Genomic DNA, 144179 nt, shown 5'->3' with positions numbered 1-144179 from the left:
ACCATGAGCTCAGTTCAGATCTGACATAAGTAGGTGTGACTTAGCAGAAATAATCAAGGATGCACCCCCTTAGACCATATGTAAATTTAAACCAATAGTTGAATTCTCTTAGTAAGGACAGTGCAACTTCACTGAAGTCAGTGGGCTTTCACACCCCAATAGTAACTCAAATATTGTTGCTTAAACTCTTAGGTATGAAGGTACAATTATCCTAGTGTCCTAATTCACTTAGCAGTTAACTCACCTTGTTCATGAGTTGTGTTTGCCTTCAGTCATTAATATAAGCAGGCTAAAATGGGCAACACCTGGAAATTTTCCAACCCTCTGTCTGTTGTGTTGGGTTTGCGAAATAAATCTGAGTTCACAAATTTTTGCAAAATATAGTTCACAGCATTGTTCCTCCCTCCCCTTCCCCTACCACAATTCACATTTTATAGATTAATGAGTTTTTCTAGCTAAACAAAAGCTTGAGCTAAGGATTCTCAGTAAAAGACCTCATCAGCCACATGATCTTTGGGAAGTTCATGGAACTATTTCCTCAAGACTATCCTGAGAACGTAAAAGGAAAACCCACATAGCTATATTGCTGACTATTAACTATAAAGGGCACAAACAGCAACAGCATCAGGCTTCTTCCCATTTGGCCAGTCAGTTCTCAATGCCATGGGTGGTGCATACCATCTTGCCTGCTTTGTTACTATTGGACAGAAATTGCAATTTGTCATTCCCCTCCACTGTCTTCCATGGGAGTCAATCTGGCCCAGAGCCTGTCAGTTACTCACTGTCCCTCACAGTGGGCAAGCCCTTGTCATAATTAAAATCCTGGCAAATTACAGTAGGAGAGAAGAAATCCTGAAATAAAAGATAGGCAAAATATTCACTTGCCTTGACAGCCCTGCTAAGTGGGCTCTCAACCTCTCTTTCACAGTATAGTTTAGATACCTGAGCAATCACACGTGGCAAGATCCAACCTGGCTCTAAACCTAAAAGCTTGTTATCTCTGTGTCAAGTTGTAGAATGTCTCCCTCACCTGAATGGGTTTTGTATTTCCAGGAAGGAAGAGAAAAAGAGTGAGTGTGAGTGACCAGAGCTCCTTTTACATTTTTCAGAAGCTGAAGCAATGTGTTCCCTATAAAGTCCTTGTATACTCATTATTGAGGCAGTAGGATACATGAAAGAGACTGGCAAGAAAAGTTTGAATCCAATTCAGATGACTTTCTATGTTTTACTGTCTCAGTTCACCTCCCAAAATTAGATATGGATATTAGGTAATATCCTCTTCCACTAACCCAAAAATAGCCTCAGCATTTCCAAATAATACTTTGATGGACCTTTTGTTAGCAGCTACACACTGATCTCTCCAGCACAATGGTAACTGTGGTGTTTGAAACTTAGGACAAGAAAAGCCACAGCAGAAGCCAAAAGGAAAACATGCCACAGAGGAGATTTAAAGGAGAAACCTATTTTATCAACAAAAGGTCATATCCTGGGGCTGGATATAGACTGGGGCTAGCTGCAGACACATGACAATCAGTGTGATCCCTCTCATCCATTCCCAGGCTTTCCTTTCGCCTAGAAAGTCTCTCCCATTCACTGGGATTTCAACTGTGTGAATTTATCTCAGGAAAAACAGCATGTACATTGGTCTTCAGATTTTCCCAGCTGTTGAAGGAAACTTGGCCAGTGATTCCATCTACAGTGGAGATAAACTCAAGCTACAGACTATTCTTCTTCCTCTCAGGGAAGTCCTATTGCTTTTTCACACTTTTCCAGCCCTACTGTAGTTCTCAGGGCTCTAGGATCCAGTCCTTCCTAGGACTACAAGAGACCTCCTTCTACCAGGGCAAATAGACTCCCTTCTTCCACCTCTGCTTATTTCATCCCTTCAGACCTGACACTTATGACAGATGTCGCACAGCAGCACCAACTGCAGCATCACGTTGCAGAGAAGACTATTAACACTTTCCTACCCTGGCCCAATGTGTGATTTGAATATCCCATCACACACAATCATCCTCATGAGCAAGTGTAATGACCTGTGCTCACAGCAAGTGCACCCATTTGTCTCACACTGCAAAATTACAGAAGTTTTCATCTCCGGTGCACCCTGCAAGCTGGTTGTCTTTGCATGCCGCTCAGCCCTCTGGCTGAGAAGTGGGTAGTTTAACCCCTTTCAGGGGTAACCAAATGTCTAGGTGTAGTCCTAAAGAATCAATTTAATCTTCTAGGCTATCTGTTCAACCCTTTCCTGGGGTTTCACTGCATTTCCCCAGCTCTAGATCTGAGCACTGTTCTGCCCAGTGTAAGTCCTGCTGAGGCCTCTACACTTCAACAATCTCTAGCACTTCAGCCCTTTACTGGAGCCAACCTTCCTATCTGCTTCCAGGTGAAGTGAATGTGACTAACTGGGCCTTTTTAACCTTTTCTTGATCATTACTGAAGTGGGAGGAGATTTCACCCCATTGCAGCAAGCCATGGGCCCATCTGGTAAATGCTATATTGCTTCCTTCCTAGAAGAGAAATTCCACATTGTGGTGAGCCACTTTATGTTGAGCTTCACTTGGAAAGCATAGTGTATGATTACGTGCCATGACATTATTTGGGAGCTAAGGGAAAGAAGCTAGTAGATGGCTGAGAAACATTCTGAATATCAAAAAAGAGGGCTGAACAAGCTGGTTCCACTGCTGGAGCAATGATACTCAACAGTCAGAACATATTTTCCAGGGTCTTACTGAACCATAGAATCATAGAAGACTAGGGTTGGAAGAGACCTCAGCAGGTCATCTAGTCCAGCCCCCTGCTCAGAGCAGGACTAACCCCAACTAAATCATCCCAGCCAAGGCTTTGTCAAGCTAGCCATTAAAAACCTCTAAGGATGGAGATTCCACCATCTCCAGTGCTTCACCACCCTCATAGTAAAATTGTTTTTCCTAATCTCCAACCTAGACCTCTCCCACTGCAACTTGAGAGCATCGCTTCTTGTTCTGTCACTGCCACCACTGAGAACAGCTGAACTCCACTCTCTTTGGAACCTTCAGGTAGTTGAAGGCTGTTATCAAATCCCCCTTCACTCTTCTTTTCTGCAGACTAAATAAGCCCAGTTTCCACAGCCTCTTCTCATATGTCATGTGCCCCAGACCCCTAATTACTTTTGTTGCCCTCCTATGGACTCTCTCTAATTTGTCCACATCCTTTCTGTAGTGGGGGGCTGCAAAACTGGACTCAGTACTTCAACTGTGGCCTCACCAGTACCAAATAGAGGGGAATAATCACTTCTCTCAATCTGCTGGCAATGCTCCTACTAATGCAGAACTGGCACTTAGCCAGTCAGTCCCCAGTCTGTAGTAGTGCATGGGATTCTTCCATCCTAAGTGCAGGACTCTGCACGTGTCCTTGTTGAACCTCATCAGATTTCTTTTGGCCCAATCCTCCAATTTGTCTAGGTCCCTCTGGAACCTATCCCTACCCTCCAACATATCTACCTCTCCCCCCAGCTTAATATCATCCGTGATCTTGCTGAGAGTGCAATCCATCCCATCTTGCAGATCATTAATGAAGATGTTGAACAAAACTGGCCCCAGGACAACCCTGGGACACTCCGCTTGGTACTGGCTGCCAACTAAACATTGAGCCATTGATCACTACTTGCTGAGGCTGATGGTCTAGCCAGCTTTCTATCTACCTGATAGTCCATTCATCCAATTCATACTTTTTTTTAACTTGCTGGCAACTATACTGTGGGAGATCAAAAGCTTTGCTAAAGTCAAGGTATATCATGTCCACCACTTTCTCCATATCCGCAGAGCCAGTTATCTCATCATAGAAGGCAATCAGGTTGGTCAGGTATGACTTGCCCTTGGTGAATCCATGGTGATTGTTCCTGATCACCTTTCTGTCCTCCAAGTCCTTCAAAATGGATTCCTTGAAGACTTGCTCCATGATTTTTCTGGAGACTGATGTGAGGCTGACCAGTCTCTAGTTCCCTGGAATCTCCTTCTTCCCTTTTTTAAAGATGGGCACTATATTTGCCTTTTTTCCAATTGTCCTGGACCTCCCTGATCACCATACGTTTTCAAAGATAATGGCCAATGGCTCTGCAATCACATCACCAACTCCCTCAGCACCCTTAAATGCGTTGCATCTGGTCCCATGGACTTGTGCATGTCAAGCTTGTCTATAACCTATTCTTTCGCCACTGAGGGCTGCTCACCTCTTCCCCATACTGTGCTGCCCAGTGCAGCAGTCTGGGAGCTGACCTTGTCTGTGAAGGTGGAGGCAACAAAAGCATTGGGTACTTCAGCTTTTTCTACATCATCTGTCACTAGGTTGCCTCTCCCATTCAGTAAGGGTCCCACACTTTCCCTGACCTTCTTGTTGCTAGCATATCTGTAGAAACCCTTCTAGTTATCCTTCACATACCTTGCTAGCTGCAACTCCAGTTGTGCTTTGGCCTTCCTGATTAGACCCTGGCATGCTCATGCAATATTTTTATACTCCTCCCTAGTCATCTGTCCAAGTTTCCACTTCTTGTAAGCTTCCCTTTTGTGTTTAAGCTCACCAAAGATTTCTCTGTTAAGCCAAGCTGGTCGCCTGCCATATTTGCTATTCTTTCTGCACATGAAGATGGTTTGTTCCTGTGCCCTCAATAAGTCTTCTTTAAAATACAGCCAGATGTCCTGGATTCCTTTCCCCCTCATATTAGCCTCCCAGGAGATCCTGCCTGTCAGTTCCCTGAAGGAGTCAAAGTCTGCTTTTCTGAAGTCCAGGGTCTGTATTCTGCTACTCTTTCTTACTTTTGTCAGGATCCTAAACTCAACCATCTCATGATCACTGCTGCCCAGGTTGCCACCCACTACTTCCCCTACCAATTCTTCTCTGTTTGTGAGCAGCAGGTCAAGAGGAACTCAGCCCCTACCATTATGTTAAACCATTTTGTCTGAGGAATGTGTATTAAGATTTTTTCAGTATTTATCTTGGGGAGCTCAGACTTCCTTCATAAATCTGGACACAAAATTATTTACGTGTTCTATCAAGATATCATGTGACTTCCATACCTGGAGAAACACTTTTAATAGGCCAATGATCTGGAGAGAGCTCTCTCTTTAACCAATTTGTCAAAAGATGGACTAGAATGGGACAATCAAAGGAATTCAAGGCTGTATGGAGGAATTAAGAGGAAACTTGGTGTCTCACTCTATTGTCTGCTCTTCTGGGAAGCTGTAGTTCTCAGGCCTCTGGGACCCAGCTCCTTTCAGACCTACAAGAGAACTACTCCTTCTTCTAAAGCAGCCAGCCCCAGTATCCTTCTTCCTCCCTTTTATTTCTTGTACCTCTCCTTATTTCCTCCTTCCAGTCTTGACACTTGGGGCAGGGGTTGTTGGGTATGTGGGATTAAGAACTATACCCTTAAGAGTTTTAGCTTTTAGCTTCCCAGACAGGAAGTGTGGGGAAGAGATGCTGTAAAAGCAGTTAGAACTGTTACTGAATAAAAAGGATCTCTTGTAATACCAAAGTGATTCCTGAACGCTGTGTATTACCAGGAATAAATAGAAATTAAAGAAAATAACCTGAGTGGAAGAATAGCACAGCTATAAGCTATACCACAGCTGAAACTCTCTGGAGACGGGGAAGACAACTGTGTCTGCAAGCAATGGGTGCCAGTGACAAGGAAGATAATCTAAAGGCAGACTTATCTCTGACAATAACTGTGTGATGAGGTGTTGAAATGTATTAAAGTGGCCAGGCAGGCCAGTTAGTTCCACCTGGAGGAGGAGTCAGGGAGCATGCTACTAATTAGAAGTAGTCTCAGCTGGGCAGAACCAGGCAGGGCCTATATAAAGCTCAGGAGCTCAGCGTTTGAGATTAGCAAACCCAGAGAGGGGAGAAGCTAGACAAGTAGGAGGAAGCCTAGGGAAACAGCAGCAAGGGATAGGACCATGCAGAGACCTTTTGTTGGCTTGTTATAGGGTCCTTGGGCTGAAACCTTGGGGAAGTGGCAACGGCGTTGGAAATGCTGGCCAGACAGTGGGTCTGGAAGGACTTTGAATTCTTTGGAAGGGGATGACCTTAGTGATCTGGCTGGAGAGCCAAGCCATGAAGAGGAGACTGCAGATCTGAGAGTGAATGGAGCTGCAGAGCAAGACTGGAGGGGGAAGACACCAGTGGAGGGAGACAGCAAGCCTGGGGGAGCTAATTCTCAGGATGGCCAGCAGGAGACTCTGTTAGTGGTGAGTGAACCCTGTGACAAGCCGATTGACACACCTGACATATTTCAGAGCTTTTTTTAGTTAACTCAGGCAGAGGATGTTAACTAAGAAACTGCATTGAAATTTGAGTTTAGGCTTGTAACCGCTAGTCCACATTATTCCCAGTCAAATGAGTTGGTGGAAAATGATAAAGCATCAACTGAAAAAGATTGCAGAGTCAGCCTCTGATCCATATTTAACACTATATGGTACCATTCTGTCACTTATAAAACATGGTTTATCCCCTGCAGAAGTCTTATTTAAACTGAAAACTAGAATCCCTGTAATGGTAGATGCTGCTGTCAGAGGAAATGGGGATTTGCAGAAGTGTAAAGAAACAGATACAGCTAAACAAAAGTAGTAATGTGATTTGGTATCCTAGAAGCTGCCCCCATTTCATGAACACGATGCAGTGCACATCTGGGGCGGAAATCAGTGGTTGCAAAAAGCAGTGGTGTCACATGGGGGTGCGCCACAATTTCATGAAGCTGTCACCCCAATAGATATATACTGAGGAGGAATATGCAGCACCTTCTTGAGTGTCAGGAAGGATGGGAGATATGGAGCACTGTGTTTGCCGTTTTGCCTGAGGAGGGCTCGGGGAACAACCACAGCAGGTCAAGACAACCAAGCCCCAGGCCATAACACTGCCAGAGCAAATGGACTCACTGCCCCCTGACAGTAGTACTGATGTTTCAAAGGAGACCTACAAGTTCAAGCAACAATGCAAGACTCCTCAGAGATTAAACAAACGTTAGTAAGTTTAGTTAACAGGCTGGTTATAAGTATTTAGAATTGTGTGTTATATAAATGATGTTTAAGTGTTATTCTGAAGTTTTGACTGGGAAAGAAAGATGTGGTATTGGGAACTGAATCTTTACAGGGTATAGCTTCCCAGAAAGGAAGTGTTGGGGAGGGGCACTGCAGAAGCTCATGTTTTGTTATATGGGACAGTTGGCAGTTAATAAAGAGGATCTCTTGGACCCAGGTGACTTCTGAATGCCAGAGGGAAGTGCTGAGGGCAGCTCCTGTCCGCAAACCACACCCCTAATGCCTTCCTTCTTTGGTTGAGTGTAAGATTTGTACATGTGGATTTTGATCACCCTCAAAAATACAGCAGTTCTTTTGGATAGAAATCAAAGAGATCACACATTTAAGATGACATGCATCTGACAAAGTGGGTATTCACCCACGAAAGCTCATGCTCCAATACGTTTGTTAGTCTATAAGGTGCCACAGGACTCTTTGCTGCTTTTACAGATCCAGACTAACACAGCTACCCCTCTAATACTAAGATGATATTGGCTCATACCAGCATCACTTCTGTATCCAGATGCAAGTATTTGTCTCCTAGTCACTAATCTGAAATTTGCTCTTAATGCTGCAATAGTAAAGGTCAATTTAGAGCCCTACTTCACATCACAAGCCTCAGGATCTAATCTTTTAAATAGTGAACACAACATTTTGTAATGTTCCCTCTCATGGTATATAGATTTTTAATGCCACGCCTTTCTACTCTAGTCAGGCTAAGAGATTTAAGAAATGTCTGAGTGTTGCACTAAAGTAACAGCTGCAGGCTAAGCATCAAAGCTTCAAGTTGTTTTCATATATAAAGCAGTTCAAAAGCTCAGACCTGCCAGGAGAAGAGATGTCAAACTAACACTTGACTTTTGGGATCAGTTGAGTCCAGAGGCATTATGTTGTGGTCTGGGTTTGTTGTTTTGTGTTTGTTTTGTTTTTGTTTTTTGGTTCTTTGTTTGTCTGACTTAGGTGGTGCACAAATAATTAGATCACTATATGTGCCTACAGAGGTATAACAAGAAACTTAAACCTTGTCTTGTCTACTAGCATTGATCAAGAAATGCCCACGAGAAATCTAAGATACTGAGTGAATGATAAAGTTGATGGAAAACCTGAGCCTAGTATTTCAGATTACTGGGCACACTTATTTCTAAGGTTATCGGTTCTTTTAGAAAGCTTGTTCTCAGTAGGCAAAATTAATCTCATATAATGCCTTTGCAGTGAGTGGCAATACAGCAGGGATTAATTTGGACCAACGTGTGTTTAAACCAATATAGAAGAATTAGTAGTATTTATGGCAAGAACCCATCGCAAATCCATTAAAAGCTAATTATGAAAATAGTTTATAGATTCATAGATTCTAGGGTCAGAAGAGACCAATGTGATCATCTAGTCCAACCTCCTGCACAAAGCAGGCCACAGAACCCTACCCATCCACTTCTATAACAAACCCCTAACCTATGCCTGAGTTATTGAAGTCTTCAAATTGTGGTCTGAAGACCTCAAGCTGCAGAGAATCCACCAGCAAGTGACCCATGCCCCATGCTGCAGGGGAAGGCGAAAAACCTCCAGGGCCTCTGCCAATCTGCCCTGGAGGAAAATTCCCTCCCGACCCCAAATATGGCGATCAGCTAAACCCTGAGCATGTGGGCAAGACTCACCAGCCAGCACTCAGGAAAGAATTCTCTGCAGTAACTCAGATCCCATCCCATCACCAACCACTGGGCATACTTGTCTGGCAATAATCAAAGTTCAATTGCCAAAATTAGGCTCTCTTGTCATACCATCCTTTCCATATACTTATCAAGCTTAATCTTAAAGCCAGATATGTCTTTTGCCTCCACTACTCCCCTTGGAAGGCTGTTCCAGAACTTCATTCCTCCAATGGTTAGAAACCTTCGTCTAATTTCAAGTCTAAACTTCCTAGTGTCCAGTTTATACCCATTCGTTCTTGTGTCTACATTGGTACTAAGCTTAAATAATTCCTCTCCCTCCCTAATATTAATCCCTCTGATACATTTATAAAGAGCAAGCATATACCCCCTCAGCCTTCTTTTCGCTAGACTAAACAAGCCAAGCTCTTTGAGTCTCCTTTCATATGACAAGTTTTCCATTCCTCGGATCATTCTAGTAGCCCGTCTCTGAACCTGTTCCAGTTTGAATTCATCCTTCTTAAACATGGGAGACCAGAACTGCACACAGTATTCCAGGTGGGGTCTCACCAGCGCCTTATATAACGGTACTAACACCTCCTTATCTTTGCTGGAAATACCTCTCCTGATGCATCCTAAAACCGCATTAGCTTTTTTAACGGCCATATCACATTGGCGGCTCATAGTCATCCTGTGATCTACCGATACCCCAAGGTCCTTCTCCTTCTCTGTTGCTTCCAACTGATGCGTCCCCAATCTATATCTAAAGTTCTTATTATTAATCCCTAAGTGCATGACCTTGCACTTTTCACTATTAAATTTCATCCTATTACTATTACTCCAGTTTACAAGGTCGTCCAGATCTTCCTGTATGATATCCCGGTCCTTCTCAGTGTTAGCAATACCCCCCAGCTTCGTGTCAGCCGCGAACTTTATTAGCACATTCCCGCTTTTTGTGCCAAGGTCAGTAATAAAAAGGTTAAATAAGATTGGTCCCAGAACCGATCCTTGAGGAACTCCACTAGTAACCTCCTTCCAGCCACAGTTCACCCTTCAGTATGACCTGTTGTAGTCTCCCCTTTTACCAGTTCCTTATCCACCTTTCAATTGTCATATTGATCCCCATCTTTTCCAATTTGACTAATAATTCCGCATGTGGAACCATGTCAAATGCCTTACTGAAATAGAGGTAAATTAGGTCTACCGCATTTCCTTTGTCTAAATAGTCAGTCATCTTCTCAAAGAAGGAGATCAGGTTGGTTTGGCACAATCTACCTTTAGTAAAACCATGTTGTACTTTGTCCCAATTACCATTGACCTCAATGTCCTTAACTACTTTCTCCTTCAAAATTTTTTCCAAGACTTTACATACTACAGATGTCAAACTAACAGGCCTATAGTTACTCAGATCACTCTTTCTCCCTTTCTTAAAGATAGGAACTACGTTAGCAATTCTCCAGTCATACGGTACAACCCCTGAGTTTACCGATTCATTAAAAATTCTAGCTAACGGGCTTGCAATTTCATGCGCCAGTTCCTTTAATATTCTTGGATGAAGATTGTCCGGGCCCTCCGATTTTGTCCCATTAAGCTGTTCAAGTATGGCTTCTACCTCAGATGTGGTAATATCCGCCTCCATATCCTCATTCCCGTTTGTCATCCTTCAATTACCCCTAAGCTCCCCATTAGCCTTATTAAAGACTGAGGCAAAGTACTTATTTAGATATTGGGCCATGCCTAGGTTATCCTTAACCTCCTTTCCATCCTCAGCGTGTAGCGGTCCCACTTCTTCTTTCTTTGTTTTCTTCTTATTTAGATGGCTATAGAACCTTTTACTATTGGTTTTAATTCCCTTTGCAAGGTTCAACTCTACTTGGCTTTTAGCCTTTCCACTTTATCCTTACATGTTCTGACCTCACTAAGATAGCTTTCCTTGCTAATCCCACCCTTCTTCCTACTCCTTGTAGGGTTTCTGCTTTTTCTTAATCACCTCTCTGAGATGCTTGCTCATCCAGCTTGGTCTACAACTCCTGCCTATGTTTTTTTTCCCCTTTCTTGGGATGCAGGCTTCTGATAGTTTCTGCAGCTGCAACTTAAAGTAATTCCAGGCCTCTTCCGCATTTAGATCCACAAGTTCTTCAGTCCAATCCATTTTCCTAACTAATTTCCTTAATTCTTTAAAGTTAGCCCTTTTGAAATAAAAAACCCTAGTCCCAGATCTATTTTTGTTTATCCTTCCATCTAGTTTGAACTGAATTAGCTCATGATCACTCGAACCAAGGTTGTCCCCTACAACCATTTCTTCTATGAGGTCCTCACTGCTCACCAAAATCTAAAATGGCATCCCCTCTTGTCGGTTCTTCAACTACTTGGTGAAGGAATCCATCAGCTATCACATCCAGAAAAATCTGATCCCTACTATTCTTGCTAGCACTTGTACTCCAGTCTATATCAGGGAAGTTAAAGTCTCCCATGATCACACATTTCCCATTAGTGTTTACTTCCTTAAAAACATTAAAGAGGTCTCTATCCATATCTAGATCAGATCCCGGCGGTCTGTAGCACACCCAAGCACTATCTCAGGGGAAGATCTAGTAGCTTTCTTTCCCAGTGTGATTTTTGCCCAGACAGACTGTCTTGTCCATTCCATCACTTCTTATTTCTTTACAGTTAACCTCCCCATTGATGTACAGTGCTACTCCACCACCACTGCCTTTATTTCTATCAATCCTAAACAGCACATAGCCTTCAATACCCATACTCCAGTCATGACTACTATTCCATCACTTTTTTCTGTTATCCCTATAATATCTGGTTTCACTTCCTGCACCAGTAGCTCTAGTTCCTCCATTTTGTTCCCTAGGCTCCTCGCATTAGTGTACAGACATCTTAATTTTTGCCGTTTGGCTTCACTCACATTCTGTCCCTTGTTAGGCACGGACATTCTTCCACCAACATCACCTGTTAGTCTGTTATTTACACTACCCTTCCTCCTATCTACACTTACCCTTCCTCCTTGTGCCAATTCTTCTGTCCATGGCTGTATCCCCTCTTACTTTGTTTACTTCACTCTCAAGGTTAAATTCCGGCGTGGAGATCTCCTGAACATCTCCCAACCATCTCCCCCAAATTTCTAGTTCAAAACCTCTCAATCAGGTCGGCGAGCCTCCATCCTAGAAGTCTATTTCCCTCCTTGCTCAGGTGAAGTCCATCCTGAAAGAACAGTCTTCTGTCAGTAAATGCTTCCCAATGGCCGTACATCCCAAAGCCCTCCTTATAGCACCACTGCCTGAGCCATCTGTTGATCGCCATAATCTTGTCACACCTTTGTCACCCTTCTCTAGGAACCAGCAGAATCCCACTGAAGATCACCTGAGCCTCGATTTCCTTAAGCGTCTTCCCCAGTCTGGCATAGTCTTCCTTGATACATTCCAGAGAGTATCTAGCCGTATCATTCGTTCCCACATGAAGGACAATCAATGGATTCTTCCCCGCTCCCGCTAGGATCCTTTTCAGCCTCAGGTCCACATCCTGTACCTTAGCACCCGGCATACAGCACACCCTTCTGTTCTCCCGATCAGCTCTAGTCACAGGCCTGCCTATTCTTCTCAGTAAGGAGTCTCCAATCACATAGACCTGCCTTTTCCTGGTGACAGTGCGGTTCTCCGGTCTATCTCCCGCACCCACTGGCTGCAAGTTCTCTCGATTCCTATTCCCCCTTGCAATCCTCCTAGGGCTCATATTTGGTGTTGCCTCCATTGACTCCTCCCCTCCTCTTGCAGGACTATCAGGCCATCCGCATTACCATGTTGGGTTCCAGACCTGTGTCGGACTGTGAAGTGGAAGGGTTGAAGTGATAGAAACCATCTTGTTACCCTCGCATTTTTGTCCTTGTTTTGGTGCATCCACTGCAAAGAGGCATGGTCTGTGACCAGAGTAAACCCAGTAGATAGTAGCGGAGGCTTTCTATGGCCCATTTTACTGCCAGGCATTCCTTCTCCACTATGGCGTACTTCCGTTCCCTAGGTAGGAGCTTCCTACTGAGGAAGAGGACGGGGTGTTCGTCATCTCCAACCATTTGTGAAAGCACACCCCCAGCCCTACTTCCGAGGCGTCTGTTTGTAGGATAAACTCCTCCCCCAAGTCTGGGGCTACTAGTACGGGGTCTATACAGAGGGCTGTCCGCAGATCTGCAAAAGCGGCTTCAGCTGCAGCAGACCATTTTACTATGTCTGGGCCCAGAGCTCTGGTCAGGTCCATTAACGGGCATGCCCTGGTGGCGAAGTGGGGAATGAACTGTCTATAATACCCCACTAGCCCCAGGAATGCTCTGACCTGTTTTTTCCGGAGTGGTCGGGGCCACTTCTGTATAGCTTCTAATTTGTTGAGTTGGGGCTTCACCACGCCCCTCCCCACTATACACCCAAGGTTCTTGGCCTCAGCTAACCCGATCGAACATTTGGAGGGATTTGCAGTCAGTCCTGCCTTTTGCAGGGTGTCTAGGACTGCGTCTCCCAGTCGTGGCTATATACGATAACGTCATCAAGATAGGCAGTCGCGTTTTCCCGATGAGATCGTAACAGTTTGTCCATTAGCCGTTGGAAGGTATCAGTGGCCCCATGCAACCCAAAGGGGAGAACAATGTACTGATATAGTCCTTCTGGGGTTGCAAAGGCCGTCTTCTCCTTGTTGACCTTAGCCAGGGGGATCTGCCAATAGCCCTTGGTAAGATCAAGGGTAGACATAAATCACGCCTTTCCCAGTCTGTCAATCAGCTCATCTATCCTGGGTATAGGGTATGCGTCAAATCGGGACACCTCGTTCAGCTTGCGGAAGTTGTTGCAGAACCTCATACTGCCGTCTGGCTTGGGCACTAAAACCACGGGACTGGACCATTGACTAGGAGATTCTTTGACTCCTAAGGCCAGCATCTTCCAGACCTCTTTCCTAATCTCCTCTCTCTTGGTCTCTGGGATCTGGTATGGCTTGACGTTCACCTTCACTCTGGGCTCTGTGAAGATGTGATGGTGAACCTCAGTAGTCCTGCCTGGCTTTTCCGAGAACACATCTTGGTTGCGCTTAATCAGGCCGATCACTTCTGATCGTTGTTCCGGAGTCAGCTCCGGAGATATTCCCACCAGGTTGGGCTGATTGCCTTTAGGGGATGGTGCCCCCAGCGCAACTACCGGGGCTTCTCTATCCTGCCAAGGTTTCAGCAGATTTATATGGTAGATCTGCTCCAGCTTCCAGCGACCCAGCTGCCAGACCTTATAGTCGACTTCTCCTACAGCTTCTATTATCTTGTATGGCCCCTGCCATCTGGCCAGGAGCTTGCTCTCCGCTGTGGGTATGAGCACCATCACCCAGTCCCCCACCTGGAACTTCCGAGACCTTGCTTGACGATTATAGTATATCCATTGGGCCCCTTGGGCCTTCTCCATGTGTTCGCACACAAGGGGGGTGACTCGGGCTATTCGGTCTTTCATCTGCAGCACATGTTCCACAATGTTTCTCCCCGGGTTTGGCTATTCTTCCCAGTCTTCTTTAGCCAGGTCCAGTATGCCCCTGGGGTGTCGACCATATAACAGCTCGAAGGGGGAGAATCCAGTGGAAGCCTGAGGAACTTCCCGTATGGCAAACAGTACATAAGGCAGCAGGGCCTTCCAGTCTTTTCCGTCACAGCTAATCACCTTCTGTAACATGTTTTTCAATGTCCTATTAAAACATTCAACGAGGCCATCGGTCTGCGGATGGTAGATCGATGTTCTAAGGGTCCGTATATGGAGCATGGTACACAAATCTTTCATCAGTTTAGAAACAAAGGGGGTCCCTTGGTCCGTCAGGATCTCCTTAGGTATCCCTACTCTGGAAAAGATCTGGACTAATTCTTTGGCTATAGTCTTGGACATGGTATTCTGTAGGGGAATGGCCTCAGGATATCGGGTGGCATAATCTAATACTACTAGGATGTACTGATGACCCCGGGCTGACTTCTCCAATGGCCTTACTATGTCCATAGCTATTCGCTCAAATGGAACCTCAATAATTGGCAGAAGTACCAGGGGGGCCCTTAAGTATGGCTGGGGCCCATGTATTTGGCATTCCGGGCAGGAGGAACAATATTGCTGGACGGCTGCATAAATACCAGGCCAAAAAAACCTCTGTAGAATCCAATCAAGGGTCGATCTATCCCTAGATGGGCCCCAAACAGATGACTATGGGCCAGATCCATTACCACTCTCTGATGTTTCCAGGGGACCAAGAGTTGTTCTATGACTTGCTCTTGGACACAGACTACTCTATATAGCAGATCTCTTTTAATCATGTAATAGGGCCCTGGGCCCTTGGCTCTCCCTTCCACTGGGACCCCATTTACCTCGACTACTTCCTTAAAAATGTTGTGGTATATGGGATCATTGGCCTGATCCTGACCAAAATTCCCACGTGCAGTCCCTATGTGCCCCAATTTGGGGGGGGTCCACCTCTGTCTCCCCCTCGGGGACAGCCCCCGGGGAACCAGGTCCAACAATTGGGTTGTAGTTGGCCAACCCAGTCCCACTGTCAGCTGAGTCCCTTCTTTCCCCTGCCAGTGTAGACTTCAGGTACTGAGTCAGGATCCTCGTTCCCCTCCTTTTATCTGCCCTCCGTTCCCTCCGAGTCTTCCAGGACTTCTCTGGTGGGAAGAACACATCCTGGCTAAACTCATGGAAGGCGGGGGGAGGGTCCCATCTGGGCCACCCCTTGGGCCCCAGGGTCCTCCTTTTCTTCTCCCTCATCCCTGGGGAGTAGGCCATCAAACCCTGGGAAGTGTCATCCAATAAGGACAGGGTAAGGGAGTTTCGCAACGACTCCCACCGTTAACTTAGTGGGGTTTCCGAGAACTTCTATGCGTACTGGGATGGTCGGGTAATAGCTGACATCCCCATGCACACAGGATATTCCCGAGCGTTTGGCCTGGGATAGTTGGCCCGGCCTGACCAGCTTCCCTGAGACCAGTGTGACTGCGCTTCCTGAGTCTATTAAGGCTGTGGTCTCTATGCCGTTCATCTTAATGGGCCGAGTGTATCTATGACGGACCATCGCAACCCCGACTAGACTTATTAGCTCGCATGGTCCCCCTATATCTCCCAGTTCACACTGCATAGGCTCTTCTAGATTAGGGCATTGGGCAGCAATATGTCCTAGTTCACCACAGGCATAACATCGGTACCCCACCCGGGGCAGCCTCCTATTTTTCGGGCTGCTGGGATTTATCCCCCGAGTCTTCCTTCCCCAGCCCCCCAGTCTTTCCGGGATGGCCGGCTGCTCTTCCGCCTCCTGCCTCCCCTCCATTTTCTGGCCTGGAGCTAGGGCAAACCGGGGCCTCAGCGCAGAGGCTGGTCTCCGATTCTGGCGCCTTCCTTCCCCAGTGGTTCAAGAAAGTTCCTGGGCTGCTAAGTGTCTCTCTACGAGAGCAACTAGTTCGTCATAAGAGGAGGGATCATTTTGGCGGACCCACCCCATATGTCCAGCGGCAACCCCCTCATGTACCTGTCCAATACCAGGATTTCCACCACCTTCTCTGGCCCATGGGTCTCGGGGCGAAGCCACTTCCGAGCAAGGTGTATCAAGTCAAATAGCTGAGACCTCGGTGCTCTGTCATTCCGGTACTTCCGCTCGTGGAAGCGCTGGGCCCTTATGGCTGGTGTCACGCCTGCCCTCGCCAGGATTTCTGCCTTCAGCTGAGGGTAATCCATAGCTGCATCTGTGGTCATGTCAAAGTAGGCTTTCTGGGCCTCCCCACACAGGAATGGAGCCAGGAGACCTGCCCACTGGTCTTGGGGCCAGGCCTCCCGCAGTGCCATCCTCTCAAATGCAAGGAGATATGCCTCTATGTCGTCGTCTGTTGTCATCTTCTGTAAATAGTTGCTCGCCCATAGCAGCCGGGTCCTCTGGGCCCCGTGCGTCATCGTGGTCAGGGCTTTCAACTGGTTCACTACTTCATTCAGAGTGGCTCGATCTTGGGCCGTCTGGCTCATCAGCAGCTGGTTTGTCTCCTGTTGGACCCATACTGACTCTCGCTGGGCTGCCACCTGTACTCTGGTAAACTCTTGTTGAGCTGCGGTGGCCTGCATCAATGCCTTCACTACGTCCTCCATTTTTTGTTTTGATTTTTTTTTTTGGGGGGGGGTTACCTTGCCCTGTGATGGCTTGCCACAAAGCCTCCCTCACTAATGCATCCCACCCCTGACACCATGTGTGGCGAAGTACCTGCTTCTCCTCTGCTGGCTCAGCCCCTTGCCGCCTTCGAGCCCCAGGCTTGGGCAAAGCAAAAGCCCTTCCCGGTCGCACAGGGTCTGGCTGATCCCTTCTCAGCCAGTCCCTTGCTCAGTCTTTCTCTCCTTCTGGGGAGAGTGCAATCTGCCTTGCAGGAAGAGTTTCAGAGTCCTGCTGCACCTACTTGCTGGCAGCTACTCTACTTCTTTCCTCCCCCCTGCTTCCCTGCCAGGGAGGGTTTAAAAAGGTCCCCAGCAATTGGGGCCAGCTGAAGCTAATTAGTTCCCTGGTAACTCCTGTTCCAACTGAGCCTTGTTTCTCCGTGCCTATCTCCCCTCAATGGATAGGGAGAGGCCTTTTAACCCCTCTGGGACTAATTACTACCCTTCTCCTGGTAGCTAATTGTCCTGAGTTTGCCACAGTACACATGAGTCACATCCACCTATGTCACCTCAAATTCCATGGTAAGGAAAGATTACACTGCTCCTCCAGTTAGTGCATTCTCCCCAGTAGTTATGAGGGAGGATACAAAAAGTGCTCCATCCTCTGATCTTAGAAGCCCAAACATGGAAGGCAGAGAAGAGACTTACCTTGTTTCATGGCTGTCTCAAAAGAACCTTTTACTTCAAGTCTGCAGCTTCATGATGTGGAGTGAAGGAATCTAGATACTGAATTTTGTAGTCAACATTAGTACACAAATCCAAACTACTCAGGCTCACCCATTCCTAGTTGCAAGTTCATAGCCAATAACTTGTCCACTTTCACTCTTTAAAATGGGATGTCTCTTCTGCTTTCCACATATCTCCCAATTATATGCTAGATAGAGTAGTGGAAGTGCATAGTGTGTCACAATTTGCAGACAAGACTGAATTATTGTCCACTTTAAACTAACTGGACTCAGTATAAATGAAATAACATTATAAAATGTATGAGGTGGATAAATAGCAATTGTGTTGAATATCTGGTCACCATTAGCCTTTTTAGTGAAAACTGAAGCAAAATAGGCATTAAACACCTCAGCCTTCTTGATGTCATCTGTTATTTCCCTCCTTTTCCTCTGTGTAGAGGATCTACACTTTCCTTTGTGTTTCTCTTGCTCCTAATGTATTTAAAGAACCTCTTTTTATTGCCTCTTGCTAGGTGGGATATTTTGTACCTTAGCCTTTCTGATTTTTGTCCCTGCATTCTTGTGCTATTCTCTTGGTACTCATCCATAGCTTTGTTTCCACTTTTTTGTCAGATTCATTTTTGATTTTCATGTCTTTTTAAAGAGTTCCTGAGGGAGTCATATTGACCTCTTACTATTCTTCCTATTGCTCCTGTCCGAATTTATAGGGACAGTCCTGATTTTTGGGTCTTTTTCTCCTGTTACCCCCACTCCCCACCTCCCTGTCCCAATTTTTCACACTTACTGTCTGGTCACCCTAGTTCCTTCACATCATGATAGTTTGCAGTTACACCTTTAATATTGTTTCTTTGAGAAATTGTCAGAAAATGCTGAGAGAAATTCCACTGCACTTTCTCCATGGACAGATGCACTCTACAAAACTACATTACTGTGGATGAACAATGAAACAACACACATGGTACATCAAGCTCACAATAACAAACTATATCTGTGGAGGCACTTAAATAACTAGAGATAATGTAATTTGTTTTTTTTCTCTTCAGCCCACAGTTCACTGCCTCTGTGCACCCTTCCTAAGAAAGGTGGCAAACAACTATCTCAGCAGCTGCCAGTTAGCAGGGATATGATTTGCTTATCTACCTGTAGGGGTGTGTGTGTGTGTGTGTGTGTGTGTGTGTGTGTGTGTGTGTGTGTGGTGTGTGTGTGTGTGTGAGAAACTACTTTTCTTGCTTGTGTAACCCTTCTGGCAGTAAGAGCTGGCAACAAGGGCCAGGTTCAATATCTATGGGTTCCTTTTCAATGAGCTCGAGCCCCCAGCTCGTGCCCCCACCCAGTGACCTGGGACAACTACACACCACTCCCTGGATGCCTCTGGGAGGCAATACTTCCCCTCTCATAAGCACTGTGTCTGAGTATAGCAAAAACTTTTAACTCAGCATTAATTTGGTAAAACATAGTAACTGAGGTTCATAAACATAAACCCTGAGCAAAAGACCCACCCCTATCAAGTTAGGCAGTGTCCTTTTCCCCTCACGTTCTTAAGTCAGCAATAAAAAAGTCCCTTTAATGTGCCCGTCCCTTCTCTGCACCCCACTCCAGTTGCTGTCCTTGGTCAATGCAACCTCAAAGTTCAGAGAGTCATCTGCAGAGTTCACCTCTTTCCACCCAGAGTCAGGGGGAAATGGGGAGATAAGGAGGCACCTTACATGCTCTGCTGCTCAGACACTCGCCCACTGCCACACCAGCCAGTTGCTGCTTCTCTCTGTGGGACCCTGCTGGCCACTCACCAAGATGTCTGCAGCATCCATCATTTAACACGGCTCTCAGTGATTTCAGCTGTTAGTGGGGGAGCCTCATTGCTACTGCACACTGGGCAGTCTCTTACACCAGAGACACTCTTAAAAGTATGAGTGATTTCAGCTCTTCAGTGTGTAACAAGAGTTTCAATTGAGTCTAAATTATCACTTTCATTATACTGGAGGCAAGAGAGAGTGACATAGTGTCTAGAACCCTTAAACAAATCCTACACCACCAGGTATCCATACCAACCCTCTCTGCACTTGTTGGGCTTTTGAACCCATATACCCTGCCTAGTGCATGCCATTTAGTTGAGGGTGAGTCCCTCCTCCAGGGTATGCCAGGTACAGTTCTGCTGCCCTTGATTCACACAGCAAGGAAAACAACCCCTTATTACTCCTGGCCCAATAACAAGGAGACTGGGGATCCAACACAAGCCACAAGTGATCATTTGGGCAAGCAATCCCATCATGCTGAGCACCTAGGCAGGGTGGGTGTGTCCTTTTCCACAGCTCACCTCTAGATGTCAGGGGAGAGCTCATTCAGACTCTGCTTACACTTTGATACTTTCATTGTGCCATGAACTGAAAAGTAACTGCATCACTGAGCCAAATGGATTCTTCTCTGTTTATTTTCCCCAGTTTAATATCACTTTGTGAGATGCTCCCAAGCATGCAGATACATGTGAATGTTTCTTAGCAGCTGTTTGTAAGTCCCCTACACTCAGATGTATGTCTAAAGAAGAATTTGTCCTGAAACAGAATTTTCTATCAAATAAGAAACTAAATAAATTTGAAGAAAAAAAATACAACAGTCATCAACATTATGCTGAGGAAATGGTATCCCTACAGGTGGGAATTAAAATTAGTTATCCCAGAATCCTGTCCAGACTGGACAGTGACATAGTGAAATCATGCTTTGTGAACATTGTTTTCACTAGCATTTAAACTGCTTTCAGTTTTGAATCAGAGAGAACCAGTACTGAACATGGATTTCAGCAAGTCAATTTCTTAGTGTGGAGCAGACTCTTGAATACATTGCTATAAAGGATAGCACAATTCATAGGCATATGTAAGGATAGTCACTGTGTTTTATTTTAAAAGAAAGATTAGTGGTAATTAAAGATTACAATCCTAAATACACCTGTCAAACAAAATAAACCTGGTTAAGTTGGTTGTACCTGTCATAGACATAAAATGGACATAAAAACATACAGCAGCCCTGAAGCATCTCCCCTGACAGAGATTAGTAGAATAGGTCCCTTTGGAGAATGCCAAGCAGGCAAAGAAACTTAGAGGTAAAATCCTGGCCCCACTGGCAAAACTCTTACTGATGTCAGTTGGATCAGGATTTCACTTTACAAGTCTTCAGTAAATCTTCAGCCTTCCCTTTAGGGTACATTGAGATGCTTGAACTGCTACAATGATGGCTGCCATAGTAGGAGAAAGGTGAGAATAAGAAATCAAACTAAAGAATACTTCAGTTGTTAGAAAGTTATATGTTTATAAAATTGTAAACCTATTAGTATAGGCTCTATCAATTCTACAAGTAGCTGTACTCCTAAAAAGCAAATAAATATACAGTAACTTTGTAATGGTCATTTTGTACTGACATTAGTATATGTAATTAGAAATGACAATGAATACGAGCTCTAGTCATTCAGAACAGGCATAATTAGACTTGTTCAAGAATTTATAATGTCTAAAGGCCCTTCAGCTGGGAAGAGATCAGGATTATGGGACTTTCCTGAGCAATTTCCATTTACAGAAGTACTTGAATTTTAGCAGTACTTCACTCTGAGAGTGTTTGTAACTCTGGGCATGCCCAGTGGAATGCAAATCAATTCAAAATGACTGGAGTGTGTTAATTTTGTGGAAGTTTTAGAAGTGACACTCAGGACATGATCTAATTTAAAAATTAACATTAAAGAGTAGCACTTCAACCCTAAAACAGGCCTAAAGAGTAAAATTCACTGTCATGAAATTATGCCCTCTAAAAGGGGAAATTGCAAACTACAGTGATCAATCAACCTGGGTGAACAAGATGAGGGCATTATCCACTTGACGTTCTGCGACGTTTGCTACAATTGGTGTGTGCCACTGGAATCTATTTGGAAGCAATAGAGAGGGTGGCTGGCTCCACCTACCTAGTATGTTGCCATCTGAATTTGCTACTGTACCCTGTCCACAGTGAAAACACAACACTCTTACCTCTTCATGTCCCTTTTTGTTTGCCACCAAACTACAGCAGTAAACTGACAATCCTGGTGATTTTCTTGCTTTCAAGAATATGGTGTTTTAATTTTTTTAACAGCTACCATTACATTTGTTTAACATACCATTTCTGAGAACATAATCAGTGATATCTGAAAATGGGGAAGAATGGGCTCTCAACAGAGGACTAGGAGACAGGACTTCCTGAGCTCTAAACCTTGCTGTGACATTGACTCCTCCTGTGGCCTTTGGCAAGTCACTTAACCTTTTGGCCTGTTTTCCCCATTTATAAAATGGGGATAATATATACTTGCCTACCTTCCTCACAGGATGATGTAAGGGATAACTAGTTAATATTTGTAACATATTACAATTATTATTACTATGAAAATACTATTGTACAACCCTATTTACATGAAGTTTTGGAGGACATCCAAAACTTTCAGAGGGGTGAGCAGATGTGTGTGGTGAGAGAGATTTTCAGTTATGGGGTCTTTAGACTAATATGGTTTCACTATCTAGTAGTACATTATTAAGAATAACATTTAAAATGAAAATAAACCCTTTCAGTTCCCTCAAAAGTAACTATTGCAAGAAAGAAAATAAAAACACTGAACAAGCAACACAACCTCTACACTAGTCCATTTACAATAATCATGGAATAATGTTTCATTACATGCGAGTTCTGCTGCCATTGAGGCCAATAGGTGTTTTTCTATGGACCTCAATGGGTGCATAACTGGGTCCCCAATGGCTCACTGAAGGCTTTGCAGTTCATGCTACTATGCTTCAGGCATAGGGTTGGCAGGTGTCTGGTTTTTGACCAAAATGCCTGGCTGAAAAGGGACCCTGGTGACTCCGATCAGCACCACTGACTGGGCCAGCAAAAGTCCAGTCAGTGGCACTGCGAGGCTAAGGCAAGCTTTCTGCCTACTATGCTTCCACGCAGCTCCCGGAAGAAGCAGCATGTCCCCCCTCCAGCTCCTAGGCTTAGGGGCAGCCAGTCAGGACCGGCTCTAGGCACCAGCAAACCAAGCATGTGCTTGGGGTGGCACAATTCCAGAGGTGGCATTCCGGGAGGTGTCTTTTTGTTTTTTTTTTTTTGCTTCGGCAGTTGTGCTCTAGGAGGTTTTTTTTGTTTTGTTTTGCTTCAGTTGGCAAAAACCCTAGAGCCAGCCCTGCACCAGCGGCCTGTCCTCAGTGCCAGCTTCAGAGCTTCCATTGGCCGGGAATCACAGCCAGTGGTAGCTGCAGGAGTGGTGCCTGAGGAACCAGATGGGGGACATGCCACTGCTTCCGGGAGCTGCCTGAGCTAAACACCGCGGGGAGCCTGCACCCTGAGCCCCTCTTGTGCCCAAACACCCTGCCCCAGCCCTGATCGCCCTCCCACCTTGTGAACCCCTCGATTCCATCCTGGAGTACCCTCCTACAGCCCAAATCCTCAGCCCCACCCCAGAGTCTGCATCCCCAGCTGGAACCCTCACACCTCCTTTCACCCTAACCCCCTGATCCAGCCTAGAGTCCCCTCCTTCACCCCAAATCCCTCATTCCCAGCCCCGGCCCAAGCCCTGATCCCCCTCCCACCCTCCAAATCCCTCAGTCCCAGTCCGGAGCACTTTCCTACACCTCAAACCACTCAGCCCCAGACCCACCCCACAGTCTGCACCCCTAGCCTGGAGCCCCCTCCTGCACCCTGAACTCCTCATTTCTGGCCCCACCCCAGAGCTGAACCCCCAGACAGAGCCCTCATCCCCTCCCACACCCCAACCCCCTGAACTAGCCCAGTAAAAATAAGCGAGTGAGTGAGGATGGGGAGAGTGAGAGACTAGGGATGGGGGATGGAGTGAGTGGAGGCAGGGCCTTGGAGAAGGGGCAGGGCCTCGGAGAAGGGGTGAGGCACAATGTTTGGTTCTGTGTGAGTAGAAAGTTGGCAACCCTATTCAGGCACCATCTGCTATCCAGCTGAACTGAGAATTAATTTACAGTGCAGTATTTGAATGTGCTTTAATTAAACAAGATGTACTGTATAGAAATACAAAAAAGCTATAATGAGGGGGTTATAAAGGGCTGTTCAAGGCCCTCTATATTCCTTAAGGCCTTCAGTGGAGCCTAAGTGTTTATGAGGCTGTTGTCTGAGCCCTGAGCATTTGGGTAAGTACCTCTGTCTGATTTAGCAACAGTGTAAAAACTAATGTGAGTTCAGTTAAATACTCCCCTGAAGTTCAAAGGGAATAGAAAGCTATGCAGACTTGCAGGGCTCTGATTGGAACAGTGAGAACAAGGCCTTGTTTTCACCCATTTACTGTGTCTTACACTACAACTGTTGCAAATAATGGTCCAGTCTTGCAAGTTCCTTACTCTTGCAAGTTCTCTCAGTGAAGTCATTCTGTCATTGCACAGGATGTTTCGTCACCTACTTTGGTGGAGGAAAACAGCTCTTAGTTTTTGCTCCGTAGGGCCTAGTGCAGTCCTTACAGATGTGAATGAGCCTCTCATACAAGCAGACTCCTGCTAAAGTCAGTGGAAATACTTGCATGAGCAAGGTTGGCTGGATCAGCCCAAGGTCCTGTACTCATCTTGATTAGGAATTAACATGACTGTAAATGGTAAGAGAGGGAAGGGAGGAATTGGCTGCTTCAATTTAAAATTCACATTAGCATTAAGAGTGACAGAGAAAGAATCAGAAAAACACAGTGAGGCAAATTCTTCCATGGGACATTTCCATCTACTTCTTTCAATTTGGCTGCCTCCTTTATGCCAGAGTAGAGACAACAAAATATTGTTATATCAAAGTAAGTTGCATTAGTTCTTGTAGTCACATTCCTAATTAACACTGTTAGGAGTGAAAGCAGCATCCATGGAAATCCTCTGCTCTATCATTTATCTAAAATGTGTTATTTTTCCAGTTCAGCTAGATCAGAATGGGTCAGATTGTCCCTCTACTTCCAAGAACAGAGAGCACCTACATCTAGAGAATAGGGGGAGTGCAAGCTGTGTTGTATTGTCCTACCCTTCTCCAAGCACCACTCTGCAGGCATCTGGCTCTGTAATTAGAAATGGATTGGTTAGGGGCAGGAGGAAATGGCTCCAACAGCAATGCCTACTGTTCGTGACATCCTTTGAGGAATACCCCCTGTAAGAGAAAGCTAACCCAGCCACCGCTGCCCTACAAAGTCTGGGCCACTGCACATGAATCCCACATCAATCATCCATGAATACAATCAGACTCTTTATGTGAGTAAATTGAGAGGCATTTGGCCTACTGACTTCAGTGAGAGATGTGTGACAGTCACAACCTCAAAGAGGAGGATCAGCTGAAATTACAATTGACCAAAATTTCATGAGAGGGAGATTGACCCAGAGCTATATACAGCTGTAATTTTAAATGTGCTCAATATGTAACATGTAATAAGAATCTGAAACACCTACACTTGTGCCTATATATTTACAGAATATTAAACAAGATTCATGTACACACAAGCAGAGCATACAATAACTATTAAAAGCTATCATGGTACTTATTGTGTACAGATGTGTGGAAGAAGGGAAAGAATTGACAAGGATTTGTAGGGGATCTTAATGCATGTCAGTCTGTTAGCAAGAGTTAGGCCAGCTGTAACCCTGATGACGTGAGATTTGTAGAAGCGAGGATAGTGTGAGGCGAGTAGGAAAGAACTGTGTGAGAAGTTATCACGACCTTGCACTGATAATTAAATACATAGACTTGCACTGAGAAGTGAGGAAAATAAGATAGCAGGATAGCCTATGTATAAACAAAATGCAGCTGTTGCTCATTATTGTCTGTATTATTGCTTGTTGTTGTCTGTAACAAAGGCATAAATGCTTGCTGTAATTGTTTACCTGTTGAGAGACCTGTCCGGGATTGGGGAGACCCAGTGTCCTAAGGCACTCCCTCCCTCTATTGCAATTGCTGGAGAAATAATGAAGTATTTGATTTGCTGCACCCAAACAAAAAGTGAGAACTGAGTTTTTCTCCGACAGATGCTTCTCTTAAATGTTAATTATGGATCTAAATAGAAAGAACAATTGGTAAAGGCATAAGTAAGTTATTGCTACTAGAATTCATGAATAAAGTCATAAGGGACAATAACCAAGACAAAACAATCTCTATCATTTTTTGGTTTCATTTCTCAGACAGAAGCTGGAGTTAAAATGACTGTAAAGAATTCCAGTTTTTGTCTGTAGAAAGATCCCTCTTTTTTTTTTTTTCATGCTGACTGTGGCTCAATGCTGCCAAGTCTGAGTTGAAAACCCATCTCTGTTTATTGCCTTCAGTCTTAGTATGACTAGTGGGGCCATAATCAGCAATCTGTATCTTAGATGTCTGTATACTAATGCGACAAGTATGGGGAATAAGCATGAAGAACTTGAAATGCTAGTAAATAAACACAACTATGACATAGTTGGCATCACAGAGACCTGGTAGGATAATACACATGACTGGAATATTGGTATAGAAGGGTACACTTGCTCAGGAAGGATAGGCAGGGAAAAAAAGGAGCAGGTGTTGCTTTGTATATTAAAGTATATACTTGGACTGAGATTGAGATGGAAATAGGAAACAGACTTGTTGAAAGTCTCTGGGTAAGGATGAAAGGGATAAAAAAAAAAGGGTAATGTCATGATGGGGTCTACTACAGACCAACTAACCAGGAAGAAGAGGTGGATGAGGCTTTTTTTAAACAGCTAAAAAAATCACCCAAAGCACAGGACTTGGTGGTGATGGGGGACTTCAACTACTCTGACATCTGTTGGGAAAATAACACAGCAGGGCACAGATTATCCAATAAATTCTTGGAATGTATTGGAGACAATTTTTTATTTCAGAAGGTGGAGAAAGCTACTAGGGGAGAGGCTGTTCTAGATTTGATTTTGACAAATAGGGAGGAACTGGTTGAGAATTTGGAAGTGGAAGGCAGCTTGGGTGAAAGTGATCATGAAATGATAAGAGTTCATTAATCTAAGGAATGATAGGCAGGAGAATGGCAAAATAAAGACAGTGGATTTCAAGAAGGCAGACTTTAGCAAACTCAGGGAGTTGGAAGGTAAGGTCCCATGGGAAGCAAGTCTAAGGGGAAAAACAATTGACAGTAGCAGTCAGGTGTTGCAAGCTTCCACAGGGCTATCGCCACTTGCTTCTCAACTGTCAGGGCAGCTCTCACCTTCGTATTCCCGAGCTTCAAGGTGGGGGAAAGCAACTCACAGAGTTCCATGAAAGTGGCCTTACGCATGCGAAAGTTTCACAGCCACTGGGAATCATCTCATACCCGCAACACTATGCAGTCCCACCAGTCTGTGCTTATTTTCCGGGCCCAGAATTGGCTTTCTACTGTATCAACCAGCCCCACTGCCGCCATGATGTCCCAATTGTCACATCCCGTGCTTTCAGGAACATCTATGTCCATGTCTTCCTCACAATCGTCCTCGTGCTGATGTCTCTTAGCCAGGTTCTGCACATACTGCAGTATAATGCATGAGGTGTTTACAATGCTCGCAACAGCAGTGGTGAGCTGAGCAGGCTCCGCGCTTGCCGTGCTATGGCAGAAAAAAAGGCGTGAAATGATTGTCTGCAGTTGCTTTCACAGAGAGAGGGAGGGAGAGGAGACTGACGACACGTACCCAGAACCACCTGCAACAATGTTTTTTCCCCATCAGGCATTGGCAGCTTAATTCCAATGGGCAGCGGAGACTGCAGGAACTGTGGGATAGCTTCCCACAGTGCATCGCTCTGTGAGTTGACGCTAGTCACGGTGAGGATGCACTCTGGTGAATTAATGCGCTTAATGAGAACATACACAATCGACTGAATAAAATTAATTTCTAAAAATAGACTTTTATAAAATTGACCTAATTTCATAGTGTAGACATACCCTAAGAGACTGACCTCGGTTTTCAGCAAGGACCTTGTGGTGCTTTTGCCTTCTGTAGCAGAGGTTCTGGTTTGCTTGCTGGAATCATCTGGCCATATCTCACCTAATCACTTCCCTGCCACTGCAGGGGCCTCAGGAATTGGTGGCCCCTGGCTTTCTCCTGTTCTCTGCATGGGGCACATCGTTTAGTTTCCTAAGGGCTGGAATGTTTTGGTCTAACTAGTCTTTAGGCTTAATATAGGGGCAGCTGGGTGAAGCTAAATGGTCTGTGATATTCAGGAGGTCATACTAGAGGATCTGAGGGTCCCTTCTGGCCTTAAACTCTATGAATTATAATGACGGTTTATAGGGTTGAAAGCCTCAAGAACTAACCAGTGATGTAAAATTGTATAAATGTTTCAGGATATGAGCACCTTATATTTATCCTTTATTAGTCCTTCAGTTTGCTCATCCACAGGGGAATAATTATAAACCAGAAAAGTCTCAGATCAGAGAGCGTGAAAGGGTGCATCCAGAGAGATTAGAGAGGAGTCAAAGGTGCTTCTAGCCCCATAACTATTGACAGACCTACTTTGTTGATGCTAGATAGAGGCTGGAAACAAAAAAAAATGTTCTTTTCTTCATGTTCTATCACACCTAGGACCTGGCCTGCTGATAATTTTCTGAAAATCCTTTCAGACGCCGCTAATGAAGTCTATCCCTTTGTGACTTCACTGCACAGGCTTCATGCCTAGTTTAACATGCCGAGGGATTGCTTCTTAGCAGGATGTTGCTAGGACAATTTATATGAGGTTGATTGTAACTGTCTCATAGGGATACACACAGCAAAATCCTAAAAGAAAACAAAAAACCAAAAACTACCACTACACACAACAGGAAGCAACCCTACGTAAACTAACCCCCAAACCTGCCTTTGCTATCAGGTACTAACAAAAAAATACTGGGCACAAGAAAAAAATGGATCCCAAGACTTCAGCGTCCCTTCGCAATTTTTGTTGCGTTCTGCAAAATTCCACAGATAGATGCTCAGTGTTCTTTTTGTTACCTATGTTGCTATCCTTTTTTCTTGTACCTGGCACAATTAGGCATTCAGCCATTCAAAGCAGAGCAGGTTGGATATTTTTGGACAGAACTCTGTTCTGTTGGAGAATGCCTATTCACCAACGTTGAAACGTTCTGCGGGAACATGTCAATGCTGAATGCAGCAGCAAAGGTAGGAACTCCCTCCTCCCCTATTCCATTCACCTCACTTGTGTCTGAGCTTTGAAGCCTGTTTGTGGCCATGATTAAGACCAGCTAAGTTATTTTTGTACAGACATATTAATGCAAAGGTAACAACATCTGTATTGGCTATGTAAATAAATACAGGATTATTCCTCACCTGTGTGCATGCAGTATGTGTTTAACTTACAAAAGGTAAGACAATGAGAATGCTAGACAAACAGTAATGGAAACTGAATCCTCTGTTCACAGAACAGAAACAGTGTGAGTAGCAGCAGTGAAAATTTCCCCACACTTTTTCCCTTCTGTGCTTCAATCCTTACCTGGAAGAACGAACAACTTTTGTTTTGTTTGACCTCCATGTTTACCAAATTGCTTTATTTTTCTGTGTGGGATATCTAAAAAGAGGCTAGATTCTGGATCAGTGTATTCAATGAGTTTTGCCAGTGACTTTGATGGGAACTGAGTTAGACCCAAAGATTACTGTAGGATATGAGGACATCTGTCTACTAGCAACTAGTCTGAAATCAACAGCTCATTTACTCTTTCACTTAAACTTATGTCAGATGACAACAACTTTTAGTCACTACCAACTTAAATTTAATTTTAACCTGTCACTTAGAAGCGAAAGTCTCTGTATTTTAGTACCAATAATCCCCAGAGCTGTCGAGTTCCCTTATAATACCCATCTTAGTTAAGGTTTAATTGAAGCCTGAGTGTGTATCCAATAGTCAGACTGAAAGCTCATGTACATATCTGAGATTAGAAAGGAGAGCTCAGAGGATTTATTACTAGCCTTTTTTCATCTTGAACTTTGATGTTGATTTGAGCTTTCCTCCAAGCAGATTTGATCAGGCATCAGGAAAAAAAAATACAGTAGAGTGTGAAATGAATTTTATGCTCCACATCATGAAAACACATTACATTCAACTCAGCTTTGTGTTGGAAAAAATAGATAAAGATCTAGGAAGGCATTTAGCTTGGCAATAGCTATTCTATTTAAAATCTATTATATACATCTGTGCCCACATCTATGGGAACAAACAAATAAAATTAGCAGGAACAACAGCCATCAAAAAGAGAGAACATAATAAAGGCAAAGTTTTGTTTTCCAGGACTATTCTGCTCCAGTGCAGTGCAAGAGAGAATTATTAGCAGTGCCAGCCAGATCCTTAATGATAAGGTTGTAAAATGTCAGAACACTTTTCAAATAACCTGGAAGAAAAGCAATGTAATGTTCATCAATCCTGACAAATTATTATAATCCATGAGTAAAGAAGTAGTAGTGATAGAGCTGTCTTCTGCTGCTGGAAGCCATCAGTTGAAATCTTAAAATCAAGAGGAGCAAGATACAGGGGACAAAGCACAAACCCAACTGAATGATACAAATATCAATAATACTCAACTGAAGGCCTAATAATTAAAAGGGAGGAAGTAGTACACTGTAAATATAAAGAAATATATATGAAGATAGATGCAGAGGTTTGTGCGTTTGCACATTATGGACTGGCTTCTGTGCTTAGCTGTACAAATCTGAATTTGTAATCAGGATAGTTGTAATGTAAATGCACTAGGCTGTAAGGCACTTTCTCAGATAATATATTGGTGACTTTGAGCTCTGTTCAGGGTGAGGAGGGAAGTGTACACAGGTTTAGATATTTGTATTTCTTTTCCTCATTGCCTTTCTTAGTGAAAATAATAAAATTAAAATTACTTAATCTATTAAGAAGGAGGGAAAGTGCCCCACAGTCTTTCTTCAAAAGATAAATGCAGTGAGGAAAAGGAGTAGGTGTACTCAACCCAGTGTAATGCTCAAGAGGGTTAGCTTTTATGTTCTGTTTAAAAAAGAGAAAGAAGTGGGTTTAGGCTTATTAATGATTAGTGGAACAAAGTTCACAGCCTTTGCCCTTATATGCATAGTGGCAGTGAACAAACCCAACAGGGAGATGTAAGTATCTATTAGATATGGCTTTCAATAATGAAAACTCTAACAGGCCTTCCTCAAGTGCTGGTAGTCAGACTGCTCAGATATGACAAAAAGATATCAAGTTTAAAAGCAGAATTTATTTGGGTCTTCTTTACTGCGCAAGCTTGCTCTGTTTAGTGAGGGATGAAAATGATTTGTTCCAGAAAACTGAACTAGCTTTGTTTGTTTATGTTTCAGCTGCTGCAGATGACAAGAATGTCACTGAGTGACCAATCAGATGTAGGTGAGTGAGGTGTTTTGGCTATGACTAGGCAATATTATACAAGAGTGTCACAGGCTATGTCTACACTAGCGATTGGACACAGGTCCCTTCACTTGGTTGTGCCAGATTCCCCCCTATTGTTCACTTCTAAAACCCAGAAACACAGGTTTCAAAGTGTATATGGGTCAAAAATGCTTGCATGCCTGAGAGGTGTGGGGATGAAAATGCCTTGGGCTGTGGCACGGCCTTGTACCTATGCTAGTTTGTAGTGTGGACAGGGGTAAGAGACTTGTACAATGTCACAAGTTCAATAGTCCACCAGCCCTGTTCCCACAATGCTCTGAGCCCTTTCCTGCCAAACCCTTACCCAAATCTATAAAGGGGGTTGGGAACACCACATGGCTGTGTGCAGCAGCTCGCTATAGAAGCTCTCCACTTTGTTTTATTAAAGTTTCATTCCTTTCTCATTCACTGGTTTGTTATTTAATGAATCCCAAGATCGTTACAAGAACTATAATAGTTCAGCGTATACTAATTAACTTGTTAAATTTCCAAATTAACAATAAATGTATGAGACTTAATAGTCACATAGGTAATCACACTGAGACTATAGCCCATTCATGTTTTTTAACTATTGTGATATTTAGCAAGTGAAAACTAACTTAGCAAGGAGCCAATTGTTTTGTCATTTATACCATTGCAAGTCCACTAACTCCAGAGTAACTAAGAAAAGAATTAGGGTCAAAAGTTTTTTGTGTGATGTTCATAGCGTAATAAAGCCAAACTCATGAGCCACTAGATTTTAGGATAGTCTCTGAATTCCTTGGGCCACATCCTGAGCTGGTACAAATCAAGGTTGCTCCAGTGAAGTCATTCCTTAGTGGAGAGACCCTAGTTTACACCAGCTCAGGATTTGGCCAATTTTTCTCTTTTAATACTGTTAAGTCAGGAACCCTTTTAGTGTCTTGAACTCCTGAATCCAGGGTGTTCACCACATCTGACTGGATTTTAGGAGCTGTCATACTGTACATGAGTTATGAAAATAGAAAAACTTTCTAATCTTTGTATTTTTATTTAAATTAAAAACGTCTAAAACAGAGACAGTATGCAATGAAAACTGATCCTCCACTCTGTTATACCAGCTTTATGCCAGTGTAGATTCATTAATTTCAATGGAATTTCACCAGTAACAGAGGTAATAGAGCAGAGAATCAGGTCTGTGGTACTGCAACCAATATGTATTTTTTAAAATTTCTTAAGGAGCTGATGCTGATCTAACTAAAGGTCTTTGTGCTAACAGTATTGGAAAAAAACCCTGTGTTTTTGTTTTTCCTTCTGTCTGGCTACATTGAATATAGTCTGTAGGGTATTAGTACTTGGAATGGGATGCACATTTCTTTTCCTTGGTATATTCAAGTTCTCAAGTATGCGTTTTGTCAACAATTAGGTTGTTTGTATGTTTTCCCCCTGAACTGACTTGTAAACTTTTATGGTATACATCTGTATATATTCAGTAGCCATTTATGCACTGAATTTTATGTAGGCTTATTAATGTCTATATAAATGTTATGTTAGCATATATTGTAAAAGAAAACTTACTTTAAATCATTTAATCCTGTGTTTTGCTTTCTTTCTTTTTGTTCAATTCTTTTTCTTTTCTTTTTTTCTGTGGCATTTTTTCTCACTTGGAAAAGGTCATAACATTTCAGGGTGTTCACTTTCTTTAGTACTGTTATGAAGCCTGAATCCTTGAGGTAATAAGATGCAGCTGATCTGTCAGTGACAATATGCAATGAGTGGAAAAGAAATACAGCAAAAGCAAAGCAAAAAAGCATCTACCCTCAGTAGCTTATGACAGTATAATAGCTATTCACTTTCTGAACATTATTGGAAAATCGCCCAAGGGGACAAAAAAACATGACTATGTGTCACCTAGTGTTATTCTTTTAACCTCTATAGTATTTTCAACCTTCGTGTTAATGTTACATGGTGATTCAAACTTAAGGAAACTTTCCTTTTTAATAGCCCTAGAAAGAGTGCTGTTATTTTTCAGCTCTTTAGTGATTCTAAATAGATTCTTGTTGTATGTATTAGTTGGAACTTTTCCTGACTGTAATTTTCAGATCATTCTTTTGGATGTATATGGCTCAGAAAAATAACAGTGACTTTCACTCTAGAGGTGGCTAGATTTCACTGGTGGTATCTGTAGAAAGGGGGTGTATGGGAGAGATAGTACCTTTGGGTGATTTGAACTGCCACACTCCTTGAGTGGTTCTCTTTCTCTCTGGTCCTCACTGTACACTCATCTGTCACCTGTGGCTCCATGTAGCTGTAAGTATGTGACAGTAGCCACATCCCGGTAAACCGCCTCGGCAGGTGGGCTAAACCAGGGGACGGTAACGGGAAGTGACAGTGATTTAGAGATTGCCTTCCCAAGCATACAAGGACTGTTCTGGTGGTCAGGGCAGAAGAGACCATATAAAAGTCCAGTGGCTTGAAAAGTAGTGCAGCAATATATTGTAGAAGGCGAAAGGCATGATGGGGCGATAGAGAAGTCATGGCTATCCACTACAGCTAAAGAAATCTCCAGTTGTAACAGTCTTTGTGCCACTGGGCCAAGTTTCAGCAACTGAGAGAATGGGATTGTCCCAGTGCAACGAGTCCCCCATTTTAATCAACTTCACTCACGTGTCATTCATTCACATCATCTGTAGAAAGAAAAATGTGTGGCATGATGATTTAAAGTACATGGGTCTGATTCAAGTTGCCCTGCATTTTGTATGGGCATTCTCCTCAGTAAAAAGAAGGTATAAAATGCTTCCATTCTGAGTGTGTAGTATCTTACAGCACTATGCAAATTACTGCATGAGATGCAGACAGAGGTGAAGACTATAACATGCTACTCTGTAAATATGTTGAAAAAGTCCAATATTAAGCCCAGGTCTATTTTGCAATTCTAAAAGTAAGCCTGGTCTTGGTAGCAGTGTGTGGGGCAGGCCAGATGGCCTTTCTCATGGGAAGGCAAAATCTGACCTCCTCTTATAGTATGCTGCTGGAGTACCCCCTGCCAGAGAATCTTTGTGGACAATTTCATGGGAAAATACCCTCCTGCGGATTTTCAAGCATAAGAGAAACAATTTGACCCCATAATATATTCTATCCCTTATGTAATACATCCAATAATTCTATTTGCTTTTTAATTGCTGCTATGCTTTGTGCAGACATTATCATTATTGTATGATAAACAATGCCATCTAGTTCTTTTATTTGGGAGATCAGTTCTGACCCCATTTAAAAAGTAATTTAACCTGTATTTCATCTATTCTACTGCCTAATATGAATGTCATTCATTCAGCCTTTCTTTTTTTGCAGTCCTCCTTAGTTGTTGTTAGTCACTAAAAAACAAACTCTAGCAACTTTAATATTAACTGACATTATAAGTAAATCTGTTTTCTTAAACAGATTATTTAACTTTCTGTATGGTCATCTTGTGTGAGACGAAAACAATGTTAATCAAAAAGACATTGCAAATGGAAAATAACTTAGGCAGGATATTTATACTGGTGAAGGTCAGAGTGATTTTTTCCCCATAAGATGTGATATTATTATGCTGTACCTGACAGAAAAAATGAAATTTTGTTGACATATCTTAAATTTTTAATTGCATTTTGAGAAACAGAGAAAAGAATCTGTCATGATTTCCATGGCTGTCCTGTTCTTGAATCTTTTATCCACATACAAAATATTTCTCTTCCTCTTTACTGGTTATTTATTTCTCAGTTTTATCTGACTGCAGCAACTCAGCGATGTCACCTTTACTGTTCTTCAGCAAGAAAATGGCTGCTCATTGGGTTTACAGCAAATAATCAGTTGGTAACCTCTCACTCTAGTGAAAGAGACAAGATTTATAAAAGTCCAATTATACCACCACTGGTTTTTAGCCACTGATATATGGTTCATAGTACCATTTGGGAGTGCTACTCTCAGTTTCTCCCTAACCTTGAACTTGATATCTTTACTCAAGCATGGCTTCCATGGAAAGTCCAATGGTAGCTACCTGAGTAAAGCCTGCAGCTTTGTGCTCCTAATTCTGAGTCTCTGAATACTGCTTCTTCCCACCTAGTATTCACTTTTCCATATTCTAACCAGCAGTGCAGCTTAAGCCACTCCAAACTTGTCTGTTATGATACCAATGATCTATTGTGATTAGGAGCACAGTAAAACCCTGATCTTTCTCCCATTGACGTTTAAGAAAAACACCTGTTGACTTAAATGGTGCAGGATCTGGTCTAATTGAATGGGAGGTGGCAACCACTAACTAGAATAGTAGAGGTAGTAGGGCTTGATCCTATATGGGTGTTGGGGACTCTGAATGGCAATCAGCATTTTGGAAAATTAGGCCCATAGCCTGGCAAACTGGTACAGCTGACTGAAAAGGTTGGGAGCCATGACACTACAATACTGTGGACTGACTGAGAGTGTGCATTCTAATGTAAATTCTTTTGCTGCAGCTCATGCGTGTAGCAAATTTAAGGTAAAAAATTAAACCTCTGAATGATGCATTATTAAGATTGTTTCTCTTTTATAATGTAGCTCCTGTGCAGTATCTGATGTGTAGACAGTTCTCAGTTTCTGTAAGATATTTATGCACTACTGTCATTAACTATGCTTGCTTTCATGAAAAGAAAGTGAAAACATTTGCACTTATTTAGAAAATACATTAAAACTACCTAGGTAATATCAACATTTATGCTATTTACTGGATAGAAAAGAATATAGCACTAAGACATTGAAAAGTACTATTTCTGCCCTGGAGTTTTTTCTTTATTTAAAAAATAAGCTGTTAAGTAAGTATTTTATATTTTTCATTTCTCCCCTACTCTCAGTTGTTTTTTGTAAAACTTCCCTAGAATTCTGAAAATAAAATTTTCTTTCCCACTGATTTTGTCTTTTTCCATTTGGCAACTATTGATTTTTGCTTCACGGAGTTTTAGCAGGCGTTGACATTAACAATAGCAGCTTTCCTTTAACAACACTAAAATAATCAATTGCATCACACCTCTAGGAATAGTGGCAAACACAGTTTTAACAAATACTGCAATCCCAGCCAAGTGTGTATAACATATTGTTTCTTGTGTTCCACAAAAGCATTGGTCATTTAGACACATGAAGAAGATTGGGAACACTTATTATTTATGTGCAATAATGTCATAGTTTCCTGATTAAATATTATTTATTTATTTGTATTGTGGTAGTGCCTTTGTAACCCACACACCTCCTGGGTGTGATGTTCTGTCCCACCTAATGGCACCATGTCATAAACAGATAGTTAAGGGTTAATAGAATAGGAGTACTTCATGTCTCTTTTGCCTGTAAAGGGTTAACAAGTTCAGTGAGCCTGGCTGTTACCTGACCAGAGGACCAATCAGGGGACAGGATACTTTCAAATCTTGAGGGAGGGAAGTTTTTGTGTGTGCTGTTAGTTTTTGGTTGTTGTTCTCTCTGGGTTCTGAGAGTGACCAGATGTGCAACCAGGTTTCTCTCCAATCTCTCTGATACAGGCTCTTATGTACTCAGAATAGTAAGTACTAGGTAGATAAGGCAAGTTAGGCTTATGTCTGTTTTCTTTATTTGGGAGGAGTTCAAATGTGTATTTGGCTGGAAGGAGTTCAAATTTGTATTTTGCTGAAAGGATTTTAATTTGTACTTGTATACTTAGGCTGGGAGGGTATTCCCAGTGTCTATAGCTGAAAGACCCTGTAACATATTCCATCTTAAATTTACAAAGATAATTTTTACTGTTTTCTCTTTCTTTTATTAAAAGCTTTTTCTTGTTTAAGAACCTGATTGTTTTTTTATTCTGGTGAGACTCCAGGGGACTGGGTCTGGATCCACCAGGGAATTGGTGGGGAGAAAGGAGGGATTACTTTCTCTCTCAGGGAGAGTCTGGGAGGGGGAGAGAGAAGGAGGGAGGAAGGTGAATTTTCCTCTCTGTTTTAAGATTCAAGGAGTTTGAATCACAGTGATCTTCCAGGGTAACCCAGGGAGGGGAAGCCTGGGAGAGGCAATGGTGAGGGAAAGGGTTTACTTTCCTTGTGTTAAGATCTAGAGGGACTGGGTCTTGGGGATCCCCGGGCAAGGTTTTGGGGGGACCAGAGTGTACCAGGCACTGGAATTCCTGGTTGGTGGCAGTGCTACAAGTACTAAACTGGTAATTGAGCTTAGAGGAATTCATACTGATACCCCATCTTTTGGACGCTAAGGTTCAGAGTGGGGATTATACCATGACACACCAAGACCACTTAGAGAGAGTTAAATAAGGCTGCTCTACAGCTTTAGCTGACAGCCAGTTGACTTTTAGCTCACACGGTAGAGGCTCACGCACTAAGCTCCAGAGGCCCCAGGTTCAATCCTGCCTGCTGACATCCGGAGTCTGTCGGTGTTATACATTGAATCCAACAAGGATCAAGATTCCATTGTGCTAGACACTCTAATGAAAGATGGTCCATACCCCCAAAAACTTACACTCTAAGCAAGATAATAATATATTGTAATGAACCAACATCTGTTGGTGAAAGAGACAAGTTTTCAAGCTTTCACAGCACTCTTCTTCAAGTCTGGGAAAGATACACAGTGGGTACATCTACACTACAGCAAAAGTCCTACGGCATGGTGATGGCTGGCCCACGTCAGCTGACTTGGGCTCATGGGGTTCAGGCTTCGGGGCTAAAAATTGTAGTATAGACATTTGGGCTTGGGCTGGAGCCCAGTGTCTGAAACATCATGAGGGGGCTAGATGTCAAAGTCCAGACTCCAGCCCAAGCCCCACGAGCCTAAATCAATTGACCTGGGCTCTGAGACATGGGGCTGCAGGTTCTTTTATCACAGTAGATATAACCTGCATGTTACAGCTAAATACAAGGTGGGACAGATCAGTGGCTTTCAACCTTTCCAGACAACTGTACCCATTCAGAAGTCTGATTTGTCTTGCGTATCCCCAAGTTTCACCTCACTTACAATCTACTTGCTTACAAAATCAGACATAAAAATACAAAAGTGTCTCAGCACACTATTACTGAAACATTGCTTACTTTCTCATTTTTACCATATAATTATGAAATGAATCAATTGGAATATAAATATTGTACTTACATTTAAGTGTGCAGTGTATTGAGCAGTATAAACAAGTCATTGTCTGTATGAAATTTTAGTTTGTATTGACTTTGTTAGTGCTTTTTATGTAGCCTGTTGTACAGCTTGACAAATATCTAGGTGAGTTGATGTACCCCATGGAAGATCTCTATTGAAAACTACTTGAACAGATTGATTAGCATAAGTAGTCAACACATATCATAAGACACCTTTCAAGGTGAAGTGGCAGATTAACACCTCTGCAGTCGTAGGACAAAAAAGATGGCATAGTAGGTTACAGATTGTTGTAATAAACTGTAGATCCAGTGTCTTTATTAAGTCCATGAGTTTTAGTGTCTAGCAAAGTTATAAATCTCCCGCGCTAGTCTTTTGAAGGCATTGTACAGGTTCCCTAAGAGGATGAAGAGGTCAGATATGGAGTGACCGTTTTGAGAAAAGTGTTCACCCAGGGGTGATGTGATGCGTTTTCCTTTTATCATTTTTCTGGATGAGTTCATTCAGGAGTGTAGTGATTTGTCTTGTTTAACCCCCATAGTTGTTACTGGATGTGTTAACTACCTATGCTAAACAATCTGTTCCACCTTGTATTCAGCTGTGATACTCTCAGGATACGTCTACACTATGGGATTATTCCGATTTTACATAAACTGGTTTTATAAAACAGATTGTATAAAGTCGAGTGCACGTGGCCACACTAAGCACATTAATTCAACGGTGTGCGTCCATGGTCCGAGGCTAGCGTCGATTTCTGGAGCGTTGCACTGTGGGTAGCTATGCCGTAGCTATCCCATAGTTCCCGCAGTCTCCCTCACCCCTTGGAATTCTGGGTTGAGAGCCCAGTGCCTGATGGGGCAAAAATCATTGTCGCGGGTGGTTCTGGGTACAGCCTTCGTGAAAGCAGCAGACAACCATTTCGCGCCTTTTTTCCTGGGTGAACTGTGCAAACGCCATAGCACAGCAAGCATGAACCCTGCTCAGATCAATACCGCTATAGTGGATGTTGTAAACATCTCGTGCAGTCTATGCTGAACCGGGACCTGCAAAGCCAGGTGAGGAGGAGGCGGCGGCTATGGCAGCGCGGCGACGAGAGTGATGAGGACATGGAAACTGAATTATCTCAAACCGCGGGCCCCTGCACTTTGGAGATCCTGCTAGTAATGGGGCAGGTTCTAGCCATTGAACGCTGATTTTGGGCCTGGGAAACAAGCATAGACTGGTGGGACTGCATAGTTTTGCAGGTGGTGGGATGATTCCCAGTGGCTGCGAAACTTTCGCATGCGTAAGGGCACTTTCATGGAACTTTGTGACTTGCTTTCCCCTACCCTGAAACGCCATAATACCAAGATGAGAGCAGCCCTCACAGTGGAGAAGTGAGTGGCAATAGCCCTGTGGAAGCTTGCAACGCCAGACAGCTACCGGTCAGTCGGGAATCAATTTGGAATGGGAAAATCTACTGTGGGGGCTGCTGTGATGCAAGTAGCCAAAGCAATCATTAAGCTGCTGATACGAAAGGTTGTGACTCTGGGAAATGTGCAGGTCATAGTGGATGGCTTTGTTGCAATGGGATTCCCTAACTGTGGGGGGGGGGTGATAGATGAAACCCATATCCCCATCTTGGCACCGGAACACCAGGGCACCCAGTACATAAACCGCAAGGGGTACTCTTCAATGGTGCTGCAAGCACTGGTGGATCACAAGCGACGTTTCACCAACATCCAAGTGGGATGGCCAGGAAGGGTTCATGATGCTCGCGTCTTCAGAAGCACTGCTCTATTTAAACTGCTGCAGCAAGGGAATTACTTCCCAGACCAGAAAATAACAGTTGGGGATGTTGAAATGCCTGTAGTTATCCTGGGGGACCCAGCCTACCCCTTGATGCCATGGATCATGAAGCCATACACAGGCAGCCTGGACAGTGGTCAGGAGCTGTTCAACTACAGGCTGAGCAAGTGCAGGATGGTGGAAGAATGTGCATTTGGCCGTTTAAAGGCGCGCTGGTGCACATTACTGACTCGCTCAGACCTCAGTCAAACCAGTGTCCCCTTTGTTATTGCTGCTTGCTGTGTGTTCCACAATCTCTGTGAGAGTAAGGGGGAGACCTTTATGGCGGGGTGGGAGGCTGAGGCAAATCACCTGGTTGCTGATTACGCGCAGCCAGACACCAGGGCGATTAGAAGAGCACACCAGGAAGCGGTGCGTATCAGAGAAACTTTAAAAACGAGTTTCATCATGGGCCAGGGTACGGTGTGACTGCTGTGTGTGTTTCCCCTTCATGAACGCCCCCCCTTTATTGACTTCTTCCGTGTAAGCAACTCCCCCTCCCCCTTCGATTACAGCTTGCTTAAGGAAATAAAGTCACTATCGTTTTAAAAATCATGTATTCTTTATTAAAAGTCATTCCCTTTAAGCAACCCACCCTCCCCCTTCAATTACAGCTTGCTTAAGGAAATAAAGTCACTATCGTTTAAAAATCATGTATTCATTATTAAAAGTAATTATAAAAAGAGGCAGAAAACTGACGAGGTATCCCGGGTGTGGTTTGGGAGGAGCATAGGAGGGAAGGAAAAGACCATTAAATACATTTCAATGTAATGACAGCCTTTTGGTTGGACTGTCCACTGGGGTGGAGTGGGCGAGTGCACGAAGCCTTCCCCCACACGTTCTTACACGTCTGGGTGAGGAAGATATGGAACATGGTGAGTAGTGAGGGTGGTTACACAGGGGCTGCAGCGGCACTCTGTGACCCTGCTGCTCTTCCTGAAGATCCGCCAGACATCAGAGGATATCAGTTTGATCATGCAGCAGCTCCAGCGTTGCATCCCGCCACCGCTGATCTTCCTGCCTACACCTCTGATCTTCCTGCTGCCACCTCTCATCTCGAGCGTCTCTCCTATCCTCACGTTGGTCCCTCCTGTCCTCACGTTCACTGGCATCTTTCCTGTACTTTGCTACCATGTCCTTCCAGTCATTCAGATGAGCTCTTTCATTGCAGGTTACTTCCATGATTTCTGAGAACATTTCGTCTCGCGTCTTCTTTTTCCTCCGCCTTATCTGAGAGAGCCTTCGGGATAGAGTAGAGAGGCTTGAAAAATGTGCAGCTGCATGAGGGAGGGAATAAAGGGAGAGAAGTATTTTAAAAGATACATTTTTCAGAACAATGGTTAAACTCTTTCACAGTGAACAACACTATTCACCTTATGTAGCACATGTGATTTCACTACAAGGTCGCATTTTGCATCTTAATATTGAGTGCCTGTGGCTCTGGTGTCACAGATCTCACAGACGCAGGTCCGGGCATCAGAATTCAGCTTGCATGCGGCCATGGTAAGCCATTGTCTTTCGGATTCTCCAGCCTTCATATACACAGTGCCCTCTGATGCTTCTTTCCTGTTAACATGCAGCAGCAGAAGCCAACCCCCCCATCCAATTCTCTAGGATGATTGCTTTACCCCTCCCCCCACCGCATGGCTGGTATCATGGAAGATCACTGCTAATCACCCCCCTTTCCACTCCCCACCACGTGACTGGTAGCTGGGATGATTCCTGCTAGCCAAACGCAAGAAAGCTTAGCGCTATCCTTCCTCCCCTCCCTCCGCTTGGCTACGTGCAAGGAAGGATTTCTTTTAAGCAACAGCCCAGTAGGAAAATGGCCATCTCTGTCCCCTTTATTAAATTCCTGAATTTCAACCAGGTTACCATGAAAGATATCACTCTGCTGAGGATAACAGAGCGAGATAAAGAACAGATGTTTCTTGAATGCCAGCAATCACCAGGACCATACGCAGCTATGCTTTGTCATGCAATGATACCCCATTACTTCCTACATGCATGGTGTGGTAAAGTGTCCTACCATGGTGGACAGAACAAGGCTGCCTTGCCCAGAAACCTTCTGCAAAGGCTTTTGGAGTACCTCCAGGAGCGCTTCATGGAGATGTCCCTGGAGGATTTCTGCTCCATCCCCAGACATGTTAACAAACTTTTCCAGTAACTTTACTGGCTGCGAATGCATCCCAAGCCCTCATGGCAAATCAATCATTAAAAAACGCTTGCTTTTAAGCCATGTTTTATATTTACAAAGATACACTCACCAGAGGTCGCTTCCATAGCTTCACTGTCTGGGCTAGTGGCTTGGGAGGGCTGGGAGGGTAATTCTGTCTGAGTCACAAAAAGCTCCTGGCTGTTAGGGCTAATGGAGTGCTGTGTGCTCGCTGCAAGGTCGTCCTTCTCTTCCTCTTTCTCCTCCTCATCTTCCCCCTCCGCAGAATCCTCAGCCATGATTGAGATTACAACCCCCACCTCGGAATCCACGGACAGGGGCGGGGTAGTGGTGGCGCAGCCCCCTAAAATTGCATGCAGCTCAGTGTAGAAGCGGCATGTTTTCAGCCCTGACTCGGACCTTCCGTTTGCTTCTTTGGTTTTCTGGTAGGCTTGTCTGAGCTCCTTAACTTTCACTCTGCACTGCACTGAGTCCCTGGTGTGGCCTTTGGGCATCATAGCCTTGGAAATTTTTTCAAATATTTTTTCATTTTGTCTTTTGGAACGGAGTTCTGTTAGCACTGAATCCTCTCCCCATATAGCAATCAGATCCAGTACCTCCCGTGCGGTCCATGCTGGAGCTCTTTTTCGATTCTCAGGAGACTGCATTGCTACTTGTGCTGATGAGCTCTGTGTGGTCACCTGTGCTGATCAGAGCTCCACGCTGGCCAAACAGGAAATGAAATTCAAAAGTTCGCGGGGCTTTTCCTGTATACCTGGCCAGTGCATCCGAGTTCAGACTGCTGTCCAGAGTGGTTACAGTGGTGCGCTGTGGGATACCCCCGCAGAGGCCAATACCGTCGATTTGTGGCCACACTAACTCTAATCCGATATGGTAATATCGATTTTAGTGCTACTCCTCTCATTGGGGAGGAGTACAGAAACCGATGTGAAGAGCCCTTTATATCGATATAAAGGGCCTCGTATTGTGGACGGGAGCGGCGTTAAATCGGTTTAACACTGCTAAAATCAGTTTAAACGCGTAGTGTAGACTAGGCCTCAGTACCTTTCCCAGATAGAAGAGCTCTGAGTCTTTCACCAACAGAAGTTAGTCCAATAAAATATATTACCTGACTCACTTTGTCTCTCTAATATCCTGGGACCAACATGGCTACAACACTGCAAACTACAATCTAAGCAATAAGAGCTTGTCTACATTTAAAGTGCTGCAGCAGTGCAACTGCATCACTGTAGCACTTCAGTGAAGACACTACTTATGCCAATGGAAGGAGTTCTTTCATCAACGTAGATAATCCACTTCCCTGAGAGGTGGTAGCTACGTTAACAGAATTTTCCCATCGATCTAGCACTGTCTACTTAATCCTCCCATTGACCTAACGTGGGGTTTGGTTGGTTTAACTGTGTCACTTTGGGTGTAGATTTTTCACACCCCTGAGCGACATAGTTATACCAACCTAATTTCGTAGTGTAGATCTGGCCTAATTCAAATACTTTTGCACACAAGTGGTAATTAAGAAGCAAATCCAGCGCAGCCTATGTTTATTTACAAATCTGCAGTAGCAATTTTGTAACACCAACTGTTAGCTCATTCAAAACTCACAGACTCCAAAAATCAGTTGTCTTCAACTCCAGTGACATCTTAATTGTTTCTGTCCAAATACTCCTTGTTTGTCCTATCCTCGTCATGTGCTCCAGTTGTAGTTTTGGGAACTGCAGGTGAGTCATTCCCCCTGCTGGGTGTGGAGCCTCTCTATGGATTCAATCCTGCAAGGTTCTGAGTTCTATAAAAAACATTTAAACCTGCGAGTAGTTCCACTGAAGTTAGTAGGAATACTCATGTTTAAAGTTAAGCATGTGTTTAAGTGCTTTGCTGGATGGAGGCCAGAGTGCTCAGCATCTTTCAGGATTGAACAGTATCTGAATAGAGGTTAAAAACCAAGGGACAGGATTGCATTTTACCTTACTACCTTCCAATTTCAGTAAGATCTCTGCTTTTAGACAGTGCACCAAATTCAGCTACAGTTGTAGCTTTCAATGAAGCCAATGGGAGTGGCAGACTTTTGCCTTTTGCCAAAAATGTTCTAGAGTTCTGAAAATAGAATTTCTTGTGTGCCAGGTTTGTTCCTGGTGAAAAAGATTTGTGCATGTATTGTGATTAAAATAGACAAGAATTCTCAGTATCATTTATTTCTTTTCCAAAGCAGCAAAGAATTCTGTGGCACCTTATAGACTAACAAACGTATTGGAGCATGAGCTTTCGTGGGTGGATACCCACTTCGCTGAATGAATGTAGTTCTAAAGTTCTCTTTAGTTCCAGCTCTGAAGTTCCAAACTCATGATCATCGGAAGACAGGACAGTTCTTTATAGACTGAATGGTCACACTTCTGAATTTCATTTCTTTTCCTGCTTAACATCTTCTTAGTTATAAAGTCTGAAAACTACAGATCAATGTGAGATTGTTATTATTTTATGAATTATGCATTAGTCACTGACAGAGTGCTTAACCACTTGTTTCTCCAGGGTAAAGCTAGTCACTAATCTTTTTAAAGGCTTACTGCTGCTAATGTGCCTTGGGTTGTGTTAGACCACAGTGTGTTTCTTTCCTCTTCAGGCTGTGTCTGTGAGAGATTTCAGTATTTTGAAAATGCTAGCCATTTTTCATACATCTCATCAGACCACACCTGATTCATAAATGACAATGACTGTAGATGTTCATTATCTTTCTCTGGCTGAATATATTTACAACTTTTTGTTTTTATCATCAGAACTTAATAAAACAAATAAATCATTCTGTTCCATGTCCTGTTTGGTATGTGGAATTAATGAGGAATGTTGGGGGGAAATTGAAGCATTGCATGGTATAAATGGGGTGAGAAAATTTTATGGTCCATGACCAATTCTACTTTTAAACTGAATGCCAGGCTATGAAAATTATATATTTTTATTGAGTATATTTCTCATGAAGTCTGCCTGCTCTAAAGATGGTGATTGCTTTTGATGGCGGGATGGTTCAAGAGATTATTAATGGGATGCAAAGCTTTTAACTTATAACTGATTGATTTTAAATCCATCCGAGGAAATAAGTGACTGAAACTGCTTAGTGGCTTCTATAAGGTCATTTTAGTGGTTTTCAGTTTAGTCCTATTGCACAGGTATCTTCTTCATAAAATCTGCCACTAGGAAATGGCACTCTTTTTGTAGTCTCAGCAAAGAGGTCAGTGAGTAATTTCCTAAGGCTCAAAATGAGATCAAACTAGCTAGAGACATAAAGGTTAACAAGAAAACATTCTACAAATACATTGGAAGCAAGAGGAAGACCAAAGACCAGGTGGGCCCATTACTCAATGGCTGGGGGGCGGGGGAGGAATAATAACAGAAAATGTGGAAATGGCAGAGGGTGCTTAATGACTTCTTTGTTTTGGTTTTCACCAAGAAGGCTGGTGGTGATTGAACATCTAACATAGTGAATGCCAGTGAAAATGAGGTAGGATCAGAAGAGGGTAAAATAGGGAAAGAACAAGGTAAAAATTACTTAGACAAATTAGATGTCTTCAAGTCACCAGGACCTGATGAAATGTATCCTGGAATACTCAAGGAGCTGACTGAGGAGATATCTGAGCCATTAGCAATTATCTTTCAAAAATCATAGGAGATGGAGATTCAAGGAGCTTCATCAATGATTTAGATACTGGCATAGAGAGTACACTTATAAAGGTTGCAGATGATACCAAGATGGGAGGATTAGATTAAAATTCAAAATTATCTGGACAAACTGGAGAAATGGTCTGAAGTAAATAGGATGAAATTCAGTAAGGACAAATGCGAAGTACTCCATTTAGGAAGGAACAATCAGTTGCACACATACAAGATAGGAAATGACTGCCAAGGAAGAAGCACTGTGGAAAGGGATCTGGGGGTCATAGTGGACCACAAGCTAAATATGAGTCAACAGTGTAATGCTGTTGCAAAAAAAGCAAGCATCATTCTGGGATGTAGTAGCAGGAGTGTTGTAAGCAAGACATGAGAAGTAATTCTTCTGCTCTACTCCATACTGATTAGGACTCAACTGCAGTATTGTGTCCAGTTCTGGGCACCACATTTCAGGAAGGGTGTGGACAAATTGGAGAGAGTCCAGAGAAGAGCGACAAAAATGATTAAAGACCTAGAAAACATAATCTATGAGGGAAGATAGAAAAAACTGGGTTTGTTTAGTCTGGAAAAGAGATGGGACATGATAATTTTTCAAGTACATAAAAGGTTATTACAAAGAAGAGGGAGAAAAATTGTTTTTCTTAACCTCTGAGGATAGTACAAGAAGCAATGGGCTTAAATTGCAGTAAGGGCGTTTAGGTTGGACATTAGGAAAAACTTCCTAACTGTCAAGGTGGTTAAGCAGTGGAATAAATTGCCGAGGGAGGTTCTGGAATCGCCATCATTGGAGATTTTTAATAACAGATTAGACAAACACCTGTCAAGGATGGTCTGGGTAATATTTAGTCCTGCCATGAGTGCAGGGGACTGGACTAGATGACTTCTCAAGGTCCCTTCCAGTTCTATGATTCTATGACCTCCTTCAATCTAAAGGGTCCCCTCAAGACTGGATTGAGGGATACAGATGGACAGATTAGAGAAATATGCACTGCCAGTGCCCATGCTGTACATGTTCTGTGTATAGAGGATTTCAGACTCAGATGTGCACAATGGGTCAAATACAGCTTTTTAGTGTTTATAAATCCACTGACTATAGAAGAGTTGTACCCATTTATAAACTGGCTGAATTTGGCCCATCACATATATTGTTACACAGCTTTCTTTCACCTACCTGTGGGTTTAACCATATCTTTCTTATGGAAGTACTTGGAAACATCCCTGAATGTCTGGTGCACCCCATGCCAGTGTTCCCAGAAATAGACCTCATTGGGTCAGACAATAACTGTCAGAAGGTTAATTTCCAGCCAGGATTCCAAGTCATCTCAGGGAGGCACTCCTAGTTAGGAGCTAATTAGAAGCTGCAGGGTCTTTCCAAGCTCCACACATTTAAGGATACTACTCTCAGAAGGGAGAGTTGAGGAGTTCTGTTGATCAGATCAAGGGTAGGATGTTTTAGGACAGGTGTTCTCAAACTAGGGGTCAGAACCTCTCAGGGAGTCACAAGGTTATTACATTGGGGGTTGCGAGCTGTCAGCCTCCATCCCAAACCTCGCTTTGCCTCCAGCCTTTATAATGGTGTTAAATATGTAAAAAAGTGGTTTCAATTTATAAGAGGTGGGGGGTCAAACTCAGAGGCTTGCAATGTGAAAGGGGTCACCAGTACAAAAGTATGAGAACCACTGTTTTAGGAAACTTAGGAAGTATTGCACCCTGCATTGTCTGTACTTTGTTTTTGAATGTATTGCTTGTAAGGAGATGTAACTAAAGGCTTTTGTCAAACTGGTGTCAGTTTGGGTTGCAACGAAAGGTCAATCAGAGATGCTGATTGTTCACATCCAACCCTCTGGTGAACTTCATGGTTCTGCCTCTGGCCCCTTCATACTCATACTATGAGTATGCTGTCAGTAAGATATTAAGAAAGTACAACAGACCCAAGTGATTCTGAGTAGGGATTGACTGACCATCATGGCCTTGCCTACTCTAAACTTATTTCCCAAAAATTGTATAGGAATTCTAGTGTAAACAGGATGTCAGTGTTTTAAGCATCATGGAGTGTAGACCTGCTCTTGGAAGGATTAGGCATGGAGCTAATGTAACTGGAGGCTGGTCTCCACCATTGCCCCCTGCTATTGTTACTATTGCTGTAGCTGGACTGGTGGTAGCAATGATGGGAATTTTGGGGTAAAGTAAACCCAAGTGTAGATACCACTTTTTTGTGTTTATGTTCCAATATGGGCATAATAATTCCCTACTATATGAGTACAAATGAAGTGACAGAACCACTAGCATGGACTGAATTCTTACAGGCTCCCTATATGTACACTAAAGCTGGACAGATTCAGAGATGGAGCTCTTGACTTTGACTCTTCTGGTGACAGAAACAATGGTGCCTTTACATCCTCAACTGTTTGATTTCCTCTCCATTAGCCATAATTAGTGTTTACTCAATCAACAGTAGGAAGAATGCAAACATTCCAGTGAAACTAATTTCAGTCATCAGAGGACAGAAAGAAATGAACTCCAAAACATCCTAAACTGGAAATATCCTTTTAATAAGGATATGCCTTATTCCTGCAAGCTGGGTAACATTAATTATATCAAGCAATTAACCCAAAAAGAACAGATACAGCATGCCATATTTTCTCCTCCTCCTATTAAGGATGTTGTACTACTTGCAATTATGCAAATTACTGTTACAGTTTTTCAGGACAAAGTTAATCATTATCAGCTATGAAAGCTTTATGAAAACAAAGGGTGAATTTCTAAATACTTGGGGCTTTTTATATGGCAAGTTACTGCTTTTCAAGTCAACATGTGAATTTACAGCACACAAACTTGATATGCAGTAATATCCCTTGTGAACTCTGCTACAGCACACTGAAAAACTCAGAGTGGAGCGTGGCTTACTATACTTATTCTGTAAGACTCCCATTGACTTCTGTAGAAATTTCGTCTCAGTGCAAACTTCAGATATGGCCTAATGGTAACATGCCTTTTCATTATTAATTGTATTTGCTTTCTGGTGACATGATCAGAATGATTATCCTTTCCCCCAAAACCTGTTCACATTACACCTCTACCTCGATATAACGCTGTCCCCGGGAGCCAAAAAATCTTACCGTGTTATAGGTGAAACCGCATTATATCGAACTTGCTTTGATCCACCGGAGTGCACAGCCTCCAGCCCCCCCGCCGAGCACTGCTTTACCGCATTATATCTGAATTTGTGTTATATCGGCTCGCGTTATATCGGGATAGAGGTGTACTTTGCCATCAGGAAAGAACAATAATGCATTGATGCTTTTTACATTTAGTAAGAATATATAGGCTAAAATTTGTCGATGGAGCTTCTTCTGAGTAATCTACTTTTGACATTTTCTGTCTCCAGAAATACTGGAAGAATTCAGCTCATTCAGAAAATGGGGAGGAGGGGAGAGGACCATTGTTTGGACAGCAGCATTACTTCAGGGTACAAACCAGATTTCATGTTTAATTATTATTGATCTTTCTCATGCATAGAATTCAACTGTTAACCAAACTTGGGTCTGGGATTGAAGATTTGGGAGGCAACACACATAATCAAGTGTTAGGCATAGGAAGATTCATAAAGGTTTTATTGCAGATCCATAGGAAATGGAGAGATGAGTGGGTGGATCATCAAACTGCAGAATTTTATGTCCTCATTGTACAAATCTAATTTAATATGCTCTTTAACTTTTAGATTATAATGTTAAAATAGATATCAGATGAAACTCAGTTACCAAATAATATCTTTTTTGAAACAAAAGATTGAGTTTAATTCAAGCTTTAGGTCAAGAAAAAGGGTTCTTAAAACATTTTGTAGCATTGTTTAATATGTCTGCAAGGGTCATAGCTATGTCAACATCAGATTTGTTTATATTTTAATATATTGCTGTATGGTGCAATCAATATTATTTAACATGTGTATTAATTAACAACATACATAGTAAATTAAATCCTTCCTTTGACCAAACCACAGGACACTGATTCATTACTTTGGACAAAAACTAAAGGACATATTTTGCAGAGATGATGCCTACTAATTTGGGCTAATCTCTTTGAAATGGCATGTCTGACTTCTTAACAGAAACCAGGACAGAAACACAGTCATGATCTATATTGATTTAAAACAAACACTTATTATTAAGCAGAGATAAACACAGTAATATGATATTTAAAATACAGATTCACTTAATTTAATGCTCTGATGACTGGTATTCTATTGATACTGGGCCCAATTCTGTTTCCAATGAAGTGAGCAAGAGCTTTGTCATTGGCTCCAGTGGGAACAGGAAAATGACTGCTAGGATAGAGAATTTTGTATTGTTTTAGTACAATGGTTGGTAGACTGATCAAAGAATACAGGTTTTATGGCTTGTGAGGCTGTTCCAGGTGGTAGAGTACAATTAGTGACATACCTGATCTGCCACAAGTAGAGCAGAGTGACTGGTAGTAAGGGTGAAGATTGGACACTGGATGTAATTGTTGTTGCAGATATAATCAGCTCTTTGTTTCACAGTATAACCAGCTCTTCTTAACAAGCAGCCTTACTCCATCATCTACTGTTCCTCATCTGTCAAATAATCAGCAATTAGAATTTCTCAATAAAACATAACAGTATGATCTATTTGAGGGTACCTGGATCATGTATATTATCCATAATTCTGTCATTGCTTAAGCATTATGCAATGTTACAATAGAAACAAACAAGATTTCACAAATAAAGTATTGAGGACTGATTTAAAATTCCAGAAATTTAGGGCAAGATTGTGGATTTGAAGACACTGCCCTGAGTAGGGAACAGTGTGAAGCTGTGCCATCCCAGGAGGTGCGACTCACTGGAACACAATAATTCCACAGCTGCTCTTTTCATGCAGGTGGTGAGGTGAGTAATTTGTTTCATCCTTTAGATAGTGGCCCCAGATGCATCAGCCTTGCTGTGTGCTGTAGTCTTGCCATCTCTTCTCCCCTTCCCAGCATCATGTTCCCTTAAAGCAGTGTTTCCCAAACTTGGGATGCCGCTTGTTTAGGGAAAGCCCCTGGTGGGTTGGGCCAGTTTGTTTACCCACTGTGGCCGCAGCTTTGGCCGACTGCAGCTCCCACTGGCCACGGTTCTCTGCTCCAGGCCAATGGGGACTGTGGGAAGCAGCGTGGGCTGAGGCCAATGGGGGCTGTGGGAAGTGGCATGGGCTGAGGGACATACTGGCCGCTTCCTGCAGCTCTGGCCTGCCAGGGGCTTTCCCTACACAAGTGGCATCCCAAGTTTGGGAGACATTGCCTTAGGTTAAAACTCCCATTTACTTTGATGGGAACAGAGTTAGGCTAACAGTGAGTGCTTTTGAAACTCTCACCCTGAAGTTCTATTGGAAGTCTGTAGCATGGATGAGCATCACAGATAATAAATAAGTATATACAGATAAGAGATGAAGTTTCAGGGAAAACTTTGCAGACCAGAATCAATGTGATTTTAATCCACAAACACTGCAATTTGCATATGTTATATTTAATAATATATCATTTTAATTGTATTTATTTTTCTAGCAACACTAGAAGTGATTGCTTTCATTTAAGTTGTTAAAATGGTTTCCATTTTGAAAATCTATTTTTAGTTGCTTAAAACTAGAGTTGGTCAGAGAAACTGTGACAGAACCATATTCCACTGAAGTCAAAATGCTTCACAAAATCAGTCTGATTTCACTGAAATTTTTATTTGTAAGGAAAAAATGTTGTATGAAAACATATAAAGTATATTTTTAAAAAGTCAACATTTAAATGAAACATTCTAATCAATTTGAAATATTTTGTATCCTGGACTTTTTCTTCACAGAGAATTTCAAAATTGTGTTTTCCCTCCAGTTTGGAATGAAGCCACACTTTAAAATCTTGAACTTTTTCATGGAACAGAACTTCCGTCCTCCTAATTGCTCTAATTAATACGTTTCTGCACCATAAACTTTAGAGATGAAATTGACCACGGGACTGCTCTGGTCTCAAAGATGCTTCTTGAGATAAACCCCTTTAGTCGTTTTAGAAGAACACAAGTGTGAAAAAAAACATGTTTGAGCAGGTGCCTTTCCCACAAATTTTGGAAGGTCACAAGACAATACTTAAAGTTAGGCACATGCTTAAGTAGCTTCCTGAACTGGGGGGCTAAAGATCGTAACTCCGCCGTGCTGCTTTCCCCTTAGATGTAGGGGAGAATGGCAGGCAAGTGTCAGCGTAGATACTGCAGGGGTCAGTGCTTTAGAAATAACATAAATGGATGCCTCTGACACAGAATTTCGCCTTATTTTCCATACTTCTCCCGCACTTGTTTTACGGCTTGGTTGCCCAAAAACCGGAATCCGCATAACTACCTTGATTTTCATTCACACCGTTAGTTACTTGGGTGCAAGTAACTCTTATTTTGGGTTAACAGGGGCCTATTTCTTAAAAAATTGTCATTTGAACCAAAATATTCCAACTGTAACACCCTCCAATGCAAAATACAATATTTTAACCAAATACAAACAACTCTGGACGACACAGGCAGAGCTCGCACAGCGGAGCACGCGAAGGGCGTTGTGTGCCACTCTGCACAAACACATCTTGGGGTTGTTTTTCATGGAAAAATTCCGTTAAAGAGAGGGTCCAAATGTGAGTGTGTGTGTTGGGGGGGTATGCCTTGATCCCGCTATGCCTGTGGCCCCTCAGGCGGCTTTGGCTTTTCTTCTCCACTTCCCAGCCACTCAGCCGCGGGCCGAGCTACGAGGGGCCCCGCGATCCGACCCTGCGGTGGGTGGGGAGGGGCCCTTCGCCCGGGCTGAGTCACGAGCTGCCCGGCCAAGCTGTGGGACTCCGCGGGCCTGGGACCCGCGCGGATGCGGGGGAGCGAGGATGACGCGCTCGCCATGAGTCAGGAGGACGCAGTCCACGTGTCCGGGAGATTTAAAAGTTTGGGAAGGGACCGCGGGCTCTGCAGCGTGGCGACTCCGGAGCGGGAGGGAAGCGAGAGGCGCAGCGCGGGAGGGAAGAGCTCCGCGGCGTAGACTCGGGGCCAGCCGGGCCCCCCTTCGGCAGACACCATGCTCAGGAGAGGCTCTTGCCAGCAGCAGCCCCTGGTTCAGCACCACGCTGCCTCCTCCCGCGGCAGCCAGCCCAGCCTCGGGAACCAGCGGGGGCGCCACAGCAACGTGCCCCAAGCGTCCCTGTTATTGCTCTTCCTGCTCCTCGCCTCCTGGACGTGCGCCTGCCAAGGTGAGACGCAGCCCCGTCCCCAGACCCAGTCCCTGCTCCTCTGGGGGTGCCTCTAGCTGCTGCTGGGTCCTGCCGCTTCCTAGCCCCATCCCCGCCCCGCTCTGCTGCCCCTGGCGGGGTGCTGGTTTACAGGGTGTTCCCACGAGTCCCTCTCTTTCTCGGGGTGCTTAGGCTGAGCGAGAACAGGTGGGTGAGGTAATATCTTTTATTGCATCAACTTTTGTTGGTGAGAGACACAAGCTTTCCAGTCCCCCAGGGCTACAACTGCCCTGCAAACAAGGCTTGGGCTAGTGTAAGCGCTCGGGGAGATGACTCTCCAACCCTTCGCCCCTCGTACCTGGGACAGTTTTTTCAGGGAATGCGGCTACCTGAAAAGGTTCCCGGTGTCCAGGAGAAAAACTTCAGGAATGGGAGTCTCCTAATCTGGTGTCGCCACCAAACCTGTGTGCTTCATCTGTGTTTGTAGCTCACAGGAGAGGTGCTGGGACGGAAGGGGGACTTGGGACAGAACCTTGCACTGAACCTCGGAGAGGAACAAGACGTTTGAACTAATCATCCCATTCTGAATATGCGGATGGAGAGTGCAGTGGTACTGCCCTGCAGTAATACTGACTGCAGAAAACCTTCTCTTGAATTTAAGAGCAACGAAATTGGGAGTCCAGGCAGCTACATTAAGCACTTACTGGAGCACATACAGAAGTACCTCCAGAAATGTACACACTTATGGGGATGTCCCTGGGAAATATTTTGGTAGGGATAAAGGCAATAGGATCCTATAAAATTCTAAACCCTGATAGAAGTTAGTAGATAATGATGTCCTTTCTGTGGATTAATTGAATCATGCCTCAAAATTTTATATACTTCCATTTTAAATTGTATAGGATGGTTTAAAACAACTCTAGACATGAGAACAGATTGTTAGATTCTATGGGACATTACAGACATTTCATTTGCCTTTGAAAATAATGTGGAAATCACAGAGAAGAGCTCTGTAGTGGCACAAAGTCCTGTAAGTATTGCTAGCCACTGTTTTGTTTGAGTCTCTATCATTACTTTCAGAATGGTACTTCAAACCATCTTGCATACCAAGATACATCCTGCAGTACCTCAGCACATCAGGGCTGGTTATAGACACCACTGTTGCAATCTTAAGTGAATTTATTATTCATATTACTGCTTATATAGTTTTTATTCATGTTACACAAGAAAAGTGCAATAAACCTGATTATATCATATTGAAAAGTTACAAAAACAAGTACTGCACATGATGATTATTAATTAATTGTCACACACATAAGTCTGCAATTTTATATATTTTGATTGCAAAGGCATGAAGTTCAAATTTAGAAAGAACTATGGAAAAGTTAATTTATGAAAGCTAATATTATTTTAAACCAAAAACTTGGCATAAAACTTGGCATAAAAGAAAATGACAAGACATGAAATATGTATTTCTTTATTGCTACTCCGAGTCAAAAAGGGCTCAGTGTTCTCAAACAATTTATTTTACAGGGAAAAAAATCAACTATTTTGCAGCCTGATTTCATGTCATAAGACATTAAACCTGAAAATTAAGCATTTATAAAGGTGTTGTAATATAATATAACGTAATTTGTATTTTTATAGTATTGTTCTATTCTGCATATTTTCAGATACTTTACAAAGTAGTTAGTTTTGTGTTCATCAAGGAGGAATGTCACACAATAAGTCATCACACAATGAGTATTTTTGTTTTGTTTGTGTTGCTTTTCATTTGTGAGTCTATGATATTTAAAAGCACCAGGAAGGAGGGAGGTTTAAATATTGCATCATACTAAGTACTTTGGTGTGGCCATTTTTTAAAAAAAGTTGCCTCTTTGAAATTGCCCAGCTACACAGATATTGAGTACAACTGTGAATTTCTTGAGTGCCCAAACTCTTTCTGCAGTTTTTGATGCTACTGTTTCCTTTCAAAGGATCCACTTGAAATAAAGTGATATTTACTTCCCCTCTAAAGGATTATGGGCCCATCTTGGTGTGTGCCCACTGATTTCAGCTCAACAGGGAGTTGCATGCATTCAAAACCTCACAGGATCAGGCCCATGTTGTTTACAGAGAGAGGTAAAGTGTTACCAATAACCTTTGCTTAAAGAAGACTGTGTGGGAGATTTAAAACTATAGTACCTACTTCGTATACTTTTAATTTAAGAGAACATACTTGTTAAAATAAATATATTCATACTGATTACTACACATCATCAGATACCTGTATTGGAATATTGAATAAAGATCACACTTGGCTCCTATTAAAATCAGTGGAAACGGCGTTAATGGGAGTTGGTTCATGTTCTAAATCTAAAAAAGATACAGTCTTGCGTTCTTTGTGTAGCCAAAATTCCCCTTGACCTTAAATGAATATAAATCATATTACCAAAGTATAAAATGTAGTGGCCATTAGACATTGATTAGGCATAAACTTGTTAAAGTTGTGTAGAGAGATGTTTAAATTTATGTGACTCGTGTGTGTGAAGTAAAATGAAATTCGACAATAATCTTAAATAGTCATGTAGAGAATGTGGAGTCATTTTAAATATACCAATATGAAAATAAGCAAGGCTTTAAGTACCGTTCCTTGTCAATATTGTTAGTGTTTCATCTTTTTTGTCTCCATATTACTCTGTTATAAATGATACTTCTAACATGTGACCTATGTTATAATAGTATCTATGTGATACTTACACAAAGACATTCTCAAAAACCTCATCAGCCAAATTGTAGAATACCACTGATATCTTTTGTGCACCCTAAATCTACGTACTAAGTTTTCTAATTCCTTTAATTATTCAATACAATATAAAATTGTGTTGTATTTTGTCATGGATTAAGAACTGGTTAAAAGACAGGGAAAAAGGATAGGAATAAATGGTAAATTTTCAGAATAGAGAGGGGTAACTAGTGGTGTGCCCCAAGGGTCTGTCTTAGGACCAATCCTATTCAACTTATTCATAAATGATCTGGAGAAAGGGGTAAACAGTGAGGTGGCAAAGTCTGCAGATGATACTAAACTACTCATGATAGTTAAGACCAAAGCAGACTGTGAAGAACTTCAAAAAGATCTCACAAAATTAAGTGATTGGGCAACAAAATGGCAAATGAAATTTAATGTGGATAAATGTAAAGTAATGCACACTGGAAAAAATAACCCCAGCTATACATGCAATATGATGGGGGCTAATTTAGCTACAACTAATCCGAAAAGAGATCTTAGAGAGTTCTCTGAAGACATCCACGCAGTGTGCAGCGGCAGTCAAAAAAGCAAACAGGATGTTAGGAATCATTTAAAAAGGGATAGAGAATAACACGGAGAATATCTTATTGCCCTTATATAAATCCATGGTATGCCCGCATCTTGAATACTGCATACAGATGTGGTCTCCTCATCTCAAAAAAGGTATACTGGCATTAGAAAAGGTTCAGAGAAGGGCAACTAAAATGATTATGGGTTTGGAACAGGTCCCATATGAGGAGAGATTAAAGAGGCTAGGATTTTCAGCTTGGAAAAGAGGAGCCTAAGGGCTTGTCTACATCACAAAGTTGCAGCGCTGGTGAGGGGGTTACAGCGCTGCAACTTAGGAGGTGTACACATCTGCAGGGCATCACCAGCGCTGCAACTCCCTGTTTGCAGCGCTGGCCGTACTCCCGTTTTGTCTCGGGTGTAGAGGATCCAGCGCTGGTAATCAAGTGTAGACACTTACCAGCGCTTTTCTTGACCTCCGTGGAATAAGCAGGTATCCCAGCATACCTGAGGAAGCGTCTGGTAATCAAGCAGGTCTCCTTCCCCGGTTTGCAGGGGGGTTCGGGGAACGCGAGAGCAAACCGCGGCGAAGCTGGTCTCCTTCCCCGGTTTGCTCTCGCCTTCCCCGAACCCCCCTTGAAGCCGCCCAACAGCGCTGCAGTGTGGCCACATCTAACACCACTTGCAGCGCTGGTTGCTGTAAGTGTGGCCACTCTGCAGCGCTGGCCCTATACAGCTGTACTAATACAGCTGTAACAACCAGCGCTGCAAAATTGTAGATGTAGACATACTCTAAGGGAGGTTATGATAGAGGTATATAAAATTGTGAATGGTGTGGAGAAAGTAAATAAGGAAAAGTTATTTACTTGTTCCCATAATATAAGAACTAGGGGCCACCAAATATAAGAACTAGGGGCCACCAAATGAAATTAATTAGCAGCAGGTTTAAAACAAATAACTGTGTTCTTCTTCACACAGTGCACAGTCAAGCTGTGGAACTCCTTGCCTGAGGAGGTTGTGAAGGCTAGGACTATAACAGGGTTTAAAAGAGAACTAGATAAATTCATTGAGGTTAAGTCCATTAATGGCATTAAAGTCTATTAATTAGCCAGGATGGGTAAGGAATGGTGTCCCTAGCCTGTTTGTCAGAGGGTGGAGATGGATGGCAGGAGAAAGATCACTTGATCATTACCTGTTAGGTTCACTCTCTGGGGCACCTGGCATTGGCCACTGTCGGCAGACAAGATATTGGGCTGGATGGACTTTTGATCTGACCCAGTATGGCCGTTCTTATGTTTGTATCTACAGTAGTTATATTCACTAGACACTCAAGAAGGCAACATTTCATTTTCTCTTAAGGAAAGATTCTACACCATTTTAATTCTGGAGTTTTAGTAACTTTAAATCATAAAGTTAATCTTGATAGACTTGATCTGATATTACTAAGCTAGTGAAATAGTAGAAAGAGCTAATCCTTTTTACACTGTATAAAGTTTATTTATGTTAACTTGGAGTATTTAACACACTGAAATGTGAATCCTTTTAGTTAATAAACTGAGTTGATTTTGAATAACATATATTAAATATATTTATTATTATTTTGGAAACTACAGGCCCACCCTGTACAGTGCCGAGTAGCCTAAAAACCCACTGATTTTAGATTGGAGTGGAATAGAGTTAGGTTTTTTGAGCGTTTCTGTACTCCTCAATTGAGAGGCTTAGAACTTTGTATGTTTTGGACTTTATACTAGTAAGCCACAAATTATTTACTTAAAAAACAAACAACCAACCCACAAACTTAATTCCTGAATCCAGGATTGGTAATTGTAGAGGCCAATGTTGTAATCCTATCAGTGTTGTTCATGTGAACAGTCCCAGGATATGTCTACATTGCAGCTAACCTAGGCTCATGAGGGGCTGTTTATCTGCAGTGTTCAGGTTTGGGCTACCCAGAATTACGAGATCCAGGGTTAGGATAATTGTAGACAAGTATCAAATAAAAGTCTCAAGAGACTGGTAAATACACTATATACAGAGCAGAGGAAAATTATTTAGAGCTGGCCGTTTTTAACTACTTGTTTTACATTTATGGATGTAAAATCTGACTTTATGCAGGTATCAGTGATGCCTCCTATTGCTAAGGCTGTGTTGTATTTTCAGTTAAAGCAAGATTTAAATCCTTAGGTGTTATTTTTTTTCTGTGAAAATTAATCACCTCCAGGCTTACAGTATCTGCTCAGCAGATCCTAATTACATTTACTATACAATTATTATGTTAAATTAGTTATTCTGAACCTTTACAAATCTCTCCTTTTTAAAATTTAGCATAGTTCTAATCTTTATAATCTGAAGATGCTTACAACACTCAGATTTCAAACTTCATAGTCATCACTCATCATTAGATCTCCCAAATAAACTTATTTTAAAAATCAGTCATCTGAAAACCAAAAGTGTTAGCTATATTGTTTGACATTACTCTGTAAAGAGCTGTAGCTAATGGAGAAAGCATTCCTTACAGGATAAGGGTTTTCCCACAGTTCAGCCAGTTAAATAATTCACTGTTTCACTGGCTAAGCTAGTCTTCTCGATTTCCTGTACTTTGGGCAGTCTGCAGGATGATGTTGCCCTTCTGCCAACTTCCTAATGGCTGCAGAAGATATTTCCCTGTCCCGCTGTCTGTGCACCACCAGGTTCTCTCCTGGACTTTCTGCACACTTTGGGAAACCCTCTTGCCAGCTGCTCCTTCTTCCAGTGCCCTCTAATCCCAAGCGCTCCCACCGCTTCAGTATCCTCCACTTGATCTACATATTTATGGTTGTAAACTAAGGCCCCAGTTCAGGAAAGCATTTAAGCATGTGCTTAACTCAGTATTTCAAATCCCAAGCTTTTAAAAATTGTGCATCAGGACTCCCAGAATCAGTAGATTAGTTTAAAAATAATGTGATTTTTAAAACAACAACAACATAGAATTGGGGTTTTCTGGTTTTTAAGTCTTTAGTGTGCATGTGGGTCATTTTTTTTCAAGCTTTTCTCAGCAAGTATGAGGGCTAGAAATTTAATTTTAGCTTTCATTTAACAAAAAAATGAAAGTTCCAACTAATCACATGCTTCCAGAAACTGAACCTTTATGAAAAACTCCAAATATCAGGAGACCCACAATAAAATCATGAGAGCTGGCAATGCTGTTAATTTTAACTATGAGTTTAAAGTACGTTATTATTATTTATTTGTTTGTATTACCACAGTGCCCAGGAGCCCAGTCATGGACCAGGAGCCCAGTTCTAGGCACTATACAAACAGAGAACAAAAAGGGCTTACAGTCTAAGTATAGAATAAGAGACAACAGATGGATGCAGACCAGCAGGGGAATACAAGGAAACAATGAGACCATATTGTTCAGCATGACAGGCAGTTGTCTCAGCGTATCAGTGGCCTGTTCTCAAGTTTTCATAGGCATCATGACAAAGGAGAGTTTTAAAAAGGATTATAAAGGAGAATAATGTTTGTTGTGTAGATGTTTATGTGGAGCACCTTCCAAGCATGAGGGGCAGCATCAGAGAAAGTTCAAAGCTACATGTTTGAAAATGTAACAAGTGGTTGATGGAGGCTGGTATCATGGGCCAATTTCAGTTTAGGAATCAATATCTCAGTAATGAATGAGATATGATGGGTAGAGTGGGGATAGGCCATGAAGGGCCTTTAAAGTGAAGATGAGTAGCTTATGTTTGTGATAATGAAGGGGGAGCTAGTGGAGGAATGCAAAGAAAGGGGTGAGATGGTCAAAGTGACACAGGCTAGGAAAATGATCTTTGCAGCAGCTTTCTCAACAGATATGAGTAGCACAAGACTGACAAGGCCAGACAGAAGTAATTGAAACTAGAGACTGAGAACCTGGATGAGAGTTTTAGCTACGTGGATGGTTAGGAAAGAGATGTTATGCAGAAAGTTTTGTAAACTTTCTGCATGTTCTCTTGTTACGCCTTTAATCACTCCTTCAGCATGTCCTACAGAGGATCCTCCTCATCTTCCCTCAAACTTTCTGTGGGAGTTCCACAGGGCTCAGTTCTTGCCCCCTTTTGCAAGAATGGTTTCAGGGTCTAGGATGGAATTGGAGGAGAGGAACTCGAGAGCAGTTGTATACAATTCCGTCAATGAGCTTAGATATGAATGGATGATGGAGTGGTAGTTGAAATGGGGTCAAAGGTGAGGTTTTTTTTAGGATGGGGGACATTAAAGCATGTATATATTTTTGTGGGGAGCAAGCCAGAGGAGAGAGATAAGTTAAGCAGAAGAGTGAGGGAGAATATGAGAGAAGGCACAAGGAAGATCAGGAGATGGGGTAGGATGGAAGCACTGGGACAAACAGATGGGTTACTGGAAGAGAGCAGATGAGAAACTTCTACACTTGTGACATGGGGGAAGAAGACGAGCTGTAGGAGTGGAAGGGGAAATCAGGTGTTATTTTGTCAAATTACTCTTGAGAGAAATCAGTGAGATCTTATGCAGAGAGAAAAGTGGAGTCAGGAAGAGGAGAGGGTTTGAGGAGTGAGTCAAAGATGGCAAAAAGGTAGGTGAGATTGTGGGTGTGAGATTGAATTAAACTGGAGAAGTAAAGTTTAGCAAAGAAAATGGCAGAACTGAAAGATGAGAGAATGAATTTGTAGTGGATGAAGTTAGCCTAGTCATTGTTTTTCCTCATAAGTGGCCTTCCTGAATAGGGATGCCTTCCTGAATCAGGATTTAAGTGCTTAATTTTTCTACATGTAATTTCTATACATGGATATTTCATCCATATATGACAACATTTTATACAATTTATATCAATGAAGTCCATCTAGGTTACAAGATGAACATTGGATGAGGCAGTGTAGGGGGCAGTGATGGTGGCTGTAGGACAGACAGTGCCTGTCTAGGGCTTAAAGCATGGGATAGAGACTGAGGAAGGCATGGTCTACACCTGAAAATTTAGGTCGGCTTAGCTATGTCATTCAGGGGAGTGAAAAAATGCACACTCTGAGAGATCTAATTAAGTCAACCTAAGCCCTTGTTGTAGAAACTGCTAGGTTAATGGAAGGATACTTCTGTTGACATAGCTACTGCCTCTCGAGGAGATGGATTTACTACAGCAATTGGGAAAAATCTTTCTGTCGCCATAGTAAGTATCTATGCTACAGTGGAGTAACTGCAGCTGAGTCACTGTAGCACAGCAGTTCTCAAACTTTTGTACTGGTGACCCCTTTCACATAGCAAGCCTCTGAGTGTGACCCCCCTCTTATCAATTAAAAACATGTTTTTATATATTTAACATCGTTATAAATGCTGGAGGCAAAGCAGGGTTTGAATGGAGGCTGATGGCTCGTGACCCCACATGTAATAACCTTGCAACCCTCTTAGGGTTTCCGACCCCCAGTTTGAGAACCCTTGCTGTAGCGCTTATAGTGTAGATATATCCTAAAGTCTTGGGAATAGAGCTGGCCAGGGGAAGGAGGAAGGAAACTGCAGAGCTGGTGAAGCAACTGTATTTGCTCTGTTCAAAAGTTTATACTGCTGGCAGAGAACATTCTAACCAATACTCAAACTTTCCTGCCTGGTGCTCAAAGCTTTTCATTCTATCAGAGAATGAAAAGCTTTGAGAGCTAGATAGAAGCAGCTGGAGCATCAATGAAAGTTTTCTCTTCCCGATTGGAAAAGATTTAAATGGAGAAGATAAGATTATTATCTGCTCCCCAGCTTTACTTTCCAAATAGGTCCTTTCTCCAGCCCAGTTTGAATACATTAATTAAAAACATAAAAGAAAACCAGGGAATTTTAACACAAAAAAATTCATTAATTTGTAGCTAAGGTTGCTACAGTGTATTTCCTGCCACTAACATAAACACTGAGAGGCAAGGAAGGTGTAAATAGGGCTGGCGGGACATGGCTTCCTATCCCGCCAAAATGTTTGAGATTTCAAAAATTTTCCTGTTCCATATTGGGATGAAACTGAGACCTTCTGAAATTTTTATGAGAAGTGCGTGTGTGAGAGAAGAATAACCAATAGCCGAATGATTAGAACACTCACCTGGGATGTGGGGTACGCACATTAAGATCTCTGCTCTGCTTAATTTGGAGGGAGTCAGTCATGCTGAATTAATATTTAACTAGTTGTACAAAATGGAACAGCTTCAACAGGAGAGACAAAAAGACCCACCCCAGACTAGCCAGGTAGTGGAGGCACTTGCCTGGGAAGTCAAGGTTCAATTAAGTTCTGTCCGATTTGGTGCAGGGAGTTGAACTTACGCGTCTCATGTCCCAGGTCAGTGCCACAGCCGCTAGGCTGTTGTTCATTCACCCCTCCTCTTCCAGTTAAGATCCGAAATTCCATCCTGGACCTGAGACACTTTCCCAACAAAAGTTTCAGCTGAACTGACCCTTTCCCGTGAGATGTTTTTCTTTTGACACATTTCCTTTTTCCAATGAAAAACCATTTTGACAGAAATTTCCAACTAGCTCTAGTCATAAATTAAGGCAACATTCACATCCAACTCAGCACTAAATTCCAGGCATTTGTCCATTACCATCACAATACTTCTTCATCCCAACACACGAATATGCTCCCTGAGAAACTCATTTTCAATTCAACAATATTATTACCCTCAATGCACATAGCAACAAACTGTAAATCGTAAGGCAAAATACAAACTTGGCTCCAGCTTTCCAGTGTCACATAAATTAATAATTAACAGACATTTATTGTCTTACAACAATCTTAGCGTTTCCACATGGCATATACCCAAAAGAGAAAGAATGCAAAGCTGATACGAACATTTTTTTATCTTGTCAAAAATGCCACCTTCAAAAAGTCAAAAAATCAAATGCTATCCATGCCACTAAACAAAATACACTTTAAAATGTTTCATGTGTGAACCTATACAATATTACATATGTTTAGTGCAATATACAATCAATTAACAAGTCAGAGCTATAGTTGCTATTTTCAGTTCTTTGAATGCACTGAGAGTGAGATGAGCTCTTGGAGAGTTGTGGGACTTGAGAGATTTGGAGGAGTTGGAATGGTTTTTTAGACTGGGATTTTAGTTGTCTGGGACTGCTAGACAATGTTTCCAGCCGGCTACTTACAGCTTACCACAGCAGGAATGTTGATGGAAATAGAATGACTTGCACAACTTTTACATACAGAGGGTCAAAATCTGCTATCAGTTACATCAGCAGTGTAAATTACATGAAATCTGAGCTAAAATAGCTAAAATGTATTGGGCCACCTTCCACCTTTGTGTAACTCCATTTTCTTCAAGGAAACCATTCTGCAACTGTATTGTAAATGGCAAAAGGAACTCTTTGCTCCAATGAAGAAAATAACTTCATCAGACAGAAACAATTGGAGCAAATATAATAATGTTTGAGGCCACAGGCTCCTGTATACTATAACTTCCTGTATACTATAACTCCCTGTATCTTTCACTTTTGTACATTCTAACAGTGTATTCTGGGCATCAAATCCTTAGCAATATAAACTATGTGACATACTATATGAGACTATGCATATGAGTTACTATATATATGAGAAAAATCATTATAAATAGATTAATTATAGCCTTTGTTCTATGGTATCGCTCTCTGTGTTTTCAGGTGTACCAGTGCCATCTCAAGAACTACAGGCAGAACAGGATTTGCAGCTGTGGAATGAAGTAAGCAGCAATATCTTCCAGTGTTGGATCAACCATATGTTTTAATAATATTCTGCTACAGTTTGACAGTTGTGAATGATTTTTGCTTATTTATTGTATAAAGGGCAGGTGTAAAAGATCAGAACACCACTGATGCACTATCATAGAGCCCCTCCTCACGCAGGGCCATGTACTCCATGATGATCCCTGATACATGACTGGAGTTTGACAGCTGCCATAGTTTCCTGACATCCTCAATCAGAGACTTATTTTTTTGGCATTCCACATCCTTTGCACAGGTTTTCCCCCAGAGAAGGAAACACTGAACTACACGAACTAATCAAGTCATCTCTGATCATAAGCAGAGTAGATTCAGATTGGAGTGCACTGAAAAGTGTTCTTCCTACTGCTCACACATGTACCCATCTTGCACTGTAAATATTTCTAACATACTGGTGGAGCTCTTCCTCTGTCCCTTTCTACCTCTCCTACATAGACTGTACCCTTCTATATTGATTTTGGGGATGGGATGCAACCACCTTTTTCAGATTGCTGAACACTAAATATTTTGTCTTAACCCAAATATGAAAATGATCATTAGGCTGGGAGTTGGGAGATCATTAGAGTAAGGCAGAAATTGTGTTGGCTCATGCAGAGCTAGACTTGGTAGTGGGAGGCAAGCTTTCATATAACTGGCAATGACTAGGCATATTTATGGGCCACAGAGAAAATATGTATAATCATAATGTAGAATAAATACAATGTAGTGATTGTTACGGCAAAAGATATTACTCCAAAGATACTGTATGTGGTACTAAAACACTTACTGAATCACATTCTATCATTTTGATTCACTTGATATTGGATTATGTACTGCTTCAATTATATATTTTAACATTGTGGGTGCTGACTGATGTTATAGCATGTTGTATTCTCAGTTCTGGGTTTTTGATTTATGTACAAGTATTTTGATTTATGTACAAGTATGTTATATGTGTGTTAGGTGGCCAGAGCACATTGTTCTGTGCCTTGTGATATAGACAAAGCATTGACATATAACATTTAGAAGGGCTTTACCTCAGGATATGCATACACTCACATCTGCCATATCCTTGGGGTGCTATATGCTATTAGAAAACAGGAGACTGATCATAGGAAGAGGATGCATTTTATATATATATCCATATCTATCTATCTATCTATCTATATATATATATGTATGAAGTAAACTTACTATTAAAAGTTCAAGATGTTTCTTCTAAAAGGATGTGCATATAGTACTAATAAAACAGCAGCCTTATACTTTCTTGTAAGCTTAAACCTAAAGATTAATGCAAGATTTTTCTTAGAAAGTTAACAAATCTGGTCTCTGGTGGACCAAGGGGTTGGGGACGGAGGAAGTTCCAGAGTCAAAGACCCCTCCCAGGGAATGCCTTGCTGCCAGCCTCTGCTCCCTTTTTTAAACTCAGGAATATTAATGCAAAAACCATTTGTGCTATTGATCCTATGACTTGATGGACTATCTCTCAGGAAAATGAGTCCCAACCCACTTAGGGATTTAGATGAAAAATCAGAAACGTAGAAGATATTTGTTTTATACATCCCTTGAATTAGACATGTAACAAGGCTTGCTTCTGCTCTCACTGAAGACAAAGGCAAAATTACCATTGATCTCAATGGATGCAGGATCAATCCATAATGTGATGAATTCTGTATAGAATGATATAACAAAATCAAACAGTTACAAAGTGTGTGTTTTACAACAAAATTAATGTGAGATTGGATTATATATGGCAAGACTGCAAACTAATAAAAGAGATACAGCCATCTCCAGGTAGTAGGATCCTCCAAATCACAGTAGTTTTTTAGGTTATGAGAATGAGCAGTCCCATTTGGTTCCTTTTGATTCTTACTAGCAGATCACTCAAGAGACAGCATCCTAGAATAACCGAATACTTGTCAGGTCTTACTCTTAGACTATGTCTTAACTGCAATAATGGGGTGTGAGTGCAGCTCGTAGAGACGTATCCCAAATAAGCCTTACTCTAGCTAGCTTTAGTACCCAAGCAGTGAAGCTGGGGCAGCACATACTTCAGCATGGTCTATATACACCCACCCTGGACCCTAAGTAATTACTTGCATGGTTAGCCTATGATGAAGCATGTGCTGCTGCAGCTTTGCTCCTCTGGGACCCAAGCTAGCTAGATTAAAGCTAGCTCAGTATGTCTACATGAGCCAGAATCTCACATCCCTAGTTGCTGAGGAATTTAATGCACTTGTACGCTGTCCTTACATTACTATAGTATCTAAGCACTTCACAATTTTTAATCATCATAACACCCCTGTGATGTAGAAAAGAGAAGGCAGGTATTGAGGAGATACATCTGTAAAGACAAAAATTATGGGGTTTTTTTAATGCGAGTGCTTGATTTTTAGCATTCTCTGAGTCTAGATATTGTAGATTCTTCTCAACTCAACCATTTAAAAGTAGATTTTGGCTGATAGATTCTCAGTCTTGCTCTCCATTGAGACCAAGATGGCCTACAGCTTATCTTACTTAGTGTTCATGAATTACAGTAACCCTCTAACAGAGACCTCCAGCAGCAGGAAGGGATTGTCCTGGGTGGGAATCAGGCTTAAAACCTGGGATCCCAAAATATGATTTTTGAATTGGTCAATTTAATCACTTTTGCTTTACACCTATACATTTTCAACACTAAACCCACAATAGCAAAGTTTAATAATCTGGTATTCCCAGAGACACAGAGATTCAGCAAAAAGGGGAGGGGGAGGAGACATTTTAACATAAAAGGCTATTTGGAGAGGGAGCCTGGTAAGCTACTCGCCTCCTCTCAATGTCTCCTAATGTGTTTTTCATATGATTAATTTCTGAGCAGAAAAGCTTCTCCTAAAGCACCTGAACCAACATTATTTGTATCTTCTTTTGTAATTTGTGCTTGCCAAGGTGTAGCGTTTGGAGTTCTTTATCTCTGATATTTATTATAGAACTTATTATATTGTCCAGTCTTTTTTGAAAACCACTTCCCTGGAACATAATGCATGATTGAGAGTGTGATTGCAAAAAGGTATGTGTCATCTGGACTAAAATTATAGGATATTTTATGGAAAATGTGTCACATGCAATGTACAGTAGCATATGACACAAATTTTAAACTGTTATGAAAAGTTAAACCTCTTTTTTTTTTAAATTTCCCTATAGTATTATATCCTAGTCCTGCATTCTGGGCTTTGGTAACTCTTCCTTTTTCATTATAAAATATGGTATAATTATAGTTATCTGAATTCCTTTTATCTGAAAATCCTACTTATCTGAAGCCACATTGTGTCCCCCCATGTAGCCCTATATTCAATCACTCGCTAATAAGGTCTCACTTAGTGCTAATCAACAGCTTTATATTTGTATAGTGGCTCTGAACAGTTACCTGCAGTTACTGAGATGTAATTCTATTTCACCAGCAACAGCACATTGGCAGGATCATGTCAAAAAGAAAAAGGTCTGTGCTGGATCTAAAGCAAAAATATTAAGCAAACAGCAGCATTACTCCCTTCATTCCCTGCATGTCTATATCAGCAAAACTGCAGCTTAAAATAGTACTTCCATAATTTATCCAAGCACCTGGTTATCTGAAGGTTTTGGATGTGCCCAAGGCCATTTGAATAAATGAGAGTATACTGTACTCTTGAACTTTCTTCACTGAAAATATTAATTACTTGAATTCACATGCCTTTATGAATCCCCTATTTCCCTTTCCTCCCTCTCTCCTGGAGTACTTGAGAACTGATCAATAAGTGTCTATTCCTGTCACTAGTGTTGTATGTTATGTAGTGGTCCACAGTCAATCAGTCACACCTCCAGCAGTGCCCGTTTGTCTGAGTTTAACGTCCCTGGAATATCTCTCTCATTGGCACTGTGAGTTTTATATATAGCATCCCCTTTAAACCAATCATATGAGGTGTTGAGTCTCTTCAGTGACAACTGAGATCAGTGGAGTCATTGAGAGTTGAGGGTGTTTAGGGTACGTCCAGACTACCCGCTACGCGGTAGCGATTGATCTATCAGGGATCGATGTATATACAAACCACCTATTTTGATAATCCTGTCATACCTTTTGCTACCCTGAACACTATTTGAAAATGTATACATTTTGTCTGTTCACTGTTCAGTCAACTCCAAAACGCTCCAAAACGTCTGTTAGTCAATAAGGTGCCACAGGATTCTTTGCTGCTTTTACAGATCCAGACTAACACGGCTACCCCTCTGATACTGTTCAGTCTGGCTTTCTAAGATGTAACATCTCAATTTTTACAGATAGATGATGCATGTTCTGCTTACCTTTCCATCATAGAGCCTCACCCTGAGGTGAGTCTAGTTAGAGCAATATTATTTTAATTATTTATAATTGTTTTTCAAGTGCCATTAAATAAGTAATCCGGTGTCTGAGTTCACATTTCCTTTTCAACAGACATCCAGTGCACTGGAAGAACTTTGCTTTATGGTCATGGGATTTCCACAGAAACCTCAGGTAGTACAAATTCAAAATTATTTTACATTTTTGAAGATGATTTTCAGTATACTAACTGCCTGAAAAATTAGAATAAATTGAGGATCCAGGCAAATAGTAATTATCCCCAGCTTTCTGAGCTAGGCCGTCCTTGGATAACCACGGATACTAGCTTGCAACAGCGTCCAGCTCCATGTTGTGTAGTTATGGTGCTGCTCAGGTCCTGGAGGAATAGTATAAATCCATATCTCCCTCCCTCTGCAGTGCCTTATGGACCTCATCCAAAGCCCACTGAACTCATCTGAAAGACTGACTCTGATTAGCTTTAGACCAAGCCCTATATTTGGGAAATGGGAAACAATCTCTCTCCCCCTCTGGAATATACAGTCTATGGCGCTTTTGTAGCTGATGGGTTAGAGTAACCACACAGCCTCCAGGGTAGGAATGAACTAGTTTCCTTCAGTTACCTGGGAGGGGAGTCTCCTGTCTCCCTGTATTGGTAGTTTACTTTTACTGGAGAATGGGGCCTCACACTTTGCTGAATCATTAAAACAGGAACTCCTTTAAGTCTATTAGTGTCAAAGCAATAAAGTTCTCCTATTCTGAATATTGGAAAGAAGAAAGTGGCCCAGTAGTAGCATGTTAATGATTGTAAAGAAATGTATTTAATGACTGAAGGTCAAGTTTTCTGAGGGAAAGCAATCAGTACACAATACAGTTTTTGAAAGCAGCAGTTAATTTGATAACCCAAGAAATATAATGTGGTTATCAAAAGAGTAAAATGTTCCAAGAAAGTACCAAGATGTTTATAATGTTACTAAAACTGACCTTGGCTTGTTTTAGAAATTAAAGCATCTATACCAATTATTGTTCCCACAGACTTTAGAGGAAAAAGACAACACCAAAAGGGTAAGGTTGTCATACGTATTTTTGGTCACACTTATATTGTCAAGAAAACCATAACCCATTAACATGTCTTGTAGTAAAATCCCACTTTTAATTTTTTCTGAACAGTTCTTATTTCATTATTCTAAGACTCATGACTCAGACAATTCAGACATCATGGTAAGTTTCAGCACCCCTCTTTGTGAATAAATGTGTGCTTGTACTTAAAAACAAGACAGTATTCTTCTTAGAAGTAGTCTTGATGGTCTCTCCAGCTGGAGATCAAGTTAGTAATTTGTGGAGTTTGACACAGTATCCTTAATACTGTACATTTAAACAAAATAATGGAATGTCCAAGGAATGGTGCCTGTGTCTGAACATTGTAACTTCACAATCTAGGAAGGGTGCCACAAGACACAAGTTTATCCTAGAAAAAATAAAACCATGTTCATTTCTGCATATCTAATATAATTACATGTTGAAATTAAGATCCCATGTTCCTGATCCTCAGTGTTGACTGGTGTTGTTCCAAAGTCAATGGAGCTATGCTGATTTATCATAGTTGAGAGGCTGGCCTTAAATGTTGAGAACTATTAAATATATCTAATACAGCATTTTAGGCAAAATATAAGAGGCTAATTAAGATTTTGGATTTCACTGTAAACAAAAAATAGAATAAATCAAATATCCTAATGTTCTGATATTTTAAAAAACTCACTCAACAAATAAACTACATTTTGATCAGCTCTTGCTTTTAAAGTGCAGACATAACAGATATTTGTTTTCTATGTGCAGCCATGCTCTTTCATTGTGTACCACTGTGTTTTGAGAGTGCAACATTCAGACTTTTCCCTTTTTGGTAATCATTCTGTCATGTTTATGTTCACTGTTGTTTTGCGCTATATGTTTCCATTGGGAATATACTGCATCATTGCTAGAACACAGCACAAGTTATTTTCTAAACCTCCAGTTATAGCTATAGTCAATATGTTTCCTGGTTGATTATCAAGCAAAGACCCAAGGCAGCTGAGTTTGGTGATAGCACTTTGCTAGCTGCTTTAGGACTTCACCGCTCATGTTTATGTTTGACGTTTTTTCTACTGCATGAAATGCTATTTTTTTAAGCACCTGCTCTGTTTCTGTACCCTACAAATGACAGAAAATGACAGCGTTGTTTTTCCTATTAAATATGCTGTAACTTGTGTTACAATAGTAATTCAACCTTTGTTGCAATTTGTATAAAAGTAATCATATCAGATATTCACTGTTTTTCATGTTGTGACCATGTTCTCTTGTTTAAACAAGGGGATCAATTTGGGCTTAAAAATTAGTTGAATGAATACAGGTAATTATAGTTTGATTTATTTCTCGGAACATTTTACTCCTTATGTAATAAATAATCCATGCTGAGGCCTTGATCCCTAAAGCCTTGATCCTTTGATTCATTGCATAGCAGCACATTGCTGCACCTGCATGGAGCCCCACTGAACTCAACAGCAATCAGTGCAAGCACATCAGTGTGCCTGAGCATGTGAATTGCAGACTCTGGGCCTTAATTTGTTTTTCCTGAAGCTAATAGGGTGACCTGCATGAGACTGGCTGATTTTACTTCAAATATATATCTATCCTGGCAGGAACACTACTAGAAATTACTTTTTAATTGAACATCACTTTTATTCCTGTGATTCAAACTATTTTAAAGCAAAATTAACTTTGAGTGCCAGGAAATTTGAAGCTGTATTACAATAGCAGATCTTAGAAACAGTAGTAATCAGAAATGGAGAATGAAAGCTTCCCAAAAAGGTTCTGTGCACAGTTCACTATATTCAAATCACAGAGCTAGCTGTGCACTCACACAAGCTGATCAAAGTCAGAATTGGCACTTGCCCCTGACAAAACAATATGCAAACAATAACCTATAATGAACACAGTAGAGGAGATTCACTTTACCACTCTAGATGTATTCATAGAGTGAATAAACATGCTGTATCTTTCAGGTATAAATTCAGAGTACCCAAAAAGTTATCAGTTAACATCTTCAGTCCTTTGTTTTGCATGTTTTGTCCATAAACCAGTAGTATAATAAGAGACATTCTTTGCATCACAAGACCAGGATTTCATTGTTACTCATGTGTCTGTGTTCATGTCCTCTCAGTCGTCTGTCCTGCATCCTTTGCTGCAACTTGTTCCCCAACTTCATGAGAGAAGACTGAAGAGATACAAAGCAGACGTATGTAACTTTAAACTATGTATGCTTGCTGTGACCATTGGTGCCTGGGTGGGGGGCACACTGAAATGCTCAGTCAAGGCAAACTGCAAAGAATAGGGCAGACGATCCCCCAAACTGGTGGTTATTCTATTAGATTCATTAAGGCAGCAACAAAACAGCTTCTACAATACCTCTCTGGTTACCCCAAAGCCAGAAATACAGTTCCCTTAAAGCAGTCCAGCCTTGCACTCCCACCCACGCAGCCAAGTCAAATATGATGAAGATTACTGAAAATCTAGTCCATCATATATAAAGTTCTACCAATCCCAAGAAATCGGACACATTACCCACTAGGTCAATGAATATTTCAGATCTTATCCATATAATCGCTTACAGCCAATTCTTATTAACTAAACTGAGATTTAAAAGAAAAAAGAGTATTGTGATTAAAAGATTATACATACAGATATGAATAAAGTTCTTAGGTCAGTTTCATAGTAAAGATGGTGAGCTGATGAGTTGCAAAAGGTTCTTTCCAGAATCAGTTCATTGGTTTATAGTCCAAGTAAGCAGTCCATATATAGAGTATGTTCAGAATTCTTCCATGAGAATTAGCAGGGTAATCTGGACTGGAGTGGAGACCTCAGTCTTGTGACTCAAGCTTATCCTGACCAAGCTTAAGCAGATCTGAGATACAGGATTGAGGCCTCAGTTCTTTTATAGATCTCTGACAGCAGGCATTCCTTGGGTGAAGCATTGTGGCTTTGAAGTAAAACCTCCTATTTCTTATAAGTAATTGGTTACATTCATAAGCAGTTCATAGGCAGTTTACTATAAACTTCAAATTGAAATATAGACAATTTTATTATTACACCCAAGTTTCATCTAAATGTTAATATTCCCTTTTAATCTCTGAATCAATAGAGTATAGTAACAAAGAGGAACCATCTGTTACAACCTTAACTTCTAACAAGATATAGGTAACCACAGACAAATAAGATCACTATCTTCTACTAATTTTCTAACAATACAAGTCTGCATTTCAAAGCTCTAGTCTATCTAACATGGCTTTGTTAGCTATTAGGTCTATAAGGAATGGCCCTAATTACCATTTATTATAATATGTCTTTAAAGGCAGCATTTGGGTCATTTAGCCTGCTTTCTTGCTCAGTGTCACACTTGCACTCCTACATTGTGTGGTTTCATTACGTCTTTCTGAAAATATCCTATTTAAGTGTTTCTGATCATAGCATTTTTTCAAGGTGCATTATCACATCATGCTATTTAAGTGAGGTTTTGTATGTCCTATTTACTGGAAAATACTCATGCACCTTTGATGCCTTTTTAACATTTTAAAAAGAGAACTAAAATAACATACGTTTAATAATTAATGCCTGAAAAAAGACTGACATATGCCATATCCTGAATAATGAATCTAGATTTTATACAGTTTTTAAAATCTCAGCCAAGTGTTGTGCTATCATATAGCTTAATTTTGTCTAAGGGCCCTCTTTTTTTTCTTTTAGAAGACTGAACAGTGCCTACTTATTAAAATGTATTTATGACTTAAATTCTTGTAACATCAAGAATTTTCCTAGTAATTACAGACAGAAATATGGCTTCATTTAAGGCACAGGTCAGAAAATTCCCTCTTTTTAATTTTTGCCCAGAGCCTCAAAAGTCTTATTTTTCCAAGTTGTAGAAACATGGCCTTTGAGAATATAGATTCTTCTCTTGCTTTGTGCCTCTATTTTTAATAAGCTTGTTAAAAAAATTTAACTAGTGTAAACTGATCCAAGATAAATAGATCAGAGAAAAATCTTACTTAGTCTGTAGAGTGTGAGTCTCCTCTTGCTTACATTAGTGTAAATTGGGAATAATACCTTTGAACTCAAAGGTGTATACACTAGAGTAAAACAGATAAAGCAGGGCCATCCGGGGGGGGGGAAGTGGGGCAATTTTTGCCCCTGGCCTCAGACCCTGCAGGTGCCCCGCAAGCCACTCCGGGTTTTCAGCGACACTTCAGTGGCAGGCCCTTCACTCACTCCGGGTCTTCAGCGACACTTCAGTGGCAGGCCCTTCACTCACTCCGGGTCTTCAGCGACACTTCAGTGGCAGGCCCTTCACTCACTCCGAGTCTTCAGCGGTGGGTCCTTCAGTGCAGCGCAAGACTCGGAGCGAGTGAAGGACCCGCTGCTGAAGTGCTGCTGAAGCCTCGGAGCGTCGCCTGGTGAGTACAAGCGCCGCAAGCGGCGGGAAAAAACAAAAACAACCTCCTCCCCGACCGGTGGCAGTTAGGCTGATCTACCGCTGCCAAAGACCCAGCCCTGTCCCAGGCCCCCTGAATCCTCTGGGCGGCCCTGGGTATAAGTGAGAGGAGAATCAAGCTATGGACATTTTCCCCAAAACACTCTTAATTCCATGTCTTATTTTTAGACTCGAAGTACAATTAATCCATTAGATGTTTTGCAGACTAAAAAGTTTTATAGGACTCTAATAGAAATAACAGAATCATTAAAAAAAATCTTCCTGATATTAATATTGCTAGGGTCTAGGGTTTATCTGTCCTGGTTCCACAATTTTCTGTTGCTTCCAAGGTTTAGCCTCCAGCCAGGTCACCTTCCCATCTATTCCCCTTCCAGGTTTAACAGAAACATCCAAATATAAGAAAACTCAGTCTAGTGGCCTCAAAGCTCAGTCCTTGGCCTCTGCCTGGGACTCATAGTTCTTAGCCTCTTTCACTCCTAATGCCTGTACTTCCCCTCTTAGTCTAGAGAAGAGGTAGGGGAACCCAGGCCCACCCTCTCGTCTGGGATCCAGCCCATGGATCTTGTTTTACAGCTATACACTTTCCTTTGGTCCCTTTGCTGTTCCTATCTGTGCCCTTTACCAGGTCTTTACAAGGTCCCCATCCTGGGCTTGTGGCTCCTTATGCCTTCTTCTTAGCCAGATACAGAGGTGCTTTCTCTGCCAGCAGCTGGGATGCACTGTATTTCAAACAGTTTCTCCATCTCTTACTTTAAAGCAATTGGTATCTCCCTCCTTCAGGATCTGGAGTTGTGTTTCAGGCAGTTTCTTTGACTCTTGCCCTGTGGCTGTCAAGATCTCCCTCCTTTAGACAGGAGTTCCTGCAACTCTCTTTTTCCAAGTTGGGGTTTATGCCAGCAGTAAAGCATAGTCAGCTTCTCCTTCAGCTGGATCCTTTTCCCTAATTAGCCCTCCACTTTGGAGGGTTCATCAGCTCAGCCTTCTCCTGCCAGTCCTTGTCTTGCTATGAGGCAGGATGCAGTATATATATGCTGGTCCCTTTCCTAGAGCTCATCCCAATTGGCTGGGAGAGCGAAGCACTTTGCCCTACCCACTCTGCAAGGCTCTTGGGACCTTAAAGAGACAGTAATAGGATTCTTTCTAAACACTGCTTATTCCAGGCACCATTTCCTCTACCCCAAAACCTCCTTGGTCTTTGCCTATCAGACATCTCAACATCTTAAAGGGGTGGTGGCTCTTAAAGGGGCCACTATCCTTAAGAGGGCAGCTCAGCCAGTCACAAATGTGTAGATGGGTTCTATCATGAAAGTTACTGGGAATTCTCAAATCCTAATGAAGCCAACTGAGCACATCTGCAGTCAGCACCTTGCTGAATCAGGCCCTTTAATTCTTGCAGTCTCTGAACTCTGTATATATCCTCCGGGAATGTTGTAAAATTGTTTCTGTTGGGCACATTGTCATATTATTTTTGTTACCAATTTAGATCCCAAACCTGCAAACACATACTCATGTACTTAGCTTTAAAGATTTTGACAGGTTCCAGTGTGGTAGCCGTGTTAGCCATGTTATCAGGAAAAACAACAAGAAGTCCTTGTGGCACCTTAGAGACTAACAAATTTATTTGGGCATAAGTTTTTGTGGGCTAAAACCCACTTCATCAGATGCATGGAGTGAAAAATACAGTAAGCAGTAGCTATATCACAGCACATGAAAAGATGGGAGTTGCCTTACCAAGTTAGGGGTCTGTCAAGGTTTCTTTCCCCACTCTGAACTTATGGGTACAAATGTGGGGACCTGCAAGGACACTTCTAAGCCTAATTACTAGCTTAGATCTGGTATACACTGCCACTACCCAGAATTCCAATGTCTGGGGCACTCTCTGTTCCCCCAAAACTTGGTCCCCTCCCTGGGTTGCCTTGAGGGACTTCACCAATTCCCTAGTGAGTCCAGATCCAATCCCCTTGGATCTTAAAACAAGGAAAAATCAAAGAAAGAAAAGGTAAAAATTATCTCTGTAAAATCAGGATGGAAAATGCTTTACAGGGTAATCAGATTCCTATAGACCAGAGGGCCCCCCCTCGGCCTTAGGTTCAAAGTTACAGCAAACAGAGGTAAAATCCTTCTAGCAAAAAGAAACATTTACAATTTGAGAAAACAAACATAAGACTAACACGCCTTGCCTGACTAATTACTTACAAGTTTGAAACATATGAGACTGATTCAGAAAGATTTGGAGAGCCTGGATTGATGTCCCGTCCCTCTCAGTCCCGAGAGCGAACAACAACAAAACAAAGAGCACAAACAAAGACTTCCCTCCACCAAGATTTGAAAGTATCTTGTCCCCCTATTGGTCCTCTGGTCAGGTGTCAGCCAGATTTACTGAGCTTCTTAACCCTTTACAGGTAAAAGAGACATTAACCCTTAACTATCTGTTTATGACAGGGTCAGTGCTGATGAGGCCAATTCAATTAAGGCAGAAGTGGTCTATTCTCAACAGTTGATAAGAAGGTGTGAGTATCAGCAGAGGGAAAATTACGTTTTGTAGTGACCCGTCCACTCCCAGTCTTTATTCAGGCTTAATTTCATGGTGTCTAGTTTGCAAATTAATTCCAGTTCTGCAGTTTCTTGTTGAAGTCTGTTTTTGAAGTTTTTTTGTTGAAGAAGATTGAAGTGCTCTCCTACTGGTTTCTGAGTGTTACAATTCTTGATGTCTGATTTGTGTCCATTTATTCTTTTGCATAGAGACTGTCCAGTGTGGCCAGTGTACATGGCAGAGGGGGTTTTCTGGCACATGATGCCATATATCACATCGGTAGATGTGCAGGTGAACGAGCCCCTGATGGTGTGGCTGATGTGGTTAGGTCCATCATAGGAATAGCATATATTAACACAAGTTCCCCATCTTCACGACTGTCTTGGATGGAGTTTTTTCTTTATGGCCTTATGAAGCAAGCTGGCGTTTTCCCAGGATGTCTCTCTGATGCACAGACAGCATTTGTGGCATTTTCAGAGTTTCTGAGACCAGAAGGCCATGCATAACTTAGGGTATGTCTATACATGGGAGTGTGCTTCCCATGGGAGGGGGCTACTGCCTGAGTACATATCCATCCAAGGCACTAGGCAGGAGGGCTAGCCCCTCCTGCCATTCACACCTCTATGGCTACATTCTGTATTTAGACATACACACTTTAGAAAACACCATCGTAATTAAAAATGCAGTTCAGACAGAAAATAAAATCTCAAACATTTTTGTCAGCATATTTCCTTTTTCTGTGGACTAATTGGAACACTGTACTGTAACTATGCATAGTTATCATTTTCCCTTGAAGTTTAATACAAATTCAAAAATTGGAGGCCTTATCAAAGTTGTAGACTCCACTGGGAACAGTAAATTGCATTCTGGAGGGCACATTCCTCCTCAGAGTTTTTAGGTCTTTGGAGAGACAATATATTTCATCTGGGGGAGCTTCAAAAATGCCTGTGATAAACTTGTTCCTGGCTAGCTTTCCAACTTACTAATGAGACAACTCTGTTCTCAGCATCTGATGTAGATTCTGCATGAGAGGCTTGAAAATGAGGAGGAAGTGACTGGGAAAGAATGAGCTTAAAAACAGATTTTTGTTCTTCCTTTTCTTGAAGAAGCATTTCAAAGTATCTTAATGCATCAAAACACTCATAGCAGTATTAAGCATGAGTGCCTTACATCTGGGGTGAAATATGCTATTCATTTATATTCATTCTTTATACAGAATTATCTATGAACATTTCTGTTTCTCTTCTTTATAAAGCTGTCGCTTTGTGGATCATACATTTCAGTTTTTGCATAGTTTTGCTACTCACAGATATGTCATGACAAAGAATTCAGACAACAGGGAAGCACACTCTACCATCGATTATGAAAAGGCTGCTCTCTTAATAAAATGTTTGTATTTAGATCCTTGCCCATTTGATATTTTGGCTCTAAGAACATCAGCTCCATTTGCTTTTTTCCCCAAGAGATCTTGAGAGGATACACTGAAGATGTACAAAAACTACTTCAATAGTCAGTTGCCTTCTAGCAAGAAAAAGATAAATAACAAATTTGTATGATATCATTCTAATGCAGTGAACTTTTAAAGTATATGGAAGACTCTCATCAGAGTGAACAATTTTTAAGAAGCAGGGAAGAGAAAGCTATTAATAAGTAATAAATCACCTAATCTAAGAGAATTCTGATTATTTTAAATGTCTTTTCATCAGTTGTTTGGAAATGTGATCTACAAATGAAAATTTTTGGAAATGTGTCAAAACAGAAAAACATCAGATTGATGGAGGAAGCAGAAAAATGGAGTAAAGAGATGTATTATGTCTGACTCAGGGGGCATAATGGAATTCAAATGGAATCTGGACTAACAACTAGAACCAAAACAAGAATTAATATTAGGCAATAAAGTTAGATTTTAAAAATGTAACAAGAAATAACTTAGTCTGTACTTCCTAGAAAACTGCAGAAGATTTCATATTTTGTAAAATTCCATAACTTTGTCAACATGCTATAAAAGTATCTTAAAATGCTAACTCTGCTATACAAAACCCCATACCTTTCCTAATAGATCTTCATGAATTGGAAAAAGATATGCATTTCTCTTCTTAGCAGGACTATAATATTAACATTTTAAAGCAGTGAACTATGTTGTTTATATCTCTTTCAAGAGTGCTGTACTTGATCTTCCACAGTAACTATTTCCTGGGAATTACAGATACAGGTCTGTAAATCTCAGGTTGCGTCTACTCTGAGTTTCCTGTAGCAGGGGATTTTAACATTTTAAAGATCTGTCTATAGTTATTGTCTAAATACCATGTTCAGAGAAAGGATGGTGTGTCAATCTTGGGGCTTGATTCTCCTCTTACTTAAGCCAATGTTAAGTAGGGTAAGTGTGATCATTAACAGGCCATTGCTCCTCCAATTCAGATGTCCTTTTCTAACTTGGTGTTCATTGTGTTACTCCTCCTTAGAAAGGGGGACATTGCCATGCATTTTTATGAAACATTATTCATAAGGCAAAAAAATGCAAAGTGATACCACATTTAATGACTTTTGATTTAATTATTTATTGGTAATGTGATAGGGCCAGGATTACTGGTGGCATTCCCTAGTGGGCATTTGTCCATTTTCTTTTGGCGACTGATCAAGTCAGCAAGGGCAAATGAGACAAACGCAGACTTTTTGGGGTGGGGGGAGTCAGGACGGCTGGGACAGGGCTTTAAAAAGGGACTGTCCCCGCCAAAATGGGACTTATGGTCACCCTACTAATGACAGGGAAGTACCCTCAGTCTATCTCTTAGTCCCTGTAGGTAGCTCAACCTTGCCATGAGGATTTCAGTATCTCTATCTTCTCTTTAGTCCTGGGAGAGGAAATAAGGTTTACGTCCCTTTATGGCAAGGACGTTTGGTAGGGGGGCCGGGCCCTCCCACTCCACTAGGCTCTGACCCAGAGCCCTATGAGAGGCAAACAATGTCAGAAACCAGGAAATGCCTGGGCCACTTCCTACTATCCCCAGCCTCCCAGTCCATTTTAAAATATCAAAGGAAAAAAACAGGGTAACTGAACCTTCAGCGCAGCGGGTCTCAAGTGGTAGTCTCTTCCTCCCAAGCAGAGACTTCTGTGGCAGCATGGATCAGGAGCTTTCGGGGCAGATCTGTCCTATTCCCCCATCTCAGTTGTTGGCTTCATTTTTAAGCTCCTTTCTTCAGCTGGAGTGTTCAGGAGGACAGAGTCACCTGGGCCCAGAACTGCTCCTTACGCCTTCAATTCTATGAGTCTGTGAGACTCTTTCCTTATGTATGATCTGCTTTGCAGTAATTATTTTAACTTCTCAGTGTTCCTTGGAAAAGGTCCTGCAACCAATGGGCATTTTAGGATATGGAGCAATTTCAATTCTGCCAATTTCAGTTCAGAAACCAGAACAAGAGTGGAATTGGAAACCTCGTGTAGCAAAGGGCTTGTACTTACAGTAGAGTCCATTTTCTTAAATGGAAATGCTGCAGAAAGGAGGAGTTGGAGAGATTTTATCCAACTCATTTTCCTGTCTGGAACACTACATAAGCTCTCAGTTCACTGGGAGCTTCTGATCAGATCTCCACTTATTACAACCTATGTTGCCACCATTTCTAAGAAAAAATCAGAGGACTATGGACACTAGATATTTCTAGGAAAGAAGACTAAGAATGTGGTCATAGCGGAATCAAAAATCAGAAGGTGCCACCATCAAAATAAGCTTCAGAAAAGGATGTCTAATACTTGGGTTATATTAAATATCAGCACAGCTTTTTTGTTGAGGGAAGATGGGGTGGGGGCTGAACTGTAGCATTTAATGTTATATTAATTATATTATACTGGTCTTTTGAGACCTTTGCAAGAGTACTATTTTAAAGTGCAATAAAGAACTTTTAGTGCACACCAGCATGGTCTACATGGACTAATTAATGCACAACATGTTACTGCACTTTTAAAATTGCAACCACACAGTGCGTATTGCTGCTCTATACGGACAAGCCCCTAAAGTGTGATTTTTTTTTTTAAAACAGATTTAGCTAAACTGGTGCGAAACCCTGTTTGCACACATGTAGTTTGGTTTAAGGGGGCATTATTTTACTTTAGCTTAAGTCAATTTGAAACAGGTTTAAGCTACGCTGAAATAAGCCACCCATAAACTGAAAAAGTGTCCACACAAGAATTTGTACCAGTTACATGAAATTGGGTTAAAATCTATTGAAGTTTAATTAGTGCAATTTCAGTTTGTAAACAAGACCTCTGTGTGATGAATCTGTACTTGTAGGTACAATTATTTTGGATTTCTCTAATAGGCATAGTATGACATTTATTATATAAACTATAGCCCTGAGGTGTAGTAGAATGGTATGCTATTAAGGAAGATGATCTAGCAACAGCATTGTCTAAAGGAAGCTTTATGAAAAGCTCAGGAAAATCATGACATTATGCATACCATCTTGGGGAAGCATAGCTGAGGTATACTGCTGAGTCCTCTTTTGGCCTTCTCCCTCAATATTTACTTTGGCACAACTGTTCTATTCAAGGACACTCATTAATATGCAAGAACAAAAGATTTCCCATGGAGGATACTACGTTTTAAGAAGTTATCCTCTCTTAGACTGGCAGGGATCACAGACATTTGAAAGGACCTTTTCTGCAGAATACACCGGAAGAACACTGGATAACCCAGTCAACTTCTAAATAAGGACCCTATATCAAAGAGATGTATTCTACAGCAGGATCCAGGTGTTAAGTGACAATGAAGTGTTGCTTGGAATTATTGTATTTATGATCAGGAGTCAGAGTTGTTGGAGAACATCATGTAGGATGGGCCTGTTTGCTGCATTCCTCTGTTGTGCACTGATGCCTTGGGATACCTATTTTGAGTGGATGTATCTGATTAACTACAACCAGTTGATGAGAAAAACAGCCATGCTGCTGAATGTCCATGCATCTGCAACCCAGTGAACATTGATTTTAAATGGGAGCTGTCAAGCAGAAACTCCTGAAAAATCCTATAGAGAACCACTCTGTATACTCAAGCTGAGAGCTGATGCACTCATGCAGGCTGCAGTAAGTGGTAAAGTACACATCACTTTAACAACTATTTGATCTTTTTTGTTAATTATTTTATCATTGTTGTTTTTTATCTATTCTCTGCAAGTTATGATTTTAATTATTGCTGTTTGATAGCATGTACACACTTTTTATTACTCTGTATCACCTCCTCCTGAAAACGTAGTACTCTTGCTGAACCTATTAATAGTGCAAGCTTATTTACACTGTTAAGTTCTGTGACAACACTTTCATTCATTGGCTCTCTACTGTATTTACCCCATTGCATCTTTCTTCTCCTTCCCCATTTGCTAGCAACTTATAGACTGCTGCTCCCTTTAAAGAATGTACCTCTCAAACAAGCTGGAGGGAAATAGAGGTGACTTGATACTGGTATCTACTGTATTTCTATGTATTTAATTATGTTACAACTTTCCATCTTTCAGTATTTCTTTGCTTTTTCTTTCCTCTAAATCTAGTGTAACACGTACTCCGATAGCACACATTACATAATATATATATATATATATATATAAGCAAACCAGAGAAACCACTTTAAACACTATTCTTTTAGTCTTTTCAAATAAAAACTAGTATAGTTGATATAAATATATATAATTGTAGAAAGAAGCATATGATGTAAAGAAAATCATACAGGCAATCCCTACAAGTCAAAGCATGACTGGTCCATGGTGATAACGGTGTACCCTGTGACAAGTAAAACAGGGTCCCATCATGCTTTACAAGACTTGAAAATTATGTACAATTTTCTTTCTTGGAGAAGTTCCTGGGATTTGGGGAGTCCTGTGGTTGGAGATGCATGAGGCCATCCTGATCAAAGGGATCCTCTAAGTACTGTTATAGACTTCTGCTGACATTAGGAGCTATCAAAACATGGTTTTCTATTGGAGAATTCTGACTGATTGTAATCTGTGATACCCTGATGAAGAGACAGTTGTTAATGAGGAGATACCAGTGGTGGTTGAGAGAGTTCATGATAAATGGATGAATCTAGACATAAGGGTGTTGTGATAAGCATAAAGTTTGAAACATTTTGTCTCAAACTTTGATTGGATTAATGTTAACAACAAACATCTTCGTGAAATATTGGCTTTCAAAATGGACTCTACAAATATTGAGCTTAGTTCTCCTGTCACGCCCAGGTAGTACTTAGCCAGATCTAGTGGTGAGCATAAGATTCCACAGTCACAAGACAAAAGTCAAAAGTCAGCTAGGTCAGAAGATCAGAAGCAGGAGTCAAACTGGAGATACAACCAGGAGTCAGAGTCAGGTTGGGTCAGGATGCCAATGAGTCAGAGGCAGGAGACAACTGGAGGTCAGGAATCACAGGTCAGATGCCAGGAGTCAAGCCACATTGGAATGCCAGGAAGTCAAGCCAGGGGAGCTGGAGCCCCATTGTTCAGACAACTTTCTGTTCCTGCTGCTGACTTAAAAAGAGCCAGTGGGCCAATCAGCTGTTCTAAGGCTCCACCAATAGGACCTCAGGCAGAGCCTCAAACTGGGGCTGGGCTTTGTGGTCCTAGGTAAGCAGATGTCAGTAGGCTACCAGGTGGAGGGTTGGAGCAGGGTCACTCTCATAAATCAGACCTGATTTTCAGACCCCTGGGTCATGAAACCTACAAATTCTCTATACATGGAACTTTCAGTGAAGCCAAAGGGAATTCCATGTCTGGAGGGTTTTCAGGACTGGGCTTAATATGACAAAATGGAATTTGTTTGTTCATCAATCTTCCTTACTATATAGTTGATTAGATCATTGGTTCTCAACTTGTGGGTCATGAACAGGTTCAGAGGTCAAAACTCCCCTTTTCTTTGCAGCTAGATGTGGGAAGGAGGGGAGTCCTTAAACCCATGAATTCTGAGAATTCTCAAGCTGTCCCCAAGCACAGTCACAAATATGAGTGCTGCAACTTGGAAAGTCAAAGCCGAATTCTGCTCAGCTATGTTGGTGTATTTCTAAAACAATTCTGACTCAACTGAGTCAAAACTGGAAACAAAGTTTGGCCCTCAAGGGTTAAAAGGTTATTCCTTGTCAAAATTATTTCTGAAAATGCGTTCTCTTGTATTGTTTAAGAAGGAGAGAATTATATATAAAGTATGCCTATTAGGGGATCAGAGGATACAGTGGTACTATATAATGGTTGTATTATGTATACAGGCAGCCTCATGTGTATTAAAGAGAAACTGCTAGAAACCTTCTCTTTCCATCTCAATGTTGAAATGAAATTAATACAAATAGCATAGAATTTTATTTTTTCCTTGGTGAGTTCTGGGTATTGTTGTATTTGGACAATTTTATTCAAGTTTGTGTGTTTTTGAAATGCATTGTTATTTCAGGAGGAACTTCAAGGAACTGGAGGGATTCAAAGCAGGGGCTACTTTTTGTTCAGGGTATGGTGGTTATTTCTTTTTCAAACTGATTGTTAGGTTGCAAAAGGTACAGTATTCAACATCTGTGAGAGCCAGGGGAGCTTGTTTCCTTTGCAGCACTCATTATAGTAAAGGATCTATCTGCATTCCCATTATAAACACCTAGCATATTTAGAGGTGCTTAGCACTTGCTACTTCTATTGAGCTCTATAGGTAAACTCTACAGGGCAGGGAATGTGTTTGTACAGTGACTAGCAAAAAGGGCTTGGCTAGAGCCTTTGGGTGCTACTACAAAAGAAATATTAAATAAAAATCAATAAGTGTTGTCAGAGCTAGGCACTTTTCAGGATTAGATAGTAATTGGATTGTAAATATTTACCCTTGACAGAAGTGTGTGTCAGTGTCTTGACATGAGAACATTTTCTCCTACACACCAATTGAAAAATGTTTTTAATCTACTAAAATGGATATTCTGAGATTGTGTCTAAAACTGATTTTCTAAAACTTTTCTATCAAAAATACAGTAAGAAGTTTTGGCATGCTATCTTAATGTATGCTGAATGGATATGTTCCCATGCTATTTTTTAATAAACTGTCAATTATCATGTGTATAATCCTTGAACTAATAAGGATTGAGAGCTCATGCATACAGACATAAGTCATCCTTGTCTACCTGGTAAATAAAAGCTTTATTCAAAATAGTATTTCTACATGTTACATATAATTGATGCAGTGCCAGGAGAGAGATATACACTAGTAGTTTGTATTGCAACAAGATACACACTAGTCCTGATTTTCCAGTTTGCTTGTATTTTGTCTTGTCATTTGCACTTCAGCAAAGTGGATGTAAAAAATACCTCATCAAAATACACTTAGTCCATTCTAAAATTAAGCTGTTAAACATTTTTTTGGTTTCTTAACAAAATGGATTAAGTTATGGGTGATAAGTCTTCCTTAATATAGAGTTTCCTGGCTTTTGTTGGGTAAAATCTTCATTTTTTTTTTCGTATTTAAATATGAAGCTGGCTGGCAAATGGTACACATTTTGTATATTACATTTCTCTAGTATGAAACTTGGAGTTAGAGAGTTATGATTAACTGAAAGGGCCAAATAAAATTCAAGGGTAAAATAAACAGTGGTGTACTTTACATGTCAGATAACAGGTGGTCATTCTGAGTCTGAACCAGCTCCTGTTACAGTCAATGGCCGTTGTTCCATTGACTTTAATGGAAGCTGAATCAGCCCCTCATTGAGTATGCAAAATTAGTGAAATGTACACCACTGGAAGGGTGAAAAGGATTTAGCAAGAAAGCAATTAACAGGGCAGTGTAAAGTAAATGAGACCCTGCCAACTCTGATATACTACACATGACTTTGGCCCGTGTATTCACAAGTGTGGTACCACTAGGACTTAAATTGTAATCTCTTAGGGTATGTTGTCACTAGCAACGTTAAAGCATTGCTGCGGCAGCGCTTTAACGTGGCTGTGTAGTCGCGGCACCACCAAATTCAAATTCTAGAGGACTAAGTAGGGAAGCGAATTCCAAAGCCAATGATGCCTCATTGATAATTCCCTGCTGCAAACCCCTTTCCATTTATAGGGGACTTTCAACTCAAGTGTCTCATAAGACCTCTCCAATAGATAAAACCCAAACCATTCAAGGTTTTAAAGGTCAAAAACAACACCTTACAGTTAACCCAGATCAATCACTGATCAGAGAACACAGGTGTAAAGTACTATATGTTGTGGGTCTGTGTATTCTGCACTTGCAATACTAGACAAATAGCAAAGGTTTAGTCCCATTTGCAGTTCATTGCAATAATCTAGCCATGAGGTAACAAAGGTCTGGATAACCAGGATGAGAGTTGTGTGAAAATGGAAAGGGGAGGAAAGAACGGAAAGTAGTTCCTTGTTCCCTCTTCTCCTCCCCCTTTACAAACTCAAACAGAACTGGGCACAGTCTGGCCCTCTGTTTTTAGCAGTTGTCAATTTGCTGTACAAACAGTTTCCAGAAGTTGAAAAGCATTGGTAAGTGTTCGTTTCAATCTGCCTTTAATGATCATTATCCTAATTTTAACTGAGAAATAATCTTGTAAAAGATATGGTATAACTCAAGGGATTTGCAAAATGCAGTTGATACAGGATTACTCTGGGACCTTCTTTAAACCCTGGATGGTTTTACAGTGTTAATTTCTTATGAAATATTTCTTGTTTTCTAGCCACGCAATGGAAGGAGATCAGCAGGTTTCCGCTGAAAAGGTATTTATTTCATATGTCATCAGGCTAGCACACTAAAAATAGGGTAGCTGTGGTAGCATGGGCAGTGACTAGCACAGGCTGGCTGCCCCAAATATGAACCCACGTGAACATGATGGATACATACTCGAGGTGAGTAGCCCATGCTACCACAGCTACACTACTATTTTTAGTACACTAGTAAATTTAGTACACTAGCTAATGAGAGCTAGTGCTGAGTATGTCAACCTGACCTGGGAATCAGATCCCCTGCTCCAACTGTACGGTAGCCTAAGAATCAGGCCATAGGTGTCTCAGTTAAAAATTTGAGGAACCCAAAATATACGAACAGTTTGGAAAGTTACTATTTATCAGTGACAATATATGAACCAAACCAAATCCAACTTAACCTGGAACCTGAAAGTCAAGTTTGTAGAGATAGTGCCAGTGACATTTCAGGGAGGGGAGATTTACAGAATTGTAATCTGTGAAAATTTAATCCAGAAATCGTTAAAGAAGAATGAACAGGAAACCCCACAATGTCATTTTTATAATTATTTTTCTGAGTAGAACTTCACTACAAATCCAATTATCATCAAGGAAAGTTGCATGTGTATACTGAGAAGAGAACAGTCCTTTGCCTAAATCCAGAGGTCCTTACAAAGACAGAACTCATATTGAAACGAAGTAAGGACTTCAGGATTGGACCCCAAACATGTTAGCTAGTTGAAAAAGTTTGGAAAGGTACATGAAAGATTTCCTTTACCAATCCTATGATTCAGTATTTGAGTATCTTTTTATTCCCTTTATTGTATTTTAGATATGTAGAATCACATCATAACTGTATTAACAACTACTGTTTTATTTTTTTTTCAGGATTTTTATTCCTTACCAGAATTAATGCTGTGGGAATGCAGAATACATGGACATAGTGTTTTGCTCACAAAAAATATTTCCTGCCACTTGTACAATTCTTAAAAAATCACTAGAATGTAAATGTTCCTAAATCAGATTTTGTTACAATTGCCAATGTTTCTTTAATTTCTTGAGTATATTAAAAGCATCTTAAAATTATTCAATTGATTTACAGTGTCATATATACAACTGTGTGTAATGAAAATCTAAACAAAAAAATTAGTGTAAGATCCTTGCATGCAAAAAACATTGTCCCTACCAGTATTGCTATACACATTTATTTTTTGTTGTAAATAAAGGCACTCAGTAGAGAGTTGTTTTAAATGTGAAATTTTTATTAAGGAATTTTCTATTTTTACACAGTGCATTTTGAGAGTAGGCATTTTTAAGTTAAACTAACAGCATATTATATTATATGTATAAATATATATACATACACATGTGTGCATATATATAAAATTTCTGTGCAGATTCACAGTCAGATAGTGCTCTAGTGTACAGAGATAAGCCTGAGTATGTTCTCATGCCTAGATAAAATAAGAGTAACTCCATTTAAGTCAAGAGACTTGCATCCTTGTAAAACATGTGAAAGAGGAAAATCAGACCCTATACACACATGCGCGCACATACACACATATACATAAAAGCAAGCCTAACTTTCCCCATATGTTGATTTTTCTAAAATAGCGCATGAAATCTCACTCTTCCAATATGATTTTCGTTGCAATGCCATTGTATATACAACTGCATTATTACAAAAAACTGTACCTGAAGAGCCATTAGAATAGTATGCAATTGGGAAAAAATGCAAATACTTCAGCTAAGAAAATGTTCCAAGTAATCATTTCATTCATTTTTTTTAGGAAGGATGAACAAAGAAAGTGGTGCCCTTTTCAAAGAGTGTTTTCTCAACCTTATTTAATTTAGATTGGCAAAATGAAACAATTTGTACTGTTTTAGAAGAGAAATAGCTCTACTTTATTTAAATTAAAATATAATCATAACTTAATTATTAGCTAGCATAACACAAATGCATTATGGCCTTGATTTAGGAAAATACTTAAGCACATTGATGTGGAATCTCTCTCCTATGTGAAGATAACAAATACTTCCCACAAGAGCAGAGCTGGCCTCTCAGTCTTCATAGCTTGAATCCATGTTGTCAAGGTATTTTTCCCCCAGTTTGAACTTTAGCATCTAGAAGTGGGGACCTGCATGGACACTTCTAAGCTTAATTCCTATTTTAGATCTGATAGCGCTGCCACCAGCCAAAATATAGTGTTTGGCACACTTTCTGTTCCCCCAAAACCTTCCCTGGGGAACCCAAGACCCAAACCCCTTGGGTCTTAAAACCGGAAGAAATAAACCATCCCCCCTCCTTTCCCCCTCCCCGACTTTCCCCTCCCTGGGTTACCCTGAGAGGCTACACTGATCCAAACTCCTTGGATCTTAAAACAGAGAGGAATTAACCATCCCCCTCCCTCCTTTCCCCACACCAATCCCTATGAGTTCAGACCCAATCCCCTTGGGTCTTAAACAAGGGGGGAAAATCAATCAGGTTCTTAAAAAAGAAAGCTTTTAATTAAAGAAAGAAAAAGTAAAAATTATCTCTGTAAAATCAGGATGGAAAATGTTTACAGGGTATTCAGCTCATATAGACTAGAGGGACTCCTCCCCAGCCTGAGATTCAAGTTACAGCAAACAGAGGTAAAATCCTTCCAGCAAAATACACATTCACAAGTGAAGAAAACAAACATAAGACTAATTCACCTTTTCTAGCTAGTACTTACTATGTTGACCATGAGAGACTGTTTCAGAAAGATTGGAGAAACCTGGGGTGCAGGTCTGGTCCCTCTTAGCCCCAAGAGCGAACAAGGAACAAAACAAGCAGCACAAACAAAGACTTCCCTCCACCAAGATTTGAAAGTATCTTGTCCCCCCATTGGTCCTCTGATCAGGTGTCAGCCAGGTTTACTAAGCTTCTTAACCCTTTACAGGAAAGAGAGACATTAACCCTTAACCATCTGTTTATGACATGTGTCTCAGGGTTTGTTTTCATTAACAAATTAAGTTGTGTCAGAACATGATTTTGAGAGGTTATGGTAATTAACATAATAGTAAACATAACATCACTTAGTGTTGACAGGTATTGTTGTGTTTAACATTGTGTCTACTGGTCATTGTTAGAGTTCTTACTCGAGTTACCCGCTACCTGCTGACACAATAATAAACAGTCTGTGTCTACACTGAGTACTAGTTTGTGTTAACTCTGTGGGCTACAATAGATCATGAGGTAATGATCCAACCTGAGCAAAGGCCAGCATGTTGCTGAGCAACCCAGGAAGGAGACTGTGATTTTGCTAACTGGCTTCTGGCCTCCCCATTGCTTCCAGGAGGAAGTAAACTATCCTGCGTCTATATGTGGTGCAGCATACACCTGCTAGTGTACCAGCACTGCTACACTACCCTGCATAAGCGGTAACAGAGATGTAGCAGCTTTGCGGAACCTTCTTCCCCTCCTGCATTTTGAGTAGTGGTATGTATAGCTGGCACAAGACAGTAAGGGAGTTATCACAACTCCTCAAGGTCATATTCTAAGAGGATGAAAGTTCCCAGCGTAGCCAAGACCGCAATGCTTAACATTCTATTAGTTACCATGACTCCTCAAAGTCCTGCTGTAACAAAACCTAATTTACTAGCAAAGAGATACCCTCAGAGAGATTTTCACCAGCAGAGCTCTCCTCAATCTCCCCAGATGGAAAATCTATGTTCTTCTTAGATGGAATTTTGAATTACTTCCTGATATGGGCTGGTCTCATTAGAGATTTCTTATATGAACTAATCAGTTCAAATCACTATTTATCAAAAACCAGCATTGAACAGATAGTTTTTTTTACAAAAGTAATACAAATATTTGGAATACATGCTAGACCAAGTTGTTGTGAATGAATCCAATAAGCTATTTGTATCAAACAGCATAAATCAAAATACCATGTTATTTTAACCCTCGTTTCCTCTTTAGCTATTTGTCTTTTAATTGACTGTGATTTCTTTAAATGGCAATTCAGCAAAAGAGGACTGGTCTAGTTTCAGCCTTTGTATATATTTGATAAATATTTCAGACACAAATAGTGTAGGCCATATTAATTCCATCTTTAGGTATAGAGGGAATAAAAATTGCTGAAAACCCACTAAAATGGGCCAAAATCTGTCTGAAATTGAGTAGCTGCTATGCTTAGCCTATTACATATATTGCTTCTTGGAGTTCCTAAGCTGTAAGGACATATTACCTGAATGTCCCGTGAATCCACCATTTACAATCAGTCCTAGTGATATAAAATACATACAGAAGTTACAGTAAAAGTTGCTAAATATTAACCACCAACCTTTGGTTTGTTATGAAATATACTGGCGATTCCAAATACCCAGGTCAGACAGGTTCATTAATATGGTACAGAAAAACGTTATTAAGGTTGATGGAGGCGCCAGTCCTTTAGAATCAGGCAATCTACCACGTGCAGCTGTTTTTACTGAGCGCCACTGTCGCACACCCTTCCCCCACGTCCTTGTGTGCTGCTATTTAGCGTTGCTGACCGAGGGGACCAGCTAAATTAGACCATTAATCGCCTCCTTCTGACATAACCCAGGGGCTGAGGGCGGAACGCAGCACAGAGAACGTGCCAGTTTTCGGTGCATCTGGCGTACGGGGTCACCTAATTTACACATTGACTCTCGCTATGTATTTCTACATCCACCGCAAACACGCACTTCTCAGGGGCACACTCGAAACCCTTCGGGCCGCGAAGACCTGGGGGAGCGCTGGATGCAACGGGAGCTCCCGCGGGTTTCACGGCAGGTGATTTGCCCATGAGACAGAGAGAGGCGGGAGGCAGCCGAGCATCTCCCTCTATTTCCCGACGGAGAGAAGAGCAGCAGGAGCTCGCGCACCGCCCGTCAAACCGCGAGGATGGCGCTCGTGCGCACTGTAGCCCAGCCAGGTTCTAACGGCCGCTGAGGACGCTGATTTGAATACGCAAATAACCGTTCTCATGGGCCCGCCCACTCCTCTGTTTCTATGCGGAGACCGTTCTAAGCAGCCGAGTAACTGCTCGGGCTCGCGGCTGTGTCACAGCGAGGTGCTACAGCACCAGCCAAGGGGGGCTGAGCCCAGCGACAGGGACAGTGCCACGTGACCCCCGCCCCTCCGCAGGGCCCAGCCCTGACACCCCGTCCCCGGGGCCGCGAGTAGAACCAGCTGCATCGGTGGGGAGAGCGAGTGACACCCCCACCCACCTCGCGTGTGCCATGCAGGTGAAAGCAGAGCCTGACTCGGGGAGGGCAGCCGCCGACACTGCAGGCGGACTGGGGTGCGGGGGTGAGCCCAGCTGGAGGGGGCGGAGGCGGGGTGGGAGAGCTGAGCTGGGGGGTGGAAAGGGGAGGAGTGAGCGAGCCGGGCTGGTTGGGATGGGGATGGGGATGGGGAAGGGGCAAGGGTGGAGGGGTGAGTGGGGGAGCTAAGGGGTGGGAGCCAGCTGTATGGAGAAGTGAGAGAGGAAGCTGGGGGAAGGGCAGGCCGCATGCACCCACAGGCAGGGTTGCGGGGAAGGTGTGTAATTTCAGGCCAGGGGGTGTCCGACACGCAGCAGTGCTGTGAAGATGCTGTCAGGGAAGCTGGATGAAAAGGGTGACACTGGAGGCTGCTGAGCAAGATGTGAAGCTGTACAGCCGTATCAGCGGTGTGGACGGATTTATAAGAGCAGATGTGTGAAGGTTAGGGTGACCAGATAGCAAGTGTGAAAATTGGGACGGGGGTTGGGGGTAATAGCACCTAAATAAGAAAAAGCCCCTTAGTATTGGGACTGTCCCTATAAAATTGGGACATCTGGTCACGCTAGCGAAGGTGTGGAAGCTGCAGCCAGAGGTGGGGGAAGCTGGCACTGGGGAGGGAGTGCCACAAAGATGTGGACACTGGTGGGGAGGGAGCTGTAAGAAGGTGTTGAAGCTATGACGGATGGAGGATTTGGGTGTGCTGGTTTTCAGGATACCCAGGACTATGAGTTAGCTTGTTACCCACCGCCTCTAGTTGTAGGGATTCTTGCCTATGGTGACTGGAGGTTAGCTCCCTGATGCCACTCAGTCATCCTCCTGCAGGCTCTTACAGCCATGTCTTTGCCTTGCAGGTTAACAAGAGGTGCACCCCAGTCCCTTTGTCTATCTGAAGCATTCCCCTGTGGTTTCCAGCCCTGGTACTGGCTACTCACAGAAATTCCAGATTCTCTGCTCCCAAAGGAGCATTGTACCCTCAGTTTACGAGTTTTATATTAAATCATCATTCCTGTATAACACACTGAACTTATGAGCACTTACAATAAAATCAAAGAAGGTTTAAGAAAGAACAAAAGTCCCACTGGAAACATGAGTGTGATGGAAACAAATGGTTGCAATACATAGCAAAATAATAAAACAAGAACTAGGATGTATACTTATAGTTAGTTACCTTTCCTATCTAATAAAGCAGCAGTTCTTAACCAGGGGTCTGAGGCTCCCTGGGGGGCCGTGAGCAGGTTTCAGGGGGTCTGCCAAGCAGGGCCGGCACTAGACTCACTAGGACCCAGAATAGAAAGCTCAAGCTCCAAGCCCCAACCCCGCCACACTGGGCTGAAGCCGAAGCCTGAGCAACTTAGCTTTGCAGAGCCCTCTGGGGCATAGAGCCCTGGCCAACTGTCCTGCTTGCTATCCCTTAATGCCGACCCTGGCTTTTATATGGAGAAAAACTGTGTTATGGAACAAGTCGGGCCTGGAGTTTTTATAGTATGTTGGGAGGGGGACGGACACCTCAGAAAGAAAAAGGTTGAGAACTTCTGTAATAAAGTAGGTGTTTACCCCAAAAGTACGGTCTGTGGCAGAGATAATAGATTGGATCCTAGTTCGCTATGCTTGAAACACCCCTGTACTCAACAAGATGGCTCCTTAGTGAAGGGATACAGAGTGTCTTTCTCCACACTGATATATTGAATCAGTCTTTTGTCTTTATTCACAGACAGGATGATCCTCTGTCTAGCATTCCTTTTTTCCTCCAAGTGGATTTGATTGTTTGTAGTTGTCATGCTTTTCCATTGACAGTTCTGGGATGGAGCAAGGACAATTGAAGCTTGTGTTACATCACTGGCTGATCAGAAAGGGGTGACAACTCCCTCCCACTTGAAACATATGATTCCATGATAACCAAGTTGTACTTCAGTATCATAAGGCATAGTTTTCAATATAGTTATATTATTCCTCAAATATTACCCATATGCACATCTTGCAATGATTATGCATATTGGTATGTTTTAAGCTTTCAGTAGAGATCTCACATGCTATCCTTCATGGATATATACTGTGAAAATAGTGTATTAAGTGTAGTGAGTTTGTCATCTGAGATAGGAGTTGCTTGTAAAGAACAGTTTGCCTGTTTGCACCAATGGGGCTTCTGTGTCACATTGGGTATGTAGGAGCAGGATTTTATAATGTCCCATAAGAATTAATGTATGATTTGATTTCATCCTGTCAGCCACCCTTTTTGAACAGCAGAAAGGAATGACAGACCAGAACAATCCTATGACCGATTATAGTCACCCTTTTGTTTTAGGATAAGTTATAATGTTTACTATGGTTTCCTATATGTATTACAAATTAGGCACTCTAGTTACATATACATTTATTTGTTTTAAGGTTTTAGTAAGAGACAGGATCTTGTATTGTATCTATGTTAAGGAGATTAAATGAATGTTGAGGGCCTGAAGCCCCAATGTGAATTGGTTTAGTTATAAGATTTAGCAAGGCTTGATTTACAGTGTATTCTGCTAAATATACAATACTGCTGTCTGTATACCTTTGAAGGTTTCTGTAAGAGATTGTTTGTGTGAATGAGGAATGCATGCATCAGGAAAAGATAAGGTGTGAAAGCCGTCACAAATGTCCAGATGGTCAAAAAGAAGTGAGAAACTTGGAAAGACCAGAAGGCAATCAGAAAACATCCATTGTATCCGATGCTAAACATATTAGCAGCATTGACGACCTCAGAGGTGAGGCAGGCACCCCCAAAGACGAGACAACAAATAGGAGATAACGATGGGAAGCCCAACAATAACCATCAAATGATAACACCACTTAAGGACTAATGATTATAGGATAACATTGCAAAATGCATGGACTCGAAAAGGAATTTATAACTATAAAGCTAGGGCGTTTTGCTGTGGAACTCTGGATTCAGTCCTGCAAAGCCTCGGAGCATCGGATTGCGACCAACAAGAGCCCAGGTCCACACTCGTGCTCAATCTAACTGGCCATTAGATTGACTCGAGCTACAACAGACTGGTAACTATAAACATCACTGGCAGAACAGTGTGTGTGTGTGTGTGTGTGTGTGTGTGTGTGTGTGTGTGTGTGTGTGTGTGTGTGTGTGTGTGTGTGTGTGTGTGAGACTGAAAAGCATATGCTAACTGTTGTATTTTCAATAAATGCTGTGTATTTGCCTTCCTCTGTAAAGACCCTGTGTGCTTTGTGTAAGCACAACAGGTGAAAGTGTCAACACTGTGGAGTGTGGGAATCCATACAAATGAATCAAACCTGCAGATTGTTTTGTGGGGTGTGAGAGTAGAGGGAGCTGCCTGTATCATGATTAAGGTTAATATTTTGTCATAGGTATTTTTAGTAAAGGTAAGGAACAGATTGCAGGCAATAAACAAAAATTCACAGAAGTGCATGACCCTGACTTTTACTAAAAATACCCAATGGGGGGGGGGGACAAATAGAGTGCTGCTTGGGTGCTTACAGCTGCTCCAGCCCAACTGCTGCTGTTCCTGCAGCAGAGGCTGACCACTGCTGCTCCAGCCCCAGAGGGGCTGACCCAACCCTGGCCAGCTGCTTTGTCGGGCCACCAGCTAGTTGCTCTGTTGGCAGCAGCTCCTGCTCTGCCACTTCTTCTGTGGCAGAGGCTGACCACTGCTGCTCCAGCCCCAAAGAGTGCTGACCCAATGTCAACCACTGCTTCAGCCCTGGGGCCACGGCTTCAGTGACCCTGGGGCTGACATCTGCTTCTGCCCTGCCCCAAAAGCAGTCATAGAGTTCCTGGAAAGTCACAGAATCTGTGAACTCTGTGACAGAATCGTATCCTTAATCATGATCGATAGAACTGGAGTCAGAGGGTCAGTGTTCCCTGGGGTCAACTGTTGATGGGACACCAGGGGAACTACTGGAGTTAGGCTGGAAGCAACTCAACCACGTGGACAGAGCAGTCCACAGAGTTTAATAAAATTGCACTTATTCAACTTAACCTGCATTCAGCTTCAGTCTTTGCAAATGAAACATGGTGGCAGCATCTGACCAGTGAGACTCTGAAGTGCAGCAGCTGACCAGGTCTGCCCCGGTCGGTCTGAAGCCCTCTGGATTTTGAAGATACAAACCTACCCCAGCGATAGGCCCAGTGGATGGAGGAGTTCCAGATGTACACAGAGCTGGTCATGTGGGAGGACTACAACAGCAGGAAAAGTATAACTAATATGTTACTTTATTGGGCAAAGAAATCTGCAGCATTCTGAAGCTCACCATTCTTCAAGCCTCACAGCAGTCCTATGAACCCTGGGAATCTATTGCTCCACAAAGCAGAAGAAAACTGTGGAGTGACACAAGTTTTTCACTAAAGACCAATCTGAAAGAGTAGGGATAGACCTTCATGTACAGCCTTATGCACACTGACTGCTGCGTGCAGTTTCGGGGGCTTGGCAGACTCTCAGTTTGGAATGTGATAGTGAGTTATGATACTTTTTTGGTCTCTTTTTGATTGTATGGTTTAGTAATGTACAGGCCAGACAAGATGATTTAATGGTCCCTTCTGGCTTTACATTTTATAACTTGGAATCATCACCTGTGGGAATGGCTGCACTGGTAAGGGGATCTCACATTAGACAGAAGCTTAGATAATACACATGGTGTTGGAATTATTATCATCAGTGATACAGGTTATCTCTGACACCAGTATAACCGTAAATTAATTTATTACACTTAAAGGCCAAATGATATTCATACAGTTGCTCCAGACGTGCCTCAGCTACCTAAGCAATCATCAGACCCATACAATAAAATGCAGTTATTAGTATTGAGCAGGTACTGACAACAAGACTAGTCCTTGAGTCCTCCAAATATATGTTGACTAGCTGTAAGTTGAACAGGCAGGCAGACACTAGCAAGTGACCCCACCTATTCTTTCCCCTTTTATACCTTTATAATACATCTATGTATCTAACATCAGTCAGTTTTAGGTCTCCACTTTTGTCAAAACCAGTCTGAACCATCCCTGACTATTTGCTTGGCAAGTGTCCAGGGACTTCAAAGATTCCTTTCACAATAGTTTACTTATCTTTATCATAGCTGCAGTTGTCCTAGGAACTTTTTCTCCATTATTCATTCCTTTTAATTAGTCCTTGCTAATAAAGGCTCCAAATTTAATTTCTTATTTTACCTAACAAAGCACTCTTTCAAGGTTTCATTTTTTTATTATTAGCAAAGCAAATTAAACCTATATATTCCTACACACGGGTGTGCAGTTGAAGCCTCAAAAGAAAGGATGAAAGCTCCAGGAGGGGCAGCACTCTCAGAAATATGTACAGTGAGACAATAGCAAAGGAGAGCAGGTCGCCAGGATTGCATATCCACAGTGAGATGCATTTACTGTGGGAGGCAGTATGAGCAGGTAAAGGAAAAAGGCCCAGCACTAGGACACCACTGCAAGGAATATGGCAGGTTGAACAATATTAGCAGTGCATGCAAGAACAGACAAAGGTCTCAGAAAGCTTTAGTCAGACTGCACAAGAGGGGAATAACTCATCACAGTGGTGATCGCATCATAACTCTTTCCTTGAGTCCAAGAACATCTGAAATTCAGTCTTTTGGGACAGGAAAGCAACAAGGGACAATACCAACCGCTATGTATGCAACAATGTTGATGGGGAAAGGGTCTGTGCGATAGCAGCTGGATAGCGCACCTTCCTGCAGTGTGATTCATTGGGGTTAATTGGCCTTGAACACACCCTTTACAAAGAGCAAGAACAATCTAATAATGTGCAATGAGGACACATTGCAGCCAATAGGAAAATGTGATCTCCTGGTGACTAACCTGAAAAATAACAGGTGGTAGGTACCAGCTGAAGTTTGTTGTAGTGGATCATACACACCATGGACCCTTGGCGCATACAGTGGTACAAGCCATGAATGTGATCATGGCGCAGTGTCAGAATTTTATAGTCTGTCTATGGGAAGTGTCCCATAGACAATGGAAACAATTTTAAAAGTAAATGGGATGCTTTCAAAGGTAACAGGTACTTCAAAGGAAAGCTGTGACTGAAAGTAGACCTCACAATGGAACCATAGTGCTTACCATGAAGAAAAATTCCAGTTGCACTACATAATCAAGTATGCAAGGATCTCAAAAGTGTGCAGAGTAGGGATGATATAGCACCTGTAGAGACTAGTCACATCTCGATTAAGCAGCATGATAGTGGTAAAGAAGTCATCAGGCAAATTATGCATCTCCATAAACTCGAAGCCATTGAACTGGGCATTGAAAAGATGCAAATGTTGACTGCTTACAATTAATTACATCTTGGCAGAACGTTCTTAAGCCAGAATTCTTATGATCTGTGATGTGAGGAATGGAGTTTGGCACATAAACTTTGATTAAAAAGTCCAGCATATTGACAACTTTTGCAACACTATTTGTTCACTACAGATGGCTGCGCATACCCAGGTGTTCCAGAGAAGACTCACCCAAGGGCTGGAAGGACTTCTGGGGTAAAAATAATTGCAGATGATATCCTCACTGTAGGCAAAGTGAGCAATAAGGCAGAAGCTGAACAAGACGATCACTGAAAACTACAAGATTTTGTACAATGATGCAGGGACAATAACATAACTCAGCCTGGAAAAAATATGACTCAGACAGCATGAGGTGACATATAATGGATATCTGCTCAGAGCAGAGGAACTGAAAGTAGATTCCCAACAAGATCAAGGCAGTCAGAGACATGCCAGCACCAGTGGATGTAAAAGTTCTTCAGAGGAATGGTACATTTTCTCTCCACATCTGATTGCAGTAGCAGAACTCATTCATCAGTTCACAAGGCAGGACGTTGCATGGGACTGGGCAGGTCTCCAACAGCAAACATTTGACATGCTGAAGCAAATGATAATGGATGTCACTTGTCCTGAAGTACTACCAGCCAGGAGGGAAACTGACACTCCAATGTGATGAATCAGAGAAAGGATTGGGTGTAACTTTTTTGCAGAAGCGCCAATCACTTGTGCCAGGAGAGCCCTGTCAGAAACTAAACAGGTGTACACCCAAATAGAAAAAGAGCTTCTGGCTTTTTGAGTGGTATGATTTTACCTATGGCCAGCAAGTAATAGCGCAATCAGACCACAAGTGACCCCTGGAGACAATCATGGCGAAGCCTCTTCACAGTGCTCCAAAGAGGTTGCAGTGCACAGTGATGCACCTCCAGCACTACCAGGTAGAGATCAGATATTTTCCAAGATGTTAAAGGTTATCTGACACCCTGAGCAGAACAATGAGTTGGGGAAAGGGGATCAGGGAATTGAATCTATCATCATGCTACGCTATTGCCCAATTTTAACAATGAAGCTGATGAAAATCAAAGAGGCTATGGAAAAGAGCACTCAACTATAGGTCAACAAGCAGGGCCGGCCTTAGGATTTATGGTGCCCTAGGCGAGATTATTAAACTGGTGCCCCTGTGCCTGATCTGCTCTTAGCAACACAAACATAAGCTTATAGTATTGGAAAACTTGCCACATTCACATTATTAAAACCAGTTTAACTTAATTAAGCACACTGTAATGCTGATGGACTAGCACTAAAGAAGCAGCACTATAGAAAAAATTCTGATATGACAGAATGATGCAAATAATATATTTTTTTTAATTTATCAAAATTTTATTGGAAATTTATATGAAGAGGTATTGAAACAAAGATTTGTTTTTAATTAAAAGTAATCTTTCTGGTTTTTTTGGCTGCAAAATCAGTAATAATGTCATCGTATGACAAAGACAAAGTCATGTCTTGTTCGATCGCAAGAATAGCAAGACCAGTCAAGCGTTCCTGACTTATTGTAGAGCGGAGATAGTTTTTAATGAGCTTTAGTTTTGAGAAACTCCGTTCTCCTGATGCTACTGTTACAGGAATTGTCAGTAGAATATGAGTGGCAATGTACACATTAGGATATATGTCAACAAGTTTGCGGGTATGAATAAACTGTACAATGTCCATCACCGATTTTGCATGTGGCAACATTGATGACAGTGTACTCAATTCTTCGTACAGTTCAAGTCCATTTAAATCAAAAGTATCACCGTGCTTCAGGAGGCTCTCTAGATTCTTGCACTTTGTCATTAGTTGCTCTTGTTTTCCTATTTCGTTGAATTTAGTTATGTCAAACAAAAATCCAAACTGTTCATGGTATACTTGCAAGGTATTAAACCTTTCATCAACAGCAGATACTGCTTTATCCATCACAACATTAAAAAATTCAACCTCAAATTTCTTTTCTGGATCGTCTATGGGCATGATCTGCTGTACAGATTCTTCATAAAGAAGTGTTCCTGGCCTTTTTAACTCATATTAACTATGTATTTACTTTACGAAAGTTGGAGAAAACATTGTGAAAATGTAAAACATTGGCTGCCCAACTTCTGGGCTGGCAAAAGTTATACTGACTCACAGGGAAAAAAAAAGCAGGAGAATCTTAGTACAACATATGGTCACTCTATACCAGGGGTCGGCAACCTTTCAGAAGTGGTGTGCCAAGTTCACTGTAATTTAAGGTTTCTCATGCCAGTAATACATTTTAATGTTTGTAGAAGGTTTCTCTCTATGTCTATATTATATAAATAAACTATTGTTATTATCTGAGGTCTTGGCCACCGGTCCTGCTCAGGCCACTGCCAACTGTGTAAATGAAACCCCAAACCGGCAGCGGGCTGGTGGCTGGAACCCTAGACAAGGATCTCAGGCCCTGCTCAGCCCGCTGCTGGTCTGAGGTTCTGGCCACCAACTCCTGCCAGCCAGGATCCCGGCCGCCAACCCCCCACTCAGCCCGCTACCAGCCTGGGATTCTGCTCACCCAGGCTGGCAGGAGGCAGAGTGGGGCTGGCGACTGAGCTCCTGACTGGCAAGGGGCCAGCAGCCGGAACCCCGGAGTAGCAGTAGGCTGAGTGCTGCTGGCACCCCAGACTGGCTGCAGACTGAGCCACTCAACCCCCCACCGGCCCTGCTCAGCCCGCCACCAGCCCACTCAGCCCGCTGCCGACTGAGTGAATGGAACCCTAGGCTGACAGCAGGTTGAGTGGTTCAGCTGGCCTGCTCAGGCCGCTGACAACCTGGGGTTCCTTGGGGGTCCCAGGCCAGCAGCAGGTGCTGAGTGGGGCTGATGGCTGGTATCCCAGCTGGCAATAGGGCAGCAGCCGGAACCCCAGAGCAGTGATGGGCTGAGCCACTCAGCCTGCTGCTGCATACCATCAAAAATCAGCTCACCTGCCACCTTTGACACGTGTGCCGTAGGTTGCCGACCCCTACTTTATACACTAGTAAGGAGATGAGCGTATTACAGTTGTTGGAGGGCTCTTATCAGGAGTAACAGGCTATAGGAAAGTCAGTCAACATTTTTTGTTTCTCTGATGAAAACTGATCCACTCCCTGCCTCAAACCAAACCTGTCACTAATAATTGTCAACAACTTAATTTTCTGTTTTTGGCTAAGATATTGATTTAAAAAAAATATTGAAATTGGATTCAGGATTGTTAGCAAGAATTTTTGGCAAACAAAGTTGTTAAATGACAATCTAAATGGCAACACAGTACTGCTTTCATGCTTGGCTCACCCCCCAACCTGCTGGTCCAACAGCTGCAGTAGAGGAGGAGATAGGTGGGAAACTGCAGGACCCCAAAATCCACCTCTTGGGGTGCAGAGTGGCAACAGCAGCAGCAAACCCTCAGGTCCAATCACACGCCAATGGACACCGCCGCCAGCCAAACAGACCATGGTGAAGTTAGCACAGCATCTGATCTCAGGGACGGGGCACCCATGGAGCCATAGCAGCTAGTCCTGCCCTGTGCAGCTCCCCCCGGATGAGATGGATCGCTGGCAGCTGCCAGCCCGGGGGAGAGGCGCTCCCCAGCTAGGGTGGCCAGATCCAGATGTCCTGATTTTATAGGGCCAATCCTGATATTTGGGGCTTTGTCTTATATAGGCACCAATTACCCCCACCCAGAGTGACCAAACAGAAAGTGTGTAAAATCAGGACGGGGAGTTTGGGGTGGTGGTGGTAAAAGGAGCCTATATAAGAAAAAGACCCCAAAATTGGGAGTGTCCCTATAAAATAGGGATATCTGATCACTGTACCCCAATCCCCTTACCTGATTTTTCACACATCTGGCTAACTCCAACCCAGCCCTGTGTGACATTCCAATTCTGGCTGGCTGCCTGCCGAGGAAGTGAGTTACTTTCACTTTCATTCCTCAGCAGGCAGCCAGCCAGCCTCCCCTCCCCCCCAGCACCTCACTCAACCCAGCCCTGATGGAGGGGAGGGAGAGAGAGAGGGGTGCTCCTGGGGAGGAGGGAGAAAGGAGGGGGTGCTCCATGGGGCGGAGGGGAGGTGAGCTCCTTTCCCAACCCTACACCCTCCCCTTCCCAGAGACCCCAGCAGCCAATCCCATTCCTCAGACTGTGCTGCATTCGGCTCTCTCTAGGACCCAGCAGCCCTGCTTCTCCACTGTCTGGGCTGCCTGCAGAGTGGTGCCCCCAGGGAGAGTGAGGCCCTACGCGGCTGCCTATTCTGCCTATGCCTAAGGATGGCCCTGTCAACAAGAGACCGATATTTTCAGGCTGGCCAGAAGACAAAAGTCAAGTTCCTGTAGGAGCAGAACCATATTTTCAAATGAAAGATTAGCTATGTATGCAGGATAAAATCATGTTTCAAGGACAGAGAGCTGTTGTTCCTGCCTCAATATGTAAGGATGTTATGCAAAAAATAATGCCTCACACCTTGACAATGACAGCTGTCTTAGGTTTGAGAGTGTTTACTGGTTGGGAATTTTTACACAACTCTGCTTATTGATAGAAGGGTGTGACATCGGCCAGTTATGTGATAACAGAAAGAGACTCTGTTCCTATGTTAGCTGCCCACACAACCTTAGGGAAAAGTGAGAGTGGACTTATTTACCTTCAAGGAAAAGCAGCACTTGATTACAGTGGACTACTATTCACATTTTTGGGAGGTTGATGACCTTCTTGATACAAGAAGCAAGTCAGTGACTGGTAAACTGAAGGTCCACTTTGCAAGATAGGGCATTGTGGACACTGTATTCACCTACAGTGGACACCAGTTTGCCTGGGAAGATTTAAAGGGCCCAGAGCTCCTGCCGCTGAGGGGAACCCAAGCCCTTTAAATCCCAGCCCCAGTCCATCCACTGGAGCCGCGGCCGGGATTTAAAGGGCTCTGTGCGGCCCGCAGGGGGATTCTAAATCCTCCGCACACGGCACTCCGTAGGCAGCCCAGAGCCCTTTGACTCCCAGCCGCAGCTGGGATTTAAAGGGCTCTGGGCTCTCCGTCACTGCGGGCAGCGCAGAGCCCTTTGATTCTTGGCTGCGGCTGGGATTTAAAGGGATCTGGGCTCCCCGCTGCTACGGGCAGTGCAGAGCCCTTTGATTCCCGTCCGCGGCTGGGATTTAAAGGGCTCTGGGCTGCCCCCAGAGTGCCATGTGCAGGGGATTTAGAATCCCCCCTCGGTCCACACAGTGAGGCTCCACGGGCCGCATGTTGTGCAGTCCTGGTTTAGAGGGACAATTTTTCTGCATTTCCCTTTACAAATAGATCATCAAGAATGGAAATGGAAATGTGAATTTTTAAGAGTTAACTTGATAGTTAATATGCACCACAACAACCAAAGGCTATGCTTCTGTTACTAGGGAGTTTGTTTTTTTGTGGGTTGGCATCTTTCTTACCACAGAAATGAACTCAAATTATTACTGAAGATCAGACATGTCATACTGTAAAAATGTCACTTTATTTATTTTACTCAAGATTCCCCATTTAGGATTTAATGTTTTTAAAAAATTGATCCATTATACTTGCATACTATACACTACACATGTATTATTATTAAATGCATACAATGCTATGCAATGTTACTTATTCCCTGGCCCAAAGAATTTTGTCATAAGAGTGGTTAATATTTTAAAGTTGCTTAAACTATGTAAGAATGGATTGTTGTAAAGTAGTATTTAAATTGCTCTTGAAGTATCAGTTGGCTTTACATTTTTTAGATTTGAAGTTAATTCATTAAATTAACTAGATAGCTTTAAATTATTCACTCATTAATTTAAATAGTCAAGTCTTTGTGTGAGCGCTGTACTCTCTTGTAAGCGATCCAGTGCCTTTTTAGCCAATGTTTCTTCTGTCAGTTAACAAATCCTCTGAACGCTTCCATTGTGCTGATTTTCAAAACATGCTTTTGCCTGATTTATAAGAAGCATCTATTTTATATTGGTGTATTCCAGTTTTAACTTTCAGGAGATGGTACATAAATCCTTATTTGAAGAGAGAGAAAACAGGCTATTGCTGTTGATTTAATCATCAGACACCTCAGGGAGCTAGAGGTCATATTCTGAAATTCATCTATGTGTTTATTCTCTGGAATCATAAAGGGTTCTGAATAACTATACATCCCAAAGTGATATATTTACTGTATAAGGCACGGTTGCCTAACCTATGACTCGTGGGCAGTACACGGCTCACCAGAGCATTTCATAAGGCCCGCAGCTGCTTCAACACAATATACTAATGGCTGATTCATTAGTGTTTTGTCACCATGTTTACATCATTTTAGTTTAATCAAGTGTGTAACTAGAGAATACTGTACATACTGTTGATACCTAAATACATAGGAAACAAGATGAACTTAAAATATTAAATCAATACAGCTGACTTTAAATCTTATTAAAATACGTAGAATCCATTTGGTCCACATAAGATTGTGCTTAGCTTTATATAGCCCACCTCTGCAATGAGGTTGGGCACCACTGGTAAAAGGGAATCTTGTTGTAGTTAATTTTGTTTAAAAAAAAAAGTATACTGAAATTTCTCAGAAGTTTTAGATGCTGACGTTCAGAGTGGATTTGATTTAAATCATGATTTAAATCACTAGTCAGGAAGACTCACTTTAATAATGGATTTCTGCATAAAAGTGCATTCTTGTTGGTTATTACTAACCTGAAGATCCTGTACGTTCAGACATGTTCCTTTTGTCATCTTCAGTGCCGCTTCCTCCTGAGAAGGAACACTTCTCATGATGTTGTTTCATTCGAGAAACCAGGCCGTGCATTTCTTTGTTGCACTGTTTGCATTTTGCACACATGCCTGTCTTACCCACAGGTAGAGGAACTTCATTAAAATATTCCCAAACTGGGTCTCTTTTACGGCCTGCTGCCATTATAGGTGTCATAAACAGATAGTTAAGGGTTAATGTCTCTTTTACCTGTAAAGGGTTAAGAAGCTCAGTGAGTCTGGTTGTCATCTGACCAGAGGACCAATCAGGGGACAGGATACTTTCAAATCTTGAGGGAGGGAAGTTTTTGTGTGTGCTGTTAGTGTTTGGTGGTTGTTCTCTCTGGGTTCTGAGAGTGACCAGACATGCAACCAGGTTTCTCTCCAATCTCCCTGATACAGGTTCTTATAGATTCAAAATAATAAGTACTAGGTGATAAGGCGAGTTAGGCTTATGTTTGTTTTCTTTATTTGCAAATGTGTATTTGGCTGGGAGGAGTTCAAATGTGTATTTGGCTGGAAGGATTTTAATTTGTACTTATATACTTAGGCTGGGAGGGTATTCCCAGTGTCTATAGCTGAAAGACCCTGTAACATATTCCATCTTAAATTTACAGAGATAATTTTTACTGTTTTTTCTTTCTTTAATTAAAAGCTTTTCTTGTTTAAGAACCTGATTGTTTTTTTATTCTGGTGAGACCCCAGGGGACTGGGTCTGGATCCAACAGGGAATTGGTGGGGAGAAAGGAGGGAAGAGGGAGAGAGAGGTTAATTTTCTCTCTGTGTTAGGATTAGTTTCTCTCTCAGGGAGAGTCTGGGAGGGGGAGAGAGAAGGAGGGGGGAAGGTGGATTTTCCTCTCTGTTTTAAGATTCAAGGAGTTTGAATCACAGTGATCTTCCAGGGTAACCCAGGGAGGGGAAGCCTGGGAGAGGCAACGGAGAGAGAAAGGGTTTACTTTCCTTGTGTTCAGATCCAGAGGGTCTGGGTCCCGGGGCAAGGTTTTGGGGGGACCAGAGTGTACCAGGCACTGGAATTCCTGGTTGGTGGCAGCGCAACAAGTACTAAGCTGGTAATTGAGCTTAGAGGAATTAATGCTGGTACCCCATCTTTTGGACGCTAAGATTCAGAGTGGGGAATTATACCATGACAGAAGGGTACACTCAGAAAGACCTCAAGACTTCTGGAATATGCTGCTCAAACAGTTTCACTTTTGTTTTTACTGCCTGTCTCTCCCTTCTCACATTTATCTCCAGACTTCTTCTCCTTGTCCATATCTATTCCACCCCCAGCAATCTTCTATTCATTGAGCTTTTTGAAACTTTGCACTTTTAGAGAGAAGTATGGAATTGACTCTGTGTACACAAATTTGCAGAGGGACAATAGGGTTGAAGTCTGTTGTTTCTCAGCTCTGTGTATTATTTAATTATTTATTTCAAAACATTTTTGCTGTTAACAAGCATGTTATCTCTGGAGACACAAATCCACGGTTTGAGTACTGCAAAACTAAGCATCTCTGATGGTATCTTCTAGACTAAGCACTGAGTCCCATTGGGAAGATAGAAAGATTACCCTAAATAATTTATGAAGAAGCTCCTGGAACCCCATAAGATTGGGTCCTTAATCTATGAACTATTGGAACTAATTTATAAAGCTTTTCTTAAACATGACATGACTGTATTGTCTTATAATATAGAATTAGAATTTATAATCCCTATTCCATGATGAGATATCTTTGAGCTATAATGTATCTTAATTAAAACTATCTTTAGAAAAGTTTTTTCCTTAAAAAGCATTTTATCAAAAAAATTAGATTTTTTTTATTTAAATCAGATTTTTTAAAAATCATTGTTTTTTTAGCTACCCTGCTGATGTTACATTCTAATGAAGGAAAACACATATTCAGTAATTTACCAATTTTTGCCTTGTCTTGGCATAAAAGCTGTGTTATCAACTCTAAATGCTCAAAAATCATAACTTAAGACCTTAAAAATAAATTAATAAATAAAACTTGAGTCATTAGGGCTCATGTTTAAGTGAAAACTGAGAGTCTCATTTAATTACACTGCTCTACAGCCAAAATGCTTCTGAAATAAATGTAATCCAACTTTACTAATTCTGGATCAATGAGAACGAAAATGATGCTTAAAATTGTTGATTGGCTCTAGTTTTCAAGATATGCTATTGGGTCAGTATATACGACCGTTGACTTGGGAATGGCGGAGGATAAATGAGTTATAAAGGGAAGGAATCTCAATTTAAACCAGAAATGACTAAAATACATCTTTGACTGGATCTATGAATAAATCTATGACTGGGTTTGGACAGTACTTGCTTTTTAGGCAAAACAATGAATGATGCAATCTGAAGCTGGTATTGTGTCATACATGATATGAATTGCATCATGTTATTCCTAGAAGTCATGGATGATGCAATCATAACGAAGCTTACATCACTCTGCTGAACAAATTGCCCTATATCAGCTCTAGAAATCATACAGTGTCGTGCTCTCTTATTTGTCAGTGTTTGATTTTGCAAAGGGACACATTTCTGTTTAGCCAAAGTGAGCAGAGATGCCTCGTACTTGTGTGAACAGTGCAGATAACTTCTGCTATGTTTGTGGTGAAGTGACTTTTGCATCACAAAAGCACAGTAGAACCACTATGGTTAAGAAAGCCTATCACCTTTATTTTGGCTGCAAAATTGGAGATCAGGACAAGAGGTGGGCCCCACACATATGCTGCAACACTTGTGCAACAAATCTTCGCCAGTGGTTGAACAGGAAAAGGAAATCTATGCCTTTTGCAGTGCCAATGATTTGGAGAGAGCCAACAGGTCATACCAGCAATTGTTACTTCTGTATGGTGCCTCCAGTTGGGAAAGGTGTGTCAAAGAAAAAAAAGTGGGCTGTGCATTATCCAAACATTCCATCAGCTATACGCCCAGTACCCCATGGAGAAGGACTGCCGGTTCCTGATGCACCAGAATCATTCTCACTTGAGTCAGATGAGGAAGAGGAAGAGGATGAAACTTCTGATCCTGAACCATCAATGTCACAGGACCCACATTTTCTCCCATCCTCCTCCTCTGAACCACACCTCATAACACAAGGTGAACTGAATGACCTTGTCAGGGATTTGGAACTACCCAAGAGTAAGGCAGAGCTGTTGGGCTCCAGACTACAGCAGTGGAATCTCCTGGCAGGCTATCCGGGCAAATGGAGCCCATCAATGCTTGCAGACTATTGCTGGACAGTGACAAGAGATGCTCCATTTAATGAATACAAGAGACAAGCCAAGAAGCGCCGAGTAGACACTGAATAGGACTAAACTATGTACATAATAGTTTTTTGCCTTTTGTTTCATAATGAATTTTATTTATATAACCCTTTTGCTGATTTTTAAAGTGTTACATAAACAGGACAGGTGAAATATTATCATGTAAAGCAACCATAAACACATGAAAGACCTCGGTTTACAATTTATTATTAAAACTACTATCTACACAATATACATAGACATAAAATGTAAAAACTTAAATACCTTAGAAACAGTAGCCAATCAGTTGTTTTAATTGTCATATTTGAATTCAGCACATCACAATACATAATAAATATCAAATTTTATCTCTGAAGCAGACGACTTCTCAAAAATTATAGACCAGTGTTATCTGGGGCCTTATAAATAGTACTAAATAGTGTGAGTCTTGGCAAAACTGCAAAAGATTAGTCAAAGTTTGCCTCCTTTGTACCACATACTGGTTGTCTTCATTATAGATTTTGCTTTCCACTTCCAGCAGTTTCTGAAGATGCAGCATGTAGAGAAATCTGTATGTATGTCTGGACATTACTTGAGGCATCACAAAAAAAATGTTCCATGAGCATAGGGAAATGTCATATTGTAGTGCACTGACCTTTGGCTTTCTATCTGTAGTACTTCAGGATTGCTTTTTCAAATCTCCTTTTCAAATGCTATAGAGAAATAAAGTTTCTTCTTCGAGTGATGTCCCAGTGAGTGCTCCACTTCAGGAGATTGTGTGCCCATGTGCCTCTAGGAGAATTTTGACAGCACTACCCACTTGGGCCCCACATGCACTTGCCCCGTCTTGCGCCTGTAGCGGCGGTTAATTAGCATTTTGTGGCCAACACCCACTCAGTTCCTTCTTAAACACCCTTGGTCCGAGTTGGAGCTCTGGCAGTGCCTCTGCACGACTTACCTTTAGATATAAGATTAGCAATATAGTGCAGTGGATAGAATAGTTAGTTAGAATTTATTCCCTTTTTGCTCCCCGTTAAAATATATATATCTTATTTTTATTTTTACATTTCGTTCACCCCTCTTGGGAACAATTTTACCTGAGAATGCCCAGATTTTCTGGCTTTAAATGTTGCTTCTGCTGCTGAGAGGCAATTGCAGTCTCAGGCCTTGGCTACACTGGCGCTTTACAGCGCTGCAACTTTCTCGCTCAGGGGTGTGAAAAAACACACCCCTGAGTGCAGCAAGTTACAGCGCTGCAAAGCTCCAGTGTAAACAGTGCCCCAGGGCTGGGAGTGCGGCTCCCAGTGCTGCAAGCTAATCCCCACGGGGAGGTGGCGTACCTGCAGCGCTGGGAGAGCTCTCTCCCAGCGCTGGCGCTGCGACCACACTCGCACTTCAAAGCGTTGCCGTGGGAGCGCTCCTGCGGCAGTGCTTTGGAGTTTCAAGTGTAGCCAAGCCCTCAGACAGACATTTCCAGTGTGTCCACTGCTTGGGGGGTAATACATGTACATCAGAAGTGTTTCCATTGCCACAATCTTAAGGCCCATGCCTTAAGCAGGAAAGCGAGGGACCTTAGACTTGAATGAATCCTTATGGAGAAATCTCTCTGCCCAGCCTCTGATCTGGGACCACAAACGCCTCCTGGTCATTGGTTGCCTACTTCAATTTCTGACAGACCTTCCCCACTGACTCTGCATGGGAGGGACCTGTCTCCCAGGAAAAGGGCAAGGAAGAGAGCTACCACTTCTCCTACAAAGGGAGCCTCCAAAAAGAAGTGTTCTTCAACTTTCTTCACATCCTCAGTACTGACCGTGCTGCAACTAAGTACCTACGGGTCGATTAGATCTTCTGATACAGCTGATACCACTAAAGCCAAAGACCCAAAGTGGGAAGGCTCTCAGAAGGACAGCAGAGACAAGACTGCCCCTTCTACTATAGCACTGACTGCAGCAGCTAAACACTCAGTACTGAACACCTCTGGAAGTGCCTCAGCTTATGGCACCATCTTCTGGCTCTCTGGCACATAGCGCAGAGACAGTGGTACCAAAGTCTATTTTACCTCCTTTGGTACAGACAGCCTCGGCACTGGTCTTCCCAGTTCCACAACAATTATTGCCAATGCCATCTTCAGTACTGAGATCTCTTGGAATACAGCAGTTTCTTTGATGTAAGGACCTAGTAGTTGCTGCAGCATGAGAATCGCCTCTTCTCGGTACCAATATAGCATCGGTACATTCAGCACTGTTACACACACCAACAAACAGATCTTCCCCTCCTTTTTCTAGTGAGGAAGGCAACGATCAGGAAGGAGATGTTTATTCTTCACACCATTCTTCACCCATCCAGGGAATCATCAGACCAGATCTAAAGGAACAGCCGGGGCACCGTTCCAGAGATGACACTCAGGGGTGCTATGGGTATCCATGGATGCCACCACCAATGCCATTCCCACCACAGTGACCATATTGGTACCTGTGGGCAATATATAGGCAACATTATTCCATGCCTCCCAGTATCTCCAGGGAAAGACAGAGAAGCTCCACATCAGCATTAGAGTCGGGACTCTGCGAATCCCCTGAGGAGACTTTTGAGGAAACGGAAGAGGCTCTGGACCAGGATGTCACTCCTGCAACTAACACTTCCTCCTCTTCAGCCAGTTTGTTTACTTTTGCACAGCCACCCGCAGCTTCCAGTGGCCGTGATTTGCTGTTCCTGGCCAATGGGAGCTGCAGGAAGTGGCAGCCAGTACGACTCTCAAGGCCAGTCTTACTATGAGGCCAGCTGAGGTGGCCACCTCAGATGCCAGACTGGGGGGGTGGGGCTCAAAGGACTCTCCCATTCCCCCTCACTTGGGTCAAAAGTTTGAAAGGTCTCAATTCTGCCTCCTTCCTGTTCTACTCCTCTCATGGTACTGCTCTGCTACCTACCCCAATAAAGGAGAACTAACAACTTAAAGTGCCTTGTTCAAAAATTTTAAGTATCACTTAACTTTCAAATGCCTGAAGCCATGGCCTCTCCACTTTGTCACCATTGGGGATTTCATGCCAGTAATGTGTTGGATGGAAACTTCTATTTTCATTGTCTTTGGGGAACATGAAGTTTTTCACTTGCTATGGCCCATGCAATACAAGGAAGTCCCTCAGGCTACTGCTAAAGTGGATCCACAGTCCTGTATCATCTAGACTTAAGGAACTAAACTCAGCAGCAGCTGTTTCTTGCGCCTCCACCACACTCTTCTCTGATCTACACTTTTCTTCAGGAATGTTCATGGTTACATCCATTTGAGATGGAGATATGGATGCTGCAGTAGCTACCAGGTCACCTGCACTCTGATTAACAGGAAGATCAGGCATCTCCTCACCACTCACATCCTCACTGGGGCCGGAAGGCTCACTGTGAACATTTGTGTCTATGTATTTCAGGAGAGCTCCTTTCTGCTTAGATAGAAAAGCTTTCTTTGCTTGCTTTCTTCTTCTGAATGCTGCCCCAGAGGGGCATTTTCTTCTTTCACTCATGACTGCTGTTCTGTGCCCACTATAGTGGCTCTCAACACTCAGTTCAAGTGGACAAATAAGCAGGCTGGTAGCAGGGCCTGAGTGAGGGAAGATACCAGCGTTTTAAGGGCCTAACTGGCTCCTACTACTTCAGTTGACTGCCTGTTCTCCTCAAGTGGGTTCAGGGAAGCAGCAGGAAACAGGAAGCTCCCTGAGAAGCTGGTGTTGATCAGTCCAGGCTCCTGGGGGTGCGAGATAGTTACATAAGAGGCTCCTCCTCCTCTCTCTCCATGCAGCTCCTGCTGCTTTCTGTTATTCCCTCTCACTTTTAATCCTGCCTGCCTGTTACGTCTCTTGTGTCCTCCTTCCTCCAGCACAGCACTCCACCATTGAGAGCAGGGAAAATACATATGCACCAGCAGCAGACACAATTTTCTACACCGCACCCCACAGTCTGGCACCTGAGGCAACCGCCTCAGTTCGCCTCATGACTCTGTAAGGTTCTGTGGAGACTCCCTGTATAGCCTCTCCACTTTCTTCTTCTTGCCTGGTGGTACTGTTGCATTTTCTGTCTTTCTTCGGGGCTTTCTTAGGTATATATTATCCTAAGCGCTAAAGGAATGATTTCACCCTTAGCAGACTTTGAGATATATATATTTTAGCATTTGAGCTATGGGATTTTAGACTGTGACACCTTTGTGGAATGGTTTATGAGCATTTACCCAAAAAGCAAAAAAATTAAATAGCATTCGTTATGTGAAAGGTCTTGTGTAGTGTTCTTGTTCATAGGTATCATTTTCCTTCCCTGGGATTGCATGTTGGTTCAAGTGAACAATCTTTATGAAGCACTTTTTTGTATAACCTTTTGTCTTATATGTTAAAACAGTGCTATTTGTTTCCACCATAAAACTTTGTGGAATTTACAAATAAGGTAGTGTATCAGAGTTAACTGTACATGTTTTGATTAACTACCTAATTTAAAAATCTGTTATGACAATAAGTGAATATTTTCTTGTTGTCCGTATCTGAAGATATACATCAGTTGTCCTACTTGGATATGCCATCATTCCAAAATAAATTGCTATAATAAACAGATGCTGCTGATAGCAAACGAAATCTCAATGAAATAAAAATGTAATTTTGTCAAATTGCAAGCAGTTTGTTTCTGTTGAGTGTCCCATTGATGTTGCTATATATTTTTAGAATTCCACATTCACGTGTTCTATATTATAAAAAGGAATTATTTGTCATAGTATTTACAGTGGCTTCTTGTCATAAACAGATGGTTAAGGGTTAATGCCTCTTGTACCTGTAAAGAGTTAAAAAGTTCACTTAGCCTAGCTAACACCTGACCAGAGGAACCAATAGGGGAACAAGATGTTTCAAAAGGAAAGAGGGAAGTTTTTCCTTTGTTTAGAGTTTCAGTTTCAGCCGGAGTGAAAAATATCAAGGAACCAGCCTCTTACCAGAGTAGTAAGTTTTAGAAAGGAATAAATAGGTTTATGTTTATTTCTTGTAACCTGTCTTATGCAATTAGAGGTAGAATCAAATTGGGTATTTTTTTGTCTAACTAAATTTGTGCCCAGGGGAACATCCTCTGTGTTTTGAATCTGTTATCTGTGATAGTAGCTGGTATGCTAATCTCTCCCAGAGGGTTTTCTTTTACCTTTCTTTTCTTTAATTAAAAGCCTTTTTCTTAATACCTGATTGATTTTTCCTTGTTTCTAGGTCAAGGGGATTGGATCTGGACTCACCAGGGATTGGTGGGAGAAAGGAGGGGGGATGGTTAATTTCTCCTTGTTTTAAGATCTAAGGGATTGGATCTGGACTCACCAGGGAATTAGAGAAGGAGTCTCTCAAGGCTACCCAGGGAGGGGAAGGTTTTGGGGGGAAAGGGAGTGATCCAGACACTGAAAATTCTGGATGGTGGCAGTGATACCAGATCTAAGCTAGTAATTAAGCTTAGAAGTGTCCATGCAGGTCCCCACATCTGTACCCTAAAGTTCAGAATGGGGAAGGAACCTTGACACTTCTTAATGTTAATACTGATTTAAAAGAGATTTTGTTTTTGTTTTCAATTTTCTAAGCTTGATTTTAAATTTCATATTCATAAATTCAATATTTCCTCCTTATCAATCAATACAGAAGTTGTGATATCAATTCTCTCCTGGATAGAATAGTCCAGAATGTACTGCTGTCTTTTCTCTGTCCAGGCTTGGTTATAATTCTGACCTTTTTTATTGTAATGTCATGCCCTTAATTATATGTCAAAGTCCACAAGGGAACATTCTTGTTTAAACAAAAATACAGAAGTAGATTAACCTGTTGATTTTTTGTTTTGTTTCATAATTTCAAAATAGGATCCAAATGAAGATACAGAATGGAATGACATATTAAGAGATTTTGGAATTTTACCTCCAAAAGATGAGCCAAAAGATGAAACTGAAGAAATGATTTTATGTTTACAGAAAGAAGCAGAGGGCAAGTAAAGTTTAAAATTTATGCTCTTAATATAGCAAAGTATGAAGATCTGAGGACTCTTCAGAAACATTTATCATGAACAAAAGTTCTAACGTAATTCCACTCTTAAAAATAGAATACTTTGATTATTTTATTTGGTTGTGTTTTTTTATTTTTAATTTTCATTTATTTGTTTGTTTATTTTATTCAGTGTAATATACTTGTAAAATAACAGAATAATAGCACAATAAAATATATAGATGTGCTAATAACAAATATTACTGTACATGGTATGTAAAAAGACAAATCAGCAATTCACTATTGGACAAAGAAAACCTACTTTCGGATTTTACCACACAGGGTGGTTGACGTAAGCAATATTAACGTTCAAACAAACTACTGATCAGTTATCTACCCACACAGGCTGGTAAGAATAAAGGGGATCAAATCAGAAAATCAGTCTTCAGAAGGAAAATATGTCTCAGAAAATTATCTTCTTGGAACTGCATTCCAGTACTTCAAATTCCCCATGTGTTTTGTGTATTCCGCACTGCAAAACAAATTTTTACACAGTGTATGTGACCCAAAATAATAAGGGCAAAGTTTTCAAGAGACCTCTGGATTTGTATCCACTGCTTGGCAAATCAAATATTTTCATTCCATATTACTTTGGGGCCTAGTTTGCATGCCCACATCTATCATGCAAATGCTTACACGTATGTTTAACTATGTGCCAGGTGGTTCAATAAGACTACTCATTGTGCTGAGTTAAACACATTTTAGTATTTGCAGGATTGGGGCCTAGGTATTTACGCTTATCTAGTCAGCATGTGCACTAAAAGCAAAGATTTAGAGTGCCTCAAAACATCCATGTGCACAACTGCTAGTGCCGATTTAGAGACTGCAGGCTCTATTCTGCCCTCTTCCTCAGCCCTGTTTGATGTAGGTTTTGGGGGGCTGTCAGGAAGCTATTTACAGTTCCCTGATTCTGTGCCAGCTATTCCTAGCATGAGTTAAAGCAGTCTAGGGATCTTATCTCGGAGGATTCGTGGAGTGGAGCAGAATTATGTCATGCCCCTGCCTCGTTCTCACTCTGCCTCCTCCAACTCCCAGCATGCCCTTTACATTGGTGGCGAGGATGCAAATAGTGTAAGAGCTAGCTCAAGTTGCTTTATGACACTGGGAGTTTCCCCTGTTGTAAGGGGAATTCTCTGTTGTTCGCTTCTGGCCTAAATCCAAAGACTTTACATTACCTGAAAGATGCAAAATGGCTGGAACAAAATGGGAAATCTGAGGCTCCTATGAAAATTTAACCCCAGTACAGACATAGTTAAATCCACAATTTACCATGTTATGTTGTGTCATGCTGTCTGAGAGCAACATAATATGAAAATGACAAAGCATATAAAGTAACTTATAGTTACTCAAACTTCAGTTATTTTTCTCTTTCTTGCCCAAGGTTGCTCCAGTGTTGACCAAATTTATAGGTGAGACCTGAGATGTTTTTCAAACTGATATTGCTTTCCTGCCTGCATCAAAAAATTCTGCACATAACAATATTGAAATATACATAGCTTTTTAGTTTACAAAAGCTGACTAATTATTTGGCTTGTTCTTTTTAGTGAAACCATTTGAAAGAATGACTCTTAAAGAACTAAATGAAGCTGAAGATGACTTTGATGAGGATGATATGAAAGCTCTTGAAATGTATAGGTACAGTAAGATGTTTCTTGCCATATTCACAGTACATATTGTTATTTAGGGTGTTTCACAGATATGGGATAAAGAAAAATTCCATCCCCAAACTGAGAGGAAGAAAACCTACCTACATAGTTATATATTTGAAAATTAAATATTCAGCTAAAAATTAATGCTATTAGTTAGAAAAATATTACTTTACCGTCTGGATGGTATTGGTTTGCAGATAGAGTAAATGATTTAAAGATACATTTTTCTTTATTGCCAGGATATGTGTAGTATATTTATAATTAAAGATTCAGTGGTACAGTATTTCATTCACACACTGTAATTACTACTTTAGAACCCTTAGCACATATAGACAGTGCATACTATTTAGTATTTGTAAAAGATTTTTAGTACATCTGTTGTTGGTCCCATATATGCAGAATCTTCTTTTTTTGCCCCTTATCTAGTACCCATTCTATTTGGTTTCCTATTTCTTAATTCAGAAGGATGGCTTTATCTAAGTAATATTTTATATATACACAGTATTTATTATAAATGATTATATATAATCTCAAATCCCCAATAAACTATTAATATCATTATACAATGCTTTCTTACATACAGTATGATACAGAGTCAATATGTCTAAGCACTTTGGCTTCTGGGTCAGAAAATCATAGAAGCTTACACCAAGATTTTTAGGGAATAGTCAATTTAGTCATATTGACCCCGTGTGTATAACAAGTATTTTATAACAATAATTTACAAAGTACTTTTGCCAAGATCTTTGGGTAGTACTGTACAATGACTCATAAAAATACAGTGTATGACATTGTCACGAGGTTGCTTGCCACTTTAAGGGGGATCTGGCCTCAGGTTATCTGTAACAAACTAATTTAAGGAGTCCATCTAGGCAGTTGATTGTATAACAAGTGCTCAGCTCGGTTACAGGGGGGTGCTCACAGAGAGAGACGCTCTCTCAAGACCATCAGAAAAAATCTCCCAGAGACCACCAGCCACAAGGGGAAGGACTGTGTAACCCCTGAGACCAAAGTAAGAGATGTAATTCACATTTATTTTGGGTTTAACAAAGTAGAACCAAAGCAGAGGAATTTTGTCTTACATTCATTTGAACTGTGTAGAATTCTTAAAGGGGCCTGAGAGAAGAGAAACTGAGGCAGAGATTACTTGCAACATGACGCTAGTTCAGTAGGAGGCATGCCTTGCAACAGACATATACAAAATAAATGCATCAATGTGATAAAACTATCCACTTGAACTAAAAACTAGAACTGGATTTGAACTATGCCCATTATAGTATATTCCTGTACTGTTAGAACTGCTAAAATAGTAGCAATTTAGAAATACTAGACTGGTGTTGATTCCAAGTGTCTACTGCTATTTTATGATAGAAAGAATTTTAAAAGAATGTTCTCATCAGTTGTGCACCTAAATCCTTACACATCATGGTAGGAATATATTAAATTTATTTTGTTTAACACTTTTTAAAAGAAAGTCAGCTGCTGACTTAAAACAATGGCTTTGTTTATTTCAATAAATTTTAATAAAAATTGGCCCTTGGCTGTGAATTTTCTCACTTTCTACATTGTCATTATTTTTATAGATGAAGACTGCCACCTAGTGCTTTTTCATTCAATTTTTCATTACAAAATTGTGCAACAGTAAGGTATTAAACTCTGGGTTGCTTTACTCAATACATTATTTTGTTTTCAGAATCATAAAAACATTTTGACTTTTTTTGAATTTGTGTTGCTTGCCTTGTCTTCACTGCAGTATCAATACAGACATGTAATATGTTTGTTGCTTTAACTTTCTTTTCCTTAATATTTCATATCCTTAATGTTCCTTGACTGATGGAAGTACATATAGTTTCTCACTGACTAAATGCAAGCACTGAAGCTTTCTAGCACAAAATTATTCCATTAAAACTTAAAAGGCAGTCAGATATAGATTATTAAAAAAATTGGCACCACATTTCAAAAACAGTTGCCACTTTTCCAAAATGTACAACAGTATCTATCTAAAAGCAGGATGAAGTACCAAAAGTTGAAAATCATGGTTGTAATATTTCAACCATAAATGATAGTGGGTTTATTCAAAGGAACTAAGAGATACAAAATTGATATTAATGTAAAATAAATTTTAAAAAATTGTATCAAACAATTTTTGTTTCTGAAATAGGCAACAACGGTTGCAAGAATGGAAAATTCTTCAGAAAACGCAAAAATATGGGGATCTGAGAGAAATTTCTGGTGATCAATATGTGAAAGAAGTCACAAATGCTCAGAAGGATGTGTGGGTTGTAATTCATCTATACAGATCAAGGTAATGCTATGATTATATTTTTCAAAACTATTTAAGAATCTAAAACACTTAGCAAAAAAAGATATAAGATGATAAGAGAGATAATATATGCAAAATAGATTATAATGTCATTGTTTACTATATCCCCACTTGGGGGAAAAGAAATCTTATAAAATAAGATTTCTCCTCTGTTGGTCCGCCTTGCTCCATCAGTGCACTGCATAGGATTTCTTCATCTTTGTCTCACATAGAGGTCATGCAAAAGATCTTTCTTGCTAGCTACTGTTGGCAGACATGAATTGTGCTGGAGCGCAAAAGTTCCTCTGTAGCCCTCCTTCAAGATTCTTCTCTGAGGATTTTGCTGCCTTTTTCTTTCTTTCATTCATTCTCTCCCTTCAACAGATCAGCAGTCTGGTAGGGTGAGAGGCTTTCCCGAAGGATTGAGGAAGGTTGGGGTTTGGATTTCCCTAATTTAGCAGTTCTCCAAGGAATTCCCTAGTGGTAGCAGTAATTGCATTAGGATTCAGTGGTAAGATCTAAGGACTCCGATGCTGAACTCTGTGGGTGGGGGGGTTATTTTGTTTTTTGTGTTTCTGTTTGTTTTTTTTTGAGACAGGACATGGCTTTTTTCTTAGTACATTGGGAGGCAGTTTCCACTATTCATTCAATTGCCATGAAACAAGCCTTCCTTCCAGGATCAAGGATCAGTCAAATGGAAATAAATGCTTTTAAAAATAGGGTGTGGAACCTTCCATACTGTCATAATGGCAGACTCCTTTTGCCCTAAGAATCCCAGAGAGGGCCCAAGTATCAGTGCTCAGTCTCTGTCTTCTGATCACCCATAGACTTTTCGGTTCATTACCCACAAGGCTTCAGCAGAAGTTCCCAGTCCAGGATGGGTTTTTTTCTGAATTACAACGTAAACTATGTATCTTATTTATTCTGTCTTAAAAAGAGTGGATGCAGTTCTGGACACCACAAAAAGTTCTCAAGACAAAACTAAAGAAAATAGGAAAAGCAGTCTCCCTCATACACAAATGACTGGAAAAGACAGTGAACTCCAAATGATCCAACCTAGTAAAGAGGAGAGTCATCATTAGGGCCTTCCAAAATTTATACCAAATTCAACAAAAGGCCACTAAGTTCTTCTCAATTCACAAGATTAGTTTTGGTTTAGAGGAAGGAACGAAGAAGTTAGTCACTGTGAAGGAAAACTCCATCTGTGTGGATGGAATAGGTGTTCCTAAAGACCAGAAGATTGACAGTTTGCTGAAGAGTGACTCTAAACCTTTCTCCATTGTCTTATGAACATCCCTGGCCTCTGAAATTGAAGCTTGCACAACTGTGTTCATCATTTGCTCATTCCACAGAGAGAGAGACCTTGTAATGATCTGGAGAGAGATTCTAAGTAAAATGAAGTTACATCAAAATAGCACTTATCTTTCTGTATAAAGCAACCTGGGATATTACCAATTTCTTAGCCAGTTTGCTCCTTTGCAATACCTAGCTTTGTCTTGAATATGGCTTTGGGCCTTATATACAGATTCTCTCTCTCGGCAACCTCATCCAAATTGGATGAGACTATTTTGAGAATCTTGCATGAGCATTTAGTATTTTTCAGGCCTAAATAGGATAGGCCAAGATTTTCAACAGAGATTGGTGATTTTAAGTGCCCAAATTGAGACATATTAAAGGAGGCTGTTTCTTTTTCCATAGGATCGATTCTCAGCACTTTCTAAAAGAAAAGCCCATTTGAGATATCTCAAGTTGTTGGCTTCAACAATACCAAAGGTACTGGTGTCAGATACATAATATGTAGACAAATATGAGAAGAGAGATGAAAATATGTTTGTGTGTCAGAATTCACTACCATCTGTATTACAAAGGAAGGAAAAACCTAGAGTGTAAAGGATTCAGAAGAGTACAGTGCACATGCTATTTGAAATTTCAAATTTGTGAAATAGTGAGTAAAATCCATTAGTTTTATTAGAGCTGTCTCAATTCTCATGGAGACGCAGCTGAGGTCTAATGTTCCTGAAGTTCAGATGTATGCCTTATTGTGAAATCTGGAAGATTCATTGGAGCTCCTTTTTTTCTCTGTCAAAATTTCAACAACCAATGTTGAGAATATAAGCATTCGGAAGCAACATAAGGCTTCTATCCAACCTTCTGGTGCCAAGCTAATCATTGTTTTGAAGGCTGGAAGTATGCTAATAGTTTTGCGCTGGTAGTTCTGAGTTCACCATCATCCATCCCAGGCAGTTCTTATGGATTAAAATACTGCATGCAGAATTGCTATAGGATAAGTTATAGTTGTGATGTTCCCCTCTGGTGTTTCTGGACCAGTGATCTGCTAGGTCACGCCAATACTTGACTCTGGGAGCCACCCTTACCTTGCTTGTCTGTGAGAACCTCCACTCCTGGACTGCTATTTGGATTGTGCAACCAAATGACACTAGCCAACATCTCCGGTCCCAGACACAGCCCTAGGAACCTCCGTATTGCAGTGCCCAGTTATGCTTGCTGGACACTGCAAGCTTATATAAGTTTGTCAATTTAACAAAGAAATAGATATGTACCAGGCTTGTTATCCCCAGGGGAGTCTCTGACACACTTCAAACCAAATGCAGTGCTTCAAGTAGAATAATTAAACAGATTTATTAGCTACAAAGATACCTTTTAAGAGATTATACGTCATAGCATAACAGGTCAGATTTGGTCAAATTAAATAAAAGCAAAATGCATTCTAAGCTGATTTTAACACTTTCAATGCCCTTACAAATTTAGATGCTTCTCACCACAGGGTGTCTGGTTGCCCTTCAGCCAGGCTCTCCCGTTTGACCAATGCTTCAGTCAGTTGGTGTGGTGTCTGTAGGTGTAGGTGGAAGAGTGAGAGAGCACCACAGCCAAAACGAAGATCTGGGAAATATCAGCTCCCTCCACGATTTCACCCTCAGCCATACTACTCACAGGGGCAGTTTGACAACCAACACCGTCGTCACCAACCTCCCAACAGGCACAGACAATCGCCTGCACAAGAGACACTGTCCCAAACACCCTCTAATAAGCAGCAAATTTGAAGGTGTGGTCAAGGTCTAGAGAACCTCGTGCCTGCTCCAGTTGCTCCTAGCATCTGTAACACCATCTACACACTGACAGTTTGGCAACCACCTAGCTCCATTTTTACTATCTTGGATGCTCATTACCTTAGACGGATGGGTCCTTGAAATAGTAATGGAAGGTTACTCCATCCCCTTCCTAGCTATACCATCCTGCCAACCTTCCTCCCTTTCCCTCTTCAGGCCATCCTGTGGGGGGAGGTTAGACATCTTCTTCAGCTGGGAGCCATAGAAGCAGTCCTTCCACAATACAGAGGATGCGATTTCTACTCGCAGTACTTCCTGGTACAAAAGAAGTCTGGTGGTTGGTGCCCGACCCTAGACCTTCGCAATCTCAACAAGTTTGTCGAACTACAACATTTCAAGATGGTCAACCTATCCACCATCATCCCAGCATTGGAACAGGGGGATTGGTTCTCTGCTCTTGACCTACAGGATGCGTACTTTAATATTGCAGTACACCCTGCTCACAGACTTTTCCTGTGATTGATCGTCAGCCAGGGTCACTGTGAGGTTGCACTCTACATGATTTTATGAAAGTATGCGGATGAGTGTGAATATAATGTAAGTAAAATATGCTTCATGCAAAAGGTCTCTTGTAAGGTATCATTACAAAGTTTATAATCTACTGACTGTGGTCATCCTATTTGTATAAATGTATCACTCTTGTATCTGAAACTAGAGATATGAAATATAACTCTGAAGTCCTACTGTAGTTATGCAAAGGGTGGACCATTAATGGTGGTTTGGAATCTTGATGGCTCCCATTAACCAGAACAATTGACTGTAGATGGCTCTGTTTTACTTGTAAGTCTTCCTGTATACGTGTGTGCTGGCAAGCGGGTAATGAAGTCTTACAGTGACATGTGATCATGATACCTGAACTGGAATCCATCTTTAACCTGGTGCTTTTCCATTGAGAGGGAGGGGTGGGAACCCAGAGAAAGACAAAGGATTCCCACCTTATGCAAAAAATATGTAATTGGGTGGAACAGAACGAATGGAGTGGCCATCATGAGAAATCCCCTAGCTACCACCTGAGCTGGAACAAAGGCTGGACCAGGGGAAAGGATTATACCAAGACTAGGAAGGCATCCCGTCTGTGAAAGAAACTTATTGAAACATCTCTGAAGGTGAGATTTTATCTGTATTCAATTTTATTACTGTACTAGGCTTAGACTTGCGTGTTTTATTTTATTTTGCATGGTAATTCACTTTGTTCTGTCTGCTATTACTTGGAACCACTTAAATCCTACTCTCTGTATTTAATAAGATCGCTTTTTACATATTGATAAACCCAGAGTATGTATTAATACGAGGGGGCGGTGGGGTGGTGGGGAACAGCTGTGCATACTTCTCAACCAGTGTAATGGAGAGCGAACAATTTATGAGTTTACCCTGTATAAGCTTTATACAGGATAAAATAGATTTATTTGGGGTTTGGACCCCATTGGGAGTTGGGCATCTGAGTGTTAAAGACAGGAACACTTCTTAAGCTGCTTTCAGTTTAAGCTTACAGCTGTTAGGGGATGTGGCTCAGACCTGGGTCTGGGTTTGCAGCAGGCTAGTGGGTCTGGCTCAAACCAGGCAGGGCACTGAAGTCCCAAGCTGGGAGGGCAGAGAAAGCAGGAGCAGAAGTAGTCTTGGCACATCAGTTGGCAGTTTCCAGGGGGTTTCTGCGATCCAACCCGTCACAGTGGTGTAGTCGAGCAAGGTCTGTGCACAGCTGATTGCTTTGAGATACTGGTAGTGATTTTAAGTGAGTTTTAAGCCTAGTGGCTGGAGGACAGATGACTGCCTTCTCAAAGTGCCACTGAGATTGAAGCGCTCTGAGCAGTCCACAGTACAATGACCCTCTTTAAAAACTGGGCCTTCTTATCAATTTTGAATAGTTCACACTAACGCCAGTGTAAACACTGGAATTCGTTGGCTATACTTGATGCCAATCGGGCAAGATCGTTTTTACCACCTCACAGGTTCACAGCGATAACACAACAGGGAACCGAGGCCAATGGGAGCTTCGGGGGAGGTATCTGGAGGTGTGGCAAGGGCAGCACACGGAGCCCTGTGTCCCCCCCAGGGGCAACACAGGGACGTGATGAGTGGTGTGGGGCTAATGTAGGCGGCCAGGGAGTGCGCCGCTGCAGGTAAGCGGCACTGGGCTGGACCCCGAACCCCTCACGCACCCCGCCCCCCAACTCTCTGCCCTAAACCCCCTGCCTGCACCTTGGACCTATCCTGCACCCCAACCCCCTGCCCTGAGCCCCTGCCTGCACCCTGTATCCCTCCTGCACCCAACTCTCTGTCCTGAGCCCTCTGGCTGCACCCCACACCCCTCCTACACCCCTGTCCTGAGCCCCCTGCCAAACCCCTCCTGCATCCCTCCCCCCAACTCCCTGCCCTGAGTCCCCTGCCTGCACATTGCACCCCTCCTGCACCCAACCCCCTGCCCTGAGCCCCCGCCGCACCCCACACCTCTGCCCTGAGCCCCCTCATACACCCCACACCCCTCCTCTGTCCCAATCCCTTGCCCTGAGCCCCTTCCTGCACACTGCACCCCCTCCCACACCCCGCACTCCCTCCCACTCCCCAACCTTTATGATGTTCACCTTAAAAAAATAAATAAAATTCCCTGGGTGCGTACCCTAATGAAATGTGCTGCGCACACTATGCACATGAAGCTTATATAGCAGTTATAACCAACAGTATATGTATCATGACATTCATGTAAATATTTTAGGTTTTTATTTCAACAGCCTTTTTCCATAAGACTCCTTGCAGGAGAAGCCAGAGAAGAAAGCTGTAGTGGAAGTCCCATTATAGAGCACAGTAGAAGCATACTGACTCCATGTAAAAACTCTATTCTTGAAAGGTTATTTGTATGGATTCTAGTATTTTCTTGCATGTTTCAAACTGTTGTGTCAGAACTTTCATCAAACCTATCCAATTTTTTCTAGCATCCCACTATGCTTACTAGTTAACCAGCATCTCAGCCTGCTAGCCAGAAAGTTTCCAGAAATCAAGTTTATCAAAGCCATTGTGAACAGCTGTATTCAAAATTACCATGACAGATGTTTACCCACAATTTTTGTGTACAGAAATGGTCAGATAAAGGGCAGGTTCATTGGAGTTACTGAATGTGGAGGGACGAATCTTAAACTAGAAGGTAATATAACAAATATGTTCAAAATAATTCTATAGTAATCTAATGTAATTAATAATCATAAATTTTTAAGATCACTTCTTGGGGTAGAACAGTCTTGTATAGTGTTTTTGTACCATAAACAGGAAAAGTTATTAATTAACTGTTAACAGAAGCTTCTGCATTTCTATTGCAGCACAAATATTAGTACATGTTGATAGCTTGCAATGCTATAGATAAGGTAGGTGTAGGGGGGGATGGCACCTGTGTAACAACATCTGATCTTTCCTGTGGGGGAGGATTTGATCTAAAAAAGGTATACATTCCCTCTTAAGTGTGAGTCCACAACCCAGTTCCATGGGACCAGGCTACGCAGGATCCTTTTCCATATGCCCCCCATTCCACAGTGGGCTGCGTGACACCTCATTAACTATCTGATGGTCACTTGACACGCATTTTTGTCTTTTCCCAAACTATCCAAGTTCCAGTTCCATTAATACATATTCTGCAGCTATTGCAACACTATTCTATCTCTATATTGTAGGTACTTACATGGGCCCCATTACCATAATATCTGACCAAATCACAATCTTTTTAATGTACTTATCCTCACAACACCGATTTGAGATAACAAAATACTATCATCTCCATTTTGGAGGGAGGAGACTGAGACACAGAAAGACTAAATGACTTGCTCAAGGTCACAAAGGAAGTCTGTGGGAGAGAAGAGTTGTGTTATGTGTGCAGTGGATCACTTTTGTGTGAGTAAGTCCAGGTTCCTAAAAACAATGGGAAAAACTGAACCTATTGTTTCGATTTCTTGTTCCCGTCCTTAAATATAGTTCTTGATGTTCTAACAGCACCTCTCTTTGAGACCCTTATGAGAATCTCTGTTTACATGAACCCAGGCTTATATCCTATGAAGCACATTAGACCTCAGTTATGCAGCAGAGATCCTGGAATTATGCAGCATGGATTCTCTCTCTCATGCAGTTTAATCACTGTAGTGTTTTGTTTAACTTTTTTATGTTAAATTGAATTTTATTTATACTGCCCAAACTGCTGAACTACCCATATGCTGCATATTTTGAACTGACGAAGATCTCCATTGTAGAACTTGTCAGGAGAAACCTGGAGGTTTTGACAGCTGTGAATGGGACAGTTAGTTCTTAGCTCCCCAGAAGACATGGGTACTAGTTTGGTTTTGAAGAAGCAGTGGAGGCTTTTGGAACCAGGGAGGGGATGCATCTGTAACTTCCCACTTTTCAGCAGGGACAGAAGTTACTTTAAGCTTTTGTGATGGATGGAGCCTTAAAGTCCTTATTCCTCACTCAGCAACTTCCACTCCACAGTCTTTAATACCAGCAGCACAAAGGGAAGCAGTTTAAATCGCTTCCTCATCATCTTCTGCTCCTACAACTTCTATTCCTGAGGGCATTCTGTGCTAAAATATTACAAATTCTGCAAATTGTATTTGTCAAATAAATGTGGAGGCTCCAGCATGGCATTGGGGAGTACAGACTACTGGCTGCACAGAGTTGGAAGATCAGTGTGCAGCTTCCCCTGGGACATGGACTCAGCAGTGAGGCTGCACCAAACCCTGACACAGAGCCAGGACTGGGCCTACCATAGAAACACTCCAAGGCCCTGATGCTCCATTTGGGCAGGCAGGCTCAGCAAGGCAGGATCCAAGTGTAGAGGGGCTTAGCGGCGGGGATCCAGGTGTGGCTTGAGAGGGTTTTGTGTGGGGCAAACTGGGTATAGCTGGCTCAAGGGGGATCTGGATGCACAGGGGCTTGTTGAGGGGTTCTGGGTGCAACAGTAATGGAACTCTGTAGTGGGGCTGAGGTGAAGGTGGTTGGGTTCAGCAGGTGGCATCTGGGTGTAGGGGGTATAGAGCTCAGCAGGGAAGTCTGGGTGTGGGGGCTCAGTGGTGGTCCAGATGCTGGGGAAATGGATTGGGGATCCAGGTGTGAGTGGGTTGTAAGGGTGGTCCAGGTGCAGGGGGAGTGGGGCTCATCAGAGGGGGTTCTGAGTGTAGGAGGGTGAGGCTCGGCATAGGAGTCTGGCTCTGAGAGAGTCTGGATGCATTGTGGTTGGGTGGATGGGGGAGCAGCTCCCTGTATAGGGATCCTTCCCACTGCAGCTGACAAGTGACAGGTGGAGGAAGTGGGGGTGGGGGAAGCTTTCAGAGCTTCCTGCAGCGGGGGGAGAAATCTGGTGGTGGGTCTGACCTGGCCTTGGATGCCATGCAGGGGAAGAGAAAGTCCTGTTCTCAGCCCAACTGTGGCAAGCAGTTGAGCCTGGCACAAGGTAGGAGCCACCAGCTCGGTTTTCCCCAGTCCCGCCTCCTGCCCCAAAGTGATTTACCTCTCTTCTGGCTGCCTTGGGCACCCAAAACATATTGCTGGGGAGGGTCGCATAACCGCTCTTGTGGCTTCCCTTTACTTCCCCATCAGAAAGTCAGTTTTCTGCAGAGAAGCAAAGAAATCTGCGGGGGACATAAATTCTGCACATCTGCAGTGGCCCAGAATTCCCCCAGGAGTATCTTCTAGTAAATAGATTTGGTATGATGCCTGATACTCCAGTCCCAGGCTTGCTTTCTAAAACTTTCCCTTTCCAGTAGGAAGACTACATGGATCATTTCTTTGCAAAATGGAGTGGAATTTCCATGGATCACTGGGTTTAGAGAGAACCAACTTGGAGAATGTGATTCACTTCCTCTTTGTATTGAATACCAACTTCCATTTCCCCATCCAATTTTAGGGTCATGAGCAAAGATATTCTAAAGTGACAAGTGTTTTTTGTGTTCTTCGATTTTTGGGTACACAACTTGGGACATTCTATGTGGGCCTGATTTTCCAAAAGTTCTGAGCCATCCACCCTGTGAAAATTGAACTTATTTAAGGTGTCATGTTAGGCACCTAAAGTGAGGCACCCAGAATCACTTGTCACTTTAGAGGATCATGTCTCCTGTTCACGACAGGATGCTTAAAGAAGAGATTCTCTTTGTGACTAGGAACCACAGTAGTGGTATTTTGTTAGTTTCAAGGCAAGGAGTTCTACTCCCACTATTTTCTTATTCCAAAAAGAAAAGGTAGTCTGTGTCCCATCTTGGGCTTGAGACGACTAAAATATATCAAAATATTTATGGTCCAGGTAGCAACAGTAGCCTCTATCTCTGCCTTATGTGTTCAAAGCTCATTTGGGTTTCTTGTTTTAAAGAATGCACATCCATATTTCCATCAAGGATGCTTATGAGAAAATAACTTGGTTTATATGTGACAAGCAATCATGTTCACTACAGCTTTTTAGAAGGACACTATCAGTTTCAGCCACATATGAACAACTATGTTAAGGTGGACACTTCAGCGACTCAGGCACACATGAATGGGGTTAAAAAACTGATTCTTTATTCACAGTAGCTATATTCAGTTTCCTGCTTGCCTGCTGCTGTAACGCATAGACTGGAGTAGTGGTTGTATGTTACTGTTTTCCCTTTATACAAATTTGTAGAGATTTTTCAGTTCTTCTTCGAGTGATTGCTCATATGCATTCCAGTTAGGTGTGCGCACGCCGCGTGCATGTTCATCGGAAGACTTTTTTACCCTAGCAACACTCGGCGGGTCGGCTGGGCACCCCCTGGAGTGGTGCCGCTATGACACCGTATATATAACCCAGCCAACCCGGCCACCCTTCAGTTCCTTCTTACTGCCCGTGTTGGTCGTTGGAACAGTGGAGTGCGGCTTAGCTGACCTCCACCTTCCCTAGCTACTCGTAGTTTCTCGTTGTTATCATGTACATAGTTATTGTTCTTGTATGTATATAGATAGATAGACAGATAGATAGGTTTAGTTGTAAGTTCTTACATTAATAGTATAGTTAGTTTAGTACTACTTAGTGGGGTTTGGGGAGTAGCCCCTTCCCCACACCCGGCACCGGAGCTCATGCCCGGCTCACCGGGTTTCAAACCGTGCTCGGCCTGTTACAGGCCGATGCCAACAGGAGACCCACACGACTCCTGTTTAAAGTGCCTTGTAGCGAGGCGGTGTGGCTCCCCTCCCCCTCAGGAAGGGTCGAGCCCCGTCAGTCATCCATGGGGGCGGGGCCTCTGGGCGGAAGTCCCGCCCCTCAGAGGGTCAGGCGGCAACCCGGAAGAATAAAAGCCAGGCCCCAGCCTTCAGTTGCGGCTCGGCCACCGGAAGGAGCAGACGTGCCCACCGACGCTCGTGACTGGGAGGCTGCCCGAGCCAGAGGCAGGGACCAGGAGCTGCCAGAGCTGCCTCTCCCCTACTACGACGAGGAGCCGCCAGAACTGCCTCGGCCCTACTACGATGAGGGGCCGCCAGAACTGCCTCGCCCCTACTACGGCCCCGAGAGCCCCCAGACCAGGCTTGGCCCGCATTCCCCAAAACTTTACCAGACCTGCTGCCCAGCCCGGATTGGGAGGAACCGATGGTCCTGGACGTCCCCGGAACAGAGGCCCCGGAGCAGGTAGGAGTAGAGGGGGAATTAGGAAGTAGCCCGGGAGCAGCTGACTTCAGTCAGGCTGCAGAGCTACCTTTGCCCATGTCAGTGTGTTTCGGTCAGGACCCCACTGACCACCGTTAGCAGTGACAGCCGCTACCAGGGCCCCGGGCTGGAACGCAGAGGAGTGGGTGGGCCTGTAACCGGGTGGCAGATTCCCCCCTCTTCCCAGTTGAAGAGGCTAGAGCTACTTATAACTGTGTTTGGTGCCCCACCCGAACCAAGGGCTGGGCCCCCTTTGACTTTGCCACAGCTCTGCCCTGCTCCAAAGGGCCAGAGCTGCTTATGACTGTGTTTGTGCCCCGCCCAAACCAAGGGCTGGGCCCCCTTTGATTTTGCCACAGCTCTGCCCTGCTCCAAAGGGCCAGAGCTGCTTGTTACTGTGTTTGATGCCCCGCCCGAACCAAGGACTGGGCCCCCTTTGACTCTGCCACTGCTCTGCCCTGCTCCAAAGGGCCAGAGCTGCTTGTTATTGTGTTTGGTGCCCCACCCGAACCAAGGACTGGGCCCCCTTTGACTCTGCCACTGCTCTGCCCTGCTCCAAAGGGCCAGAGCTGCTTGTTATTGTGTTTGACGCCTCGCCCGAACCAAGGGCTGGGCCCCTTTTGACTTTGCCACTGCTCTGACCTGCCGAAAGGCCAGAGCGGATTGTAATTGCAGGGACGACAGTGAGGCCAGTGTGGCTCCCCTCCCCATCAGGGAGGGTCGAGCCCAGGCGGAACCCATCTACATGCCTCGGGGAATCGCACTTAACAGCTAAGTGCCCTATTTGCAAAGCTTTCAAGCCGCGAACTAAAAAGGAGCGGGGCATCAGACTAAAACAGCTCCTCATGGAGGCGGCCTTGACAATGGCACCGAGCGCCAGTCAGTCGGTAAACAGAGGCACCCCTGCAGCACTGGATCGCACTGGCACGCCTAAGGACTCTCGGCACCGGCCGACACCGGCACCGAAGTCAACTCCGCATCGCTTCCTCTCCCCTAGCTCGAAGAAGGCCAAGACCTCTGCTGCCTTGGCTCCAACTACGCCACAGCCAGAGAGCGCGCCCAGTTCGGACCGCCCGGCGCCGATACCCGCCGCGGCACCGACTAAATCGGCACCGTTGATTCCAGTCTCACAAGGGCCATTGAGTCCGGCACCTCATAGCTCCCTGGTGCGTGCCGCGGTAGAGCTCACCATGCTATCCATGCCAGAGGTGTATTTGGCGGCGAGAGACTTAATCGCCTTGACGGACTCGGTACTGCCTCTACCCCCGGCACCGCTGGTGCGGGTAGTCCAATCTCGGGGCAAGCCGACCCTGCCTAGACCATCGTCCGTCGGCACAGTGGACCGGCACCGCTCAAGATTGCAGTCCCGTAGATGCTCCAGGTCAAGACAACGCTCGCAGTCCCGGCACCGTTCCCCTACACGGCACTGGTCAGACTCGCGGCACAGGTCGGACTCCCGCTCTCCACCTCACTATCTGCGGCACCGCTCCAGTTCTCGGTGCCGATCCAGGCACCGTACCTCTCAGAGCCGTTCACACCACAGAGACTCGAGATCTCGGTCAACCTCCTGGCACTGGTCTGGTCGCAGGTCCCAATCTCAATCCCAGTACTGCTACGAATACCGGCACCGGTCCCCGTTAAAGAAGGGAGCGAGGTCCGTCGGAACCTCAGCCCAAGGTTTCTCTGCTCCTCCATGGCCATCCAGACAGTCGTCAGTGTCCTCTCACGCGGACAGTTATTACGACCAGGAGCGAGATACAGAGGTTCCTTCCGGGGTCTTCCAGGAGATCCGGTCTCAGGACCCGGGTCCTCACCAGTGGTCCTTTTGGACACCCTGGGCGTACCATCAGGCCCAGGGTGCCCCATTGCTCCAGACCCGCTCCGCTTCCTCAGAGCATCGAGCTCCAGAGGCCACCATTAGCCATCCCCTTGCAGCTGGGACAGAGGAGCTGATAACCCATCCACCAGGTTCCCCGGTACCGCTGGAGCAGGAGCCGACCCAGGAGCAAGAGGGCATCCAGGACCCCCTCATCCCTGGTGTATCATCCTCTTCCTCCCCAGATGAGGCGGTGGCAGCGACCTCATCATCAGGGCTCCCGCCGATAGATCTCAGAGCCCATCAGGACCTCCTTAGGAGGGTGGCGCTCAACATCAATCTTCCCATAGAAGAAGTCCTGGAGGTTGAGGACCCAGTTGTCAGCATCCTTTCGGCAGATACCCCCACTAGGGTGGCTTTGCCTTTCATCAAAACCATCCAGGCCACTGCTGACACTTTATGGCAGTCCCCAGTCTCCATTCCCCCTATGGCAAAGGGAGTTGAGAGAAAATACATGGTGCCCTCTCGGGGGTACGAATACCTATATGTTCATCTTCCTCCCTCCTCATTAGTTGTCCAATCGGTCAACGAGAGGGAACACCACGGCCAACAGGCGCCAGTCCCCAAATCAAAGGAGGCTAGGCGGATGGACCTACTGGGCTGCAAGGTATATTCGGCAGGTGCCCTGCAGCTCCGGGTGGCCAACCAGAAGGCTCTTCTGAGCTGTTACAATTACAACTCCTGGGTGGAGGTGGGTAGATTCACAGATCTTCTACCCCCGGACTCTCGCCAGGAATTTTCCGCATTCCTTGAAGAAGGAAAGAAGGTGGCTAGAACCTCCCTCCAGGCTTCTCTTGATGCGGCCGACTCAGCAGCCAGAACTCTGGCCTCAGGAATCACCATGAGGCATATCTCATGGCTACAGGTCTCCAACTAGCCACCTGAGCTCCAATACACCATCCAGGACTTACCCTTTGATGGCAAGGGTCTGTTCTCTGAAAAGACTGATCCCAGGTTGCAGATTTTAAAGGACATACGCCTGTGGCCCAACGTAGACCCTTCCGGCCCCAACTTCACCGGCCTTACTTTGTGCCCCGGCACAGACAAGACTTCAGCAGAAGCACGGGGGGGTGGCCGTAGATGCCAGTCCGAACCCCAGTCAAAACAACGGCCCCCCAAAAGCACCTCCGGGGCCTAAGTCTACCTTTTGAAGGTACACACGAGGACGGCGTAACAGTTTCAGGACAGGATCCTTCTCCTCCCTTCTCCAACCACCTCTCCTACTTCCTCCCGGCGTGGTCCCAATTGACCTCAGACATCTGGGTCCTACAGACGGTGAAACAAGGATACCACCTCCAATTTGTTTCATCCCCGCCTTCCCACCCCCCAACCCAATCCCTCTTCAGGGACCCCTCTCACGAGCAAGTCCTCTGACAAGAGGTGCAGTCTCTCCTCGCCGCAGGAGCAATAGAGGAGGTACCACCAGATGAGAAGGGAAAAGGGTTTTACTCCCCCTACTTTCTGATCCCCAAGTCCAAGAGAGGCCTCAGGCCCATCCTAGACCTGCGTGGCCTCAACAAGTTTATGGTCAAGTTGAAGTTCCGCATGGTCTCCCTGGGGACTATTATCCCGTCCTTGGACCCTGGAGACTGGTATGCCGCCCTCGATATGAAGGACACGTACTTCCATATCGCCATCTTCCCTCCACACAGGAGGTATCTTTGCTTTGTAGCCAGTCACCGGCACTTCCAATTCATGGTCCTCCCCTTCAGCCTCTCTACAGCCCCAAGGGTGTTTACGAAGTGTATGGCCGTCGTCGCCACCCACCTCCGCCGGCGGCAAATACATGTATTCCCGTACCTGGACAACTGGCTCGTCAAGGGAACCTCCCAGACTCAGGTCAGACAGCATGTGCACATAATCACGGACCTATTCTCCCGGTTGGGGCTGCTCCTTAATGCCGAAAAGTCCACACTGGTTCCCACACAAAGGCTAGACTTCATAGGGGCAACCCTGGACTCCACTCAAGCCAGGGCCTACCTATCTCAGCCATGTTTCCAGACACTCACGGCGATCATTCGAGGTCTGCAGAACTCCCCAGTCACCTTGGCTCGCACGTGTCTTGGCCTACTAGGCCACATGGCCGCCTGCACTTATGTGACAAAATATGCCAGGCTCCGCCTCCGGCCCCTTCAAACGTGGCTCACTTCGGTCTACTGTCTGGGCAGGGACCCAATAGACACTCTGGTGACCGTTCCCCCGAGCACCTTACGCTCCCTCGACTGGTGGCTGACTCCCTCCCTGATGTGTGCAGGGCTACCGTTCCATCCACCACAGCCCTCGCTGTCCCTAATGACAAATGCGTCATCTCTCGGGTGGGGGGCTCACCTAGGTCACCTTCGTACCCAGGACCTTTGGACATCACAGGAGCTGTCGCTCCACATAAACATCCGGGAGCTGAGAGCAGTCCGCCTCGCGTGCCAGGCGTTTCAGCAACGTCTTCATGGCCGTTGTGTCTTGGTGTTTACAGACAACACAACAGCCATGTATTATATCAACAAACAGGGAGGGACTCGCTCTTCTCCCCTGTGTCAAGAGGCCATTCGACTCTGGGACTTCTGCATAGCCCACTCGATAGACCTGGTAGCGTCCTTTCTCCCAGGGGTTTGGAACACTCTCGCGGATCAGCTGAGCAGATCCTTCCTCTCTCACGAATGGTCAATAAGACCAGACATTATTCATTCCATCTTCCAGAGGTGGGGTTTTCCCCTCATAGACCTGTTCGACTCTCGCACGAACAGGAAATGCCAAGCGTTCTGCTCCTTCCAGGGCTTTTCACCGGGTTCGATCACGGACGCATTCCTCCTGTCGTGGGAGCACCACCTGCTCTACGCCTTTCCACCATTCCCTCTGGTTCACAAAGTCCTAATAAAACTCCGCAGGGACAGAGTGCCTCTAATCCTGATCGCGCCAGCATGGCCCAGACAGCACTGGTACACCACACTGCTCAACCTGTCCCTGGACAACCCGATTACCCTACCACTCCTTCCAGACCTCATAACGCAGGACCACAGCAGTCTTCGCCACCCGGACCTGCAGGCCTTTCACCTCACAGCATCGCTCCTGCATGGCTGAACAGATCGGAGTTACGCTGTGCCGCTTCGGTACAGCGTGTTCTACTAAGCAGCAGAAAGCCTTCTACTCGGTCTACGTACCTGGCCAAGTGGAAACGTTTCTCCTGCTGGTGTGCATTGCAAGATGTTACTCCTTCTGAGGTCTCAATCCCCACTATTTTAGACTACCTTTGGTCTCTTAAACAACAGGGCCTGGCGATATTTTCTCTGAGGGTGCACTTGGCGGCTATCTCCACATTCCATCCTGGAGAAAGTGGCCACTCCGTGTTTTCCCACTCCTTAGTTACTAGATTTCTTAAGGGCCTGGAACGCCTCTACCCCCCAGTACGCCGCCCTGCCCCCACCTGGGACCTCAGCTTAGTCCTAAGCAGACTTATGCATCTGCCCTTTGAGCCATTGGCGACTTGCTCACTCCTGTATATGTCATGGAAGACAGTCTTCCTGGTGGCCATCACATCGGCCAGAAGGGTCTCCGAACTTCGAGCGCTTACGGTGGACCCACAGTATACTGTCTTCCACAAGGATAAGGTACAGTTGCGATCTCATCCGGCGTTCCTCCCTTAGGCAGTGTCGGCTTTCCATACCAACCAGGACATCTTCCTCCCGGTCTTCTTTCCGAAGCCTCACTCTTCTCGACGGGAGCAACAGTTGTACTCCTTAAATGTCCGTAGGGTGCTCGCTTTTTATATCGAGCGGACAAAGCCCTTCCGAAAATCCCCCCAGCTGTTCGTGGCAGTCGCTGAACGGATGAAAGGTCTACCCATCTCCTCCCAGAGGATCTCCTCCTGGGTAACGGCGTGCATACGCACGTGCTATGACCTGGCTCATGTCCCCTTGGACCATCTCACGGCACATTCTACCAGAGCTCAGGCTTCATCAGCCGCCTTCCTGGCCCACGTGCCTATCCAGGAGATATGTCATGCAGCGACCTGGTCCTCGGTCAACACCTTTGCTTCGCACTATGCTCTGGTCCAACAGTCTAGAGATGATGCAGCCTTTGGCTCAGCGGTTCTGCACGCTGCCACATCTCACTCCGACCCCTCCGCCTTGGTAAGGCTTGGGAATCACCTAACTGGAATGCATATGAGCAGTCACTCGAAGAAGAAAAGATGGTTACTCACCTTTGTAACTGTTGTTCTTCGAGATGTATTGCTCATATCCATTCCAAACCCACCCTCCTTCCCCACTGTTCGAGTAGCCGGCAAGAAGGAACTGAAAGGTGGCTGGGTCGGCTGGGGTATATATACAGTGCCATAGCGGTGCCACTCCAGGGGGCGCCCAGCCAACCCGCCGAGTGTTGCTAGGGTAAAAAAGTCTTCCGACGAATGTGCATGCGGCGTGCGCACACCTAACTGGAATGGATATGAGCAACATATCTCGAAGAACAACAGTTACAAAAGTGAGTAACCGTCTTTTCATGAACCCACAGGCCATGCTCCTGTCCCAACACTATTATCCTGCTAATACCCTTCGCTTCCAGAAAATGAGGGGTATGTCTACACTATGGGATTATTCCAATTTTACAGAAACCGGTTTTTTAAAACACATTGTACAAAGTTGAGTGCATGTGGCCATACTAAGCACATTAATTCGGCAGTGTGCGTCCATGTACCGAGGCTAGCGTCAATTTCCAGAGCGTTGCACTGTGGGTAGCTATCCCATAGCTATCCCATAGTTCCCGCAGTCTCCCCCACCCATTGGAATTCTGGGTTGAGATCACAATGAATGATGGAGCAAAAACAGTGTCGTGGGTGATTCTGGGTAAATGTCATCACTCAATCCTTCCTCCGTGAAAGCAACGGCAGACAATCATTTTGTGCCCTTTTTCTCTGGATTGCCCTGGCAGACGCCATAGTATGGCAACCATGTAGCCCGTTTAGCCTTTTTTCACTGTCACCGTATGTGTACTGGATGCTGCTGACAGACGCGGTACTGCAGTGCTACACAGCAGCATTCATTTGCCTTTGCAAGGTAGCAGAGACGGTTACCAGCCCTGTTGCACCGTCTGCTGCTTTAAAAATTGGCGATGACGGTTACCAGTCATTGTACCGTCTGCTGCTGTCATGGGTGCTTCTGGCTGGCCTCACTGAGGTCGGCTGGGGGCGCATGGACAAAAATGTTTTGTCTAAAAATAGAGTCAGTCCTGCCTAGAATATGGGGCAAGTCTACTAGAGAACGAGAGAACACAGCCGTTCCGGGTCAGAGCCCCAGATATCCCGCAGAAATGATGAGCTGCATGCTGTTCTAGGGGGTGCCCCTGCAACAACCCCACCTGTTGCTTCCCTCCTCCCCCAACGCTCCTGGGCTATCGTGGCAGTGTCCCCCCATTTGTGCGATGAAGTAATAAAGAATGCAGGAATAAGAAACACTGAGTTTTTAGTGAGATAAATGAGGGGGAAGCAGTCTCCAGCTGCTATGATATTCCAGGCAGGACATCTCCATTACTCATTAAAGAGTGGGGAGGGGAGAGGAGCACAACCTCCCGCTGCTATGATAGTCCAGAATCTCCATTAGATGTGAAAGGGCGCGGGGAGAGGAGCTCAGCCTTCAGCTGCTATGATGAGGACAGTTACTAGCCCTATTGCACCGTCTGCCAGGACTGAATCTCCAGGACACAAAGCTTAAAGAAGGGCTTCGTTGTGCAGGGTTAAATTGGTTTAACGCTGCTAAATTCAGTGTAAACGCGTAGTGTAAACCAGAACTGAGCTATTGTAGAGCTTGGCTTTGTGACTTGTGGAGGCCTGTGAAACCATGCTGTGTGCCCTCTTTGTAGCCAAGCCCCACTGTGATGCATAATTGTGGTGGTTCTGCTCTGTTGTGTGTTCTTTATAGCTCTCAAGATTTTGCCCTACACTTGTGCAAAAATTTGTTGGTAGAAATATTTCAGTTTTTCTAAATATCTATATTAACAGTTTATCCACAATTCAAATAAATCTCAGTTTGGATAGAGGTATTGAGAAGCTATATTGGATTGCCAGTACTAAAATCTTTTACGCAATTTGTTTGCTGCACTAATAATGTTTTTAATACTGGATGTTCGGTGGTTCTGTGCCTGACTCTACATTCAGATTTGTGCTCAGTAGAATTGTTGGTTTGTAAGAAATGACAAAAGAGGAAAATATTTAGTTTCTTGGCCAATCCTTGATCGATCTTCCATCGAATGGAAGGGTTAAATGATGTCCTGGAGTAATCCAGTTTGGACAGGGGCTGTTTTCCAAACAACTGTACTAATATAGACTGTCACCCCAGCAAGGTTCTATCATAGTTTAACATGGCTTTTAATAGTTGGATGTAAACACACACCAACTCTCTCTGTGCTCTGAACAAGGAGTATATCAATGGAACTATAAATGTAAAGTTGGTGGAAGACAAGAATCAAGTCCACAAATCCTATTACAATAGTAAGTGTGTTTGAAAAGGATCTTCTTCAGCTATCCCTCGATGCAAGGATGTCGTCTGCCAAGGGGGTTCATTGGTGAATTTTTAAGTGGCTGAGACCAATTCTTGCCCTGCAGATTTTCCCACAGAAGTGACAGGTGTAATCTTGGAGGAGACATAGCTGTTGGCTGAAGTTCTCCTCAGAGTGAGATGTGGCTTGGTGTATGAGTGGTGCCACTGCGTTCTGTTCTGCACCAAGTCCTCCCAGTTTGTTGGGTTGATGCCTCCCTTTTTAAGGTGTACTTTCAGTATGTCTTTGAAATGCTTCTGCAGCCTTCTGTGAGCCCTTCTTTCCTGACTTAACTGAGGGAAGAGTACTTGCTTCGGGAGGCGATTGTCAGGCATATGTACACAGTGGCCAGCTCAGCAGAGTTGGTATTTCATGACCTGCGCTTCTATACTGCTGATGTTGGCTGCAAAGAGAACGCTGATGTTAGTGCATTGATCTTCCCAGCTGTTCCTGAGAATCCTCCTGGGACAGCACTGTTGGAACCACTCCAGCCACCTGAGATGTCATCTGTAGGTTACCCAGGTCTCACACCCATAGAAAAGGGTGGGGGTGACAACTGCCTTGTAAACTAAGATCTTGGTACCTGTTTGTAGATCCCTATCATTGAAGACTCGTTTAAGTAGTCCTCTAACAGATGTGCTGGCACAGAGGATCCTGTATTCAATTTCTGTGTCAATGCTGGCTATTTGGGAGAGGTGGCAGCCAAGGTACGGAAAATAGTCCACATTTTCCAGGGTTTCTCTGCTGATGGTGATTTGTGGAGCTCAAAGAGTAGTTTGTGCAGGTGAGGGCTGATAGAGTACCTTTGGTTTTCCCAGCGTTGAGAGAAAGACTCTGACTGTGATAGGCATCTGCAAAAAGATTTAGGGACAAGAATCAAGCTCAACAATCCTGTTACAATAATAACTGTGTTTGAAAAGGATATCTAGGTGGTAGAATGCCTTTTTCAAAGTAGAGCTTCTATTTTAAGAGGAAACAAAATACTCAAAAGGCTCGTAGGTACCCAACTCCATATAATAGCTACTTTTAACATGGTGTTACATGTATGTTTCATGTGTTATAATTCATCTAATCTCTTTTTTGATTGTCTGCTTTGAAAATTCAGTTATCAGTCTGGTCCATTGTTAAAAAGCTTTTAACAATTTGCAAATTGTATATATAAATGCATTTTATTACAATATCTTATTTTTTTCAATTCTCTGTTTTAAGTCATTATTTGTTGTTACAGAGCTTGAATGGAAGTTAGCACAAGTTGGAGCAATAGAAACTGACTTAGAAGAAAGCCCCAAACAAAACATTACCGATATGATGATGTCTTCCGTTCGAAGTGCTTCTGTTCATGACACCAGCTGTGCTAGTAGGGACAATGATGAGACCAAATGTTACTCATATAGGAATTTTTAATGCTAGTACTCTGCATTGATGTTTTTATGTTTGGTCAACATATGCATGTTTATTACTGGTTTCATAAATCTGAAGCAATGCAGAGATTTGTTTTATATTTATACTTGCAGTTTAAACTTCTAGAAAATAATTAATATACTGTCTAAAGGCCAAATTCTACCCTTGGATATACATTCATGGCTCGTATTGACCTGGAAGGGCCTTGATTCTCCACTTCATCTAGGTTCCACTCAACTGGAATGGAGAGGTGAGGTCACAGGGAGCTAACCGTTGCATTCTGATTCAGGGCTGCCTGGCATCAGGGCAAGATGGGATGCACAGGGGTAATACTAGTGTCACTGATTAACGATTGAGTGTAACTGAACTCCACTGTGCCAAACCTTTTCCCCATTTCTCCCATCAAGAATCTAGCCCAAGGGATATTATAGGCACACCCATCTAGGAGCAGGATTTAGTCCTTAATCTGTTGAATAATGCAGTTTTTTAGTACCTGAGAACTGCTTTTAGTAATCTTCTCCACTGTCAAGGATAATCTCCAACTGTTTCTAATACTGACAATTAGTGTCAGTTTTCTTGAAGAGGAACTGATGCCTACTTCAAAGTAGTGCAGTACAGTCATGGATGAACAAAGCCTAAAGTTATGGATGTAAATGAGGGGAAACGTGTCCTAATTCGGCATTATTAGGTATTGTGGTTATATTTCAGATAATATAATAATGTACTTTCATCATGCTCTCCTCATGTCCTCAACTGAAAAAGTCTCACTGCACTAATGAAGACCTCTATATAGAGTCTACTCAGGACATGTCTACACTTAAAATGCTGGATCGGCGCAGCTTTATCAATACAGCTGTGCTGCTGAAGAGCTTTAATAAAGATGCTCTAAGCCAACTGGAGAGCACTCTCCTGTCATCTTAGTTAATCCACCTCACTGAGAGGTGGGTTAGGTCAGTATAACTACGTCACTCGGGGATGTGGACCAATATAGGTCTGTAGCGTAAATCTAAGATGGTTCATGGACTATATATGCGAAAACATCCAGCATTCAGTTCACACTCATTACATGTATGTTCAGCTATATGACTGAGCAAAAACATAACAGGGTGGGCAGCTTTCTACTGGCCATTTTCTAAAGATCAATAGATTCAAGAATTCAATAATAGTTTTGCTCATAGTAATCTAAATAATTTTACATTGGATCTGCTCATACATTCCATGCACTGCAGCTCATAGTACTTTCAATGCAAGCAACTAAGAACTATCCATTGGCACCTGGAGTATTACTGCCTTATTTCACTCACTCCAAGGTAGGAGTACTTGTGGCACCTTAGAGACTAACACATTATTTGAGCATAAGCTTTCGTGGGCTACAACCCACTTCATCAGATCCATAGAATGGAACATATAATAAGCAGATATATATACATACAGAGAACAATGGGAGCTGTTCGGGGGAGGTGCCTGTGGGCAAGAGCTGTGTGGAACTGCTTGCGTGCCTCCTCCTAGGAGCCGGACCTACTGCTGGCCACATCCAGGGCGCAGCGCAGTTTGCAGTGCCAAGACAGGCAGGAAGCCTGCCTCTGCACCCCGGCTGCACTGCTGACCGCGCTGCAACCCTGTGCCCCAATCCTCTGCTCCAGCCCTGAGCACCCACAACCCAGAACCCCTTCCTGCACCCGAAGCCCCCATCCCACCCCACCCCACCCCAGAGCCTGCACCCCCAACCCAGAGCCCCCTCCTATACCCTGAACCCCTCATTCCCGGCCCCATCTTGCAGCCTTCACGCCCAACCCTCTACCCCAGCCCTGAGCCCCTCCCACACCCGAAACCTCTCATCCCCAGCTCCATTGAGTCACGAGCATCAACAATTTTATTCAGCCTGGTCCCCAGAAAAAAAGTTTGAAATTCACTGTTCTAGATGATGACTAACTGAGTTGAACTGTCTTTCATCAACTCTGCCTTCAGTTCTTTCCAGAAAAGTGTTTTTCAGTTTCCTTTGGAATTGGTCTCCAATATGACTACTGTATTCCTCCTCAACTAACCCATTTTTCTTCCTTTCTGGCCAAATCAGGTGCCTCATACCCCCATGGCAAGAAACTGTTTTTATTAGATGTTAGTTATGTTCTCAATTTTAATCCCTCTCATTCTCAAGCATTTAGAAAGTTAGAGATGTCTGTTTTGAGGGCTGCAGCAAGAGCAATGGCTTGGTTTAAGACTCTGTTACTAGATGGTTCATCTGAGACTGCATTCTTGCAGGCTAATAAGTATTATACTGAGCTTGTCAAATGCTATCTGACTAGAGAAGCCTCCACTTAATTGGTAATGAGGGTCAAAGTGTTCCAAGATATGTAAGTTAGTGATTTAGTTGTCTCCTCCCACTTACACATAGTTATCCATTTGACTTCTTCATTCTCATGATGCCTCCTGCTAACCATTTTTTTTTTAGAGGGGGTCTACATTGAGACAGCACAAGGTTATATGTGCGTTACGGTACCGTAGCGTCCCTGTTGTCAATATCTGAAGCTCTGAAGCATGTTTCTGAAGGACAGTCTAGTGTGTGAAAGCTAGCACACGTGAGGGGTGTGGGTATGTACCTTGGAGGAAGTCCTGGAGAAAGCCCTAGGAGACACAGAGAATGAGCATGTAATTCTGCACCTCTACCCAGATAACAAATCCCCCCCCCCCCACACACACACACACCCTGAGCCACTACAGGAAAGACAATCCAATGCTGGTAAGTGCTTTTTTTATACAATGGACCTCCACATTCCCTAAGAAGACCCCTGTTGCTCTGCTGCTATGTGCCTCATCCCCCCAGCACACCCTACTGCTGCTTTACCCCAATATCCCAGAGCAACATAGCTATAAATCAATGATTTTATTAAAATCCCATGAACTAATATATAAACAGGGCCTGAAAATGTTTTTTAAATCATTTACAAAAATAAGTTAGTCTTCTTTCTATTTTACTACTGTACTTTGTTTGACCAGTTAACACAAATGTTTAACAAATGAATAAGTTTTTTAAAAACACTGTTAGAACATTTCCTACTAATAAATACTTAATAAGCTCTTACTGCTTAACAGTGCACTTTCAAGGCACAGTAGAAAACACTAGACGAGCCTTTGAGGGAAATGCAATAGCACATTTGTGCAGCGCTATTATCCTGTATTTCGATCTTGTCAGATATCAAAACTCAAGCTGGATCAAGATGTGAAGACCTTCAAAAATAGCAGATACTGCAAGGAACATTGGTAGTTCAGTAGGTGTTGCTGTTCCCTTCATGTCAGAATTACAATAATACATCTGCATAGTGTGAAGGGGCACTTTGCTACTTGAGGTGCCATCTTTTTCAGAACATTCTTGATTATTAGAGACCTTATGGCAAATTTCATGTGTCTGGGCTGGTGTTAACCTTTGTTTCCTGAGCACATTCCCATGTAGATAATACATATGGTATGTCTACACTATGAAATCAGGTCAAATTTATAGAAGTTGATTTTTTAGAAATTGATTTTACAGTCAATTGTGTGTGTCCCCACTTAAGACTATTAACTCGGTGGAGTGCATCCACAGTACCAAGGCTAGCGTCGACTTCCGGAGCATTGCACAGTTCCTGCAGTTTCCACCACCCCTTGGAATTCTGGGTTGAGCTCCCAATGCCTGATGGGGCAAAAACATTGTCACTGGTGGTTCTGGGTAAATGTCATCAGGCCCCACCCCTGTGAAAGCAACAGCAATAAATCATTTCTTGCCTTTTTTCCTGGGTTACCTGTGCAGACGACATACCATGGCAAGCATGGAGCCTGCTCAGCTCCCTGTCACCGTATGTCTCCTGGGTGCTGCCAGATGTGGTACTGCATTGCTACACAGCAGCAGCTCATTGCCTTTGGCATTATGATTTGTAGCCATAGTCGTTATCGCCTGGGTGCTCTTTTAGCTGACGTGGGTGAAGTCAGTTGGGGGTACCTAGGCAGATATGTGTGATCCTGGCTGGCCTCGGTGAGATTGGCTGGGGGCGCCTGGACATAAATGGGAGCTGACGATGGCTAGCAGTTGTACTGCACCATCTGCTGCCAGCCTAAGACGTATAAGAGAGATGGAGTGGATCAAAACACTAAAGAGACCAGATTTGTTCTGTGTTCATTTGCTCCCCCCCCTTCCCTAAATAGTGGGGGGAAGGATAGCTGAGTGGTTTGACCATTGGCCTGCTAAACCCAAGGTTGTGAGCTCAGTTCTTGAGGGGGCCACTCCGTGTGACAACCCTGTAAGCCAACCCTGTAAGCCATGTCATCAGTTGCCCCTCCCTCCGTCAGAGCAACAGCAGACAATCATTTCACACCTTTTTTCAGTGCAGATGCCATAGCACGGCAAGCATGGAGCCCTCTCAGATCACTGCTGCAGTCATGAGCACTGTAAACACCATGCACATTATCCTGTAGTATATGCAGAACCAGAACCTACAAAAGCAAAAACAGGTGAGGAGGCAATGGCAATGCGGTGATGAGGACATGCACACAGACTTCTCTTGAAGTACGGGCCCCAGCAATGTGGACCTCATGATGTTAATGGGGCAGGTTCATGTCACGGAATGCTGATTCTGGGCCCAGGAAACAAGCACAGATTGGTGGGACTGCATAGTGTTGCATGTCTGGGTTAATTCCCAGTGGCTGCAAAACTTTCGCATGCATGAGGGCACTTTCTTGGAACTTGTGACTTGCTTTCCCCTGCCCTGAATCGCAAGAATACCAAGATGAGGGCAGCCCTCACAGTTCACAAGCAAGTGGCAATAGCCCTGTGGAAGATTGCAACGCCAGACAGCTGTCGGTCAGTCAGGCATCAATTTGGAGTGGGCAAATCTACTGTGGGAGCTGCTGTGAGCCAAGTAGCTAACGCAATTAAAGAGCTGCAGCTATCAAGGGTAGTGACTGGGAAATGTGCAGGTCATAGTGGATGGCTTTGCTGCAATGGGTTTCCCTAACTGGTGGAGCGATAAATGGACAGCATATCCCTATCTTGGGACTGGAGCACCAAGGCAGCTTTCTGTTGCTTGAGCAGTCCTCTGAGGTGGAGTGGTTGGGTGCCTGAAAGCCCCTCCACCGCATTCTTGGGCGTCTAGGAGCTATTTCAGCATATGTATGATTTACTAAAAGACAAATCTTAAGTAGAACTGTATCCTAAACTGCATTATGGTGTTGTACCCAAACATTGCATTTCAATGGGGGATTCAACTTCCTTTATAGGAACAGACTCCTAAAACACCAGTCCACAAAAGTGGTCCATAGTCACGCAAATAGTCCCATTGTCTTCAGTGGGATTGATCAAATGATTAAGGGTTTACAGTATTAGGTTCCAAGTTTGTAAATTGTTCTGGATGAAACTGACAATACCTGAGCTGTCAGATAAATAGGTGCTTCATTTGAATAAAGGTGGGCAGATGTGTGATAAGTCTGAGCTCCATTGCTAAGATGAGGAACATATTTTCAGCAAAGTTCTTGGCAGATTCCTGAGGCAGCTGGCTGATTTAAGGCTGTCAGTGTCCAACATTATAATCACTTATAGTTCTCTCACCCACAAAGCTGGAAAATGAGGCATTTGTTTTCTTTGTTTTGCTGCTCCAGTTCCAGTTAACAAAATGCATGTTAGACTAGTTTGTCTGCAAAAAATTATAGGTATACTGGGGACAACACCTGATTCCATTTAGGCTCAGAACTGGGCTGACATCACAAATCTTGTTTAAGTTTGTTGGCATATGTATTGTGCTGTTAAAGCAATATAAAGAATGAATGTCCTCCCTAGCTGTGTTTTGCTCCTTTAAGGAGTAGAGTGCAGCCCCCACTGCAGCCCCAAGAATCAAAAGCCTTACACAACTGGTGAAAAACTGGTTCTCCCAGCTGCAATTGACAGTTGCAGGATGATGCTTGGTGACAGTGTGGCAGAGAAGTTAAAGATGATCCTGGTATCAGACAACACAGTTAGCCACTAAATCTCTGACATGTCAGAAAATATCAAGGCACAGCTGATCTCTCGATTGCAGTCCAGTTTATTTGCAATCTGGTTAGAAGAAACATACCCCATACCCCAGTCAAAAGCTCGTG

The 144179-nt window shown here is 42.8% G+C and overlaps 2 protein-coding genes across 6 annotated transcripts; both read left to right on the top strand.

The window, feature by feature from the left end:
* Positions 1-52653: 52653 nt before the first annotated feature.
* Positions 52654-87140, top strand: NMU (neuromedin U). Of its 5 annotated transcripts, XM_030564262.1 has the most exons (10): positions 52654-52950; positions 63854-63912; positions 68222-68272; positions 68376-68435; positions 69294-69323; positions 69429-69479; positions 71455-71529; positions 83724-83777; positions 85978-86017; positions 86870-87140. In XM_030564262.1, exons 1-9 carry the CDS (start codon positions 52779-52781, stop codon positions 86011-86013), a joined length of 588 nt encoding a protein of 195 aa, XP_030420122.1. In that variant the 5' UTR covers positions 52654-52778; the 3' UTR covers positions 86014-86017; positions 86870-87140. The 5 variants fall into 5 exon arrangements, with proteins under 5 accessions (XP_030420122.1, XP_030420124.1, XP_030420123.1 ...); XM_030564264.1 differs by lacking the exon at positions 68222-68272; XM_030564263.1 differs by lacking the exon at positions 69429-69479.
* Positions 87141-91000: 3860 nt separating this feature from the next.
* PDCL2 (phosducin like 2) lies at positions 91001-139134 on the top strand. The gene is made up of 6 exons (XM_030564890.1): positions 91001-91219; positions 113395-113515; positions 115117-115207; positions 117383-117526; positions 123582-123790; positions 137905-139134. Exons 1-6 carry the CDS (start codon positions 91214-91216, stop codon positions 138078-138080), a joined length of 747 nt encoding a protein of 248 aa, XP_030420750.1. The 5' UTR covers positions 91001-91213; the 3' UTR covers positions 138081-139134.
* Positions 139135-144179: the final 5045 nt, after the last annotated feature.

Source organism: Gopherus evgoodei, chromosome 5 (genome assembly GCF_007399415.2).
Source record: "Gopherus evgoodei ecotype Sinaloan lineage chromosome 5, rGopEvg1_v1.p, whole genome shotgun sequence".
NCBI lineage: Eukaryota > Metazoa > Chordata > Testudines > Testudinidae > Gopherus > Gopherus evgoodei.
The sequence above is the reverse complement of the archived record's forward strand: the minus strand, read 5'-3'. Positions and strand labels throughout refer to the sequence as shown.

Excerpts from the sequence above, each read along its gene's own strand:
- NMU (XM_030564262.1), top strand. The coding sequence starts at position 52,779 with ATGCTCAGGAGAGGCTCTTGCCAGCAGCAGCCCCTGGTTCAGCACCAC. Across the intron at positions 63,913-68,221 it reads ATTTGCAGCTGTGGAATGAA|ATAGATGATGCATGTTCTGC; the intron begins GTAAGCAGCAAT and ends CAATTTTTACAG. Across the intron at positions 69,480-71,454 it reads CAGACAATTCAGACATCATG|TCGTCTGTCCTGCATCCTTT; the intron begins GTAAGTTTCAGC and ends ATGTCCTCTCAG.
- PDCL2 (XM_030564890.1), top strand. Across the intron at positions 113,516-115,116 it reads TTTACAGAAAGAAGCAGAGG|TGAAACCATTTGAAAGAATG; the intron begins GCAAGTAAAGTT and ends TGTTCTTTTTAG. Across the intron at positions 123,791-137,904 it reads GACGAATCTTAAACTAGAAG|AGCTTGAATGGAAGTTAGCA; the intron begins GTAATATAACAA and ends TTGTTGTTACAG.